Source organism: Ranitomeya variabilis, chromosome 3 (genome assembly GCF_051348905.1).
Source record: "Ranitomeya variabilis isolate aRanVar5 chromosome 3, aRanVar5.hap1, whole genome shotgun sequence".
Classification (NCBI taxonomy): Eukaryota; Metazoa; Chordata; class Amphibia; order Anura; family Dendrobatidae; genus Ranitomeya; species Ranitomeya variabilis.
In genome coordinates this window covers 456,846,346-456,990,524 of record NC_135234.1, presented here as the reverse complement: position 1 = coordinate 456,990,524, position 144,179 = coordinate 456,846,346, and positions in this window count along the sequence as shown.

Genomic DNA, 144,179 nt, shown 5'->3' with positions numbered 1-144,179 from the left:
TAACCCTCTAGATGTAGAAGTAGGAGAATTAAGTGATTTTTCGCAAAACCTGAAAACGTCAAAAAATCTAATACCCGGCCAAGCCAAAAATGGCAGATTTTCAGCCAAAATTTTTTTTTCCACAAATCAAACACGCACTATACCTCCTCTTTGGAAACTCTTTTGGGATGCTTTCCAACACAGTTTTAACCCTCTAGATGTAGAAGTAGGAGAATTAAGTGATTTTTCGCAAAACCTGAAAACGTAAAAAATCTAATACCCGGCCAAGCCAAAAATGGCTGATTCTCAGCCAAATTTTTTTTTTCTACAAATCAAACACGCACTATACCCCCTCTTTGGGAACTCTTTTGGGGTGCTTTACAACATAGTTTTAACCCTCTAGATGTAGAAGTAGAATTAAGTGATTTTTTGCAAAACCTGAAAACGTCAAAAAATCTAATACCCGGCCAAGCCAAAAATGGCTGATTTTCAGCCAAAAATTTTTTTTCCACAAATCAAACACGCACTATACCCCCTCTTTGGGAACTCTTTTGGGATGCTTTACAACATAGTTTTAACCCTCTAGATGGAGAAGTAGGAGAATTAAGTGATTTTTCGCAAAACCTGAAAACGTCAAAAAATCTAATACCCGGCCAAGCCAAAAATGGCTGATTTTCAGCCAAAAAATTTTTTTCCACAAATCAAACACGCACGATACCCCCTCTTTGGGAACTCTTTTGGAATGCTTTACAACATAGTTTTAACCCTCTAGATGTAGAAGTAGGAGAATTAAGTGATTTTTCGCAAAACCTGAAAACGTCAAAAAATCTAATACCCGGCCAAGCCAAAAATGGCTGATTTTCAGCTAAAAATTTTTTTTTCCACAAATCAAACACGCACTATACCCCCTCTTTGGGAACTCTTTTGGGATGCTTTCCAACATAGTTTTAACCCTCTAGATGTAGAAGTAGGAGAATTAAGTGATTTTTTGCAAAACCTGAAAACGTCAAAAAATCTAATACCCGGCCAAGCCAAAAATGGCCGATTTTCAGCCAAAATTTTTTTTTCACAAATCAACCACGCACTATACCCCCTCTTTGGGAACTCTTTTGGGATCCTTTACAACATAGTTTTACCACTGTAGATGTAGAAGTAGGAGAATTAAGTGATTTTTCGCAAAACCTGAAAACGTCAAAAAATCTAATACCCGGCCAAGCCAAAAATGGCTGATTTTCAGCCAAAATTTTTTTTTCCACAAATCAAACACGCACTATACCTCCTCTTTGGAAACTCTTTTGGGATGCTTTCCAACACAGTTTTAACCCTCTAGATGTAGAAGTAGGAGAATTAAGTGATTTTTCGCAAAACCTGAAAACGTCAAAAAATCTAATACCCAGCCAAGCCAAAAAAGGCTGATTTTCAGCCAAAATTTTTTTTCCACAAATCAAACATGCACTATACCCCCTCTTTGGGAACTCTTTTGGGATGCTTTCCAACATAGTTTTAACCCTGTAGATGTAGAAGTAAGAGAATTAAGTGATTTTTCGCAAAACCTGAAAACGTCAAAAAATCTAATACCCAGCCAAGCCAAAAATGGCTGATTTTCAGCCAAAATTTTTTTTTTCCACAAATCAAACACGCACTATACCTCCTCTTTGGAAACTCTTTTGGGATGCTTTACAACATAGTTTTAACCCTCTAGATGTAGAAGTAGGAGAATTAAGTGATTTTTCGCAAAACCTGAAAACGTCAAAAAATCTAATACCCGGCCAAGCCAAAAATGGCTGATTTTCAGCTAAAAAATTTTTTTTCCACAAATCAAACACGCACTATACCCCCTCTTTGGGAACTCTTTTGGGATGCTTTCCAACATAGTTTTAACCCTCTAGATGTAGAAGTAGGAGAATTAAGTGATTTTTTGCAAAACCTGAAAACGTCAAAAAATCTAATACCCGGCCAAGCCAAAAATGGCCGATTTTCAGCCAAAATTTTTTTTTCACAAATCAACCACGCACTATACCCCCTCTTTGGGAACTCTTTTGGGATCCTTTACAACATAGTTTTAACACTGTAGATGTAGAAGTAGGAGAATTAAGTGATTTTTCGCAAAACCTGAAAACGTCAAAAAATCTAATACCCGGCCAAGCCAAAAATGGCTGATTTTTAGCCAAAATTTTTTTTTACACAAATCAAACACGCACTATACCTCCTCTTTGGAAACTCTTTTGGGATGCTTTCCAGCATAGTTTTAACCCTCTAGATGTAGAAGTAGGAGAATTAAGTGATTTTTCGCAAAACCTGAAAACGTAAAAAATCTAATACCCGGCCAAGCCAAAAATGGCTGATTTTCAGCCAAAAATTTTTTTTCTACAAATCAAACACGCACTATACCCCCTCTTTGGGAACTCTTTTGGGATGCTTTCCAACATAGTTTTAACCCTGTAGATGTAGAAGTAAGAGAATTAAGTGATTTTTCGCAAAACCTGAAAACGTCAAAAAATCTAATACCCGGCCAAGCCAAAAATGGCAGATTTTCAGCCAAAATTTTTTTTTTCCACAAATCAAACACGCACTATACCTCCTCTTTGGAAACTCTTTTGGGATGCTTTCCAACACAGTTTTAACCCTCTAGATTTAGAAGTAGGAGAATTAAGTGATTTTTCGCAAAACCTGAAAATGTAAAAAATCTAATACCCGGCCAAGCCAAAAATGGCTGATTCTCAGCCAAATTTTTTTTTTCTACAAATCAAACACGCACTATACCCCCTCTTTGGGAACTCTTTTGGGGTGCTTTACAACATAGTTTTAACCCTCTAGATGTAGAAGTAGGAGAATTAAGTGATTTTTCGCAAAACCTGAAAACGTCAAAAAATCTAATACAAGCCAAAAATGGCCGATTTTCAGCCAAATTTTTTTTTTCACAAATCAACCACGCACTATACCCCCTCTTTGGGAAATCTTTTGGGATGCTTTACAACATAGTTTTAACCCTCTAGATGTAGAAGTAGAATTAAGTGATTTTTCGCAAAACCTGAAAACGTCAAAAAATCTAATACCCAGCCAAGCCAAAAAAGGCTGATTTTCAGCCAAAAAATTTTTTTCCACAAATCAAACATGCACTATACCCCCTCTTTGGGAACTCTTTTGGGATGCTTTCCAACATAGTTTTAACCCTGTAGATGTAGAATTAAGAGAATTAAGTGATTTTTCGCAAAACCTGAAAACGTCAAAAAATCTAATACCCGGCCAAGCCAAAAATGGCTGATTTTCAGCCAAAAATTTTTTTTCCACAAATCAAACACGCACTATACCTCCTCTTTGGAAACTCTTTTGGGATGCTTTCCAACACAGTTTTAACCCTCTAGATGTAGAAGTAGGAGAATTAAGTGATTTTTCGCAAAACCTGAAAACGTAAAAAATCTAATACCCGGCCAAGCCAAAAATTGCTGATTCTCAGCCAAAATTTTTTTTTCTACAAATCAAACACGCACTATACCCCCTCTTTGGGAACTCTTTTGGGATGCTTTACAACATAGTTTTAACCCTCTAGATGTAGAAGTAGGAGAATTAAGTGATTTTTCGCAAAACCTGAAAACGTCAAAAAATCTAATACCCGGCCAAGCCAAAAATGGCTGATTTTCAGCCAAAATTTTTTTTTCCACAAATCAAACACGCACTATACCTCCTCTTTGGAAACTCTTTTGGGATGCTTTCCAACACAGTTTTAACCCTCTAGATGTAGAAGTAGGAGAATTAAGTGATTTTTCGCAAAACCTGAAAACGTCAAAAAATCTAATACCCAGCCAAGCCAAAAAAGGCTGATTTTCAGCCAAAATTTTTTTTCCACAAATCAAACATGCACTATACCCCCTCTTTGGGAACTCTTTTGGGATGCTTTCCAACATAGTTTTAACCCTGTAGATGTAGAAGTAAGAGAATTAAGTGATTTTTCGCAAAACCTGAAAACGTCAAAAAATCTAATACCCAGCCAAGCCAAAAATGGCTGATTTTCAGCCAAAATTTTTTTTTTCCACAAATCAAACACGCACTATACCTCCTCTTTGGAAACTCTTTTGGGATGCTTTCCAACACAGTTTTAACCCTCTAGATGTAGAAGTAGGAGAATTAAGTGATTTTTCGCAAAACCTGAAAACGTAAAAAATCTAATACCCGGCCAAGCCAAAAATGGCTGATTCTCAGCCAAAATTTTTTTTTCTACAAATCAAACACGCACTATACCCCCTCTTTGGGAACTCTTTTGGGATGCTTTACAACATAGTTTTAACCCTCTAGATGTAGAAGTAGGAGAATTAAGTGATTTTTCGCAAAACCTGAAAACGTCAAAAAATCTAATAGCCGGCCAAGTCAAAAATGGCTGATTTTCAGCCAAAAATTTTTTTACACAAATCAAACACGCACTATACTCCCTCTTTGGGAACTCTTTTGGGATGCTTTACAACATAGTTTTAACCCTCTAGATGTAGAAGTAGGAGAATTAAGTGATTTTTCGCAAAACCTGAAAACTTCAAAAAATCTAATACCCGGCCAAGCCAAAAATGGCAGATTTTCAGCCAAAATTTTTTTTTCCACAAATCAAACACGCACTATACCTCCTCTTTGGAAACTCTTTTGGGATGCTTTCCAACACAGTTTTAACCCTCTAGATGTAGAAGTAGGAGAATTAAGTGATTTTTCGCAAAACCTGAAAACGTAAAAAATCTAATACCTGGCCAAGCCAAAAATGGCTGATTCTCAGCCAAATTTTTTTTTTCTACAAATCAAACACGCACTATACCCCCTCTTTGGGAACTCTTTTGGGGTGCTTTACAACATAGTTTTAACCCTCTAGATGTAGAAGTAGGAGAATTAAGTGATTTTTCGCAAAACCTGAAAACGTCAAAAAATCTAATACCCGGCCAAGCCAAAAATGGCTGATTTTCAGCCAAAAATTTTTTTTACACAAATCAAACACGCACTATACCCCCTCTTTGGGAACTCTTTTGGGATGCTTTACAACATAGTTTTAACCCTCTAGATGGAGAAGTAGGAGAATTAAGTGATTTTTCGCAAAACCTGAAAACGTCAAAAAATCTAATACCCGGCCAAGCCAAAAATGGCTGATTTTCAGCCAAAAAATTTTTTTCCACAAATCAAACACGCACGATACCCCCTCTTTGGGAACTCTTTTGGAATGCTTTACAACATAGTTTTAACCCTCTAGATGTAGAAGTAGGAGAATTAAGTGATTTTTCGCAAAACCTGAAAACGTCAAAAAATCTAATACCCGGCCAAGCCAAAAATGGCTGATTTTCAGCTAAAAATTTTTTTTTCCACAAATCAAACACGCACTATACCCCCTCTTTGGGAACTCTTTTGGGATGCTTTCCAACATAGTTTTAACCCTCTAGATGTAGAAGTAGGAGAATTAAGTGATTTTTTGCAAAACCTGAAAACGTCAAAAAATCTAATACCCGGCCAAGCCAAAAATGGCCGATTTTCAGCCAAAATTTTTTTTTCACAAATCAACCACGCACTATACCCCCTCTTTGGGAACTCTTTTGGGATCCTTTACAACATAGTTTTAACACTGTAGATGTAGAAGTAGGAGAATTAAGTGATTTTTCGCAAAACCTGAAAACGTCAAAAAATCTAATACCCGGCCAAGCCAAAAATGGCTGATTTTTAGCCAAAATTTTTTTTTACACAAATCAAACACGCACTATACCTCCTCTTTGGAAACTCTTTTGGGATGCTTTCCAGCATAGTTTTAACCCTCTAGATGTAGAAGTAGGAGAATTAAGTGATTTTTCGCAAAACCTGAAAACGTAAAAAATCTAATACCCGGCCAAGCCAAAAATGGCTGATTTTCAGCCAAAAAATTTTTTTCTACAAATCAAACACGCACTATACCCCCTCTTTGGGAACTCTTTTGGGATGCTTTCCAACATAGTTTTAACCCTGTAGATGTAGAAGTAAGAGAATTAAGTGATTTTTCGCAAAACCTGAAAACGTCAAAAAATCTAATACCCGGCCAAGCCAAAAATGGCTGATTTTCAGCCAAAATTTTTTTTTTCCACAAATCAAACACGCACTATACCTCCTCTTTGGAAACTCTTTTGGGATGCTTTCCAACACAGTTTTAACCCTCTAGATGTAGAAGTAGGAGAATTAAGTGATTTTTCGCAAAACCTGAAAACGTAAAAAATCTAATACCCGTCCCAGCCAAAAATGGCTGATTCTCAGCCAAATTTTTTTTTCTACAAATCAAACACGCACTATACCCCCTCTTTGGGAACTCTTTTGGGATGCTTTACAACATAGTTTTAACCCTCTAGATGTAGAAGTAGGAGAATTAAGTGATTTTTCGCAAAACCTGAAAACGTCAAAAAATCTAATAACCGGCCAAGTCAAAAATGGCTGATTTTCAGCCAAAATTTTTTTTACACAAATCAAACACGCACTATACTCCCTCTTTGGGAACTCTTTTGGGATGCTTTACAACATAGTTTTAACCCTCTAGATGTAGAAGTAGGAGAATTAAGTGATTTTTCGCAAAACCTGAAAACGTCAAAAAATCTAATACCCGGCCAAGCCAAAAATGGCTGATTTTCAGCCAAAATTTTTTTTCCACAAATCAAACACGCACTATACCTCCTCTTTGGAAACTCTTTTGGGATGCTTTCCAACACAGTTTTAACCCTCTAGATGTAGAAGTAGGAGAATTAAGTGATTTTTCGCAAAACCTGAAAACGTAAAAAATCTAATACCCGGCCAAGCCAAAAATGGCTGATTCTCAGCCAAAATTTTTTTTTCTACAAATCAAACACGCACTATACCCCCTCTTTGGGAACTCTTTTGGGATGCTTTACAACATAGTTTTAACCCTCTAGATGTAGAAGTAGGAGAATTAAGTGATTTTTCGCAAAACCTGAAAACGTCAAAAAATCTAATAGCCGGCCAAGTCAAAAATGGCTGATTTTCAGCCAAAATTTTTTTTACACAAATCAAACACGCACTATACTCCCTCTTTGGGAACTCTTTTGGGATGCTTTACAACATAGTTTTAACCCTCTAGATGTAGAAGTAGGAGAATTAAGTGATTTTTCGCAAAACCTGAAAACGTCAAAAAATCTAATACCCGGCCAAGCCAAAAATGGCTGATTTTCAGCCAAAAATTTTTTTTCCACAAATCAAACACGCACTATACCTCCTCTTTGGAAACTCTTTTGGGATGCTTTCCAACACACTTTTAACCCTCTAGATGTAGAAGTAGGAGAATTAAGTGATTTTTCGCAAAACCTGAAAACGTAAAAAATCTAATACCCGGCCAAGCCAAAAATGGCTGATTCTCAGCCAAATTTTTTTTTTCTACAAATCAAACACGCACTATACCCCCTCTTTGGGAACTCTTTTGGGGTGCTTTACAACATAGTTTTAACCCTCTAGATGTAGAAGTAGGAGAATTAAGTGATTTTTCGCAAAACCTGAAAACGTCAAAAAATCTAATACCCGGCCAAGCCAAAAATGGCTGATTTTCAGCCAAAATTTTTTTTTCCACAAATCAAACACGCACTATACCCCCTCTTTGGGAACTCTTTTGGGATGCTTTACAACATAGTTTTAACCCTCTAGATGGAGAAGTAGGAGAATTAAGTGATTTTTCGCAAAACCTGAAAACGTCAAAAAATCTAATACCCGGCCAAGCCAAAAATGGCTGATTTTCAGCCAAAATTTTTTTTCCCACAAATCAAACACGCACGATACCCCCTCTTTGGGAACTCTTTTGGAATGCTTTACAACATAGTTTTAACCCTCTAGATGTAGAAGTAGGAGAATTAAGTGATTTTTCGCAAAACCTGAAAACGTCAAAAAATCTAATACCCGGCCAAGCCAAAAATGGCTGATTTTCAGCTAAAAAATTTTTTTTCCACAAATCAAACACGCACTATACCCCCTCTTTGGGAACTCTTTTGGGATGCTTTCCAACATAGTTTTAACCCTCTAGATGTAGAAGTAGGAGAATTAAGTGATTTTTTGCAAAACCTGAAAACGTCAAAAAATCTAATACCCGGCCAAGCCAAAAATGGCCGATTTTCAGCCAAAATTTTTTTTTCACAAATCAACCACGCACTATACCCCCTCTTTGGGAACTCTTTTGGGATCCTTTACAACATAGTTTTAACACTGTAGATGTAGAAGTAGGAGAATTAAGTGATTTTTCGCAAAACCTGAAAACGTCAAAAAATCTAATACCCGGCCAAGCCAAAAATGGCTGATTTTTAGCCAAAATTTTTTTTTACACAAATCAAACACGCACTATACCTCCTCTTTGGAAACTCTTTTGGGATGCTTTCCAGCAGTTTTAACCCTCTAGATGTAGAAGTAGGAGAATTAAGTGATTTTTCGCAAAACCTGAAAACGTAAAAAATCTAATACCCGGCCAAGCCAAAAATGGCTGATTTTCAGCCAAAAAATTTTTTTCTACAAATCAAACACGCACTATACCCCCTCTTTGGGAACTCTTTTGGGATGCTTTCCAACATAGTTTTAACCCTGTAGATGTAGAAGTAAGAGAATTAAGTGATTTTTCGCAAAACCTGAAAACGTCAAAAAATCTAATACCCGGCCAAGCCAAAAATGGCTCATTTTCAGCCAAAATTTTTTTTTTCCACAAATCAAACACGCACTATACCTCCTCTTTGGAAACTCTTTTGGGATGCTTTCCAACACAGTTTTAACCCTCTAGATGTAGAAGTAGGAGAATTAAGTGATTTTTCGCAAAACCTGAAAACGTAAAAAATCTAATACCCGGCCAAGCCAAAAATGGCTGATTCTCAGCCAAAATTTTTTTTTCTACAAATCAAACACGCACTATACCCCCTCTTTGGGAACTCTTTTGGGATGCTTTACAACATAGTTTTAACCCTCTAGATGTAGAAGTAGGAGAATTAAGTGATTTTTCGCAAAACCTGAAAACGTCAAAAAATCTAATACCCGGCCAAGCCAAAAATGGCCGATTTTCAGCCAAAATTTTATTTCTCACAAATCAAACACGCACTATACCCCCTCTTTGGGAACTCTTTTGGGATGCTTTCCAACATAGTTTTAACCCTCTAGATAAAGAAGTAGGAGAATTAAGTGATTTTTCGCAAAACCTGAAAACGTCAAAAAATCTAATACCCGGCCAAGCCAAAAATGGCTGATTTTCAGCCAAAAATTTTTTTTACACAAATCAAACACGCACTATACCTCCTCTTTGGAAACTCTTTTGGGATGCTTTCCAACAAAGTTTTAACCCTCTAGATGTAGAAGTAGGAGAATTAAGTGATTTTTCGCAAAACCTGAAAACGTAAAAAATCTAATACCCGGCCAAGCCAAAAATGGCTGATTTTCAGCCAAAAAATTTTTTTCTACAAATCAAACACGCACTATACCCCCTCTTTGGGAACTCTTTTGGGATGCTTTACAACATAGTTTTAACCCTCTAGATGTAGAAGTAGGAGAATTAAGTGATTTTTCGCAAAACCTGAAAACGTCAAAAAATCTAATAACCGGCCAAGCCAAAAATGGCTGATTTTCAGCCAAAAATTTTTTTTCCACAAATCAAACACGCACTATACCCCCTCTTTGGGAACTCTTTTGGGATGCTTTCCAACATTGTTTTAACCCTCTAGATGTAGAAGTAGGAGAATTAAGTGATTTTTCGCAAAACCTGAAAACGTCAAAAAATCTAATACCCGGCCAAGCCAAAAATGGCTGATTTTCAGCCAAAAATTTTTTTTCCACAAATCAAACACGCACTATACCCCCTCTTTGGGAACTCTTTTGGGATGCTTTCCAACATAGTTTTAACCCTCTAGATGTAGAAGTAGGAGAATTAAGTGATTTTTCGCAAAACCTGAAAACGTCAAAAAATCTAATACCCGGCCAAGCCAAAAAAGGCTGATTTTCAGCCAAAAATTTTTTTTTCCACAAATCAAACATGCACTATACCCCCTCTTTGGGAACTCTTTTGGGATGCTTTCCAACATTGTTTTAACCCTCTAGATGTAGAAGTAGGAGAATTAAGTGATTTTTCGCAAAACCTGAAAACGTCAAAAAATCTAATACCCAGCCAAGCCAAAAAAGGCTGATTTTCAGCCAAAATTTTTTTTTCCACAAATCAAACACGCACTATACCCCCTCTTTAGGAACTCTTTTGGGATGCTTTACAACATAGTTTTAACCCTCTAGATGTAGAAGTAGGAGAATTAAGTGATTTTTCGCAAAACCTGAAAACGTCAAAAAATCTAATACAAGCCAAAAATGGCCGATTTTCAGCCAAAATTTTTTTTTCACAAATCAACCACGCACTATACCCCCTCTTTGGGAAATCTTTTGGGATGCTTTACAACATAGTTTTAACCCTCTAGATGTAGAAGTAGAATTAAGTGATTTTTCGCAAAACCTGAAAACGTCAAAAAATCTAATACCCAGCCAAGCCAAAAAAGGCTGATTTTCAGCCAAAATTTTTTTTTCCACAAATCAAACATGCACTATACCCCCTCTTTGGGAACTCTTTTGGGATGCTTTCCAACACAGTTTTAACCCTCTAGATGTAGAAGTAGGAGAATTAAGTGATTTTTCGCAAAACCTGAAAACGTAAAAAATCTAATACCCGGCCAAGCCAAAAATTGCTGATTCTCAGCCAAAATTTTTTTTTCTACAAATCAAACACGCACTATACCCCCTCTTTGGGAACTCTTTTGGGATGCTTTACAACATAGTTTTAACCCTCTAGATGTAGAAGTAGGAGAATTAAGTGATTTTTCGCAAAACCTGAAAACGTCAAAAAATCTAATACCCGGCCAAGCCAAAAATGGCTGATTTTCAGCCAAAATTTTTTTTTCCACAAATCAAACACGCACTATACCTCCTCTTTGGAAACTCATTTGGGATGCTTTCCAACACAGTTTTAACCCTCTAGATGTAGAAGTAGGAGAATTAAGTGATTTTTCGCAAAACCTGAAAACGTCAAAAAATCTAATACCCAGCCAAGCCAAAAAAGGCTGATTTTCAGCCAAATTTTTTTTTCCACAAATCAAACATGCACTATACCCCCTCTTTGGGAACTCTTTTGGGATGCTTTCCAACATAGTTTTAACCCTGTAGATGTAGAAGTAAGAGAATTAAGTGATTTTTCGCAAAACCTGAAAACGTCAAAAAATCTAATACCCGGCCAAGCCAAAAATGGCTGATTTTCAGCCAAAATTTTTTTTTTCCACAAATCAAACACGCACTATACCTCCTCTTTGGAAACTCTTTTGGGATGCTTTCCAACACAGTTTTAACCCTCTAGATGTAGAAGTAGGAGAATTAAGTGATTTTTCGCAAAACCTGAAAACGTAAAAAATCTAATACCCGGCCCAGCCAAAAATGGCTGATTCTCAGCCAAAATTTTTTTTTCTACAAATCAAACACGCACTATACCCCCTCTTTGGGAACTCTTTTGGGATGCTTTACAACATAGTTTTAACCCTCTAGATGTAGAAGTAGGAGAATTAAGTGATTTTTCGCAAAACCTGAAAACGTCAAAAAATCTAATAGCCGGCCAAGTCAAAAATGGCTGATTTTCAGCCAAAATTTTTTTTACACAAATCAAACACGCACTATACTCCCTCTTTGGGAACTCTTTTGGGATGCTTTACAACATAGTTTTAACCCTCTAGATGTAGAAGTAGGAGAATTAAGTGATTTTTCGCAAAACCTGAAAACGTCAAAAAATCTAATACCCGGCCAAGCCAAAAATGGCTGATTTTCAGCCAAAATTTTTTTTTCCACAAATCAAACACGCACTATACCTCGTCTTTGGAAACTCTTTTGGGATGCTTTCCAACACAGTTTTAACCCTCTAGATGTAGAAGTAGGAGAATTAAGTGATTTTTCGCAAAACCTGAAAACGTAAAAAATCTAATACCCGGCCAAGCCAAAAATGGCTGATTCTCAGCCAAATTTTTTTTTTCTACAAATCAAACACGCACTATACCCCCTCTTTGGGAACTCTTTTGGGGTGCTTTACAACATTGTTTTAACCCTCTAGATGTAGAAGTAGGAGAATTAAGTGATTTTTCGCAAAACCTGAAAACGTCAAAAAATCTAATACCCGGCCAAGCCAAAAATGGCAGATTTTCAGCCAAAATTTTTTTTTCCACAAATCAAACACGCACTATACCCCCTCTTTGGGAACTCTTTTGGGATGCTTTACAACATAGTTTTAACCCTCTAGATGGAGAAGTAGGAGAATTAAGTGATTTTTCGCAAAACCTGAAAACGTCAAAAAATCTAATACCCGGCCAAGCCAAAAATGGCTGATTTTCAGCCAAAAATTTTTTTTCCACAAATCAAACACGCACGATACCCCCTCTTTGGGAACTCTTTTGGAATGCTTTACAACATAGTTTTAACCCTCTAGATGTAGAAGTAGGAGAATTAAGTGATTTTTCGCAAAACCTGAAAACGTCAAAAAATCTAATACCCGGCCAAGCCAAAAATGGCCGATTTTCAGCCAAAATTTTTTTTTCACAAATCAACCACGCACTATACCCCCTCTTTGGGAACTCTTTTGGGATCCTTTACAACATAGTTTTAACACTGTAGATGTAGAAGTAGGAGAATTAAGTGATTTTTCGCAAAACCTGAAAACGTCAAAAAATCTAATACCCGGCCAAGCCAAAAATGGCTGATTTTTAGCCAAAATTTTTTTTTACACAAATCAAACACGCACTATACCTCCTCTTTGGAAACTCTTTTGGGATGCTTTCCAGCATAGTTTTAACCCTCTAGATGTAGAAGTAGGAGAATTAAGTGATTTTTCGCAAAACCTGAAAACGTAAAAAATCTAATACCCGGCCAAGCCAAAAATGGCTGATTTTCAGCTAAAAAATTTTTTTCTACAAATCAAACACGCACTATACCCCCTCTTTGGGATTTCTTTTGGGATGCTTTCCAACATAGTTTTAACCCTGTAGATGTAGAAGTAAGAGAATTAAGTGATTTTTCGCAAAACCTGAAAACGTCAAAAAATCTAATACCCGGCCAAGCCAAAAATGGCTGATTTTCAGCCAAAATTTTTTTTTTCCACAAATCAAACACGCACTATACCTCCTCTTTGGAAACTCTTTTGGGATGCTTTCCAACACAGTTTTAACCCTCTAGATGTAGAAGTAGGAGAATTAAGTGATTTTTCGCAAAACCTGAAAACGTAAAAAATCTAATACCCGTCCAAGCCAAAAATGGCTGATTCTCAGCCAAAAATTTTTTTTCTACAAATCAAACACGCACTATACCCCCTCTTTGGGAACTCTTTTGGGATGCTTTACAACATAGTTTTAACCCTCTAGATGTAGAAGTAGGAGAATTAAGTGATTTTTCGCAAAACCTGAAAACGTCAAAAAATCTAATAACCGGCCAAGTAAAAAATGGCTGATTTTCAGCCAAAATTTTTTTTACACAAATCAAACACGCACTATACTCCCTCTTTGGGAACTCTTTTGGGATGCTTTACAACATAGTTTTAACCCTCTAGATGTAGAAGTAGGAGAATTAAGTGATTTTTCGCAAAACCTGAAAACGTCAAAAAATCTAATACCCGGCCAAGCCAAAAATGGCTGATTTTCAGCCAAAATTTTTTTTCCACAAATCAAACACGCACTATACCTCCTCTTTGGAAACTCTTTTGGGATGCTTTCCAACACAGTTTTAACCCTCTAGATGTAGAAGTAGGAGAATTAAGTGATTTTTCGCAAAACCTGAAAACTTAAAAAATCTAATACCCGGCCAAGCCAAAAATGGCTGATTCTCAGCCAAAAATTTTTTTTCTACAAATCAAACACGCACTATACCCCCTCTTTGGGAACTCTTTTGGGATGCTTTACAACATAGTTTTAACCCTCTAGATGTAGAAGTAGGAGAATTAAGTGATTTTTCGCAAAACCTGAAAACGTCAAAAAATCTAATAGCCGGCCAAGTCAAAAATGGCTGATTTTCAGCCAAAATTTTTTTTACACAAATCAAACACGCACTATACTCCCTCTTTGGGAACTCTTTTGGGATGCTTTACAACATAGTTTTAACCCTCTAGATGTAGAAGTAGGAGAATTAAGTGATTTTTCGCAAAACCTGAAAACGTCAAAAAATCTAATACCCGGCCAAGCCAAAAATGGCTGATTTTCAGCCAAAATTTTTTGTTCCACAAATCAAACACGCACTATACCTCCTCTTTGGAAACTCTTTTGGGATGCTTTCCAACACAGTTTTAACCCTCTAGATGTAGAAGTAGGAGAATTAAGTGATTTTTCGCAAAACCTGAAAACGTAAAAAATCTAATACCCGGCCAAGCCAAAAATGGCTGATTCTCAGCCAAATTTTTTTTTTCTACAAATCAAACACGCACTATACCCCCTCTTTGGGAACTCTTTTGGGGTGCTTTACAACATAGTTTTAACCCTCTAGATGTAGAAGTAGGAGAATTAAGTGATTTTTCGCAAAACCTGAAAACGTCAAAAAATCTAATACCCAGCCAAGCCAAAAATGGCCGATTTTCAGCCAAAATTTTTTTTTCACAAATCAACCACGCACTATACCCCCTCTTTGGGAACTCTTTTGGGATCCTTTACAACATAGTTTTAACACTGTAGATGTAGAAGTAGGAGAATTAAGTGATTTTTCGCAAAACCTGAAAACGTCAAAAAATCTAATACCCGGCCAAGCCAAAAATGGCTGATTTTTAGCCAAAATTTTTTTTTACACAAATCAAACACGCACTATACCTCCTCTTTGGAAACTCTTTTGGGATGCTTTCCAGCATAGTTTTAACCCTCTAGATGTAGAAGTAGGAGAATTAAGTGATTTTTCGCAAAACCTGAAAACGTAAAAAATCTAATACCCGGCCAAGCCAAAAATGGCTGATTTTCAGCAAAAAATTTTTTCTACAAATCAAACACGCACTATACCCCCTCTTTGGGAACTCTTTTGGGATGCTTTACAACATAGTTTTAACCCTGTAGATGTAGAAGTAAGAGAATTAAGTGATTTTTCGCAAAACCTGAAAACGTCAAAAAATCTAATACCCGGCCAAGCCGAAAGTGGCTGATTTTCAGCCAAAATTTTTTTTTCCACAAATCAAACACGCACTATACCTCCTCTTTGGAAACTCTTTTGGGATGCTTTCCAACACAGTTTTAACCCTCTAGATGTAGAAGTAGGAGAATTAAGTGATTTTTCGCAAAACCTGAAAACGTAAAAAATCTAATACCCGTCCAAGCCAAAAATGGCTGATTCTCAGCCAAAATTTTTTTTTCTACAAATCAAACACGCACTATACCCCCTCTTTGGGAACTCTTTTGGGATGCTTTACAACATAGTTTTAACCCTCTAGATGTAGAAGTAGGAGAATTAAGTGATTTTTCGCAAAACCTGAAAACGTCAAAAAATCTAATAACCGGCCAAGTCAAAAATGGCTGATTTTCAGCCAAATTTTTTTTTACACAAATCAAACACGCACTATACTCCCTCTTTGGGAACTCTTTTGGGATGCTTTACAACATAGTTTTAACCCTCTAGATGTAGAAGTAGGAGAATTAAGTGATTTTTCGCAAAACCTGAAAACGTCAAAAAATCTAATACCCGGCCAAGCCAAAAATGGCTGATTTTCAGCCAAAATTTTTTTTCCACAAATCAAACACGCACTATACCTCCTCTTTGGAAACTCTTTTGGGATGCTTTCCAACACAGTTTTAACCCTCTAGATGTAGAAGTAGGAGAATTAAGTGATTTTTCGCAAAACCTGAAAACTTAAAAAATCTAATACCCGGCCAAGCCAAAAATGGCTGATTCTCAGCCAAATTTTTTTTTTCTACAAATCAAACACGCACTATACCCCCTCTTTGGGAACTCTTTTGGGATGCTTTACAACATAGTTTTAACCCTCTAGATGTAGAAGTAGGAGAATTAAGTGATTTTTCGCAAAACCTGAAAACGTCAAAAAATCTAATACCCGGCCAAGCCAAAAATGGCTGATTTTCAGCCAAAATTTTTTTTTCCACAAATCAAACACGCACTATACCCCCTCTTTGGGAACTCTTTTGGGATGCTTTACAACATAGTTTTAACCCTCTAGATGGAGAAGTAGGAGAATTAAGTGATTTTTCGCAAAACCTGAAAACGTCAAAAAATCTAATACCCGGCCAAGCCAAAAATGGCTGATTTTCAGCCAAAATTTTTTTTTCCACAAATCAAACACACACGATACCCCCTCTTTGGGAACTCTTTTGGAATGCGTTACAACATAGTTTTAACCCTCTAGATGTAGAAGTAGGAGAATTAAGTGATTTTTCGCAAAACCTGAAAACATCAAAAAATCTAATACCCGGCCAAGCCAAAAATGGCTGATTTTCAGCTAAAAATTTTTTTTTCCACAAATCAAACACGCACTATACCCCCTCTTTGGGAACTCTTTTGGGATGCTTTCCAACATAGTTTTAACCCTCTAGATGTAGAAGTAGGAGAAGTAAGTGATTTTTTGCAAAACCTGAAAACGTCAAAAAATCTAATACCCGGCCAAGCCAAAAATGGCCGATTTTCAGCCAAAATTTTTTTTTCACAAATCAACCACGCACTATACCCCCTCTTTGGGAACTCTTTTGGGATGCTTTACAACATAGTTTTAACCCTCTAGATGTAGAAGTAGGAGAATTAAGTGATTTTTCGCAAAACCTGAAAACGTCAAAACATCTAATACCCAGCCAAGCCAAAAAAGGCTGATTTTCAGCCAAAAATTTTTTTTCCACAAATCAAACATGCACTATACCCCCTCTTTGGGAACTCTTTTGGGATCCTTTACAACATAGTTTTAACACTGTAGATGTAGAAGTAGGAGAATTAAGTGATTTTTCGCAAAACCTGAAAACGTCAAAAAATCTAATACCCGGCCAAGCCAAAAATGGCCGATTTTCAGCCAAATTTTTTTTTTCTACAAATCAAACACGCACTATACCCCCTCTTTGGGAACTCTTTTGGGGTGCTTTACAACATAGTTTTAACCCTCTAGATGTAGAAGTAGGAGAATTAAGTGATTTTTCGCAAAACCTGAAAACGTCAAAAAATCTAATACCCAGCCAAGCCAAAAATGGCCGATTTTCAGCCAAAATTTTTTTTTCACAAATCAACCACGCACTATACCCCCTCTTTGGGAACTCTTTTGGGATCCTTTACAACATAGTTTTAACACTGTAGATGTAGAAGTAGGAGAATTAAGTGATTTTTCGCAAAACCTGAAAACGTCAAAAAATCTAATACCCGGCCAAGCCAAAAATGGCTGATTTTTAGCCAAATTTTTTTTTTACACAAATCAAACACGCACTATACCTCCTCTTTGGAAACTCTTTTGGGATGCTTTCCAGCATAGTTTTAACCCTCTAGATGTAGAAGTAGGAGAATTAAGTGATTTTTCGCAAAACCTGAAAACGTAAAAAATCTAATACCCGGCCAAGCCAAAAATGGCTGATTTTCAGCAAAAATTTTTTTCTACAAATCAAACACGCACTATACCCCCTCTTTGGGAACTCTTTTGGGATGCTTTACAACATAGTTTTAACCCTGTAGATGTAGAAGTAAGAGAATTAAGTGATTTTTCGCAAAACCTGAAAACGTCAAAAAATCTAATACCCGGCCAAGCCGAAAGTGGCTGATTTTCAGCCAAAATTTTTTTTTCCACAAATCAAACACGCACTATACCTCCTCTTTGGAAACTCTTTTGGGATGCTTTCCAACACAGTTTTAACCCTCTAGATGTAGAAGTAGGAGAATTAAGTGATTTTTCGCAAAACCTGAAAACGTAAAAAATCTAATACCCGTCCAAGCCAAAAATGGCTGATTCTCAGCCAAAATTTTTTTTTCTACAAATCAAACACGCACTATACCCCCTCTTTGGGAACTCTTTTGGGATGCTTTACAACATAGTTTTAACCCTCTAGATGTAGAAGTAGGAGAATTAAGTGATTTTTCGCAAAACCTGAAAACGTCAAAAAATCTAATAACCGGCCAAGTCAAAAATGGCTGATTTTCAGCCAAAATTTTTTTTACACAAATCAAACACGCACTATACTCCCTCTTTGGGAACTCTTTTGGGATGCTTTACAACATAGTTTTAACCCTCTAGATGTAGAAGTAGGAGAATTAAGTGATTTTTCGCAAAACCTGAAAACGTCAAAAAATCTAATACCCGGCCAAGCCAAAAATGGCTGATTTTCAGCCAAAATTTTTTTTCCACAAATCAAACACGCACTATACCTCCTCTTTGGAAACTCTTTTGGGATGCTTTCCAACACAGTTTTAACCCTCTAGATGTAGAAGTAGGAGAATTAAGTGATTTTTCGCAAAACCTGAAAACGTAAAAAATCTAATACCCGGCCAAGCCAAAAATGGCTGATTCTCAGCCAAATTTTTTTTTTCTACAAATCAAACACGCACTATACCCCCTCTTTGGGAACTCTTTTGGGATGCTTTACAACATAGTTTTAACCCTCTAGATGTAGAAGTAGGAGAATTAAGTGATTTTTCGCAAAACCTGAAAACGTCAAAAAATCTAATACCCGGCCAAGCCAAAAATGGCTGATTTTCAGCCAAAATTTTTTTTTCCACAAATCAAACACGCACTATACCCCCTCTTTGGGAACTCTTTTGGGATGCTTTACAACATAGTTTTAACCCTCTAGATGGAGAAGTAGGAGAATTAAGTGATTTTTCGCAAAACCTGAAAACGTCAAAAAATCTAATACCCGGCCAAGCCAAAAATGGCTGATTTTCAGCCAAAATTTTTTTTTCCACAAATCAAACACACACGATACCCCCTCTTTGGGAACTCTTTTGGAATGCGTTACAACATAGTTTTAACCCTCTAGATGTAGAAGTAGGAGAATTAAGTGATTTTTCGCAAAACCTGAAAACATCAAAAAATCTAATACCCGGCCAAGCCAAAAATGGCTGATTTTCAGCTAAAAAATTTTTTTTCCACAAATCAAACACGCACTATACCCCCTCTTTGGGAACTCTTTTGGGATGCTTTCCAACATAGTTTTAACCCTCTAGATGTAGAAGTAGGAGAATTAAGTGATTTTTTGCAAAACCTGAAAACGTCAAAAAATCTAATACCCGGCCAAGCCAAAAATGGCCGATTTTCAGCCAAAATTTTTTTTTCACAAATCAACCACGCACTATACCCCCTCTTTGGGAACTCTTTTGGGATGCTTTACAACATAGTTTTAACCCTCTAGATGTAGAAGTAGGAGAATTAAGTGATTTTTCGCAAAACCTGAAAACGTCAAAAAATCTAATACCCGGCCAAGCCAAAAATGGCTGATTTTCAGCCAAAAATTTTTTTCCACAAATCAAACACGCACTATACCCCCTCTTTGGGAGCTCTTTTGGGATGCTTTACAACATAGTTTTAACCCTCTAGATGTAGAAGTAGGAGAATTAAGTGATTTTTCGCAAAACCTGAAAACGTCAAAAAATCTAATACCCGGCCAAGCCAAAAATGGCTGATATTCAGCCAAAATTTTTTTTTCCACAAATCAAACACGCACTATACCCCCTCTTTGGGAACTCTTTTGGGATTCTTTACAACATAGTTTTAACCCTGTAGATGTAGAAGTAGGAGAATTAAGTGATTTTTCGCAAAACCTGAAAAAGTCAAAAAATCGAATAACCGGCCAAGCCAAAAATGGCTGATTTTCAGCCAAAATTTTTTTTTCCAAAAATCAAACACGCACTATACCCCCTCTTTGGGAACTCTTTTGGGATGCTTTCCAACATAGTTTTAACCCTCTAGATGTAGAAGTAGGAGAATTAAGTGATTTTTTGCCAAACCTGAAAACGTCAAAAAATCTAATACCCGGCCAAGCCAAAAATGGCTGATTTTCAGCCAAAATTTTTTTTTCCACAAATCAAACACGCACTATACCCCCTCTTTGGGAACTCTTTTGGGATGCTTTCCAACATAGTTTTAACGCTCTAGATGTAGAAGTAGGAGAATTAAGTGATTTTTTGCAAAACCTGAAAACGTCAAAAAATCTAATACCCGGCCAAGCCAATAATGGCTGATTTTCAGCCAAAATTTTTTTTTCCACAAATCAAACACGCACTATACCCCCTCTTTGGGAACTCTTTTGGGATTTTTTACAACATAGTTTTAACCCTCTAGATGTAGAAGTAGGAGAATTAAGTGATTTTTCGCAAAACCTGAAAACGTCAAAAAATCTAATACCCGGCCAAGCCAAAAATGGCTGATTTTCAGTCAAAATTTTTTTTTCCACAAATCAAACACGCACTATACCCCCTCTTTGGGAGCTCTTTTGGGATGCTTTCCAACATAGTTTTAACCCTCTAGATGTAGAAGTAGGGGAATTAAGTGATTTTTCGCAAAACCTGAAAAAGTCAAAAAATCTAATACCCGGCCAAGCCAAAAATGGCTGATTTTCAGCCAAAATTTTTTTTTCCACAAATCAAACATGCACTATACCCCCTCTTTGGGAACTCTTTTGGGATTCTTTACAACATAGTTTTAACCCTCTAGATGTAGAAGTAGGAGAATTAAGTGATTTTTCGCAAAACCTGAAAACGTCAAAAAATCTAATACCCGGCCAAGCCAAAAATGGCTGATATTCAGCCAAAAAATTTTTTTCCACAAATCAAACACGCACTATACCCCCTCTTTGGGAACTCTTTTGGGATGCTTTACAACATAGTTTTAACCCTGTAGATGTAGAAGTAGGAGAATTAAGTGATTTTTCGCAAAACCTGAAAACGTCAAAAAATCTAATACCCGGCCAAGCCAAAAATGGCCGATTTTCAGCCAAAATTTTATTTCTCACAAATCAAACACGCACTATACCCCCTCTTTGGGAACTCTTTTGGGATGCTTTCCAACATAGTTTTAACCCTCTAGATGTAGAAGTAGGAGAATTAAGTGATTTTTTGCAAAACCTGAAAACGTCAAAAAATCTAATACCCGGCCAAGCCAAAACTGGCTGATTTTCAGCCAAAATTTTTTTTTCTACAAATCAAACACGCACTATACCCCCTCTTTGGGAACTCTTTTGGGATGCTTTACAACATAGTTTTAACCCTCTAGATGTAGAAGTAGGAGAATTAAGTGATTTTTTGCAAAACCTGAAAACGTCAAAAAATCTAATAACTGGCCAAGCCAAAAATGGCCGATTTTCAGCCAAAATTTTTTTTTCCACAAATCAAACACGCACTATACCCCCTCTTTGGGAACTCTTTTGGGATGCTTTCCAACATAGATTTAACCCTCTAGATGTAGAAGTAGGAGAATTAAGTGATTTTTCGCAAAACCTGATAACGTCCAAAAATCTAATACCCGGCCAAGCCAAAAATGGCTGATTTTCAGCCAAAATTTTTTTTCCACAAATCAAACACGCACTATACCCCCTCTTTGGAAACTCTTTTGGGATGCTTTCCAACATAGTTTTAACCCTCTAGATGTAGAAGTAGGAGAATTAAGTGATTTTTTGCAAAACCTGAAAACGTCAAAAAATCTAATACCCGGCCAAGCCAAAAAGGGCTGATTTTCAGCCAAAAATTTTTTTTCCACAAATCAAACACGCACTATACCCCCTCTTTGGGAACTCTTTTGGGATGCTTTCCAACATAGTTTTAACCCTCTAGATGTAGAAGTAGGAGAATTAAGTGATTTTTCGCAAAACCTGAAAACGTCAAAAAATCTAATACCCGGCCAAGCCAAAAAAGGCTGATTTTCAGCCCAAATTTTTTTTTCCACAAATCAAACATGCACTATACCCCCTCTTTGGGAACTCTTTTGGGATGGTTTACAACATAGTTTTAACCCTGTAGATGTAGAAGTAGGAGAATTAAGTGATTTTTCGCAAAACCTGAAAACGTCAAAAAATCTAATACCCGGCCAAGCCAAAAATGGCTGATTTTCAGCCAAATTTTTTTTTTCCACAAATCAAACACGCACTATACCCCCTCTTTGGGAACTCTTTTGGGATTCTTTACAACATAGTTTTAACCCTCTAGATGTAGAAGTAGGAGAATTAAGTGATTTTTTGCAAAACCTGGAAACGTCAAAAAATCTAATACCCAGCCAAGCCAAAAAAGGCTGATTTTCAGCCAAAAAGTTTTTTTTCCACAAATCAAACATGCACTATACCCCCTCTTTGGGAACTCTTTTGGGATGCTTAACAACATAGTTTTAACCCTCTAGATGTAGAAGTAGGAGAATTAAGTGATTTTTCGCAAAACCTGAAAACGTCAAAAAATCTAATACCCGGCCAAGCCAAAAATGGCCGATTTTCAGCCAAAATTTTATTTCTCACAAATCAAACACGCACTATACCCCCTCTTTGGGAACTCTTTTGGGATGCTTTCCAACATTGTTTTAACCCTCTAGATGTAGAAGTAGGAGAATTAAGTGATTTTTCGCAAAACCTGAAAACGTCAAAAAATCTAATACCCGGCCAAGCCAAAAATGGCTGATTTTCAGCCAAAATTTTTTTTTACACAAATCAAACACGCACTATACCTCCTCTTTGGAAACTCTTTTGGGATGCTTTCCAACATAGTTTTAACCCTCTAGATGTAGAAGTAGGAGAATTAAGTGATTTTTCGCAAAACCTGAAAACGTAAAAAATCTAATACCCGGCCAAGCCAAAAATGGCTGATTTTCAGCCAAAAAATTTTTTTCTACAAATCAAACACGCACTATACCCCCTCTTTGGGAACTCTTTTGGGATGCTTTACAACATAGTTTTAACCCTCTAGATGTAGAAGTAGGAGAATTAAGTGATTTTTCGCAAAACCTGAAAACGTCAAAAAGACTAATACCCAGCCAAGCCAAAAAAGGCTGATTTTCAGCCAAAATTTTTTTTCCACAAATCAAACATGCACTATACCCCCTCTTTGGGAACTCTTTTGGGATGCTTTACAACATAGTTTTAACCCTGTAGATGTAGAAGTAGGAGAATTAAGTGATTTTTCGTAAAACCTGAAAACGTCAAAAAATCTAATATACCCGGCCAAGCCAAAAATGGCCGATTTTCAGCCAAAAATTTTTTTTTCACAAATCAAACACGCACTATACCCCTCCTTTGGAAACTCTTTTGGGATGCTTTCCAACATAGTTTTAACCCTCTAGATGTAGAAGTAGGAGAATTAAGTGATTTTTCGCAAAACCTGAAAACGTAAAAAATCTAATACCCGGCCAAGCCAAAACTGGCTGATTTTCAGCCAAAAATTTTTTTTTCCATAAATCAAACATGCACTATACCCCCTCTTTGGGAACTCTTTTGGGATGCTTTACAACATAGTTTTAACCCTGTAGATGTAGAAGTAGGAGAATTAAGTGATTTTTCGCAAAACCTGAAAAAGTCAAAAAATGTAATACCCGGCCAAGCCAAAAATGGCTGATTTTCAGCCAAAATTTGTTTTTTCCACAAATCAAACACGCACTATACCCCCTCTTTGGGAACTCTTTTGGGATGCTTTACAACATAGTTTTAACCCTCTAGATGTAGAAGTAGGAGAATTAAGTGATTTTTTGCAAAACCTGAAAACGTCAAAAAATCTAATAACTGGCCAAGCCAAAAATGGCCGATTTTCAGCCAAATTTTTTTTTTCCACAAATCAAACACGCACTATACCCCCTCTTTGGGAACTCTTTTGGGATGCTTTCCAACATAGTTTTAACCCTCTAGATGTAGAAGTAGGAGAATTAAGTGATTTTTCGCAAAACCTGAAAACGTAAAAAATCTAATACCCGGCCAAGCCAAAACTGGCTGATTTTCAGCCAAAATTTTTTTTTCTACAAATCAAACACGCACTATACCCCCTCTTTGGGAACTCTTTTGGGATGCTTTACAACATAGTTTTAACCCTCTAGATGTAGAAGTAGGAGAATTAAGTGATTTTTCGCAAAACCTGAAAACGTCAAAAAATCTAATAACCGGCCAAGCCAAAAATGGCTGATTTTCAGCCAAAATTTTTTTTTCCACAAATCAAACACGCACTATACCCCCTCTTTGGTAACTCTTTTGGGATGCTTTCCAACATAGTTTTAACCCTCTAGATGTAGAAGTAGGAGAATTAAGTGATTTTTCGCAAAACCTGAAAACGTCAAAAAGACTAATACCCAGCCAAGCCAAAAAAGGCTGATTTTCAGCCAAAATTTTTTTTCCACAAATCAAACATGCACTATACCCCCTCTTTGGGAACTCTTTTGGGATGCTTTACAACATAGTTTTAACCCTGTAGATGTAGAAGTAGGAGAATTAAGTGATTTTTCGCAAAACCTGAAAACGTCAAAAAATCTAATATACCCGGCCAAGCCAAAAATGGCCGATTTTCAGCCAAAAAATTTTTTTTCACAAATCAAACACGCACTATACCCCTCCTTTGGAAACTCTTTTGGGATGCTTTCCAACATAGTTTTAACCCTCTAGATGTAGAAGTAGGAGAATTAAGTGATTTTTCGCAAAACCTGAAAACGTAAAAAATCTAATACCCGGCCAAGCCAAAACTGGCTGATTTTCAGCCAAAATTTTTTTTTCTACAAATCAAACACGCACTATACCCCCTCTTTGGGAACTCTTTTGGGATGCTTTACAACATAGTTTTAACCCTGTAGATGTAGAAGTAGGAGAATTAAGTGATTTTTCGCAAAACCTGAAAACGTCAAAAAATCTAATACCCGGCCAAGCCAAAAAAGGCTGATTTTCAGCCAAATTTTTTTTTCCACAAATCAAACATGCACTATACCCCCTCTTTGGGAACTCTTTTGGGATGCTTTACAACATAGTTTTAACACTCTAGATGTAGAAGTAGGAGAATTAAGTGATTTTTCGTAAAACCTGAAAACGTCAAAAAATCTAATACCCAGCCAAGCCAAAAAAGGCTGATTTTCAGCCAAAATTTTTTTTTCCACAAATCAAACATGCACTATACCCCCTCTTTGGGAACTCTTTTGGGATTCTTTACAACATAGTTTTAACCCTCTAGATGTAGAAGTAGGAGAATTAAGTGATTTTTCGCAAAACCTGAAAACGTCAAAAAATCTAATACCCGGCCAAGCCAAAAATGGCTGATATTCAGCCAAAAATTTTTTTTCCACAAATCAAACACGCACTATACCCCCTCTTTGGGAACTCTTTTGGGATGCTTTACAACATAGTTTTAACCCTCTAGATGTAGAAGTAGGAGAATTAAGTGATTTTTCGCAAAACCTGAAAAAGTCAAAAAATGTAATACCCGGCCAAGCCAAAAATGGCTGATTTTCAGCCAAAATTTGTTTTTTCCACAAATCAAACACGCACTATACCCCCTCTTTGGGAACTCTTTTGGGATGCTTTCCAACATAGTTTTAACCCTCTAGATGTAGAAGTAGGAGAATTAAGTGATTTTTCGCAAAACCTGAAAACGTCAAAAAATCTAATAACTGGCCAAGCCAAAAATGGCCGATTTTCAGCCAAAATTTTTTTTTCCACAAATCAAACACGCACTATACCCCCTCTTTGGGAACTCTTTTGGGATGCTTTCCAATATAGATTTAACCCTCTAGATGTAGAAGTAGGAGAATTAAGTGATTTTTCGCAAAACCTGAAAACGTCAAAAAATCTAATACCCGGCCAAGCCAAAAATGGCTGACATTCAGCCAAAAAATTTTTTTCCACAAATCAAACACGCACTATACCCCCTTTTTGGGAACTCTTTTGGGATGCTTTACAACATAGTTTTAACCCTCTAGATGTAGAAGTAGGAGAATTAAGTGATTTTTCGCAAAACCTGAAAACATTAAAAAATCTAATACCCGGCCAAGCCAAAAAAGGCTGATTTTCAGCCAAATTTTTTTTTTCCATAAATCAAACATGCACTATACCCCCTCTTTGGGAACTCTTTTGGGATGCTTTACAACATAGTTTTAACCCTCTAGATGTAGAAGTAGGAGAATTAAGTGATTTTTCGCAAAACCTGAAAAAGTCAAAAAATGTAATACCCGGCCAAGCCAAAAATGGCTGATTTTCAGCCAAAATTTGTTTTTTCCACAAATCAAACACGCACTATACCCCCTCTTTGGGAACTCTTTTGGGATGCTTTCCAACATAGTTTTAACCCTCTAGATGTAGAAGTAGGAGAATTAAGTGATTTTTTGCAAAACCTGAAAACGTCAAAAAATCTAATAACTGGCCAAGCCAAAAATGGCCGATTTTCAGCCAAAATTTTTTTTTCCACAAATCAAACACGCACTATACCCCCTCTTTGGGAACTCTTTTGGGATGCTTTCCAACATAGTTTTAACCCTCTAGATGTAGAAGTAGGAGAATTAAGTGATTTTTCGCAAAACCTGAAAACGTCAAAAAATCTAATACCCAGCCAAGCCAAAAAAGGCTGATTTTCAGCCAAAATTTTTTTTTCCACAAATCAAACATGCTCTATACCCCCTCTTTGGGAACTCTTTTGGGATGCTTTACAACATAGTTTTAACCCTCTAGATGTAGAAGTAGGAGAATTAAGTGATTTTTCGCAAAACCTGAAAACGTCAAAAAATCTAATACCCGGCCAAGCCAAAAATGGCCGATTTTCAGCCAAAATTTTATTTCTCACAAATCAAACACGCACTATACCCCCTCTTTGGGAACTCTTTTGGGATGCTTTCCAACATAGTTTTAACCCTCTAGATGTAGAAGTAGGAGAATTAAGTGATTTTTTGCAAAACCTGAAAACGTCAAAAAATCTAATACCCGGCCAAGCCAAAAATGGCTGACATTCAGCCAAAAATTTTTTTTCCAAAAATCAAACACGCACTATATCCCCTTTTTGGGAACTCTTTTGGGATGCTTTACAACATAGTTTTAACCCTCTAGATGTAGAAGTAGGAGAATTAAGTGATTTTTCGCAAAACCTGAAAACGTTAAAAAATCTAATACCCGGCCAAGCCAAAAAAGGCTGATTTTCAGCCAAATTTTTTTTTTCCATAAATCAAACATGCACTATACCCCCTCTTTGGGAACTCTTTTGGGATGCTTTACAACATAGTTTTAACCCTGTAGATGTAGAAGTAGGAGAATTAAGTGATTTTTCGCAAAACCTGAAAAAGTCAAAAAATGTAATACCCGGCCAAGCCAAAAATGGCTGATTTTCAGCCAAAATTTGTTTTTTCCACAAATCAAACACGCACTATACCCCCTCTTTGGGAACTCTTTTGGGATGCTTTCCAACATAGATTTAACCCTCTAGATGTAGAAGTAGGAGAATTAAGTGATTTTTCGCAAAACCTGAAAACGTCCAAAAATCTAATACCCGGCCAAGCCAAAAATGGCTGATTTTCAGCCAAAATTTTTTTTCCACAAATCAAACACGCACTATACCCCCTCTTTGGAAACTCTTTTGGGATGCTTTCCAACATAGTTTTAACCCTCTAGATGTAGAAGTAGGAGAATTAAGTGATTTTTCGCAAAACCTGAAAACGTCAAAAAATCTAATACCCGGCCAAGCCAAAAATGGCTGATTTTCAGCCCAAATTTTTTTTTACACAAATCAAACACGCACTATACCTCCTCTTTGGAAACTCTTTTGGGATGCTTTCCAACATAGTTTTAACCCTCTAGATGTAGAAGTAGGAGAATTAAGTAATTTTTCGCAAAACCTGAAAACGTCAAAAAATCTAATAACCGGCCAAGCCAAAAATGGCTGATTTTCAGCCAAAATTTTTTTTTCCACAAATCAAACACGCACTATACCCCCTCTTTGGGAACTCTTTTGGGATGCTTTCCAACATTGTTTTAACCCTCTAGATGTAGAAGTAGGAGAATTAAGTGATTTTTCGCAAAACCTGAAAACGTCAAAAAATCTAATACCCAGCCAAGCCAAAAAAGGCTGATTTTCAGCCAAAATTTTTTTTCCACAAATCAAACATGCACTATACCCCCTCTTTGGGAACTCTTTTGGGATGCTTTCCAACATAGTTTTAACCCTCTAGATGTAGAAGTGGGAGAATTACGTGATTTTTCGCAAAACCTGAAAACGTAAAAAATCTAATACCCAGCCAAGCCAAAACTGGCTGATTTTCAGCCAAAATTTTTTTTTCTACAAATCAAACACGCACTATACCCCCTCTTTGGGAACTCTTTTGGGATGCTTTACAACATAGTTTTAACCCTCTAGATGTAGAAGTAGGAGAATTAAGTGATTTTTCGCAAAACCTGAAAACGTCAAAAAATCTAATAACCGGCCAAGCCAAAAATGGCTGATTTTCAGCCAAAATTTTTTTTTCCACAAATCAAACACGCACTATACCCCCTCTTTGGGAACTCTTTTGGGATGCTTTACAACATAGTTTTAACCCTCTAGATGTAGAAGTAGGAGAATTAAGTGATTTTTCGCAAAACCTGAAAACGTCAAAAAATCTAATACCCAGCCAAGCCAAAAAAGGCTGATTTTCAGCCAAAATTTTTTTTTCCACAAATCAAACATGCTCTATACCCCCTCTTTGGGAACTCTTTTGGGATGCTTTACAACATAGTTTTAACCCTCTAGATGTAGAAGTAGGAGAATTAAGTGATTTTTCGCAAAACCTGAAAACGTCAAAAAATCTAATACCCGGCCAAGCCAAAAATGGCCGATTTTCAGCCAAAATTTTATTTCTCACAAATCAAACACGCACTATACCCCCTCTTTGGGAACTCTTTTGGGATGCTTTCCAACATAGTTTTAACCCTCTAGATGTAGAAGTAGGAGAATTAAGTGATTTTTCGCAAAACCTGAAAACGTCAAAAAATCTAATACCCGGCCAAGCCAAAAATGGCTGATTTTCAGCCAAAATTTTTTTTTACACAAATCAAACACGCACTATACCTCCTCTTTGGAAACTCTTTTGGGATGCTTTACAACATAGTTTTAACCCTTTAGATGTAGAAGTAGGAGAATTAAGTGATTTTTCGCAAAACCTGAAAACGTAAAAAATCTAATACCCGGCCAAGCCAAAAATGGCTGATTTTCAGCCAAAATTTTTTTTTCCACAAATCAAACACGCACTATACCCCCTCTTTGGGAACTCTTTTGGGATGCTTTACAACATAGTTTTAACCCTCTAGATGTAGAAGTAGGAGAATTAAGTGATTTTTCGCAAAACCTGAAAACGTCAAAAAATCTAATAACCGGCCAAGCCAAAAATGGCTGATTTTCAGCCAAAATTTTTTTTTACACAAATCAAACACGCACTATACCCCCTCTTTGGGAACTCTTTTGGGATGCTTTACAACATAGTTTTAGCCCTCTAGATGTAAAAGTAGGAGAATTAAGTGATTTTTCGCAAAACCTGAAAACGTCAAAAAATCTAATACCCAGCCAAGCCAAAAAAGGCTGATTTTCAGCCAAAAATTTTTTTTCCACAAATCAAACACGCACTATACCCCCTCTTTAGGAACTCTTTTGGGATGCTTTACAACATAGTTTTAACCCTCTAGATGTAGAAGTAGGAGAATTAAGTGATTTTTCGCAAAACCTGAAAACGTAAAAAATCTAATACCCGGCCAAGCCAAAACTGGCTGATTTTCAGCCAAAATTTTTTTTTCTACAAATCAAACACGCACTATACCCCCTCTTTGGGAACTCTTTTGGGATGCTTTACAACATAGTTTTAACCCTGTAGATGTAGAAGTAGGAGAATTAAGTGATTTTTCGCAAAACCTGAAAAAGTCAAAAAATGTAATACCCGGCCAAGCCAAAACTGGCTGATTTTCAGCCAAAATTTTTTTTTCTACAAATCAAACACGCACTATACCCCCTCTTTGGGAACTCTTTTGGGATGCTTTACAACATAGTTTTAACCCTCTAGATGTAGAAGTAGGAGAATTAAGTGATTTTTCGCAAAACCTGAAAACGTCAAAAAATCTAATAACCGGCCAAGCCAAAAATGGCTGATTTTCAGCCAAAATTTTTTTTTCCACAAATCAAACACGCACTATACCCCCTCTTTGGGAACTCTTTTGGGATGCTTTACAACATAGTTTTAACCCTCTAGATGTAGAAGTAGGAGAATTAAGTGATTTTTCGCAAAACCTGAAAACGTCAAAAAATCTAATACCCAGCCAAGCCAAAAAAGGCTGATTTTCAGCCAAAATTTTTTTTTCCACAAATCAAACATGCTCTATACCCCCTCTTTGGGAACTCTTTTGGGATGCTTTACAACATAGTTTTAACCCTCTAGATGTAGAAGTAGGAGAATTAAGTGATTTTTCGCAAAACCTGAAAACGTCAAAAAATCTAATACCCGGCCAAGCCAAAAATGGCCGATTTTCAGCCAAAATTTTATTTCTCACAAATCAAACACGCACTATACCCCCTCTTTGGGAACTCTTTTGGGATGCTTTCCAACATAGTTTTAACCCTCTAGATGTAGAAGTAGGAGAATTAAGTGATTTTTCGTAAAACCTGAAAACGTCAAAAAATCTAATACCCAGCCAAGCCAAAAAAGGCTGATTTTCAGCCAAAATTTTTTTTTCCACAAATCAAACATGCACTATACCCCCTCTTTGGGAACTCTTTTGGGATTCTTTACAACATAGTTTTAACCCTCTAGATGTAGAAGTAGGAGAATTAAGTGATTTTTCGCAAAACCTGAAAACGTCAAAAAATCTAATAACCGGCCAAGCCAAAAATGGCTGATTTTCAGCCAAAATTTTTTTTTACACAAATCAAACACGCACTATACCCCCTCTTTGGGAACTCTTTTGGGATGCTTTACAACATAGTTTTAGCCCTCTAGATGTAAAAGTAGGAGAATTAAGTGATTTTTCGCAAAACCTGAAAACGTCAAAAAATCTAATACCCAGCCAAGCCAAAAAAGGCTGATTTTCAGCCAAAAATTTTTTTTCCACAAATCAAACACGCACTATACCCCCTCTTTAGGAACTCTTTTGGGATGCTTTACAACATAGTTTTAACCCTCTAGATGTAGAAGTAGGAGAATTAAGTGATTTTTCGCAAAACCTGAAAACGTAAAAAATCTAATACCCGGCCAAGCCAAAACTGGCTGATTTTCAGCCAAAATTTTTTTTTCTACAAATCAAACACGCACTATACCCCCTCTTTGGGAACTCTTTTGGGATGCTTTACAACATAGTTTTAACCCTGTAGATGTAGAAGTAGGAGAATTAAGTGATTTTTCGCAAAACCTGAAAAAGTCAAAAAATGTAATACCCGGCCAAGCCAAAACTGGCTGATTTTCAGCCAAAATTTTTTTTTCTACAAATCAAACACGCACTATACCCCCTCTTTGGGAACTCTTTTGGGATGCTTTACAACATAGTTTTAACCCTCTAGATGTAGAAGTAGGAGAATTAAGTGATTTTTCGCAAAACCTGAAAACGTCAAAAAATCTAATAACCGGCCAAGCCAAAAATGGCTGATTTTCAGCCAAAATTTTTTTTTCCACAAATCAAACACGCACTATACCCCCTCTTTGGGAACTCTTTTGGGATGCTTTACAACATAGTTTTAACCCTCTAGATGTAGAAGTAGGAGAATTAAGTGATTTTTCGCAAAACCTGAAAACGTCAAAAAATCTAATACCCAGCCAAGCCAAAAAAGGCTGATTTTCAGCCAAAATTTTTTTTTCCACAAATCAAACATGCTCTATACCCCCTCTTTGGGAACTCTTTTGGGATGCTTTACAACATAGTTTTAACCCTCTAGATGTAGAAGTAGGAGAATTAAGTGATTTTTCGCAAAACCTGAAAACGTCAAAAAATCTAATACCCGGCCAAGCCAAAAATGGCCGATTTTCAGCCAAAATTTTATTTCTCACAAATCAAACACGCACTATACCCCCTCTTTGGGAACTCTTTTGGGATGCTTTCCAACATAGTTTTAACCCTCTAGATGTAGAAGTAGGAGAATTAAGTGATTTTTCGTAAAACCTGAAAACGTCAAAAAATCTAATACCCAGCCAAGCCAAAAAAGGCTGATTTTCAGCCAAAATTTTTTTTTCCACAAATCAAACATGCACTATACCCCCTCTTTGGGAACTCTTTTGGGATTCTTTACAACATAGTTTTAACCCTCTAGATGTAGAAGTAGGAGAATTAAGTGATTTTTCGCAAAACCTGAAAACGTCAAAAAATCTAATACCCGGCCAAGCCAAAAATAGCTGATTTTCAGCCCCAAATTTTTTTTCCACAAATCAAACACGCACTATACCCCCTCTTTGGGAACTCTTTTGGGATGCTTTACAACATAGTTTTAACACTCTAGATGTAGAAGTAGGAGAATTAAGTGATTTTTCGTAAAACCTGAAAACGTCAAAAAATCTAATACCCAGCCAAGCCAAAAAAGGCTGATTTTCAGCCAAAATTTTTTTTTCCACAAATCAAACATGCACTATACCCCCTCTTTGGGAACTCTTTTGGGATTCTTTACAACATAGTTTTAACCCTCTAGATGTAGAAGTAGGAGAATTAAGTGATTTTTCGCAAAACCTGAAAACGTCAAAAAATCTAATACCTGGCCAAGCCAAAAATGGCTGATATTCAGCCAAAAATTTTTTTTCCACAAATCAAACACGCACTATACCCCCTTTTTGGGAACTCTTTTGGGATGCTTTACAACATAGTTTTTAACCCTCTAGATGTAGAAGTAGGAGAATTAAGTGATTTTTCGCAAAACCTGAAAAAGTCAAAAAATGTAATACCCGGCCAAGCCAAAAATGGCTGATTTTCAGCCAAAATTTGTTTTTTCCACAAATCAAACACGCACTATACCCCCTCTTTGGGAACTCTTTTGGGATGCTTTCCAACATAGTTTTAACCCTCTAGATGTAGAAGTAGGAGAATTAAGTGATTTTTTGCAAAACCTGAAAACGTCAAAAAATCTAATAACTGGCCAAGCCAAAAATGGCCGATTTTCAGCCAAAATTTTTTTTTCCACAAATCAAACACGCACTATACCCCCTCTTTGGGAACTCTTTTGGGATGCTTTCCAATATAGATTTAACCCTCTAGATGTAGAAGTAGGAGAATTAAGTGATTTTTCGCAAAACCTGAAAACGTCAAAAAATCTAATACCCGGCCAAGCCAAAAATGGCTGACATTCAGCCAAAAAATTTTTTTCCACAAATCAAACACGCACTATACCCCCTTTTTGGGAACTCTTTTGGGATGCTTTACAACATAGTTTTAACCCTCTAGATGTAGAAGTAGGAGAATTAAGTGATTTTTCGCAAAACCTGAAAACATTCAAAAATCTAATACCCGGCCAAGCCAAAAAAGGCTGATTTTCAGCCAAATTTTTTTTTTCCATAAATCAAACATGCACTATACCCCCTCTTTGGGAACTCTTTTGGGATGCTTTACAACATAGTTTTAACCCTCTAGATGTAGAAGTAGGAGAATTAAGTGATTTTTCGCAGAACCTGAAAAAGTCAAAAAATGTAATACCCGGCCAAGCCAAAAATGGCTGATTTTCAGCCAAAATTTGTTTTTTCCACAAATCAAACACGCACTATACCCCCTCTTTGGGAACTCTTTTGGGATGCTTTACAACATAGTTTTAACCCTCTAGATGTAGAAGTAGGAGAATTAAGTGATTTTTCGCAAAACCTGAAAACGTCAAAAAATCTAATACCCGGCCAAGCCAAAAATGGCCGATTTTCAGCCAAAATTTTATTTCTCACAAATCAAACACGCACTATACCCCCTCTTTGGGAACTCTTTTGGGATGCTTTCCAACATAGTTTTAACCCTCTAGATGTAGAAGTAGGAGAATTAAGTGATTTTTCGCAAAACCTGAAAACGTCAAAAAATCTAATACCCGGCCAAGCCAAAAATGGCTGACATTTAGCCAAAAAATTTTTTTCCAAAAATCAAACACGCACTATACCCCCTTTTTGGGAACTCTTTTGGGATGCTTTACAACATAGTTTTAACCCTCTAGATGTAGAAGTAGGAGAATTAAGTGATTTTTCGCAAAACCTGAAAACGTTAAAAAATCTAATACCCGGCCAAGCCAAAAAAGGCTGATTTTCAGCCAAATTTTTTTTTTCCATAAATCAAACATGCACTATACCCCCTCTTTGGGAACTCTTTTGGGATGCTTTACAACATAGTTTTAACCCTGTAGATGTAGAAGTAGGAGAATTAAGTGATTTTTCGCAAAACCTGAAAAAGTCAAAAAATGTAATACCCGGCCAAGCCAAAAATGGCTGATTTTCAGCCAAAATTTGTTTTTTCCACAAATCAAACACGCACTATACCCCCTCTTTGGGAACTCTTTTGGGATGCTTTACAACATAGTTTTAACCCTCTAGATGTAGAAGTAGGAGAATTAAGTGATTTTTTGCAAAACCTGAAAACGTCAAAAAATCTAATAACTGGCCAAGCCAAAAATGGCCGATTTTCAGCCAAAATTTTTTTTTCCACAAATCAAACACGCACTATACCCCCTCTTTGGGAACTCTTTTGGGATGCTTTCCAACATAGATTTAACCCTCTAGATGTAGAAGTAGGAGAATTAAGTGATTTTTCGCAAAACCTGAAAACGTCCAAAAATCTAATACCCGGCCAAGCCAAAAATGGCTGATTTTCAGCCAAAATTTTTTTTCCACAAATCAAACACGCACTATACCCCCTCTTTGGAAACTCTTTTGGGATGCTTTCCAACATAGTTTTAACCCTCTAGATGTAGAAGTAGGAGAATTAAGTGATTTTTCGCAAAACCTGAAAACGTCAAAAAATCTAATACCCGGCCAAGCCAAAAATGGCTGATTTTCAGCCAAAATTTTTTTTTACACAAATCAAACACGCACTATACCTCCTCTTTGGAAACTCTTTTGGGATGCTTTCCAACATAGTTTTAACCCTCTAGATGTAGAAGTAGGAGAATTAAGTGATTTTTCGCAAAACCTGAAAACGTCAAAAAATCTAATAACCGGCCAAGCCAAAAATGGCTGATTTTCAGCCAAAATTTTTTTTTCCACAAATCAAACACGCACTATACCCCCTCTTTGGGAACTCTTTTGGGATGCTTTCCAACATTGTTTTAACCCTCTAGATGTAGAAGTAGGAGAATTAAGTGATTTTTCGCAAAACCTGAAAACGTCAAAAAATCTAATACCCAGCCAAGTCAAAAAAGGCTGATTTTCAGCCAAAATTTTTTTTCCACAAATCAAACATGCACTATACCCCCTCTTTGGGAACTCTTTTGGGATGCTTTCCAACATAGTTTTAACCCTCTAGATGTAGAAGTAGGAGAATTACGTGATTTTTCGCAAAACCTGAAAACGTAAAAAATCTAATACCCAGCCAAGCCAAAACTGGCTGATTTTCAGCCAAAATTTTTTTTTCTACAAATCAAACACGCACTATACCCCCTCTTTGGGAACTCTTTTGGGATGCTTTACAACATAGTTTTAACCCTCTAGATGTAGAAGTAGGAGAATTAAGTGATTTTTCGCAAAACCTGAAAACGTCAAAAAATCTATTAACCGGCCAAGCCAAAAATGGCTGATTTTCAGCCAAAATTTTTTTTTCCACAAATCAAACACGCACTATACCCCCTCTTTGGGAACTCTTTTGGGATGCTTTACAACATAGTTTTAACCCTCTAGATGTAGAAGTAGGAGAATTAAGTGATTTTTCGCAAAACCTGAAAACGTCAAAAAATCTAATACCCAGCCAAGCCAAAAAAGGCTGATTTTCAGCCAAAATTTTTTTTTCCACAAATCAAACATGCTCTATACCCCCTCTTTGGGAACTCTTTTGGGATGCTTTACAACATAGTTTTAACCCTCTAGATGTAGAAGTAGGAGAATTAAGTGATTTTTCGCAAAACCTGAAAACGTCAAAAAATCTAATACCCGGCCAAGCCAAAAATGGCCGATTTTCAGCCAAAATTTTATTTCTCACAAATCAAACACGCACTATACCCCCTCTTTGGGAACTCTTTTGGGATGCTTTCCAACATAGTTTTAACCCTCTAGATGTAGAAGTAGGAGAATTAAGTGATTTTTCGCAAAACCTGAAAACGTCAAAAAATCTAATACCCGGCCAAGCCAAAAATGGCTGATTTTCAGCCAAAATTTTTTTTTACACAAATCAAACACGCACTATACCTCCTCTTTGGAAACTCTTTTGGGATGCTTTACAACATAGTTTTAACCCTTTAGATGTAGAAGTAGGAGAATTAAGTGATTTTTCGCAAAACCTGAAAACGTAAAAAATCTAATACCCGGCCAAGCCAAAAATGGCTGATTTTCAGCCAAAATTTTTTTTTCTACAAATCAAACACGCACTATACCCCCTCTTTGGGAACTCTTTTGGGATGCTTTACAACATAGTTTTAACCCTCTAGATGTAGAAGTAGGAGAATTAAGTGATTTTTCGCAAAACCTGAAAAAGTCAAAAAATGTAATACCCGGCCAAGCCAAAAATGGCTGATTTTCAGCCAAAATTTGTTTTTTCCACAAATCAAACACGCACTATACCCCCTCTTTGGGAACTCTTTTGGGATGCTTTCCAACATAGTTTTAACCCTCTAGATGTAGAAGTAGGAGAATTAAGTGATTTTTTGCAAAACCTGAAAACGTCAAAAAATCTAATAACTGGCCAAGCCAAAAATGGCCGATTTTCAGCCAAAATTTTTTTTTACACAAATCAAACACGCACTATACCCACTCTTTGGGAACTCTTTTGGGATGCTTTCCAACATTGTTTTAACCCTCTAGATGTAGAAGTAGGAGGATTAAGTGATTTTTCGCAAAACCTGAAAACGTCAAAAAATCTAATACCCAGCCAAGCCAAAAAAGGCTGATTTTCAGCCAAAATTTTTTTTCCACAAATCAAACATGCACTATACCCCCTCTTTGGGAACTCTTTTGGGATGCTTTCCAACATAGTTTTAACCCTCTAGATGTAGAAGTAGGAGAATTACGTGATTTTTCGCAAAACCTGAAAACGTAAAAAATCTAATACCCAGCCAAGCCAAAACTGGCTGATTTTCAGCCAAAATTTTTTTTTCTACAAATCAAACACGCACTATACCCCCTCTTTGGGAACTCTTTTGGGATGCTTTACAACATAGTTTTAACCCTCTAGATGTAGAAGTAGGAGAATTAAGTGATTTTTCGCAAAACCTGAAAACGTCAAAAAATCTAATAACCGGCCAAGCCAAAAATGGCTGATTTTCAGCCAAAATTTTTTTTTCCACAAATCAAACACGCACTATACCCCCTCTTTGGGAACTCTTTTGGGATGCTTTCCAACATAGTTTTAACCCTCTAGATGTAGAAGTAGGAGAATTAAGTGATTTTTCGCAAAACCTGAAAACGTCAAAAAATCTAATACCCGGCCAAGCCAAAAATGGCTGATTTTCAGCCAAAATTTTTTTTTACACAAATCAAACACGCACTATACCTCCTCTTTGGAAACTCTTTTGGGATGCTTTACAACATAGTTTTAACCCTTTAGATGTAGAAGTAGGAGAATTAAGTGATTTTTCGCAAAACCTGAAAACGTAAAAAATCTAATACCCGGCCAAGCCAAAAATGGCTGATTTTCAGCCAAAATTTTTTTTTCCACAAATCAAACACGCACTATACCCCCTCTTTGGGAACTCTTTTGGGATGCTTTACAACATAGTTTTAACCCTCTAGATGTAGAAGTAGGAGAATTAAGTGATTTTTCGCAAAACCTGAAAACGTCAAAAAATCTAATAACCGGCCAAGCCAAAAATGGCTGATTTTCAGCCAAAATTTTTTTTTACACAAATCAAACACGCACTATACCCCCTCTTTGGGAACTCTTTTGGGATGCTTTACAACATAGTTTTAGCCCTCTAGATGTAAAAGTAGGAGAATTAAGTGATTTTTCGCAAAACCTGAAAACGTCAAAAAATCTAATACCCAGCCAAGCCAAAAAAGGCTGATTTTCAGCCAAAATTTTTTTTTCCACAAATCAAACACGCACTATACCCCCTCTTTAGGAACTCTTTTGGGATGCTTTACAACATAGTTTTAACCCTCTAGATGTAGAAGTAGGAGAATTAAGTGATTTTTCGCAAAACCTGAAAACGTAAAAAATCTAATACCCGGCCAAGCCAAAACTGGCTGATTTTCAGCCAAAATTTTTTTTTCTACAAATCAAACACGCACTATACCCCCTCTTTGGGAACTCTTTTGGGATGCTTTACAACATAGTTTTAACCCTGTAGATGTAGAAGTAGGAGAATTAAGTGATTTTTCGCAAAACCTGAAAAAGTCAAAAAATGTAATACCCGGCCAAGCCAAAAATGGCTGATTTTCAGCCAAAATTTGTTTTTTCCACAAATCAAACACGCACTATACCCCCTCTTTGGGAACTCTTTTGGGATGCTTTCCAACATAGTTTTAACCCTCTAGATGTAGAAGTAGGAGAATTAAGTGATTTTTTGCAAAACCTGAAAACGTCAAAAAATCTAATAACTGGCCAAGCCAAAAATGGCCGATTTTCAGCCAAAATTTTTTTTTACACAAATCAAACACGCACTATACCCACTCTTTGGGAACTCTTTTGGGATGCTTTCCAACATTGTTTTAACCCTCTAGATGTAGAAGTAGGAGGATTAAGTGATTTTTCGCAAAACCTGAAAACGTCAAAAAATCTAATACCCAGCCAAGCCAAAAAAGGCTGATTTTCAGCCAAAATTTTTTTTCCACAAATCAAACATGCACTATACCCCCTCTTTGGGAACTCTTTTGGGATGCTTTCCAACATAGTTTTAACCCTCTAGATGTAGAAGTAGGAGAATTACGTGATTTTTCGCAAAACCTGAAAACGTAAAAAATCTAATACCCGGCCAAGCCAAAAATGGCTGATTTTCAGCCAAAATTTTTTTTTACACAAATCAAACACGCACTATACCCCCTCTTTGGGAACTCTTTTGGGATGCTTTACAACATAGTTTTAGCCCTCTAGATGTAAAAGTAGGAGAATTAAGTGATTTTTCGCAAAACCTGAAAACGTCAAAAAATCTAATACCCAGCCAAGCCAAAAAAGGCTGATTTTCAGCCAAAATTTTTTTTTCCACAAATCAAACACGCACTATACCCCCTCTTTAGGAACTCTTTTGGGATGCTTTACAACATAGTTTTAACCCTCTAGATGTAGAAGTAGGAGAATTAAGTGATTTTTCGCAAAACCTGAAAACGTAAAAAATCTAATACCCGGCCAAGCCAAAACTGGCTGATTTTCAGCCAAAATTTTTTTTTCTACAAATCAAACACGCACTATACCCCCTCTTTGGGAACTCTTTTGGGATGCTTTACAACATAGTTTTAACCCTGTAGATGTAGAAGTAGGAGAATTAAGTGATTTTTCGCAAAACCTGAAAAAGTCAAAAAATGTAATACCCGGCCAAGCCAAAAATGGCTGATTTTCAGCCAAAATTTGTTTTTTCCACAAATCAAACACGCACTATACCCCCTCTTTGGGAACTCTTTTGGGATGCTTTCCAACATAGTTTTAACCCTCTAGATGTAGAAGTAGGAGAATTAAGTGATTTTTTGCAAAACCTGAAAACGTCAAAAAATCTAATAACTGGCCAAGCCAAAAATGGCCGATTTTCAGCCAAAATTTTTTTTTACACAAATCAAACACGCACTATACCCACTCTTTGGGAACTCTTTTGGGATGCTTTCCAACATTGTTTTAACCCTCTAGATGTAGAAGTAGGAGGATTAAGTGATTTTTCGCAAAACCTGAAAACGTCAAAAAATCTAATACCCAGCCAAGCCAAAAAAGGCTGATTTTCAGCCAAAATTTTTTTTCCACAAATCAAACATGCACTATACCCCCTCTTTGGGAACTCTTTTGGGATGCTTTCCAACATAGTTTTAACCCTCTAGATGTAGAAGTAGGAGAATTACGTGATTTTTCGCAAAACCTGAAAACGTAAAAAATCTAATACCCAGCCAAGCCAAAACTGGCTGATTTTCAGCCAAAATTTTTTTTTCTACAAATCAAACACGCACTATACCCCCTCTTTGGGAACTCTTTTGGGATGCTTTACAACATAGTTTTAACCCTCTAGATGTAGAAGTAGGAGAATTAAGTGATTTTTCGCAAAACCTGAAAACGTCAAAAAATCTAATAACCGGCCAAGCCAAAAATGGCTGATTTTCAGCCAAAATTTTTTTTTCCACAAATCAAACACGCACTATACCCCCTCTTTGGGAACTCTTTTGGGATGCTTTCCAACATAGTTTTAACCCTCTAGATGTAGAAGTAGGAGAATTAAGTGATTTTTCGCAAAACCTGAAAACGTCAAAAAATCTAATACCCGGCCAAGCCAAAAATGGCTGATTTTCAGCCAAAATTTTTTTTTACACAAATCAAACACGCACTATACCTCCTCTTTGGAAACTCTTTTGGGATGCTTTACAACATAGTTTTAACCCTTTAGATGTAGAAGTAGGAGAATTAAGTGATTTTTCGCAAAACCTGAAAACGTAAAAAATCTAATACCCGGCCAAGCCAAAAATGGCTGATTTTCAGCCAAAATTTTTTTTTCCACAAATCAAACACGCACTATACCCCCTCTTTGGGAACTCTTTTGGGATGCTTTACAACATAGTTTTAACCCTCTAGATGTAGAAGTAGGAGAATTAAGTGATTTTTCGCAAAACCTGAAAACGTCAAAAAATCTAATAACCGGCCAAGCCAAAAATGGCTGATTTTCAGCCAAAATTTTTTTTTACACAAATCAAACACGCACTATACCCCCTCTTTGGGAACTCTTTTGGGATGCTTTACAACATAGTTTTAGCCCTCTAGATGTAAAAGTAGGAGAATTAAGTGATTTTTCGCAAAACCTGAAAACGTCAAAAAATCTAATACCCAGCCAAGCCAAAAAAGGCTGATTTTCAGCCAAAATTTTTTTTTCCACAAATCAAACACGCACTATACCCCCTCTTTAGGAACTCTTTTGGGATGCTTTACAACATAGTTTTAACCCTCTAGATGTAGAAGTAGGAGAATTAAGTGATTTTTCGCAAAACCTGAAAACGTAAAAAATCTAATACCCGGCCAAGCCAAAACTGGCTGATTTTCAGCCAAAATTTTTTTTTCTACAAATCAAACACGCACTATACCCCCTCTTTGGGAACTCTTTTGGGATGCTTTACAACATAGTTTTAACCCTGTAGATGTAGAAGTAGGAGAATTAAGTGATTTTTCGCAAAACCTGAAAAAGTCAAAAAATGTAATACCCGGCCAAGCCAAAAATGGCTGATTTTCAGCCAAAATTTGTTTTTTCCACAAATCAAACACGCACTATACCCCCTCTTTGGGAACTCTTTTGGGATGCTTTCCAACATAGTTTTAACCCTCTAGATGTAGAAGTAGGAGAATTAAGTGATTTTTTGCAAAACCTGAAAACGTCAAAAAATCTAATAACTGGCCAAGCCAAAAATGGCCGATTTTCAGCCAAAATTTTTTTTTACACAAATCAAACACGCACTATACCCACTCTTTGGGAACTCTTTTGGGATGCTTTCCAACATTGTTTTAACCCTCTAGATGTAGAAGTAGGAGGATTAAGTGATTTTTCGCAAAACCTGAAAACGTCAAAAAATCTAATACCCAGCCAAGCCAAAAAAGGCTGATTTTCAGCCAAAATTTTTTTTCCACAAATCAAACATGCACTATACCCCCTCTTTGGGAACTCTTTTGGGATGCTTTCCAACATAGTTTTAACCCTCTAGATGTAGAAGTAGGAGAATTACGTGATTTTTCGCAAAACCTGAAAACGTAAAAAATCTAATACCCAGCCAAGCCAAAACTGGCTGATTTTCAGCCAAAATTTTTTTTTCTACAAATCAAACACGCACTATACCCCCTCTTTGGGAACTCTTTTGGGATGCTTTACAACATAGTTTTAACCCTCTAGATGTAGAAGTAGGAGAATTAAGTGATTTTTCGCAAAACCTGAAAACGTCAAAAAATCTAATAACCGGCCAAGCCAAAAATGGCTGATTTTCAGCCAAAATTTTTTTTTCCACAAATCAAACACGCACTATACCCCCTCTTTGGGAACTCTTTTGGGATGCTTTACAACATAGTTTTAACCCTCTAGATGTAGAAGTAGGAGAATTAAGTGATTTTTCGCAAAACCTGAAAACGTCAAAAAATCTAATACCCAGCCAAGCCAAAAAAGGCTGATTTTCAGCCAAAATTTTTTTTTCCACAAATCAAACATGCTCTATACCCCCTCTTTGGGAACTCTTTTGGGATGCTTTACAACATAGTTTTAACCCTCTAGATGTAGAAGTAGGAGAATTAAGTGATTTTTCGCAAAACCTGAAAACGTCAAAAAATCTAATACCCGGCCAAGCCAAAAATGGCCGATTTTCAGCCAAAATTTTATTTCTCACAAATCAAACACGCACTATACCCCCTCTTTGGGAACTCTTTTGGGATGCTTTCCAACATAGTTTTAACCCTCTAGATGTAGAAGTAGGAGAATTAAGTGATTTTTCGCAAAACCTGAAAACGTCAAAAAATCTAATACCCGGCCAAGCCAAAAATGGCTGATTTTCAGCCAAAATTTTTTTTTACACAAATCAAACACGCACTATACCTCCTCTTTGGAAACTCTTTTGGGATGCTTTCCAACATAGTTTTAACCCTCTAGATGTAGAAGTAGGAGAATTAAGTGATTTTTCGCAAAACCTGAAAACGTAAAAAATCTAATACCCGGCCAAGCCAAAAATGGCTGATTTTCAGCCAAAATTTTTTTTTCCACAAATCAAACACGCACTATACCCCCTCTTTGGGAACTCTTTTGGGATGCTTTACAACATAGTTTTAACCCTCTAGATGTAGAAGTAGGAGAATTAAGTGATTTTTCGCAAAACCTGAAAACGTCAAAAAATCTAATAACCGGCCAAGCCAAAAATGGCTGATTTTCAGCCAAAATTTTTTTTTACACAAATCAAACACGCACTATACCCCCTCTTTGGGAACTCTTTTGGGATGCTTTACAACATAGTTTTAACCCTCTAGATGTAGAAGTAGGAGAATTAAGTGATTTTTCGCAAAACCTGAAAACGTCAAAAAATCTAATACCCAGCCAAGCCAAAAAAGGCTGATTTTCAGCCAAAATTTTTTTTTCCACAAATCAAACATGCTCTATACCCCCTCTTTGGGAACTCTTTTGGGATGCTTTACAACATAGTTTTAACCCTCTAGATGTAGAAGTAGGAGAATTAAGTGATTTTTCGCAAAACCTGAAAACGTAAAAAATCTAATACCCGGCCAAGCCAAAAATGGCCGATTTTCAGCCAAAATTTTATTTCTCACAAATCAAACACGCACTATACCCCCTCTTTGGGAACTCTTTTGGGATGCTTTCCAACATAGTTTTAACCCTCTAGATGTAGAAGTAGGAGAATTAAGTGATTTTTCGCAAAACCTGAAAACGTCAAAAAATCTAATACCCGGCCAAGCCAAAAATGGCTGATTTTCAGCCCAAATTTTTTTTTACACAAATCAAACACGCACTATACCTCCTCTTTGGAAACTCTTTTGGGATGCTTTACAACATAGTTTTAACCCTTTAGATGTAGAAGTAGGAGAATTAAGTGATTTTTCGCAAAACCTGAAAACGTAAAAAATCTAATACCCGGCCAAGCCAAAAATGGCTGATTTTCAGCCAAAATTTTTTTTTACACAAATCAAACACGCACTATACCCCCTCTTTGGGAACTCTTTTGGGATGCTTTACAACATAGTTTTAGCCCTCTAGATGTAAAAGTAGGAGAATTAAGTGATTTTTCGCAAAACCTGAAAACGTCAAAAAATCTAATACCCAGCCAAGCCAAAAAAGGCTGATTTTCAGCCAAAATTTTTTTTTCCACAAATCAAACACGCACTATACCCCCTCTTTAGGAACTCTTTTGGGATGCTTTACAACATAGTTTTAACCCTCTAGATGTAGAAGTAGGAGAATTAAGTGATTTTTCGCAAAACCTGAAAACGTAAAAAATCTAATACCCGGCCAAGCCAAAACTGGCTGATTTTCAGCCAAAATTTTTTTTTCTACAAATCAAACACGCACTATACCCCCTCTTTGGGAACTCTTTTGGGATGCTTTACAACATAGTTTTAACCCTGTAGATGTAGAAGTAGGAGAATTAAGTGATTTTTCGCAAAACCTGAAAAAGTCAAAAAATGTAATACCCGGCCAAGCCAAAAATGGCTGATTTTCAGCCAAAATTTGTTTTTTCCACAAATCAAACACGCACTATACCCCCTCTTTGGGAACTCTTTTGGGATGCTTTCCAACATAGTTTTAACCCTCTAGATGTAGAAGTAGGAGAATTAAGTGATTTTTTGCAAAACCTGAAAACGTCAAAAAATCTAATAACTGGCCAAGCCAAAAATGGCCGATTTTCAGCCAAAATTTTTTTTTACACAAATCAAACACGCACTATACCCACTCTTTGGGAACTCTTTTGGGATGCTTTCCAACATTGTTTTAACCCTCTAGATGTAGAAGTAGGAGGATTAAGTGATTTTTCGCAAAACCTGAAAACGTCAAAAAATCTAATACCCAGCCAAGCCAAAAATGGCTGATTTTCAGCCAAAATTTTTTTTCCACAAATCAAACATGCACTATACCCCCTCTTTGGGAACTCTTTTGGGATGCTTTCCAACATAGTTTTAACCCTCTAGATGTAGAAGTAGGAGAATTACGTGATTTTTCGCAAAACCTGAAAACGTAAAAAATCTAATACCCGGCCAAGCCAAAACTGGCTGATTTTCAGCCAAAATTTTTTTTTCCACAAATCAAACACGCACTATACCCCCTCTTTGGGAACTCTTTTGGGATGCTTTACAACATAGTTTTAACCCTCTAGATGTAGAAGTAGGAGAATTAAGTGATTTTTCGCAAAACCTGAAAACGTCAAAAAATCTAATAACCGGCCAAGCCAAAAATGGCTGATTTTCAGCCAAAATTTTTTTTTACACAAATCAAACACGCACTATACCCCCTCTTTGGGAACTCTTTTGGGATGCTTTACAACATAGTTTTAGCCCTCTAGATGTAAAAGTAGGAGAATTAAGTGATTTTTCGCAAAACCTGAAAACGTCAAAAAATCTAATACCCAGCCAAGCCAAAAAAGGCTGACTTTCAGCCAAAATTTTTTTTTCCACAAATCAAACACGCACTATACCCCCTCTTTAGGAACTCTTTTGGGATGCTTTACAACATAGTTTTAACCCTCTAGATGTAGAAGTAGGAGAATTAAGTGATTTTTCGCAAAACCTGAAAACGTAAAAAATCTAATACCCGGCCAAGCCAAAACTGGCTGATTTTCAGCCAAAATTTTTTTTTCTACAAATCAAACACGCACTATACCCCCTCTTTGGGAACTCTTTTGGGATGCTTTACAACATAGTTTTAACCCTGTAGATGTAGAAGTAGGAGAATTAAGTGATTTTTCGCAAAACCTGAAAAAGTCAAAAAATGTAATACCCGGCCAAGCCAAAAATGGCTGATTTTCAGCCAAAATTTGTTTTTTCCACAAATCAAACACGCACTATACCCCCTCTTTGGGAACTCTTTTGGGATGCTTTCCAACATAGTTTTAACCCTCTAGATGTAGAAGTAGGAGAATTAAGTGATTTTTTGCAAAACCTGAAAACGTCAAAAAATCTAATAACTGGCCAAGCCAAAAATGGCCGATTTTCAGCCAAAATTTTTTTTTACACAAATCAAACACGCACTATACCCACTCTTTGGGAACTCTTTTGGGATGCTTTCCAACATTGTTTTAACCCTCTAGATGTAGAAGTAGGAGGATTAAGTGATTTTTCGCAAAACCTGAAAACGTCAAAAAATCTAATACCCAGCCAAGCCAAAAAAGGCTGATTTTCAGCCAAAATTTTTTTTCCACAAATCAAACATGCACTATACCCCCTCTTTGGGAACTCTTTTGGGATGCTTTCCAACATAGTTTTAACCCTCTAGATGTAGAAGTAGGAGAATTACGTGATTTTTCGCAAAACCTGAAAACGTAAAAAATCTAATACCCAGCCAAGCCAAAACTGGCTGATTTTCAGCCAAAATTTTTTTTTCTTCAAATCAAACACGCACTATACCCCCTCTTTGGGAACTCTTTTGGGATGCTTTACAACATAGTTTTAACCCTCTAGATGTAGAAGTAGGAGAATTAAGTGATTTTTCGCAAAACCTGAAAACGTCAAAAAATCTAATAACCGGCCAAGCCAAAAATGGCTGATTTTCAGCCAAAATTTTTTTTTCCACAAATCAAACACGCACTATACCCCCTCTTTGGGAACTCTTTTGGGATGCTTTACAACATAGTTTTAACCCTCTAGATGTAGAAGTAGGAGAATTAAGTGATTTTTCGCAAAACCTGAAAACGTCAAAAAATCTAATACCCAGCCAAGCCAAAAAAGGCTGATTTTCAGCCAAAAATTTTTTTTCCACAAATCAAACATGCTCTATACCCCCTCTTTGGGAACTCTTTTGGGATGCTTTACAACATAGTTTTAACCCTCTAGATGTAGAAGTAGGAGAATTAAGTGATTTTTCGCAAAACCTGAAAACGTCAAAAAATCTAATACCCGGCCAAGCCAAAAATGGCCGATTTTCAGCCAAAATTTTATTTCTCACAAATCAAACACGCACTATACCCCCTCTTTGGGAACTCTTTTGGGATGCTTTCCAACATAGTTTTAACCCTCTAGATGTAGAAGTAGGAGAATTAAGTGATTTTTCGCAAAACCTGAAAACGTCAAAAAATCTAATACCCGGCCAAGCCAAAAATGGCTGATTTTCAGCCAAAATTTTTTTTTACACAAATCAAACACGCACTATACCTCCTCTTTGGAAACTCTTTTGGGATGCTTTCCAACATAGTTTTAACCCTCTAGATGTAGAAGTAGGAGAATTAAGTGATTTTTCGCAAAACCTGAAAACGTAAAAAATCTAATACCCGGCCAAGCCAAAAATGGCTGATTTTCAGCCAAAATTTTTTTTTCCACAAATCAAACACGCACTATACCCCCTCTTTGGGAACTCTTTTGGGATGCTTTACAACATAGTTTTAACCCTCTAGATGTAGAAGTAGGAGAATTAAGTGATTTTTCGCAAAACCTGAAAACGTCAAAAAATCTAATAACCGGCCAAGCCAAAAATGGCTGATTTTCAGCCAAAATTTTTTTTTACACAAATCAAACACGCACTATACCCCCTCTTTGGGAACTCTTTTGGGATGCTTTACAACATAGTTTTAGCCCTCTAGATGTAAAAGTAGGAGAATTAAGTGATTTTTCGCAAAACCTGAAAACGTCAAAAAATCTAATACCCAGCCAAGCCAAAAAAGGCTGATTTTCAGCCAAAAATTTTTTTTCCACAAATCAAACACGCACTATACCCCCTCTTTAGGAACTCTTTTGGGATGCTTTACAACATAGTTTTAACCCTCTAGATGTAGAAGTAGGAGAATTAAGTGATTTTTCGCAAAACCTGAAAACGTAAAAAATCTAATACCCGGCCAAGCCAAAACTGGCTGATTTTCAGCCAAAATTTTTTTTTCTACAAATCAAACACGCACTATACCCCCTCTTTGGGAACTCTTTTGGGATGCTTTACAACATAGTTTTAACCCTGTAGATGTAGAAGTAGGAGAATTAAGTGATTTTTCCCAAAACCTGAAAAAGTCAAAAAATGTAATACCCGGCCAAGCCAAAAATGGCTGATTTTCAGCCAAAATTTGTTTTTTCCACAAATCAAACACGCACTATACCCCCTCTTTGGGAACTCTTTTGGGATGCTTTCCAACATAGTTTTAACCCTCTAGATGTAGAAGTAGGAGAATTAAGTGATTTTTTGCAAAACCTGAAAACGTCAAAAAATCTAATAACTGGCCAAGCCAAAAATGGCCGATTTTCAGCCAAAATTTTTTTTTACACAAATCAAACACGCACTATACCCCCTCTTTGGGAACTCTTTTGGGATGCTTTCCAACATTGTTTTAACCCTCTAGATGTAGAAGTAGGAGGATTAAGTGATTTTTCGCAAAACCTGAAAACGTCAAAAAATCTAATACCCAGCCAAGCCAAAAAAGGCTGATTTTCAGCCAAAAATTTTTTTTCCACAAATCAAACACGCACTATACCCCCTCTTTAGGAACTCTTTTGGGATGCTTTACAACATAGTTTTAACCCTCTAGATGTAGAAGTAGGAGAATTAAGTGATTTTTCGCAAAACCTGAAAACGTAAAAAATCTAATACCCGGCCAAGCCAAAACTGGCTGATTTTCAGCCAAAATTTTTTTTTCTACAAATCAAACACGCACTATACCCCCTCTTTGGGAACTCTTTTGGGATGCTTTACAACATAGTTTTAACCCTGTAGATGTAGAAGTAGGAGAATTAAGTGATTTTTCCCAAAACCTGAAAAAGTCAAAAAATGTAATACCCGGCCAAGCCAAAAATGGCTGATTTTCAGCCAAAATTTGTTTTTTCCACAAATCAAACACGCACTATACCCCCTCTTTGGGAACTCTTTTGGGATGCTTTCCAACATAGTTTTAACCCTCTAGATGTAGAAGTAGGAGAATTAAGTGATTTTTTGCAAAACCTGAAAACGTCAAAAAATCTAATAACTGGCCAAGCCAAAAATGGCCGATTTTCAGCCAAAATTTTTTTTTACACAAATCAAACACGCACTATACCCCCTCTTTGGGAACTCTTTTGGGATGCTTTCCAACATTGTTTTAACCCTCTAGATGTAGAAGTAGGAGGATTAAGTGATTTTTCGCAAAACCTGAAAACGTCAAAAAATCTAATACCCAGCCAAGCCAAAAAAGGCTGATTTTCAGCCAAAATTTTTTTTCCACAAATCAAACATGCACTATACCCCCTCTTTGGGAACTCTTTTGGGATGCTTTCCAACATAGTTTTAACCCTCTAGATGTAGAAGTAGGAGAATTAAGTGATTTTTCGCAAAACCTGAAAACGTAAAAAATCTAATACCCGGCCAAGCCAAAACTGGCTGATTTTCAGCCAAAATTTTTTTTTCTACAAATCAAACACGCACTATACCCCCTCTTTGGGAACTCTTTTGGGATGCTTTACAACATAGTTTTAACCCTCTAGATGTAGAAGTAGGAGAATTAAGTGATTTTTCGCAAAACCTGAAAACGTCAAAAAATCTAATAACCGGCCAAGCCAAAAATGGCTGATTTTCAGCCAAAATTTTTTTTTCCACAAATCAAACACGCACTATACCCCCTCTTTGGTATCTCTTTTGGGATGCTTTCCAACATAGTTTTAACCCTCTAGATGTAGAAGTAGGAGAATTAAGTGATTTTTCGCAAAACCTGAAAACGTCAAAAAATCTAATACCCGGCCAAGCCAAAAAAGGCTGATTTTCAGCCAAAATTTTTTTTTCCACAAATCAAACATGCACTATACCCCCTCTTTGGGAACTCTTTTGGGATGCTTCACAACATAGTTTTAACCCTGTAGATGTAGAAGTAGGAGAATTAAGTGATTTTTCGCAAAACCTGAAAACGTCAAAAAATCTAATACCCGGCCAAGCCAAAAATGGCTGATTTTCAGCCCCAAATTTTTTTTCCACAAATCAAACACGCACTAAACCCCCTCTTTGGGAACTCTTTTGGGATGCTTTACAACATAGTTTTAACACTCTAGATGTAGAAGTAGGAGAATTAAGTGATTTTTCGTAAAACCTGAAAACGTCAAAAAATCTAATACCCAGCCAAGCCAAAAAAGGCTGATTTTCAGCCAAAATTTTTTTTTCCACAAATCAAACATGCACTATACCCCTCTTTGGGAACTCTTTTGGGATTCTTTACAACATAGTTTTAACCCTCTAGATGTAGAAGTAGGAGAATTAAGTGATTTTTCGCAAAACCTGAAAACGTCAAAAAATCTAATACCCGGCCAAGCCAAAAAAGGCTGATTTTCAGCCAAAATTTTTTTTTCCACAAATCAAACATGCACTATACCCCCTCTTTGGGAACTCTTTTGGGATGCTTTCCAACATAGTTTTAACCCTGTAGATGTAGAAGTAGGAGAATTAAGTGATTTTTCGCAAAACCTGAAAACGTCAAAAAATCTAATACCCGGCCAAGCCAAAAATGGCTGATTTTCAGCCAAAATTTTTTTTTCCACAAATCAAACACGCACTATACCCCCTCTTTGGGAACTCTTTTGGGAAGCTTTCCAACATAGTTTTAACCCTCTGGATGTAGAAGTAGGAGAATTCAGTGATTTTTTGCAAAACCTGAAAATGTCAAAAAAATCTAATACCCGGCCAAGCCAAAAATGGCTGATTTTCAGCCCCAAATTTTTTTTCCACAAATCAAACACGCACTATACCCCCTCTTTGGGAACTCTTTTGGGATGCTTTACAACATAGTTTTAACACTCTAGATGTAGAAGTAGGAGAATTAAGTGATTTTTCGTAAAACCTGAAAACGTCAAAAAATCTAATACCCAGCCAAGCCAAAAAAGGCTGATTTTCAGCCAAAATTTTTTTTTACACAAATCAAACATGCACTATACCCCCTCTTTGGGAACTCTTTTGGGATTCTTTACAACATAGTTTTAACCCTCTAGATGTAGAAGTAGGAGAATTAAGTGATTTTTCGCAAAACCTGAAAACGTCAAAAAATCTAATACCCGGCCAAGCCAAAAATGGCTGATATTCAGCCAAAAAATTTTTTTCCACAAATCAAACACGCACTATACCCCCTTTTTGGGAACTCTTTTGGGATGCTTTACAACATAGTTTTAACCCTCTAGATGTAGAAGTAGGAGAATTAAGTGATTTTTCGCAAAACCTGAAAAAGTCAAAAAATGTAATACCCGGCCAAGCCAAAAATGGCTGATTTTCAGCCAAAATTTGTTTTTTCCACAAATCAAACACGCACTATACCCCCTCTTTGGGAACTCTTTTGGGATGCTTTCCAACATAGTTTTAACCCTCTAGATGTAGAAGTAGGAGAATTAAGTGATTTTTTGCAAAACCTGAAAACGTCAAAAAATCTAATAACTGGCCAAGCCAAAAATGGCCGATTTTCAGCCAAAATTTTTTTTTCCACAAATCAAACACGCACTATACCCCCTCTTTGGGAACTCTTTTGGGATGCTTTACAACATAGTTTTAGCCCTCTAGATGTAAAAGTAGGAGAATTAAGTGATTTTTCGCAAAACCTGAAAACGTAAAAAATCTAATACCCGGCCAAGCCAAAACTGGCTGATTTTCAGCCAAAATTTTTTTTTCTACAAATCAAACACGCACTATACCCCCTCTTTGGGAACTCTTTTGGGATGCTTTACAACATAGTTTTAACCCTCTAGATGTAGAAGTAGGAGAATTAAGTGATTTTTCGCAAAACCTGAAAACGTCAAAAAATCTAATAACCGGCCAAGCCAAAAATGGCTGATTTTCAGCCAAAATTTTTTTTTCCACAAATCAAACACGCACTATACCCCCTCTTTGGTAACTCTTTTGGGATGCTTTCCAACATAGTTTTAACCCTCTAGATGTAGAAGTAGGAGAATTAAGTGATTTTTTGCAAAACCTGAAAACGTCAAAAAATCTAATAACCGGCCAAGCCAAAAATGGCTGATTTTCAGCCAAAATTTTTTTTTCCACAAATCAAACACGCACTATACCCCCTCTTTGGTATCTCTTTTGGGATGCTTTCCAACATAGTTTTAACCCTCTAGATGTAGAAGTAGGAGAATTAAGTGATTTTTCGCAAAACCTGAAAACGTCAAAAAATCTAATACCCGGCCAAGCCAAAAAAGGCTGATTTTCAGCCAAAATTTTTTTTTCCACAAATCAAACATGCACTATACCCCCTCTTTGGGAACTCTTTTGGGATGCTTCACAACATAGTTTTAACCCTGTAGATGTAGAAGTAGGAGAATTAAGTGATTTTTCGCAAAACCTGAAAACGTCAAAAAATCTAATACCCGGCCAAGCCAAAAATGGCTGATTTTCAGCCCCAAATTTTTTTTCCACAAATCAAACACGCACTATACCCCCTCTTTGGGAACTCTTTTGGGATGCTTTACAACATAGTTTTAACACTCTAGATGTAGAAGTAGGAGAATTAAGTGATTTTTCGTAAAACCTGAAAACGTCAAAAAATCTAATTAACTGGCCAAGCCAAAAATGGCCGATTTTCAGCCAAATTTTTTTTTCCACAAATCAAACACGCACTATACCCCCTCTTTGGGAACTCTTTTGGGATGCTTTCCAACATAGATTTAACCCTCTAGATGTAGAAGTAGGAGAATTAAGTGATTTTTCGCAAAACCTGAAAACGTCAAAAAATCTAATAGCCGGCCAAGCCAAAAAAGGCTGATTTTCAGCCAAAAATTTTTTTTCCACAAATCAAACATGCACTATACCCCCTCTTTGGGAACTCTTTTGGGATGCTTTCCAACATAGTTTTAACCCTGTAGATGTAGAAGTAGGAGAATTAAGTGATTTTTCGCAAAACCTGAAAACGTCAAAAAATCTAATACCCGGGCAAGCCAAAAATGGCTGATTTTCAGCCAAAATTTTTTTTTCCACAAATCAAACACGCACTATACCCCCTCTTTGGGAACTCTTTTGGGAAGCTTTCCAACATAGTTTTAACCCTCTGGATGTAGAAGTAGGAGAATTCAGTGATTTTTTGCAAAACCTGAAAATGTCAAAAAAATCTAATACCCGGCCAAGCCAAAAATGGCTGATTTTCAGCCCCAAATTTTTTTTCCACAAATCAAACACGCACTATACCCCCTCTTTGGGAACTCTTTTGGGATGCTTTACAACATAGTTTTAACACTCTAGATGTAGAAGTAGGAGAATTAAGTGATTTTTCGTAAAACCTGAAAACGTCAAAAAATCTAATACCCAGCCAAGCCAAAAAAGGCTGATTTTCAGCCAAAATTTTTTTTTCCACAAATCAAACATGCACTATACCCCCTCTTTGGGAACTCTTTTGGGATTCTTTACAACATAGTTTTAACCCTCTAGATGTAGAAGTAGGAGAATTAAGTGATTTTTCGCAAAACCTGAAAACGTCAAAAAATCTAATACCCGGCCAAGCCAAAAATGGCTGATATTCAGCCAAAAATTTTTTTTCCACAAATCAAACACGCACTATACCCCCTTTTTGGGAACTCTTTTGGGATGCTTTACAACATAGTTTTAACCCTCTAGATGTAGAAGTAGGAGAATTAAGTGATTTTTCGCAAAACCTGAAAAAGTCAAAAAATGTAATACCCGGCCAAGCCAAAAATGGCTGATTTTCAGCCAAAATTTGTTTTTTCCACAAATCAAACACGCACTATACCCCCTCTTTGGGAACTCTTTTGGGATGCTTTCCAACATAGTTTTAACCCTCTAGATGTAGAAGTAGGAGAATTAAGTGATTTTTTGCAAAACCTGAAAACGTCAAAAAATCTAATAACTGGCCAAGCCAAAAATGGCCGATTTTCAGCCAAAATTTTTTTTTCCACAAATCAAACACGCACTATACCCCCTCTTTGGGAACTCTTTTGGGATGCTTTCCAACATAGATTTAACCCTCTAGATGTAGAAGTAGGAGAATTAAGTGATTTTTCGCAAAACCTGAAAACGTCAAAAAATCTAATACCCGGCCAAGCCAAAAATGGCTGACATTCAGCCAAAAATTTTTTTTCCACAAATCAAACACGCACTATACCCCCTTTTTGGGAACTCTTTTGGGATGCTTTACAACATAGTTTTAACCCTCTAGATGTAGAAGTAGGAGAATTAAGTGATTTTTCGCAAAACCTGAAAAAGTTAAAAAATCTAATACCCGGCCAAGCCAAAAAAGGCTGATTTTCAGCCAAATTTTTTTTTTCCATAAATCAAACATGCACTATACCCCCTCTTTGGGAACTCTTTTGGGATGCTTTACAACATAGTTTTAACCCTGTAGATGTAGAAGTAGGAAAATTAAGTGATTTTTCGCAAAACCTGAAAAAGTCAAAAAATGTAATACCCGGCCAAGCCAAAAATGGCTGATTTTTAGCCAAAATTTGTTTTTTCCACAAATCAAACACGCACTATACCCCCTCTTTGGGAACTCTTTTGGGATGCTTTACAACATAGTTTTAACCCTCTAGATGTAGAAGTAGGAGAATTAAGTGATTTTTTGCAAAACCTGAAAACGTCAAAAAATCTAATAACTGGCCAAGCCAAAAATGGCCGATTTTCAGCCAAATTTTTTTTTCCACAAATCAAACACGCACTATACCCCCTCTTTGGGAACTCTTTTGGGATGCTTTCCAACATAGATTTAACCCTCTAGATGTAGAAGTAGGAGAATTAAGTGATTTTTCGCAAAACCTGAAAACGTCCAAAAATCTAATACCCGGCCAAGCCAAAAATGGCTGATTTTCAGCCAAAATTTTTTTTCCACAAATCAAACACGCACTATACCCCCTCTTTGGGAACTCTTTTGGGATGCTTTACAACATAGTTTTAACCCTCTAGATGTAGAAGTAGGAGAATTAAGTGATTTTTCGCAAAACCTGAAAACGTCAAAAAATCTAATAACCGGCCAAGCCAAAAATGGCTGATTTTCAGCCAAAAATTTTTTTTCCACAAATCAAACATGCACTATACCCCCTCTTTGGTAACTCTTTTGGGATGCTTTCCAACATAGTTTTAACCCTCTAGATGTAGAAGTAGGAGAATTAAGTGATTTTTCGCAAAACCTGAAAACGTCAAAAAGACTAATACCCAGCCAAGCCAAAAAAGGCTGATTTTCAGCCAAAATTTTTTTTCCACAAATCAAACATGCACTATACCCCCTCTTTGGGAACTCTTTTGGGATGCTTTACAACATAGTTTTAACCCTGTAGATGTAGAAGTAGGAGAATTAAGTGATTTTTCGCAAAACCTGAAAACGTCAAAAAATCTAATATACCCGGCCAAGCCAAAAATGGCCGATTTTCAACCAAAAATTTTTTTTTCACAAATCAAACACGCACTATACCCCTCCTTTGGAAACTCTTTTGGGATGCTTTCCAACATAGTTTTAACCCTCTAGATGTAGAAGTAGGAGAATTAAGTGATTTTTCGCAAAACCTGAAAACGTAAAAAATCTAATACCCGGCCAAGCCAAAACTGGCTGATTTTCAGCCAAAAATTTTTTTTCTACAAATCAAACACGCACTATACCCCCTCTTTGGGAACTCTTTTGGGATGCTTTACAACATAGTTTTAACCCTGTAGATGTAGAAGTAGGAGAATTAAGTGATTTTTCGCAAAACCTGAAAAAGTCAAAAAATGTAATACCCGGCCAAGCCAAAAATGGCTGATTTTCAGCCAAAATTTGTTTTTTCCACAAATCAAACACGCACTATACCCCCTCTTTGGGAACTCTTTTGGGATGCTTTCCAACATAGTTTTAACCCTCTAGATGTAGAAGTAGGAGAATTAAGTGATTTTTTGCAAAACCTGAAAACGTCAAAAAATCTAATAACTGGCCAAGCCAAAAATGGCCGATTTTCAGACAAAATTTTTTTTTCCACAAATCAAACACGCACTATACCCCCTCTTTGGGAACTCTTTTGGGATGCTTTCCAACATAGTTTTAACCCTGTAGATGTAGAAGTAGGAGGATTAAGTGATTTTTCGCAAAACCTGAAAACGTCAAAAAATCTAATACCCGGCCAAGCCAAAAAAGGCTGATTTTCAGCCAAATTTTTTTTTCCACAAATCAAACATGCACTATACCCCCTCTTTGGGAACTCTTTTGGGATGCTTTCCAACATAGTTTTAACCCTCTAGATGTAGAAGTAGGAGAATTAAGAGATTTTTTGCAAAACCTGAAAAGGTAAAAAATCTAATACCCGGCCAAGCCAAAACTGGCTGATTTTCAGCCAAAAAATATTTTTTCTACAAATCAAACACGCACTATACCCCCTCTTTGGGAACTCTTTTGGGATGCGTTACAACATAGTTTTAACCCTCTAGATGTAGAAGTAGGAGAATTAAGTGATTTTTCGCAAAACCTGAAAACGTCAAAAAATCTAATACCCGGCCAAGCCAAAAATGGCTGATTTTCAGCCAAAAATTTTTTTTCCACAAATCAAACACGCACTATACCCCCTCTTTGGGAACTCTTTTGGGATGCGTTACAACATAGTTTTAACCCTCTAGATGTAGAAGTAGGAGAATTAAGTGATTTTTCGCAAAACCTGAAAACGTCAAAAAATCTAATAACCGGCCAAGCCAAAAATGGCTGATTTTCAGCCAAAATTTTTTTTTCCACAAATCAAACACGCACTATACCCCCTCTTTGGTATCTCATTTGGGATGCTTTCCAACATAGTTTTAACCCTCTAGATGTAGAAGTAGGAGAATTAAGTGATTTTTCGCAAAACCTGAAAACGTCAAAAAATCTAATACCCGGCCAAGCCAAAAATGGCTGATTTTCAGCCAAAAATTTTTTTTCCACAAATCAAACACGCACTATACCCCCTCTTTGGGAACTCTTTTGGGATGCTTTCCAACATAGTTTTAACCCTCTAGATGTAGAAGTAGGAGAATTAAGTGATTTTTCGCAAAACCTGAAAACGTCAAAAAATCTAATACCCGGCCAAGCCAAAAAAGGCTGATTTTCAGCCAAAAATTTTTTTTTCCACAAATCAAACATGCACTATACCCCCTCTTTGGGAACTCTTTTGGGATGCTTTACAACATAGTTTTAACCCTGTAGATGTAGAAGTAGGAGAATTAAGTGATTTTTCGCAAAACCTGAAAACGTCAAAAAATCTAATACCCGGCCAAGCCAAAAATGGCTGATTTTCAGCCAAAATTTTTTTTTCCACAAATCAAACACGCACTATACCCCCTCTTTGGGAACTCTTTTGGGATGCTTTACAACATAGTTTTAACCCTCTAGATGTAGAAGTAGGAGAATTAAGTGATTTTTCGCAAAACCTGAAAACGTCAAAAAATCTAATACCCAGCAAAGCCAAAAAAGGCTGATTTTCAGCCAAAAATTTTTTTTCCACAAATCAAACATGCTCTATACCCCCTCTTTGGGAACTCTTTTGGGATGCTTTACAACATAGTTTTAACCCTCTAGATGTAGAAGTAGGAGAATTAAGTGATTTTTCGCAAAACCTGAAAACGTCAAAAAATCTAATACCCGGCCAAGCCAAAAATGGCCGATTTTCAGCCAAAATTTTATTTCTCACAAATCAAACACGCACTATACCCCCTCTTTGGGAACTCTTTTGGGATGCTTTCCAACATAGTTTTAACCCTCTAGATGTAGAAGTAGGAGAATTAAGTGATTTTTCGCAAAACCTGAAAACGTCAAAAAATCTAATACCCGGCCAAGCCAAAAAAGGCTGATTTTCAGCCAAAAATTTTTTTCCCACAAATCAAACATGCACTATACCCCCTCTTTGGGAACTCTTTTGGGATGCTTTACAACATAGTTTTAACACTCTAGATGTAGAAGTAGGAGAATTAAGTGATTTTTCGTAAAACCTGAAAACGTCAAAAAATCTAATACCCAGCCAAGCCAAAAAAGGCTGATTTTCAGCCAAAATTTTTTTTTCCACAAATCAAACATGCACTATACCCCCTCTTTGGGAACTCTTTTGGGATTCTTTACAACATAGTTTTAACCCTCTAGATGTAGAAGTAGGAGAATTAAGTGATTTTTCGCAAAACGTCAAAAAATCTAATACCCGGCCAAGCCAAAAAAGGCTGATTTTCAGCCAAAATTTTTTTTTCCACAAATCAAACATGCACTATACCCCCTCTTTGGGAACTCTTTTGGGATGCTTTCCAACATAGTTTTAACCCTGTAGATGTAGAAGTAGGAGAAGTGATTTTTCGCAAAACCTGAAAACGTCAAAAAATCTAATACCCGGCCAAGCCAAAAATGGCTGATTTTCAGCCAAAATTTTTTTTTCCACAAATCAAACACGCACTATACCCCCTCTTTGGGAACTCTTTTGGGAAGCTTTCCAACATAGTTTTAACCCTCTGGATGTAGAAGTAGGAGAATTCAGTGATTTTTCGCAAAACCTGAAAATGTCAAAAAAATCTAATACCCTGCCAAGCCAAAAATGGCTGATTTTCAGCCCCAATTTTTTTTCCACAAATCAAACACGCACTATACCCCCTCTTTGGGAACTCTTTTGGGATGCTTTACAACATAGTTTTAACACTCTAGATGTAGAAGTAGGAGAATTAAGTGATTTTTCGTAAAACCTGAAAACGTCAAAAAATCTAATACCCAGCCAAGCCAAAAAAAGGCTGATTTTCAGCCAAAAAATTTTTTTCCACAAATCAAACATGCACTATACCCCCTCTTTGGGAACTCTTTTGGGATTCTTTACAACATAGTTTTAACCCTCTAGATGTAGAAGTAGGAGAATTAAGTGATTTTTCGCAAAACCTGAAAACGTCAAAAAATCTAATACCCGGCCAAACCAAAAATGGCTGATATTCAGCCAAAAATTTTTTTTCCACAAATCAAACACGCACTATACCCCCTTTTTGGGAACTCTTTTGTGATGCTTTACAACATAGTTTTAACCCTCTAGATGTAGAAGTAGGAGAATTAAGTGATTTTTCGCAAAACCTGAAAAAGTCAAAAAATGTAATACCCGGCCAAGCCAAAAATGGCTGATTTTCAGCCAAAATTTGTTTTTTCCACAAATCAAACACGCACTATACCCCCTCTTTGGGAACTCTTTTGGGATGCTTTCCAACATAGTTTTAACCCTCTAGATGTAGAAGTAGGAGAATTAAGTGATTTTTTGCAAAACCTGAAAACGTCAAAAAATCTAATAACTGGCCAAGCCAAAAATGGCCGATTTTCAGCCAAAATTTTTTTTTCCACAAATCAAACACGCACTATACCCCCTCTTTGGGAACTCTTTTGGGATGCTTTCCAACATAGATTTAACCCTCTAGATGTAGAAGTAGGAGAATTAAGTGATTTTTCGCAAAACCTGAAAACGTCAATCTAATACCCGGCCAAGCCAAAAATGGCTGACATTCAGCCAAAAATTTTTTTTCCACAAATCAAACACGCACTATACCCCCTTTTTGGGAACTCTTTTGGGATGCTTTACAACATAGTTTTAACCCTCTAGATGTAGAAGTAGGAGAATTAAGTGATTTTTCGCAAAACCTGAAAACGTTAAAAAATCTAATACCCAGCCAAGCCAAAAAAGGCTGATTTTCAGCCAAATTTTTTTTTTCCATAAATCAAACATGCACTATACCCCCTCTTTGGGAACTCTTTTGGGATGCTTTACAACATAGTTTTAACCCTCTAGATGTAGAAGTAGGAGAATTAAGTGATTTTTCGCAAAACCTGAAAAAGTCAAAAAATGTAATACCCAGCCAAGCCAAAAATGGCTGATTTTCAGCCAAAATTTGTTTTTTCCACAAATCAAACACGCACTATACCCCCTCTTTGGGAACTCTTTTGGGATGCTTTCCAACATAGTTTTAACCCTCTAGATGTAGAAGTAGGAGAATTAAGTGATTTTTTGCAAAACCTGAAAATGTCAAAAAATCTAATAACTGGCCAAGCCAAAAATGGCCGATTTTCAGCCAAAATTTTTTTTTCCACAAATCAAACACGCACTATACCCCCTCTTTGGGAACTCTTTTGGGATGCTTTCCAACATAGATTTAACCCTCTAGATGTAGAAGTAGGAGAATTAAGTGATTTTTCGCAAAACCTGAAAACGTCAAAAAATCTAATACCCGGCCAAGCCAAAAATGGCTGACATTCAGCCAAAAATTTTTTTTCCACAAATCAAACACGCACTATACCCCCTTTTTGGGAACTCATTTGGGATGCTTTACAACATAGTTTTAACCCTATAGATGTAGAAGTAGGAGAATTAAGTGATTTTTCGCAAAACCAGAAAACGTTAAAAAATCTAATACCCGGCCAAGCCAAAAAAGGCTGATTTTCAGCCAAATTTTTTTTTTCCATAAATCAAACATGCACTATACCCCCTTTTTGGGAACTCTTTTGGGATGCTTTACAACATAGTTTTAACCCTGTAGATGTAGAAGTAGGAGAATTAAGTGATTTTTCGCAAAACCTGAAAAAGTCAAAAAATGTAATACCCGGCCAAGCCAAAAATGGCTGATTTTCAGCCAAAATTTGTTTTTTCCACAAATCAAACACGCACTATACCCCCTCTTTGGGAACTCTTTTGGGAAGCTTTACAACATAGTTTTAAACCTCTAGATGTAGAAGTAGGAGAATTAAGTGATTTTTTGCAAAACCTGAAAACGTCAAAAAATCTAATAACTGGCCAAGCCAAAAATGGCCGATTTTCAGCCAAAATTTTTTTTTCCACAAATCAAACACGCACTATACCCCCTCTTTGGGAACTCTTTTGGGATGCTTTCCAACATAGATTTAACCCTCTAGATGTAGAAGTAGGAGAATTAAGTGATTTTTTGCAAAACCTGAAAACGTCCAAAAATCTAATACCCGGCCAAGCCAAAAATGGCTGATTTTCAGCCAAAATTTTTTTTCCACAAATCAAACACGCACTATACCCCCTCTTTGGAAACTCTTTTGGGATGCTTTCCAACATAGTTTTAACCCTCTAGATGTAGAAGTAGGAGAATTAAGTGATTTTTCGCAAAACCTGAAAACGTCAAAAAATCTAATACCCGGCCAAGCCAAAAATGGCTGATTTTCAGCCAAAATTTTTTTTTACACAAATCAAACACGCACTATACCTCCTCTTTGGAAACTCTTTTGGGATGCTTTCCAACATAGTTTTAACCCTCTAGATGTAGAAGTAGGAGAATTAAGTGATTTTTCGCAAAACCTGAAAACGTAAAAAATCTAATACCCGGCCAAGCCAAAACTGGCTGATTTTCAGCCAAAATTTTTTTTTCTACAAATCAAACACGCACTATACCCCCTCTTTGGGAACTCTTTTGGGATGCTTTACAACATAGTTTTAACCCTGTAGATGTAGAAGTAGGAGAATTAAGTGATTTTTTGCAAAACCTGGAAACGTCAAAAAGACTAATACCCAGCCAAGCCAAAAAAGGCTGATTTTCAGCCAAAATTTTTTTTCCACAAATCAAACATGCACTATACCCCCTCTTTGGGAACTCTTTTGGGATGCTTTACAACATAGTTTTAACCCTCTAGATGTAGAAGTAGGAGAATTAAGTGATTTTTCGCAAAACCTGAAAACGTCAAAAAGACTAATACCCAGCCAAGCCAAAAAAGGCTGATTTTCAGCCAAAATTTTTTTTCCACAAATCAAACATGCACTATACCCCCTCTTTGGGAACTCTTTTGGGATGCTTTACAACATAGTTTTAACCCTGTAGATGTAGAAGTAGGAGAATTAAGTGATTTTTCGTAAAACCTGAAAACGTCAAAAAATCTAATATACCCGGCCAAGCCAAAAATGGCCGATTTTCAGCCAAAATTTTTTTTTCCACAAATCAAACACGCACTATACCCCCTCTTTGGGAACTCTTTTGGGATGCTTTCCAACATAGATTTAACCCTCTAGATGTAGAAGTAGGAGAATTAAGTGATTTTTTGCAAAACCTGAAAACGTCCAAAAATCTAATACCCGGCCAAGCCAAAATTTTTTTTCCACAAATCAAACACGCACTATACCCCCTCTTTGGAAACTCTTTTGGGATGCTTTCCAACATAGTTTTAACCCTCTAGATGTAGAAGTAGGAGAATTAAGTGATTTTTCGCAAAACCTGAAAACGTCAAAAAATCTAATACCCGGCCAAGCCAAAAATGGCTGATTTTCAGCCAAAATTTTTTTTCCACAAATCAAACACGCACTATACCCCCTCTTTGGGAACTCTTTTGGGATGCTTTACAACATAGTTTTAACCCTCTAGATGTAGAAGTAGGAGAATTAAGAGATTTTTCGCAAAACCTGAAAACGTCAAAAAATCTAATACCGGCCAAGCCAAAAATGGCTGATTTTCAGCCAAAATTTTTTTTTCCACAAATCAAACACGCACTATACCCCTTCTTTGGGAACTCTTTTGGGATGCTTTCCAACATTGTTTTAACCCTCTAGATGTAGAAGTAGGAGAATTAAGTGATTTTTCGCAAAACCTGAAAACGTAAAAAATCTAATACCCGGCCAAGCCAAAAATGGCTGATTTTCAGCCAAAAATTTTTTTTCTACAAATCAAACATGCACTATACCCCCTCTTTGGGAACTCTTTTGGGATGCTTTACAACATAGTTTTAACCCTCTAGATGTAGAAGTAGGAGAATTAAGTGATTTTTCGCAAAACCTGAAAACGTCAAAAAGACTAATACCCAGCCAAGCCAAAAAAGGCTGATTTTCAGCCAAAATTTTTTTTCCACAAATCAAACATGCACTATACCCCCTCTTTGGGAACTCTTTTGGGATGCTTTACAACATAGTTTTAACCCTGTAGATGTAGAAGTAGGAGAATTAAGTGATTTTTCGTAAAACCTGAAAACGTCAAAAAATCTAATATACCCGGCCAAGCCAAAAATGGCCGATTTTCAGCCAAAAATTTTTTTTTCACAAATCAAACACGCACTATACCCCTCCTTTGGAAACTCTTTTGGGATGCTTTCCAACATAGTTTTAACCCTCTAGATGTAGAAGTAGGAGAATTAAGTGATTTTTCGCAAAACCTGAAAACGTAAAAAATCTAATACCCGGCCAAGCCAAAACTGGCTGATTTTAAGCCAAAAATTTTTTTTTCCATAAATCAAACATGCACTATACCCCCTCTTTGGGAACTCTTTTGGGATGCTTTACAACATAGTTTTAACCCTGTAGATGTAGAAGTAGGAGAATTAAGTGATTTTTCGCAAAACCTGAAAAAGTCAAAAAATGTAATACCCGGCCAAGCCAAAAATGGCTGATTTTCAGCCAAAATTTGTTTTTTCCACAAATCAAACACGCACTATACCCCCTCTTTGGGAACTCTTTTGGGATGCTTTACAACATAGTTTTAACCCTCTAGATGTAGAAGTAGGAGAATTAAGTGATTTTTTGCAAAACCTGAAAACTTCAAAAAATCTAATAACTGGCCAAGCCAAAAATGGCCGATTTTCAGCCAAAATTTTTTTTTCCACAAATCAAACACGCACTATACCCCCTCTTTGGGAACTCTTTTGGGATGCTTTCCAACATAGTTTTAACCCTCTAGATGTAGAAGTAGGAGAATTAAGTGATTTTTCGCAAAACCTGAAAACGTAAAAAATCTAATACCCGGCCAAGCCAAAACTGGCTGATTTTCAGCCAAAATTTTTTTTTCTACAAATCAAACACGCACTATACCCCCTCTTTGGGAACTCTTTTGGGATGCTTTACAACATAGTTTTAACCCTCTAGATGTAGAAGTAGGAGAATTAAGTGATTTTTCGCAAAACCTGAAAACGTCAAAAAATCTAATAACCGGCCAAGCCAAAAATGGCTGATTTTCAGCCAAAATTTTTTTTTCCACAAATCAAACACGCACTATACCCCCTCTTTGGTAACTCTTTTGGGATGCTTTCCAACATAGTTTTAACCCTCTAGATGTAGAAGTAGGAGAATTAAGTGATTTTTCGCAAAACCTGAAAACGTCAAAAAGACTAATACCCAGCCAAGCCAAAAAAGGCTGATTTTCAGCCAAAATTTTTTTTCCACAAATCAAACATGCACTATACCCCCTCTTTGGGAACTCTTTTGGGATGCTTTACAACATAGTTTTAACCCTGTAGATGTAGAAGTAGGAGAATTAAGTGATTTTTCGCAAAACCTGAAAACGTCAAAAAATCTAATATACCCGGCCAAGCCAAAAATGGCCGATTTTCAGCCAAAAATTTTTTTTTCACAAATTAAACACGCACTATACCCCTCCTTTGGAAACTCTTTTGGGATGCTTTCCAACATAGTTTTAACCCTCTAGATGTAGAAGTAGGAGAATTAAGTGATTTTTCGCAAAACCTGAAAACGTAAAAAATCTAATACCCGGCCAAGCCAAAACTGGCTGATTTTCAGCCAAAATTTTTTTTTCTACAAATCAAACACGCACTATACCCCCTCTTTGGGAACTCTTTTGGGATGCTTTACAACATAGTTTTAACCCTGTAGATGTAGAAGTAGGAGAATTAAGTGATTTTTCGCAAAACCTGAAAAAGTCAAAAAATGTAATACCCGGCCAAGCCAAAAATGGCTGATTTTCAGCCAAAATTTGTTTTTTCCACAAACCAAACACGCACTATACCCCCTCTTTGGGAACTCTTTTGGGATGCTTTACAACATAGTTTTAACCCTCTAGATGTACAAGTAGGAGAATTAAGTGATTTTTTGCAAAACCTGAAAACGTCAAAAAATCTAATAACTGGCCAAGCCAAAAATGGCCGATTTTCAGCCAAAATTTTTTTTTCCACAAATCAAACACGCACTATACCCCCTTTTTGGGAACTCTTTTGGGATGCTTTCCAACATTGTTTTAACCCTCTAGATGTAGAAGTAGGAGGATTAAGTGATTTTTCGCAAAACCTGAAAACGTCAAAAAATCTAATACCCGGCCAAGCCAAAAAAGGCTGATTTTCAGCCAAATTTTTTTTTCCACAAATCAAACATGCACTATACCCCCTCTTTGGGAACTCTTTTGGGATGCTTTCCAACATAGTTTTAACCCTCTAGATGTAGAAGTAGGAGAATTAAGTGATTTTTCGCAAAACCTGAAAACGTCAAAAAATCTAATAACCGGCCAAGCCAAAAATGGCTGATTTTCAGCCAAAATTTTTTTTTCCACAAATCAAACACGCACTATACCCCCTCTTTGGTAACTCTTTTGGGATGCTTTCCAACATAGTTTTAACCCTCTAGATGTAGAAGTAGGAGAATTAAGTGATTTTTCGCAAAACCTGAAAACGTCAAAAAATCTAATAACCGGCCAAGCCAAAAATGGCTGATTTTCAGCCAAAATTTTTTTTTCCACAAATCAAACACGCACTATACCCCCTCTTTGGTATCTCTTTTGGGATGCTTTCCAACATAGTTTTAACCCTCTAGATGTAGAAGTAGGAGAATTAAGTGATTTTTCGCAAAACCTGAAAACGTCAAAAAATCTAATACCCGGCCAAGCCAAAAAAGGCTGATTTTCAGCCAAAATTTTTTTTTCCACAAATCAAACATGCACTATACCCCCTCTTTGGGAACTCTTTTGGGATGCTTTACAACATAGTTTTAACCCTGTAGATGTAGAAGTAGGAGAATTAAGTGATTTTTCGCAAAACCTGAAAACGTCAAAAAATCTAATACCCGGCCAAGCCAAAAATGGCTGATTTTCAGCCCAAAATTTTTTTTCCACAAATCAAACACGCACTATACCCCCTCTTTGGGAACTCTTTTGGGATGCTTTACAACATAGTTTTAACACTCTAGATGTAGAAGTAGGAGAATTAAGTGATTTTTCGTAAAACCTGAAAACGTCAAAAAATCTAATACCCAGCCAAGCCAAAAAAGGCTGATTTTCAGCCAAAATTTTTTTTTCCACAAATCAAACATGCACTATACCCCCTCTTTGGGAACTCTTTTGGGATTTTTTACAACATAGTTTTAACCCTCTAGATGTAGAAGTAGGAGAATTAAGTGATTTTTCGCAAAACCTGAAAACGTCAAAAAATCTAATACCCGGCCAAGCCAAAAAAGGCTGATTTTCAGCCAAAATTTTTTTTTCCACAAATCAAACATGCACTATACCCCCTCTTTGGGAACTCTTTTGGGATGCTTTCCAACATAGTTTTAACCCTGTAGATGTAGAAGTAGGAGAATTAAGTGATTTTTCGCAAAACCTGAAAACGTCAAAAAATCTAATAACCGGCCAAGCCAAAAATGGCTGATTTTCAGCCAAAATTTTTTTTTCCACAAATCAAACACGCACTATACCCCCTCTTTGGGAACTCTTTTGGGATGCTTTCCAACATAGTTTTAACCCTCTAGATGTAGAAGTAGGAGAATTAAGTGATTTTTCGCAAAACCTGAAAACGTCAAAAAATCTAATAACCGGCCAAGCCAAAAATGGCTGATTTTCAGCCAAAATTTTTTTTTCCACAAATCAAACACGCACTATACCCCCTCTTTGGTATCTCTTTTGGGATGCTTTCCAACATAGTTTTAACCCTCTAGATGTAGAAGTAGGAGAATTAAGTGATTTTTCGCAAAACCTGAAAACGTCAAAAAATCTAATACCCGGCCAAGCCAAAAAAGGCTGATTTTCAGCCAAAATTTTTTTTTCCACAAATCAAACATGCACTATACCCCCTCTTTGGGAACTCTTTTGGGATGCTTTACAACATAGTTTTAACCCTGTAGATGTAGAAGTAGGAGAATTAAGTGATTTTTCGCAAAACCTGAAAACGTCAAAAAATCTAATACCCGGCCAAGCCAAAAATGGCTGATTTTCAGCCCAAAATTTTTTTTCCACAAATCAAACACGCACTATACCCCCTCTTTGGGAACTCTTTTGGGATGCTTTACAACATAGTTTTAACACTCTAGATGTAGAAGTAGGAGAATTAAGTGATTTTTCGTAAAACCTGAAAACGTCAAAAAATCTAATACCCAGCCAAGCCAAAAAAGGCTGATTTTCAGCCAAAATTTTTTTTTCCACAAATCAAACATGCACTATACCCCCTCTTTGGGAACTCTTTTGGGATTCTTTACAACATAGTTTTAACCCTCTAGATGTAGAAGTAGGAGAATTAAGTGATTTTTCGCAAAACCTGAAAACGTCAAAAAATCTAATACCCGGCCAAGCCAAAAAAGGCTGATTTTCAGCCAAAAATTTTTTTTCCACAAATCAAACATGCACTATACCCCCTCTTTGGGAACTCTTTTGGGATGCTTTCCAACATAGTTTTAACCCTGTAGATGTAGAAGTAGGAGAATTAAGTGATTTTTCGCAAAACCTGAAAACGTCAAAAAATCTAATACCCGGCCAAGCCAAAAATGGCTGATTTTCAGCCAAAAATTTTTTTTACACAAATCAAACACGCACTATACCCCCTCTTTGGGAACTCTTTTGGGAAGCTTTCCAACATAGTTTTAACCCTCTGGATGTAGAAGTAGGAGAATTCAGTGATTTTTCGCAAAACCTGAAAATGTCAAAAAAATCTAATACCCGGCCAAGCCAAAAATGGCTGATTTTCAGCCCCAAATTTTTTTTCCACAAATCAAACACGCACTATACCCCCTCTTTGGGAACTCTTTTGGGATGCTTTACAACATAGTTTTAACACTCTAGATGTAGAAGTAGGAGAATTAAGTGATTTTTCGTAAAACCTGAAAACGTCAAAAAATCTAATACCCAGCCAAGCCAAAAAAGGCTGATTTTCAGCCAAAATTTTTTTTTCCACAAATCAAACATGCACTATACCCCCTCTTTGGGAACTCTTTTGGGATTCTTTACAACATAGTTTTAACCCTCTAGATGTAGAAGTAGGAGAATTAAGTGATTTTTCGCAAAACCTGAAAACGTCAAAAAATCTAATACCCGGCCAAGCCAAAAATGGCTGATATTCAGCCAAAAATTTTTTTTCCACAAATCAAACACGCACTATACCCCCTTTTTGGGAACTCTTTTGGGATGCTTTACAACATAGTTTTAACCCTCTAGATGTAGAAGTAGGAGAATTAAGTGATTTTTCGCAAAACCTGAAAAAGTCAAAAAATGTAATACCCGGCCAAGCCAAAAATGGCTGATTTTCAGCCAAAATTTGTTTTTTCCACAAATCAAACACGCACTATACCCCCTCTTTGGGAACTCTTTTGGGATGCTTTCCAACATAGTTTTAACCCTCTAGATGTAGAAGTAGGAGAATTAAGTGATTTTTTGCAAAACCTGAAAACGTCAAAAAATCTAATAACTGGCCAAGCCAAAAATGGCCGATTTTCAGCCAAAATTTTTTTTTCCACAAATCAAACACGCACTATACCCCCTCTTTGGGAACTCTTTTGGGATGCTTTCCAATATAGATTTAACCCTCTAGATGTAGAAGTAGGAGAATTAAGTGATTTTTCGCAAAACCTGAAAACGTCAAAAAATCTAATACCCGGCCAAGCCAAAAATGGCTGACATTCAGCCAAAAATTTTTTTTCCACAAATCAAACACGCACTATACCCCCTCTTTGGGAACTCTTTTGGGATGCTTTACAACATAGTTTTAACCCTCTAGATGTAGAAGTAGGAGAATTAAGTGATTTTTCGCAAAACCTGAAAACATTAAAAAATCTAATACCCGGCCAAGCCAAAAAAGGCTGATTTTCAGCCAAATTTTTTTTTTCCATAAATCAAACATGCACTATACCCCCTCTTTGGGAACTCTTTTGGGATGCTTTACAACATAGTTTTAACCCTCTAGATGTAGAAGTAGGAGAATTAAGTGATTTTTCGCAAAACCTGAAAAAGTCAAAAAATGTAATACCCGGCCAAGCCAAAAATGGCTGATTTTCAGCCAAAATTTGTTTTTTCCACAAATCAAACACGCACTATACCCCCTCTTTGGGAACTCTTTTGGGATGCTTTCCAACATAGTTTTAACCCTCTAGATGTAGAAGTAGGAGAATTAAGTGATTTTTTGCAAAACCTGAAAACGTCAAAAAATCTAATAACTGGCCAAGCCAAAAATGGCCGATTTTCAGCCAAAATTTTTTTTTCCACAAATCAAACACGCACTATACCCCCTCTTTGGGAACTCTTTTGGGATGCTTTCCAACATAGTTTTAACCCTCTAGATGTAGAAGTAGGAGAATTAAGTGATTTTTCGCAAAACCTGAAAACGTCAAAAAATCTAATACCCAGCCAAGCCAAAAAAGGCTGATTTTCAGCCAAAATTTTTTTTTCCACAAATCAAACATGCTCTATACCCCCTCTTTGGGAACTCTTTTGGGATGCTTTACAACATAGTTTTAACCCTCTAGATGTAGAAGTAGGAGAATTAAGTGATTTTTCGCAAAACCTGAAAACGTCAAAAAATCTAATACCCGGCCAAGCCAAAAATGGCCGATTTTCAGCCAAAATTTTATTTCTCACAAATCAAACACGCACTATACCCCCTCTTTGGGAACTCTTTTGGGATGCTTTCCAACATAGTTTTAACCCTCTAGATGTAGAAGTAGGAGAATTAAGTGATTTTTTGCAAAACCTGAAAACGTCAAAAAATCTAATACCCGGCCAAGCCAAAAATGGCTGACATTCAGCCAAAAATTTTTTTTCCAAAAATCAAACACGCACTATACCCCCTTTTTGGGAACTCTTTTGGGATGCTTTACAACATAGTTTTAACCCTCTAGATGTAGAAGTAGGAGAATTAAGTGATTTTTCGCAAAACCTGAAAACGTTAAAAAATCTAATACCCGGCCAAGCCAAAAAAGGCTGATTTTCAGCCAAATTTTTTTTTTCCATAAATCAAACATGCACTATACCCCCTCTTTGGGAACTCTTTTGGGATGCTTTACAACATAGTTTTAACCCTGTAGATGTAGAAGTAGGAGAATTAAGTGATTTTTCGCAAAACCTGAAAAAGTCAAAAAATGTAATACCCGGCCAAGCCAAAAATGGCTGATTTTCAGCCAAAATTTGTTTTTTCCACAAATCAAACACGCACTATACCCCCTCTTTGGGAACTCTTTTGGGATGCTTTACAACATAGTTTTAACCCTCTAGATGTAGAAGTAGGAGAATTAAGTGATTTTTTGCAAAACCTGAAAACGTCAAAAAATCTAATAACTGGCCAAGCCAAAAATGGCCGATTTTCAGCCAAAATTTTTTTTTCCACAAATCAAACACGCACTATACCCCCTCTTTGGGAACTCTTTTGGGATGCTTTCCAACATAGATTTAACCCTCTAGATGTAGAAGTAGGAGAATTAAGTGATTTTTCGCAAAACCTGAAAACGTCCAAAAATCTAATACCCGGCCAAGCCAAAAATGGCTGATTTTCAGCCAAAATTTTTTTTCCACAAATCAAACACGCACTATACCCCCTCTTTGGGAACTCTTTTGGGATGCTTTCCAACATAGTTTTAACCCTCTAGATGTAGAAGTAGGAGAATTACGTGATTTTTCGCAAAACCTGAAAACGTAAAAAATCTAATACCCAGCCAAGCCAAAACTGGCTGATTTTCAGCCAAAATTTTTTTTTCTACAAATCAAACACGCACTATACCCCCTCTTTGGGAACTCTTTTGGGATGCTTTCCAACATAGTTTTAACCCTCTAGATGTAGAAGTAGGAGAATTAAGTGATTTTTCGCAAAACCTGAAAACGTCAAAAAATCTAATACCCGGCCAAGCCAAAAAAGGCTGATTTTCAGCCAAAATTTTTTTTTCCACAAATCAAACATGCACTATACCCCCTCTTTGGGAACTCTTTTGGGATGCTTTACAACATAGTTTTAACCCTGTAGATGTAGAAGTAGGAGAATTAAGTGATTTTTCGCAAAACCTGAAAACGTCAAAAAATCTAATACCCGGCCAAGCCAAAAATGGCTGATTTTCAGCCCAAAATTTTTTTTCCACAAATCAAACACGCACTATACCCCCTCTTTGGGAACTCTTTTGGGATGCTTTACAACATAGTTTTAACACTCTAGATGTAGAAGTAGGAGAATTAAGTGATTTTTCGTAAAACCTGAAAACGTCAAAAAATCTAATACCCAGCCAAGCCAAAAAAGGCTGATTTTCAGCCAAAATTTTTTTTTCCACAAATCAAACATGCACTATACCCCCTCTTTGGGAACTCTTTTGGGATTTTTTACAACATAGTTTTAACCCTCTAGATGTAGAAGTAGGAGAATTAAGTGATTTTTCGCAAAACCTGAAAACGTCAAAAAATCTAATACCCGGCCAAGCCAAAAAAGGCTGATTTTCAGCCAAAATTTTTTTTTCCACAAATCAAACATGCACTATACCCCCTCTTTGGGAACTCTTTTGGGATGCTTTCCAACATAGTTTTAACCCTGTAGATGTAGAAGTAGGAGAATTAAGTGATTTTTCGCAAAACCTGAAAACGTCAAAAAATCTAATAACCGGCCAAGCCAAAAATGGCTGATTTTCAGCCAAAATTTTTTTTTCCACAAATCAAACACGCACTATACCCCCTCTTTGGGAACTCTTTTGGGATGCTTTCCAACATAGTTTTAACCCTCTAGATGTAGAAGTAGGAGAATTAAGTGATTTTTCGCAAAACCTGAAAACGTCAAAAAATCTAATAACCGGCCAAGCCAAAAATGGCTGATTTTCAGCCAAAATTTTTTTTTCCACAAATCAAACACGCACTATACCCCCTCTTTGGTATCTCTTTTGGGATGCTTTCCAACATAGTTTTAACCCTCTAGATGTAGAAGTAGGAGAATTAAGTGATTTTTCGCAAAACCTGAAAACGTCAAAAAATCTAATACCCGGCCAAGCCAAAAAAGGCTGATTTTCAGCCAAAATTTTTTTTTCCACAAATCAAACATGCACTATACCCCCTCTTTGGGAACTCTTTTGGGATGCTTTACAACATAGTTTTAACCCTTTAGATGTAGAAGTAGGAGAATTAAGTGATTTTTCGCAAAACCTGAAAACGTAAAAAATCTAATACCCGGCCAAGCCAAAAATGGCTGATTTTCAGCCAAAATTTTTTTTTCCACAAATCAAACACGCACTATACCCCCTCTTTGGGAACTCTTTTGGGATGCTTTACAACATAGTTTTAACCCTCTAGATGTAGAAGTAGGAGAATTAAGTGATTTTTCGCAAAACCTGAAAACGTCAAAAAATCTAATAACCGGCCAAGCCAAAAATGGCTGATTTTCAGCCAAAATTTTTTTTTACACAAATCAAACACGCACTATACCCCCTCTTTGGGAACTCTTTTGGGATGCTTTACAACATAGTTTTAGCCCTCTAGATGTAAAAGTAGGAGAATTAAGTGATTTTTCGCAAAACCTGAAAACGTCAAAAAATCTAATACCCAGCCAAGCCAAAAAAGGCTGATTTTCAGCCAAAATTTTTTTTTCCACAAATCAAACACGCACTATACCCCCTCTTTAGGAACTCTTTTGGGATGCTTTACAACATAGTTTTAACCCTCTAGATGTAGAAGTAGGAGAATTAAGTGATTTTTCGCAAAACCTGAAAACGTAAAAAATCTAATACCCGGCCAAGCCAAAACTGGCTGATTTTCAGCCAAAATTTTTTTTTCTACAAATCAAACACGCACTATACCCCCTCTTTGGGAACTCTTTTGGGATGCTTTACAACATGGTTTTAACCCTGTAGATGTAGAAGTAGGAGAATTAAGTGATTTTTCGCAAAACCTGAAAAAGTCAAAAAATGTAATACCCGGCCAAGCCAAAACTGGCTGATTTTCAGCCAAAATTTTTTTTTCTACAAATCAAACACGCACTATACCCCCTCTTTGGGAACTCTTTTGGGATGCTTTACAACATAGTTTTAACCCTCTAGATGTAGAAGTAGGAGAATTAAGTGATTTTTCACAAAACCTGAAAACGTCAAAAAATCTAATAACCGGCCAAGCCAAAAATGGCTGATTTTCAGCCAAAATTTTTTTTTCCACAAATCAAACACGCACTATACCCCCTCTTTGGGAACTCTTTTGGGATGCTTTCCAACATAGTTTTAACCCTCTAGATGTAGAAGTAGGAGAATTAAGTGATTTTTCGCAAAACCTGAAAACGTCAAAAAATCTAATACCCAGCCAAGCCAAAAAAGGCTGATTTTCAGCCAAAATTTTTTTTTCCACAAATCAAACATGCTCTATACCCCCTCTTTGGGAACTCTTTTGGGATGCTTTACAACATAGTTTTAACCCTCTAGATGTAGAAGTAGGAGAATTAAGTGATTTTTCGCAAAACCTGAAAACGTCAAAAAATCTAATACCCGGCCAAGCCAAAAATGGCCGATTTTCAGCCAAAATTTTATTTCTCACAAATCAAACACGCACTATACCCCCTCTTTGGGAACTCTTTTGGGATGCTTTCCAACATAGTTTTAACCCTCTAGATGTAGAAGTAGGAGAATTAAGTGATTTTTTGCAAAACCTGAAAACGTCAAAAAATCTAATACCCGGCCAAGCCAAAAATGGCTGACATTCAGCCAAAAATTTTTTTTCCAAAAATCAAACACGCACTATACCCCCTTTTTGGGAACTCTTTTGGGATGCTTTACAACATAGTTTTAACCCTCTAGATGTAGAAGTAGGAGAATTAAGTGATTTTTCGCAAAACCTGAAAACGTTAAAAAATCTAATACCCGGCCAAGCCAAAAAAGGCTGATTTTCAGCCAAATTTTTTTTTTCCATAAATCAAACATGCACTATACCCCCTCTTTGGGAACTCTTTTGGGATGCTTTACAACATAGTTTTAACCCTGTAGATGTAGAAGTAGGAGAATTAAGTGATTTTTCGCAAAACCTGAAAAAGTCAAAAAATGTAATACCCGGCCAAGCCAAAAATGGCTGATTTTCAGCCAAAATTTGTTTTTTCCACAAATCAAACACGCACTATACCCCCTCTTTGGGAACTCTTTTGGGATGCTTTACAACATAGTTTTAACCCTCTAGATGTAGAAGTAGGAGAATTAAGTGATTTTTTGCAAAACCTGAAAACGTCAAAAAATCTAATAACTGGCCAAGCCAAAAATGGCCGATTTTCAGCCAAAATTTTTTTTTCCACAAATCAAACACGCACTATACCCCCTCTTTGGGAACTCTTTTGGGATGCTTTCCAACATAGATTTAACCCTCTAGATGTAGAAGTAGGAGAATTAAGTGATTTTTCGCAAAACCTGAAAACGTCCAAAAATCTAATACCCGGCCAAGCCAAAAATGGCTGATTTTCAGCCAAAATTTTTTTTCCACAAATCAAACACGCACTATACCCCCTCTTTGGGAACTCTTTTGGGATGCTTTCCAACATAGTTTTAACCCTCTAGATGTAGAAGTAGGAGAATTACGTGATTTTTCGCAAAACCTGAAAACGTAAAAAATCTAATACCCAGCCAAGCCAAAACTGGCTGATTTTCAGCCAAAATTTTTTTTTCTACAAATCAAACACGCACTATACCCCCTCTTTGGGAACTCTTTTGGGATGCTTTCCAACATAGTTTTAACCCTCTAGATGTAGAAGTAGGAGAATTAAGTGATTTTTCGCAAAACCTGAAAACGTCAAAAAATCTAATACCCGGCCAAGCCAAAAAAGGCTGATTTTCAGCCAAAATTTTTTTTTCCACAAATCAAACATGCACTATACCCCCTCTTTGGGAACTCTTTTGGGATGCTTTACAACATAGTTTTAACCCTGTAGATGTAGAAGTAGGAGAATTAAGTGATTTTTCGCAAAACCTGAAAACGTCAAAAAATCTAATACCCGGCCAAGCCAAAAATGGCTGATTTTCAGCCCAAAATTTTTTTTCCACAAATCAAACACGCACTATACCCCCTCTTTGGGAACTCTTTTGGGATGCTTTACAACATAGTTTTAACACTCTAGATGTAGAAGTAGGAGAATTAAGTGATTTTTCGTAAAACCTGAAAACGTCAAAAAATCTAATACCCAGCCAAGCCAAAAAAGGCTGATTTTCAGCCAAAATTTTTTTTTCCACAAATCAAACATGCACTATACCCCCTCTTTGGGAACTCTTTTGGGATTTTTTACAACATAGTTTTAACCCTCTAGATGTAGAAGTAGGAGAATTAAGTGATTTTTCGCAAAACCTGAAAACGTCAAAAAATCTAATACCCGGCCAAGCCAAAAAAGGCTGATTTTCAGCCAAAATTTTTTTTTCCACAAATCAAACATGCACTATACCCCCTCTTTGGGAACTCTTTTGGGATGCTTTCCAACATAGTTTTAACCCTGTAGATGTAGAAGTAGGAGAATTAAGTGATTTTTCGCAAAACCTGAAAACGTCAAAAAATCTAATAACCGGCCAAGCCAAAAATGGCTGATTTTCAGCCAAAATTTTTTTTTCCACAAATCAAACACGCACTATACCCCCTCTTTGGGAACTCTTTTGGGATGCTTTCCAACATAGTTTTAACCCTCTAGATGTAGAAGTAGGAGAATTAAGTGATTTTTCGCAAAACCTGAAAACGTCAAAAAATCTAATAACCGGCCAAGCCAAAAATGGCTGATTTTCAGCCAAAATTTTTTTTTCCACAAATCAAACACGCACTATACCCCCTCTTTGGTATCTCTTTTGGGATGCTTTCCAACATAGTTTTAACCCTCTAGATGTAGAAGTAGGAGAATTAAGTGATTTTTCGCAAAACCTGAAAACGTCAAAAAATCTAATACCCGGCCAAGCCAAAAAAGGCTGATTTTCAGCCAAAATTTTTTTTTCCACAAATCAAACATGCACTATACCCCCTCTTTGGGAACTCTTTTGGGATGCTTTACAACATAGTTTTAACCCTTTAGATGTAGAAGTAGGAGAATTAAGTGATTTTTCGCAAAACCTGAAAACGTAAAAAATCTAATACCCGGCCAAGCCAAAAATGGCTGATTTTCAGCCAAAATTTTTTTTTCCACAAATCAAACACGCACTATACCCCCTCTTTGGGAACTCTTTTGGGATGCTTTACAACATAGTTTTAACCCTCTAGATGTAGAAGTAGGAGAATTAAGTGATTTTTCGCAAAACCTGAAAACGTCAAAAAATCTAATAACCGGCCAAGCCAAAAATGGCTGATTTTCAGCCAAAATTTTTTTTTACACAAATCAAACACGCACTATACCCCCTCTTTGGGAACTCTTTTGGGATGCTTTACAACATAGTTTTAGCCCTCTAGATGTAAAAGTAGGAGAATTAAGTGATTTTTCGCAAAACCTGAAAACGTCAAAAAATCTAATACCCAGCCAAGCCAAAAAAGGCTGATTTTCAGCCAAAATTTTTTTTTCCACAAATCAAACACGCACTATACCCCCTCTTTAGGAACTCTTTTGGGATGCTTTACAACATAGTTTTAACCCTCTAGATGTAGAAGTAGGAGAATTAAGTGATTTTTCGCAAAACCTGAAAACGTAAAAAATCTAATACCCGGCCAAGCCAAAACTGGCTGATTTTCAGCCAAAATTTTTTTTTCTACAAATCAAACACGCACTATACCCCCTCTTTGGGAACTCTTTTGGGATGCTTTACAACATGGTTTTAACCCTGTAGATGTAGAAGTAGGAGAATTAAGTGATTTTTCGCAAAACCTGAAAAAGTCAAAAAATGTAATACCCGGCCAAGCCAAAACTGGCTGATTTTCAGCCAAAATTTTTTTTTCTACAAATCAAACACGCACTATACCCCCTCTTTGGGAACTCTTTTGGGATGCTTTACAACATAGTTTTAACCCTCTAGATGTAGAAGTAGGAGAATTAAGTGATTTTTCACAAAACCTGAAAACGTCAAAAAATCTAATAACCGGCCAAGCCAAAAATGGCTGATTTTCAGCCAAAATTTTTTTTTCCACAAATCAAACACGCACTATACCCCCTCTTTGGGAACTCTTTTGGGATGCTTTCCAACATAGTTTTAACCCTCTAGATGTAGAAGTAGGAGAATTAAGTGATTTTTCGCAAAACCTGAAAACGTCAAAAAATCTAATACCCAGCCAAGCCAAAAAAGGCTGATTTTCAGCCAAAATTTTTTTTTCCACAAATCAAACATGCTCTATACCCCCTCTTTGGGAACTCTTTTGGGATGCTTTACAACATAGTTTTAACCCTCTAGATGTAGAAGTAGGAGAATTAAGTGATTTTTCGCAAAACCTGAAAACGTCAAAAAATCTAATACCCGGCCAAGCCAAAAATGGCCGATTTTCAGCCAAAATTTTATTTCTCACAAATCAAACACGCACTATACCCCCTCTTTGGGAACTCTTTTGGGATGCTTTCCAACATAGTTTTAACCCTCTAGATGTAGAAGTAGGAGAATTAAGTGATTTTTCGTAAAACCTGAAAACGTCAAAAAATCTAATACCCAGCCAAGCCAAAAAAGGCTGATTTTCAGCCAAAATTTTTTTTTCCACAAATCAAACATGCACTATACCCCCTCTTTGGGAACTCTTTTGGGATTCTTTACAACATAGTTTTAACCCTCTAGATGTAGAAGTAGGAGAATTAAGTGATTTTTCGCAAAACCTGAAAACGTCAAAAAATCTAATACCCGGCCAAGCCAAAAATGGCTGATTTTCAGCCCCAAATTTTTTTTCCACAAATCAAACACGCACTATACCCCCTCTTTGGGAACTCTTTTGGGATGCTTTACAACATAGTTTTAACACTCTAGATGTAGAAGTAGGAGAATTAAGTGATTTTTCGTAAAACCTGAAAACGTCAAAAAATCTAATACCCAGCCAAGCCAAAAAAGGCTGATTTTCAGCCCAAATTTTTTTTTCCACAAATCAAACATGCACTATACCCCCTCTTTGGGAACTCTTTTGGGATTCTTTACAACATAGTTTTAACCCTCTAGATGTAGAAGTAGGAGAATTAAGTGATTTTTCGCAAAACCTGAAAACGTCAAAAAATCTAATACCCGGCCAAGCCAAAAATGGCTGACATTCAGCCAAAAAATTTTTTTCCACAAATCAAACACGCACTATACCCCCTTTTTGGGAACTCTTTTGGGATGCTTTACAACATAGTTTTAACCCTCTAGATGTAGAAGTAGGAGAATTAAGTGATTTTTCGCAAAACCTGAAAACATTCAAAAATCTAATACCCGGCCAAGCCAAAAAAGGCTGATTTTCAGCCAAATTTTTTTTTTCCATAAATCAAACATGCACTATACCCCCTCTTTGGGAACTCTTTTGGGATGCTTTACAACATAGTTTTAACCCTCTAGATGTAGAAGTAGGAGAATTAAGTGATTTTTCGCAGAACCTGAAAAAGTCAAAAAATGTAATACCCGGCCAAGCCAAAAATGGCTGATTTTCAGCCAAAATTTGTTTTTTCCACAAATCAAACACGCACTATACCCCCTCTTTGGGAACTCTTTTGGGATGCTTTCCAACATAGTTTTAACCCTCTAGATGTAGAAGTAGGAGAATTAAGTGATTTTTCGCAAAACCTGAAAACGTCAAAAAATCTAATAACCGGCCAAGCCAAAAATGGCTGATTTTCAGCCAAAATTTTTTTTTCCACAAATCAAACACGCACTATACCCCCTCTTTGGTATCTCTTTTGGGATGCTTTCCAACATAGTTTTAACCCTCTAGATGTAGAAGTAGGAGAATTAAGTGATTTTTCGCAAAACCTGAAAACGTCAAAAAATCTAATACCCGGCCAAGCCAAAAAAGGCTGATTTTCAGCCAAAATTTTTTTTTCCACAAATCAAACATGCACTATACCCCCTCTTTGGGAACTCTTTTGGGATGCTTTACAACATAGTTTTAACCCTGTAGATGTAGAAGTAGGAGAATTAAGTGATTTTTCGCAAAACCTGAAAACGTCAAAAAATCTAATACCCGGCCAAGCCAAAAATGGCTGATTTTCAGCCCAAAATTTTTTTTCCACAAATCAAACACGCACTATACCCCCTCTTTGGGAACTCTTTTGGGATGCTTTACAACATAGTTTTAACACTCTAGATGTAGAAGTAGGAGAATTAAGTGATTTTTCGTAAAACCTGAAAACGTCAAAAAATCTAATACCCAGCCAAGCCAAAAAAGGCTGATTTTCAGCCAAAATTTTTTTTTCCACAAATCAAACATGCACTATACCCCCTCTTTGGGAACTCTTTTGGGATTCTTTACAACATAGTTTTAACCCTCTAGATGTAGAAGTAGGAGAATTAAGTGATTTTTCGCAAAACCTGAAAACGTCAAAAAATCTAATACCCGGCCAAGCCAAAAAAGGCTGATTTTCAGCCAAAAATTTTTTTTCCACAAATCAAACATGCACTATACCCCCTCTTTGGGAACTCTTTTGGGATGCTTTCCAACATAGTTTTAACCCTGTAGATGTAGAAGTAGGAGAATTAAGTGATTTTTCGCAAAACCTGAAAACGTCAAAAAATCTAATACCCGGCCAAGCCAAAAATGGCTGATTTTCAGCCCCAAATTTTTTTTCCACAAATCAAACACGCACTATACCCCCTCTTTGGGAACTCTTTTGGGATGCTTTACAACATAGTTTTAACACTCTAGATGTAGAAGTAGGAGAATTAAGTGATTTTTCGTAAAACCTGAAAACGCCAAAAAAATTTAATACCCAGCCAAGCCAAAAAAGGCTGATTTTCAGCCTAAAATTTTTTTTCCACAAATCAAACATGCACTATACCCCCTCTTTGGGAACTCTTTTGGGATTCTTTACAACATAGTTTTAACCCTCTAGATGTAGAAGTAGGAGAATTAAGTGATTTTTCACAAAACCTGAAAACGTCAAAAAATCTAATACCCGGCCAAGCCAAAAATGGCTGATATTCAGCCAAAAATTTTTTTTCCACAAATCAAACACGCACTATACCCCCTTTTTGGGAACTCTTTTGGGATGCTTTACAACATAGTTTTAACCCTCTAGATGTAGAAGTAGGAGAATTAAGTGATTTTTCGCAAAACCTGAAAAAGTCAAAAAATGTAATACCCGGCCAAGCCAAAAATGGCTGATTTTCAGCCAAAATTTGTTTTTTCCACAAATCAAACACGCACTATACCCCCTCTTTGGGAACTCTTTTGGGATGCTTTCCAACATAGTTTTAACCCTCTAGATGTAGAAGTAGGAGAATTAAGTGATTTTTTGCAAAACCTGAAAACGTCAAAAAATCTAATAACTGGCCAAGCCAAAAATGGCCGATTTTCAGCCAAAATTTTTTTTTCCACAAATCAAACACGCACTATACCCCCTCTTTGGGAACTCTTTTGGGATGCTTTCCAATATAGATTTAACCCTCTAGATGTAGAAGTAGGAGAATTAAGTGATTTTTCGCAAAACCTGAAAACGTCAAAAAATCTAATACCCGGCCAAGCCAAAAATGGCTGACATTCAGCCAAAAAATTTTTTTCCACAAATCAAACACGCACTATACCCCCTCTTTGGGAACTCTTTTGGGATGCTTTACAACATAGTTTTAACCCTCTAGATGTAGAAGTAGGAGAATTAAGTGATTTTTCGCAAAACCTGAAAACATTAAAAAATCTAATACCCGGCCAAGCCAAAAAAGGCTGATTTTCAGCCAAATTTTTTTTTTCCATAAATCAAACATGCACTATACCCCCTCTTTGGGAACTCTTTTGGGATGCTTTACAACATAGTTTTAACCCTCTAGATGTAGAAGTAGGAGAATTAAGTGATTTTTCGCAAAACCTGAAAACGTCAAAAAATGTAATACCCGGCCAAGCCAAAAATGGCTGATTTTCAGCCAAAATTTGTTTTTTCCACAAATCAAACACGCACTATACCCCCTCTTTGGGAACTCTTTTGGGATGCTTTCCAACATAGTTTTAACCCTCTAGATGTAGAAGTAGGAGAATTAAGTGATTTTTTGCAAAACCTGAAAACGTCAAAAAATCTAATAACTGGCCAAGCCAAAAATGGCCGATTTTCAGCCAAAATTTTTTTTCCACAAATCAAACACGCACTATACCCCCTCTTTGGGAACTCTTTTGGGATGCTTTCCAACATAGTTTTAACCCTCTAGATGTAGAAGTAGGAGAATTAAGTGATTTTTCGCAAAACCTGAAAACGTCAAAAAATCTAATACCCAGCCAAGCCAAAAAAGGCTGATTTTCAGCCAAAATTTTTTTTTCCACAAATCAAACATGCTCTATACCCCCTCTTTGGGAACTCTTTTGGGATGCTTTACAACATAGTTTTAACCCTCTAGATGTAGAAGTAGGAGAATTAAGTGATTTTTCGCAAAACCTGAAAACGTCAAAAAATCTAATACCCGGCCAAGCCAAAAATGGCCGATTTTCAGCCAAAATTTTATTTCTCACAAATCAAACACGCACTATACCCCCTCTTTGGGAACTCTTTTGGGATGCTTTCCAACATAGTTTTAACCCTCTAGATGTAGAAGTAGGAGAATTAAGTGATTTTTTGCAAAACCTGAAAACGTCAAAAAATCTAATACCCGGCCAAGCCAAAAATGGCTGACATTCAGCCAAAAATTTTTTTTCCAAAAATCAAACACGCACTATACCCCCTTTTTGGGAACTCTTTTGGGATGCTTTACAACATAGTTTTAACCCTCTAGATGTAGAAGTAGGAGAATTAAGTGATTTTTCGCAAAACCTGAAAACGTTAAAAAATCTAATACCCGGCCAAGCCAAAAAAGGCTGATTTTCAGCCAAATTTTTTTTTTCCATAAATCAAACATGCACTATACCCCCTCTTTGGGAACTCTTTTGGGATGCTTTACAACATAGTTTTAACCCTGTAGATGTAGAAGTAGGAGAATTAAGTGATTTTTCGCAAAACCTGAAAAAGTCAAAAAATGTAATACCCGGCCAAGCCAAAAATGGCTGATTTTCAGCCAAAATTTGTTTTTTCCACAAATCAAACACGCACTATACCCCCTCTTTGGGAACTCTTTTGGGATGCTTTACAACAGTTTTAACCCTCTAGATGTAGAAGTAGGAGAATTAAGTGATTTTTTGCAAAACCTGAAAACGTCAAAAAATCTAATAACTGGCCAAGCCAAAAATGGCCGATTTTCAGCCAAAATTTTTTTTTCCACAAATCAAACACGCACTATACCCCCTCTTTGGGAACTCTTTTGGGATGCTTTCCAACATAGATTTAACCCTCTAGATGTAGAAGTAGGAGAATTAAGTGATTTTTCGCAAAACCTGAAAACGTCCAAAAATCTAATACCCGGCCAAGCCAAAAATGGCTGATTTTCAGCCAAAATTTTTTTTCCACAAATCAAACACGCACTATACCCCCTCTTTGGGAACTCTTTTGGGATGCTTTCCAACATAGTTTTAACCCTCTAGATGTAGAAGTAGGAGAATTACGTGATTTTTCGCAAAACCTGAAAACGTAAAAAATCTAATACCCAGCCAAGCCAAAACTGGCTGATTTTCAGCCAAAATTTTTTTTTCTACAAATCAAACACGCACTATACCCCCTCTTTGGGAACTCTTTTGGGATGCTTTCCAACATAGTTTTAACCCTCTAGATGTAGAAGTAGGAGAATTAAGTGATTTTTCGCAAAACCTGAAAACGTCAAAAAATCTAATACCCGGCCAAGCCAAAAAAGGCTGATTTTCAGCCAAAATTTTTTTTTCCACAAATCAAACATGCACTATACCCCCTCTTTGGGAACTCTTTTGGGATGCTTTACAACATAGTTTTAACCCTGTAGATGTAGAAGTAGGAGAATTAAGTGATTTTTCGCAAAACCTGAAAACGTCAAAAAATCTAATACCCGGCCAAGCCAAAAATGGCTGATTTTCAGCCCAAAATTTTTTTTCCACAAATCAAACACGCACTATACCCCCTCTTTGGGAACTCTTTTGGGATGCTTTACAACATAGTTTTAACACTCTAGATGTAGAAGTAGGAGAATTAAGTGATTTTTCGTAAAACCTGAAAACGTCAAAAAATCTAATACCCAGCCAAGCCAAAAAAGGCTGATTTTCAGCCAAAATTTTTTTTTCCACAAATCAAACATGCACTATACCCCCTCTTTGGGAACTCTTTTGGGATTTTTTACAACATAGTTTTAACCCTCTAGATGTAGAAGTAGGAGAATTAAGTGATTTTTCGCAAAACCTGAAAACGTCAAAAAATCTAATACCCGGCCAAGCCAAAAAAGGCTGATTTTCAGCCAAAATTTTTTTTTCCACAAATCAAACATGCACTATACCCCCTCTTTGGGAACTCTTTTGGGATGCTTTCCAACATAGTTTTAACCCTGTAGATGTAGAAGTAGGAGAATTAAGTGATTTTTCGCAAAACCTGAAAACGTCAAAAAATCTAATAACCGGCCAAGCCAAAAATGGCTGATTTTCAGCCAAAATTTTTTTTTCCACAAATCAAACACGCACTATACCCCCTCTTTGGGAACTCTTTTGGGATGCTTTCCAACATAGTTTTAACCCTCTAGATGTAGAAGTAGGAGAATTAAGTGATTTTTCGCAAAACCTGAAAACGTCAAAAAATCTAATAACCGGCCAAGCCAAAAATGGCTGATTTTCAGCCAAAATTTTTTTTTCCACAAATCAAACACGCACTATACCCCCTCTTTGGTATCTCTTTTGGGATGCTTTCCAACATAGTTTTAACCCTCTAGATGTAGAAGTAGGAGAATTAAGTGATTTTTCGCAAAACCTGAAAACGTCAAAAAATCTAATACCCGGCCAAGCCAAAAAAGGCTGATTTTCAGCCAAAATTTTTTTTTCCACAAATCAAACATGCACTATACCCCCTCTTTGGGAACTCTTTTGGGATGCTTTACAACATAGTTTTAACCCTGTAGATGTAGAAGTAGGAGAATTAAGTGATTTTTCGCAAAACCTGAAAACGTCAAAAAATCTAATACCCGGCCAAGCCAAAAATGGCTGATTTTCAGCCCAAAATTTTTTTTCCACAAATCAAACACGCACTATACCCCCTCTTTGGGAACTCTTTTGGGATGCTTTACAACATAGTTTTAACACTCTAGATGTAGAAGTAGGAGAATTAAGTGATTTTTCGTAAAACCTGAAAACGTCAAAAAATCTAATACCCAGCCAAGCCAAAAAAGGCTGATTTTCAGCCAAAATTTTTTTTTCCACAAATCAAACATGCACTATACCCCCTCTTTGGGAACTCTTTTGGGATTCTTTACAACATAGTTTTAACCCTCTAGATGTAGAAGTAGGAGAATTAAGTGATTTTTCGCAAAACCTGAAAACGTCAAAAAATCTAATACCCGGACAAGCCAAAAAAGGCTGATTTTCAGCCAAAAATTTTTTTTCCACAAATCAAACATGCACTATACCCCCTCTTTGGGAACTCTTTTGGGATGCTTTCCAACATAGTTTTAACCCTGTAGATGTAGAAGTAGGAGAATTAAGTGATTTTTCGCAAAACCTGAAAACGTCAAAAAATCTAATACCCGGCCAAGCCAAAAATGGCTGATTTTCAGCCAAAAATTTTTTTTACACAAATCAAACACGCACTATACCCCCTCTTTGGGAACTCTTTTGGGAAGCTTTCCAACATAGTTTTAACCCTCTGGATGTAGAAGTAGGAGAATTCAGTGATTTTTCGCAAAACCTGAAAATGTCAAAAAAATCTAATACCCGGCCAAGCCAAAAATGGCTGATTTTCAGCCCCAAATTTTTTTTCCACAAATCAAACACGCACTATACCCCCTCTTTGGGAACTCTTTTGGGATGCTTTACAACATAGTTTTAACACTCTAGATGTAGAAGTAGGAGAATTAAGTGATTTTTCGTAAAACCTGAAAACGTCAAAAAATCTAATACCCAGCCAAGCCAAAAAAGGCTGATTTTCAGCCAAAAATTTTTTTTCCACAAATCAAACATGCACTATACCCCCTCTTTGGGAACTCTTTTGGGATTCTTTACAACATAGTTTTAACCCTCTAGATGTAGAAGTAGGAGAATTAAGTGATTTTTCGCAAAACCTGAAAACGTCAAAAAATCTAATACCCGGCCAAGCCAAAAATGGCTGATATTCAGCCAAAAATTTTTTTTCCACAAATCAAACACGCACTATACCCCCTTTTTGGGAACTCTTTTGGGATGCTTTCCAACATAGTTTTAACCCTCTAGATGTAGAAGTAGGAGAATTAAGTGATTTTTTGCAAAACCTGAAAACGTCAAAAAATCTAATAACTGGCCAAGCCAAAAATGGCCGATTTTCAGCCAAAATTTTTTTTTCCACAAATCAAACACGCACTATACCCCCTCTTTGGGAACTCTTTTGGGATGCTTTCCAATATAGATTTAACCCTCTAGATGTAGAAGTAGGAGAATTAAGTGATTTTTCGCAAAACCTGAAAACGTCAAAAAATCTAATACCCGGCCAAGCCAAAAATGGCTGACATTCAGCCAAAAAATTTTTTTCCACAAATCAAACACGCACTATACCCCCTCTTTGGGAACTCTTTTGGGATGCTTTACAACATAGTTTTAACCCTCTAGATGTAGAAGTAGGAGAATTAAGTGATTTTTCGCAAAACCTGAAAACATTAAAAAATCTAATACCCGGCCAAGCCAAAAAAGGCTGATTTTCAGCCAAATTTTTTTTTTCCATAAATCAAACATGCACTATACCCCCTCTTTGGGAACTCTTTTGGGATGCTTTACAACATAGTTTTAACCCTCTAGATGTAGAAGTAGGAGAATTAAGTGATTTTTCGCAAAACCTGAAAAAGTCAAAAAATGTAATACCCGGCCAAGCCAAAAATGGCTGATTTTCAGCCAAAATTTGTTTTTTCCACAAATCAAACACGCACTATACCCCCTCTTTGGGAACTCTTTTGGGATGCTTTCCAACATAGTTTTAACCCTCTAGATGTAGAAGTAGGAGAATTAAGTGATTTTTTGCAAAACCTGAAAACGTCAAAAAATCTAATAACTGGCCAAGCCAAAAATGGCCGATTTTCAGCCAAAATTTTTTTTTCCACAAATCAAACACGCACTATACCCCCTCTTTGGGAACTCTTTTGGGATGCTTTCCAACATAGTTTTAACCCTCTAGATGTAGAAGTAGGAGAATTAAGTGATTTTTCGCAAAACCTGAAAACGTCAAAAAATCTAATACCCAGCCAAGCCAAAAAAGGCTGATTTTCAGCCAAAATTTTTTTTTCCACAAATCAAACATGCTCTATACCCCCTCTTTGGGAACTCTTTTGGGATGCTTTACAACATAGTTTTAACCCTCTAGATGTAGAAGTAGGAGAATTAAGTGATTTTTCGCAAAACCTGAAAACGTCAAAAAATCTAATACCCGGCCAAGCCAAAAATGGCCGATTTTCAGCCAAAATTTTATTTCTCACAAATCAAACACGCACTATACCCCCTCTTTGGGAACTCTTTTGGGATGCTTTCCAACATAGTTTTAACCCTCTAGATGTAGAAGTAGGAGAATTAAGTGATTTTTTGCAAAACCTGAAAACGTCAAAAAATCTAATACCCGGCCAAGCCAAAAATGGCTGACATTCAGCCAAAATTTTTTTTTCCAAAAATCAAACACGCACTATACCCCCTTTTTGGGAACTCTTTTGGGATGCTTTACAACATAGTTTTAACCCTCTAGATGTAGAAGTAGGAGAATTAAGTGATTTTTCGCAAAACCTGAAAACGTTAAAAAATCTAATACCCGGCCAAGCCAAAAAAGGCTGATTTTCAGCCAAATTTTTTTTTTCCATAAATCAAACATGCACTATACCCCCTCTTTGGGAACTCTTTTGGGATGCTTTACAACATAGTTTTAACCCTGTAGATGTAGAAGTAGGAGAATTAAGTGATTTTTCGCAAAACCTGAAAAAGTCAAAAAATGTAATACCCGGCCAAGCCAAAAATGGCTGATTTTCAGCCAAAATTTGTTTTTTCCACAAATCAAACACGCACTATACCCCCTCTTTGGGAACTCTTTTGGGATGCTTTACAACATAGTTTTAACCCTGTAGATGTAGAAGTAGGAGAATTAAGTGATTTTTTGCAAAACCTGAAAACGTCAAAAAATCTAATAACTGGCCAAGCCAAAAATGGCCGATTTTCAGCCAAAATTTTTTTTTCCACAAATCAAACACGCACTATACCCCCTCTTTGGGAACTCTTTTGGGATGCTTTCCAACATAGATTTAACCCTCTAGATGTAGAAGTAGGAGAATTAAGTGATTTTTCGCAAAACCTGAAAACGTCCAAAAATCTAATACCCGGCCAAGCCAAAAATGGCTGATTTTCAGCCAAAATTTTTTTTCCACAAATCAAACACGCACTATACCCCCTCTTTGGGAACTCTTTTGGGATGCTTTCCAACATAGTTTTAACCCTCTAGATGTAGAAGTAGGAGAATTACGTGATTTTTCGCAAAACCTGAAAACGTAAAAAATCTAATACCCAGCCAAGCCAAAACTGGCTGATTTTCAGCCAAAATTTTTTTTTCTACAAATCAAACACGCACTATACCCCCTCTTTGGGAACTCTTTTGGGATGCTTTACAACATAGTTTTAACCCTCTAGATGTAGAAGTAGGAGAATTAAGTGATTTTTCGCAAAACCTGAAAACGTCAAAAAATCTAATAACCGGCCAAGCCAAAAATGGCTGATTTTCAGCCAAAATTTTTTTTTCCACAAATCAAACACGCACTATACCCCCTCTTTGGGAACTCTTTTGGGATGCTTTCCAACATAGTTTTAACCCTCTAGATGTAGAAGTAGGAGAATTAAGTGATTTTTCGCAAAACCTGAAAACGTCAAAAAATCTAATACCCAGCCAAGCCAAAAAAGGCTGATTTTCAGCCAAAATTTTTTTTTCCACAAATCAAACATGCTCTATACCCCCTCTTTGGGAACTCTTTTGGGATGCTTTACAACATAGTTTTAACCCTCTAGATGTAGAAGTAGGAGAATTAAGTGATTTTTCGCAAAACCTGAAAACGTCAAAAAATCTAATACCCGGCCAAGCCAAAAATGGCCGATTTTCAGCCAAAATTTTATTTCTCACAAATCAAACACGCACTATACCCCCTCTTTGGGAACTCTTTTGGGATGCTTTCCAACATAGTTTTAACCCTCTAGATGTAGAAGTAGGAGAATTAAGTGATTTTTCCCAAAACCTGAAAACGTCAAAAAATCTAATACCCGGCCAAGCCAAAAATGGCTGATTTTCAGCCAAAATTTTTTTTTACACAAATCAAACACGCACTATACCTCCTCTTTGGAAACTCTTTTGGGATGCTTTACAACATAGTTTTAACCCTTTAGATGTAGAAGTAGGAGAATTAAGTGATTTTTCGCAAAACCTGAAAACGTAAAAAATCTAATACCCGGCCAAGCCAAAAATGGCTGATTTTCAGCCAAAATTTTTTTTTCCACAAATCAAACACGCACTATACCCCCTCTTTGGGAACTCTTTTGGGATGCTTTACAACATAGTTTTAACCCTCTAGATGTAGAAGTAGGAGAATTAAGTGATTTTTCGCAAAACCTGAAAACGTCAAAAAATCTAATAACCGGCCAAGCCAAAAATGGCTGATTTTCAGCCAAAATTTTTTTTTACACAAATCAAACACGCACTATACCCCCTCTTTGGGAACTCTTTTGGGATGCTTTACAACATAGTTTTAGCCCTCTAGATGTAAAAGTAGGAGAATTAAGTGATTTTTCGCAAAACCTGAAAACGTCAAAAAATCTAATACCCAGCCAAGCCAAAAAAGGCTGATTTTCAGCCAAAATTTTTTTTTCCACAAATCAAACACGCACTATACCCCCTCTTTAGGAACTCTTTTGGGATGCTTTACAACATAGTTTTAACCCTCTAGATGTAGAAGTAGGAGAATTAAGTGATTTTTCGCAAAACCTGAAAACGTAAAAAATCTAATACCCGGCCAAGCCAAAACTGGCTGATTTTCAGCCAAAATTTTTTTTTCTACAAATCAAACACGCACTATACCCCCTCTTTGGGAACTCTTTTGGGATGCTTTACAACATGGTTTTAACCCTGTAGATGTAGAAGTAGGAGAATTAAGTGATTTTTCGCAAAACCTGAAAAAGTCAAAAAATGTAATACCCGGCCAAGCCAAAACTGGCTGATTTTCAGCCAAAATTTTTTTTTCTACAAATCAAACACGCACTATACCCCCTCTTTGGGAACTCTTTTGGGATGCTTTACAACATAGTTTTAACCCTCTAGATGTAGAAGTAGGAGAATTAAGTGATTTTTCACAAAACCTGAAAACGTCAAAAAATCTAATAACCGGCCAAGCCAAAAATGGCTGATTTTCAGCCAAAATTTTTTTTTCCACAAATCAAACACGCACTATACCCCCTCTTTGGGAACTCTTTTGGGATGCTTTCCAACATAGTTTTAACCCTCTAGATGTAGAAGTAGGAGAATTAAGTGATTTTTCGCAAAACCTGAAAACGTCAAAAAATCTAATACCCAGCCAAGCCAAAAAAGGCTGATTTTCAGCCAAAATTTTTTTTTCCACAAATCAAACATGCTCTATACCCCCTCTTTGGGAACTCTTTTGGGATGCTTTACAACATAGTTTTAACCCTCTAGATGTAGAAGTAGGAGAATTAAGTGATTTTTCGCAAAACCTGAAAACGTCAAAAAATCTAATACCCGGCCAAGCCAAAAATGGCCGATTTTCAGCCAAAATTTTATTTCTCACAAATCAAACACGCACTATACCCCCTCTTTGGGAACTCTTTTGGGATGCTTTCCAACATAGTTTTAACCCTCTAGATGTAGAAGTAGGAGAATTAAGTGATTTTTCGTAAAACCTGAAAACGTCAAAAAATCTAATACCCAGCCAAGCCAAAAAAGGCTGATTTTCAGCCAAAATTTTTTTTTCCACAAATCAAACATGCACTATACCCCCTCTTTGGGAACTCTTTTGGGATTCTTTACAACATAGTTTTAACCCTCTAGATGTAGAAGTAGGAGAATTAAGTGATTTTTCGCAAAACCTGAAAACGTCAAAAAATCTAATACCCGGCCAAGCCAAAAATGGCTGATTTTCAGCCCCAAATTTTTTTTCCACAAATCAAACACGCACTATACCCCCTCTTTGGGAACTCTTTTGGGATGCTTTACAACATAGTTTTAACACTCTAGATGTAGAAGTAGGAGAATTAAGTGATTTTTCGTAAAACCTGAAAACGTCAAAAAATCTAATACCCAGCCAAGCCAAAAAAGGCTGATTTTCAGCCCAAATTTTTTTTTCCACAAATCAAACATGCACTATACCCCCTCTTTGGGAACTCTTTTGGGATTCTTTACAACATAGTTTTAACCCTCTAGATGTAGAAGTAGGAGAATTAAGTGATTTTTCGCAAAACCTGAAAACGTCAAAAAATCTAATACCCGGCCAAGCCAAAAATGGCTGACATTCAGCCAAAAAATTTTTTTCCACAAATCAAACACGCACTATACCCCCTTTTTGGGAACTCTTTTGGGATGCTTTACAACATAGTTTTAACCCTCTAGATGTAGAAGTAGGAGAATTAAGTGATTTTTCGCAAAACCTGAAAACATTCAAAAATCTAATACCCGGCCAAGCCAAAAAAGGCTGATTTTCAGCCAAATTTTTTTTTTCCATAAATCAAACATGCACTATACCCCCTCTTTGGGAACTCTTTTGGGATGCTTTACAACATAGTTTTAACCCTCTAGATGTAGAAGTAGGAGAATTAAGTGATTTTTCGCAGAACCTGAAAAAGTCAAAAAATGTAATACCCGGCCAAGCCAAAAATGGCTGATTTTCAGCCAAAATTTGTTTTTTCCACAAATCAAACACGCACTATACCCCCTCTTTGGGAACTCTTTTGGGATGCTTTACAACATAGTTTTAACCCTCTAGATGTAGAAGTAGGAGAATTAAGTGATTTTTCGCAAAACCTGAAAACGTCAAAAAATCTAATACCCGGCCAAGCCAAAAATGGCCGATTTTCAGCCAAAATTTTATTTCTCACAAATCAAACACGCACTATACCCCCTCTTTGGGAACTCTTTTGGGATGCTTTCCAACATAGTTTTAACCCTCTAGATGTAGAAGTAGGAGAATTAAGTGATTTTTCGCAAAACCTGAAAACGTCAAAAAATCTAATACCCGGCCAAGCCAAAAATGGCTGACATTCAGCCAAAAATTTTTTTTTCCAAAAATCAAACACGCACTATACCCCCTTTTTGGGAACTCTTTTGGGATGCTTTACAACATAGTTTTAACCCTCTAGATGTAGAAGTAGGAGAATTAAGTGATTTTTCGCAAAACCTGAAAACGTTAAAAAATCTAATACCCGGCCAAGCCAAAAAAGGCTGATTTTCAGCCAAATTTTTTTTTTCCATAAATCAAACATGCACTATACCCCCTCTTTGGGAACTCTTTTGGGATGCTTTACAACATAGTTTTAACCCTGTAGATGTAGAAGTAGGAGAATTAAGTGATTTTTCGCAAAACCTGAAAAAGTCAAAAAATGTAATACCCAGCCAAGCCAAAAATGGCTGATTTTCAGCCAAAATTTGTTTTTTCCACAAATCAAACACGCACTATACCCCCTCTTTGGGAACTCTTTTGGGATGCTTTACAACATAGTTTTAACCCTCTAGATGTAGAAGTAGGAGAATTAAGTGATTTTTTGCAAAACCTGAAAACGTCAAAAAATCTAATAACTGGCCAAGCCAAAAATGGCCGATTTTCAGCCAAAATTTTTTTTTCCACAAATCAAACACGCACTATACCCCCTCTTTGGGAACTCTTTTGGGATGCTTTCCAACATAGATTTAACCCTCTAGATGTAGAAGTAGGAGAATTAAGTGATTTTTCGCAAAACCTGAAAACGTCCAAAAATCTAATACCCGGCCAAGCCAAAAATGGCTGATTTTCAGCCAAAATTTTTTTTCCACAAATCAAACACGCACTATACCCCCTCTTTGGAAACTCTTTTGGGATGCTTTCCAACATAGTTTTAACCCTCTAGATGTAGAAGTAGGAGAATTAAGTGATTTTTCGCAAAACCTGAAAACGTCAAAAAATCTAATAACCGGCCAAGCCAAAAATGGCTGATTTTCAGCCAAAATTTTTTTTTCCACAAATCAAACACGCACTATACCCCCTCTTTGGGAACTCTTTTGGGATGCTTTCCAACATTGTTTTAACCCTCTAGATGTAGAAGTAGGAGAATTAAGTGATTTTTCGCAAAACCTGAAAACGTCAAAAAATCTAATACCCAGCCAAGCCAAAAAAGGCTGATTTTCAGCCAAAATTTTTTTTCCACAAATCAAACATGCACTATACCCCCTCTTTGGGAACTCTTTTGGGATGCTTTCCAACATAGTTTTAACCCTCTAGATGTAGAAGTAGGAGAATTACGTGATTTTTCGCAAAACCTGAAAACGTAAAAAATCTAATACCCAGCCAAGCCAAAACTGGCTGATTTTCAGCCAAAATTTTTTTTTCTACAAATCAAACACGCACTATACCCCCTCTTTGGGAACTCTTTTGGGATGCTTTACAACATAGTTTTAACCCTCTAGATGTAGAAGTAAGAGAATTAAGTGATTTTTCGCAAAACCTGAAAACGTCAAAAAATCTAATACCCAGCCAAGCCAAAAAAGGCTGATTTTCAGCCAAAATTTTTTTTTCCACAAATCAAACATGCTCTATACCCCCTCTTTGGGAACTCTTTTGGGATGCTTTACAACATAGTTTTAACCCTCTAGATGTAGAAGTAGGAGAATTAAGTGATTTTTCGCAAAACCTGAAAACGTCAAAAAATCTAATACCCGGCCAAGCCAAAAATGGCCGATTTTCAGCCAAAATTTTATTTCTCACAAATCAAACACGCACTATACCCCCTCTTTGGGAACTCTTTTGGGATGCTTTCCAACATAGTTTTAACCCTCTAGATGTAGAAGTAGGAGAATTAAGTGATTTTTCGCAAAACCTGAAAACGTCAAAAAATCTAATACCCGGCCAAGCCAAAAATGGCTGATTTTCAGCCAAAAATTTTTTTTACACAAATCAAACACGCACTATACCTCCTCTTTGGAAACTCTTTTGGGATGCTTTACAACATAGTTTTAACCCTTTAGATGTAGAAGTAGGAGAATTAAGTGATTTTTCGCAAAACCTGAAAACGTAAAAAATCTAATACCCGGCCAAGCCAAAAATGGCTGATTTTCAGCCAAAATTTTTTTTTACACAAATCAAACACGCACTATACCCCCTCTTTGGGAACTCTTTTGGGATGCTTTACAACATAGTTTTAGCCCTCTAGATGTAAAAGTAGGAGAATTAAGTGATTTTTCGCAAAACCTGAAAACGTCAAAAAATCTAATACCCAGCCAAGCCAAAAAAGGCTGATTTTCAGCCAAAATTTTTTTTTCCACAAATCAAACACGCACTATACCCCCTCTTTAGGAACTCTTTTGGGATGCTTTACAACATAGTTTTAACCCTCTAGATGTAGAAGTAGGAGAATTAAGTGATTTTTCGCAAAACCTGAAAACGTAAAAAATCTAATACCCGGCCAAGCCAAAACTGGCTGATTTTCAGCCAAAATTTTTTTTTCTACAAATCAAACACGCACTATACCCCCTCTTTGGGAACTCTTTTGGGATGCTTTACAACATAGTTTTAACCCTGTAGATGTAGAAGTAGGAGAATTAAGTGATTTTTCGCAAAACCTGAAAAAGTCAAAAAATGTAATACCCGGCCAAGCCAAAAATGGCTGATTTTCAGCCAAAATTTGTTTTTTCCACAAATCAAACACGCACTATACCCCCTCTTTGGGAACTCTTTTGGGATGCTTTCCAACATAGTTTTAACCCTCTAGATGTAGAAGTAGGAGAATTAAGTGATTTTTTGCAAAACCTGAAAACGTCAAAAAATCTAATAACTGGCCAAGCCAAAAATGGCCGATTTTCAGCCAAAATTTTTTTTTACACAAATCAAACATGCACTATACCCACTCTTTGGGAACTCTTTTGGGATGCTTTCCAACATTGTTTTAACCCTCTAGATGTAGAAGTAGGAGGATTAAGTGATTTTTCGCAAAACCTGAAAACGTCAAAAAATCTAATACCCAGCCAAGCCAAAAAAGGCTGATTTTCAGCCAAAATTTTTTTTCCACAAATCAAACATGCACTATACCCCCTCTTTGGGAACTCTTTTGGGATGCTTTCCAACATAGTTTTAACCCTCTAGATGTAGAAGTAGGAGAATTACGTGATTTTTCGCAAAACCTGAAAACGTAAAAAATCTAATACCCAGCCAAGCCAAAACTGGCTGATTTTCAGCCAAAATTTTTTTTTCTACAAATCAAACACGCACTATACCCCCTCTTTGGGAACTCTTTTGGGATGCTTTACAACATAGTTTTAACCCTCTAGATGTAGAAGTAGGAGAATTAAGTGATTTTTCGCAAAACCTGAAAACGTCAAAAAATCTAATAACCGGCCAAGCCAAAAATGGCTGATTTTCAGCCAAAATTTTTTTTTCCACAAATCAAACACGCACTATACCCCCTCTTTGGGAACTCTTTTGGGATGCTTTCCAACATAGTTTTAACCCTCTAGATGTAGAAGTAGGAGAATTAAGTGATTTTTCGCAAAACCTGAAAACGTCAAAAAATCTAATACCCGGCCAAGCCAAAAATGGCTGATTTTCAGCCAAAATTTTTTTTTACACAAATCAAACACGCACTATACCTCCTCTTTGGAAACTCTTTTGGGATGCTTTACAACATAGTTTTAACCCTTTAGATGTAGAAGTAGGAGAATTAAGTGATTTTTCGCAAAACCTGAAAACGTAAAAAATCTAATACCCGGCCAAGCCAAAAATGGCTGATTTTCAGCCAAAATTTTTTTTTCCACAAATCAAACACGCACTATACCCCCTCTTTGGGAACTCTTTTGGGATGCTTTACAACATAGTTTTAACCCTCTAGATGTAGAAGTAGGAGAATTAAGTGATTTTTCGCAAAACCTGAAAACGTCAAAAAATCTAATAACCGGCCAAGCCAAAAATGGCTGATTTTCAGCCAAAATTTTTTTTTACACAAATCAAACACGCACTATACCCCCTCTTTGGGAACTCTTTTGGGATGCTTTACAACATAGTTTTAGCCCTCTAGATGTAAAAGTAGGAGAATTAAGTGATTTTTCGCAAAACCTGAAAACGTCAAAAAATCTAATACCCAGCCAAGCCAAAAAAGGCTGATTTTCAGCCAAAATTTTTTTTTCCACAAATCAAACACGCACTATACCCCTTCTTTAGGAACTCTTTTGGGATGCTTTACAACATAGTTTTAACCCTCTAGATGTAGAAGTAGGAGAATTAAGTGATTTTTCGCAAAACCTGAAAACGTAAAAAATCTAATACCCGGCCAAGCCAAAACTGGCTGATTTTCAGCCAAAATTTTTTTTTCTACAAATCAAACACGCACTATACCCCCTCTTTGGGAACTCTTTTGGGATGCTTTACAACATAGTTTTAACCCTGTAGATGTAGAAGTAGGAGAATTAAGTGATTTTTCGCAAAACCTGAAAAAGTCAAAAAATGTAATACCCGGCCAAGCCAAAAATGGCTGATTTTCAGCCAAAATTTGTTTTTTCCACAAATCAAACACGCACTATACCCCCTCTTTGGGAACTCTTTTGGGATGCTTTCCAACATAGTTTTAACCCTCTAGATGTAGAAGTAGGAGAATTAAGTGATTTTTTGCAAAACCTGAAAACGTCAAAAAATCTAATAACTGGCCAAGCCAAAAATGGCCGATTTTCAGCCAAAATTTTTTTTTACACAAATCAAACACGCACTATACCCACTCTTTGGGAACTCTTTTGGGATGCTTTCCAACATTGTTTTAACCCTCTAGATGTAGAAGTAGGAGGATTAAGTGATTTTTCGCAAAACCTGAAAACGTCAAAAAATCTAATACCCAGCCAAGCCAAAAAAGGCTGATTTTCAGCCAAAATTTTTTTTCCACAAATCAAACATGCACTATACCCCCTCTTTGGGAACTCTTTTGGGATGCTTTCCAACATAGTTTTAACCCTCTAGATGTAGAAGTAGGAGAATTACGTGATTTTTCACAAAACCTGAAAACGTAAAAAATCTAATACCCAGCCAAGCCAAAACTGGCTGATTTTCAGCCAAAATTTTTTTTTCTACAAATCAAACACGCACTATACCCCCTCTTTGGGAACTCTTTTGGGATGCTTTACAACATAGTTTTAACCCTCTAGATGTAGAAGTAGGAGAATTAAGTGATTTTTCGCAAAACCTGAAAACGTCAAAAAATCTAATAACCGGCCAAGCCAAAAATGGCTGATTTTCAGCCAAAATTTTTTTTTCCACAAATCAAACACGCACTATACCCCCTCTTTGGGAACTCTTTTGGGATGCTTTACAACATAGTTTTAACCCTCTAGATGTAGAAGTAGGAGAATTAAGTGATTTTTCGCAAAACCTGAAAACGTCAACAAATCTAATAACTGGCCAAGCCAAAAATGGCCGATTTTCAGCCAAAATTTTTTTTTCCACAAATCAAACACGCACTATACCCCCTCTTTGGGAACTCTTTTGGGATGCTTTCCAACATAGATTTAACCCTCTAGATGTAGAAGTAGGAGAATTAAGTGATTTTTCGCAAAACCTGAAAACGTCCAAAAATCTAATACCCGGCCAAGCCAAAAATGGCTGATTTTCAGCCAAAAATTTTTTTCCACAAATCAAACACGCACTATACCCCCTCTTTGGAAACTCTTTTGGGATGCTTTCCAACATAGTTTTAACCCTCTAGATGTAGAAGTAGGAGAATTAAGTGATTTTTCGCAAAACCTGAAAACGTCAAAAAATCTAATACCCGGCCAAGCCAAAAATGGCTGATTTTCAGCCAAAATTTTTTTTTACACAAATCAAACACGCACTATACCTCCTCTTTGGAAACTCTTTTGGGATGCTTTCCAACATAGTTTTAACCCTCTAGATGTAGAAGTAGGAGAATTAAGTGATTTTTCGCAAAACCTGAAAACGTCAAAAAATCTAATAACCGGCCAAGCCAAAAATGGCTGATTTTCAGCCAAAATTTTTTTTTCCACAAATCAAACACGCACTATACCCCCTCTTTGGGAACTCTTTTGGGATGCTTTCCAACATTGTTTTAACCCTCTAGATGTAGAAGTAGGAGAATTAAGTGATTTTTCGCAAAACCTGAAAACGTCAAAAAATCTAATACCCAGCCAAGCCAAAAAAGGCTGATTTTCAGCCAAAATTTTTTTTCCACAAATCAAACATGCACTATACCCCCTCTTTGGGAACTCTTTTGGGATGCTTTCCAACATAGTTTTAACCCTCTAGATGTAGAAGTAGGAGAATTACGTGATTTTTCGCAAAACCTGAAAACGTAAAAAATCTAATACCCAGCCAAGCCAAAACTGGCTGATTTTCAGCCAAAATTTTTTTTTCTACAAATCAAACACGCACTATACCCCCTCTTTGGGAACTCTTTTGGGATGCTTTACAACATAGTTTTAACCCTCTAGATGTAGAAGTAGGAGAATTAAGTGATTTTTCGCAAAACCTGAAAACGTCAAAAAATCTAATAACCGGCCAAGCCAAAAATGGCTGATTTTCAGCCAAAATTTTTTTTTCCACAAATCAAGCACGCACTATACCCCCTCTTTGGGAACTCTTTTGGGATGCTTTACAACATAGTTTTAACCCTCTAGATGTAGAAGTAGGAGAATTAAGTGATTTTTCGCAAAACCTGAAAACGTCAAAAAATCTAATACCCAGCCAAGCCAAAAAAGGCTGATTTTCAGCCAAAATTTTTTTTTCCACAAATCAAACATGCTCTATACCCCCTCTTTGGGAACTCTTTTGGGATGCTTTACAACATAGTTTTAACCCTCTAGATGTAGAAGTAGGAGAATTAAGTGATTTTTCGCAAAACCTGAAAACGTCAAAAAATCTAATACCCGGCCAAGCCAAAAATGGCCGATTTTCAGCCAAAATTTTATTTCTCCCAAATCAAACACGCACTATACCCCCTCTTTGGGAACTCTTTTGGGATGCTTTCCAACATTGTTTTAACCCTCTAGATGTAGAAGTAGGAGAATTAAGTGATTTTTCGCAAAACCTGAAAACGTCAAAAAATCTAATACCCGGCCAAGCCAAAAATGGCTGATTTTCAGCCAAAATTTTTTTTTACACAAATCAAACACGCACTATACCTCCTCTTTGGAAACTCTTTTGGGATGCTTTACAACATAGTTTTAACCCTTTAGATGTAGAAGTAGGAGAATTAAGTGATTTTTCGCAAAACCTGAAAACGTAAAAAATCTAATACCCGGCCAAGCCAAAAATGGCTGATTTTCAGCCAAAATTTTTTTTTACACAAATCAAACACGCACTATACCCCCTCTTTGGGAACTCTTTTGGGATGCTTTACAACATAGTTTTAGCCCTCTAGATGTAAAAGTAGGAGAATTAAGTGATTTTTCGCAAAACCTGAAAACGTCAAAAAATCTAATACCCAGCCAAGCCAAAAAAGGCTGATTTTCAGCCAAATTTTTTTTTTCCATAAATCAAACACGCACTATACCCCCTCTTTGGGAACTCTTTTGGGATGCTTTACAACATAGTTTTAACCCTATAGATGTAGAAGTAGGAGAATTAAGTGATTTTTCGCAAAACCAGAAAACGTTAAAAAATCTAATACCCGGCCAAGCCAAAAAAGGCTGATTTTCAGCCAAATTTTTTTTTTCCATAAATCAAACATGCACTATACCCCCTTTTTGGGAACTCTTTTGGGATGCTTTACAACATAGTTTTAACCCTGTAGATGTAGAAGTAGGAGAATTAAGTGATTTTTTGCAAAACCTGAAAACGTCAAAAAATCTAATAACTGGCCAAGCCAAAAATGGCCGATTTTCAGCCAAAATTTTTTTTTACACAAATCAAACACGCACTATACCCCCTCTTTGGGAACTCTTTTGGGATGCTATCCAACATTGTTTTAACCCTCTAGATGTAGAAGTAGGAGGATTAAGTGATTTTTCGCAAAACCTGAAAACGTCAAAAAATCTAATACCCAGCCAAGCCAAAAAAGGCTGATTTTCAGCCAAAATTTTTTTTCCACAAATCAAACATGCACTATACCCCCTCTTTGGGAACTCTTTTGGGATGCTTTCCAACATAGTTTTAACCCTCTAGATGTAGAAGTAGGAGAATTAAGTGATTTTTCGCAAAACCTGAAAACGTCAAAAAATCTAATACCCGGCCAAGCCAAAAAAGGCTGATTTTCAGCCAAAATTTTTTTTTCCACAAATCAAACATGCACTATACCCCCTCTTTGGGAACTCTTTTGGGATGCTTTACAACATAGTTTTAACCCTGTAGATGTAGAAGTAGGAGAATTAAGTGATTTTTCGCAAAACCTGAAAACGTCCAAAAATCTAATACCCGGCCAAGCCAAAAATGGCTGATTTTCAGCCAAATTTTTTTTCCACAAATCAAACACGCACTATACCCCCTCTTTGGGAACTCTTTTGGGATGCTTTACAACATAGTTTTAACCCTCTAGATGTAGAAGTAGGAGAATTAAGTGATTTTTCGCAAAACCTGAAAACGTCAAAAAGACTAATACCCAGCCAAGCCAAAACTAGCTGATTTTCAGCGAAAATTTTTTTTTCCACAAATCAAACACGCACTATACCCCCTCTTTGGGAACTCTTTTGGGATGCTTTACAACATAGTTTTAACCCTGTAGATGTAGAAGTAGGAGAATTAAGTGATTTTTCGCAAAACCTGAAAACGTCAAAAAATCTAATACCCGGCCAAGCCAAAAATGGCTGATTTTCAGCCCCAAATTTTTTTTCCACAAATCAAACACGCACTATACCCCCTCTTTGGGAACTCTTTTGGGATGCTTTACAACATAGTTTTAACACTCTAGATGTAGAAGTAGGAGAATTAAGTGATTTTTCGTAAAACCTGAAAACGTCAAAAAATCTAATACCCAGCCAAGCCAAAAAAGGCTGATTTTCAGCCAAAATTTTTTTTTCCACAAATCAAACATGCACTATACCCCCTCTTTGGGAACTCTTTTGGGATTCTTTACAACATAGTTTTAACCCTCTAGATGTAGAAGTAGGAGAATTAAGTGATTTTTCGCAAAACCTGAAAACGTCAAAAAATCTAATACCCGGCCAAGCCAAAAAAGGCTGATTTTCAGCCAAAAATCTTTTTTCCACAAATCAAACATGCACTATACCCCCTCTTTGGGAACTCTTTTGGGATGCTTTCCAACATAGTTTTAACCCTCTAGATGTAGAAGTAGGAGAATTAAGTGATTTTTCGCAAAACCTGAAAACGTCAAAAAATCTAATACCCAGCCAAGCCAAAAAAGGCTGATTTTCAGCCAAAATTTTTTTTTCCACAAATCAAACATGCACTATACCCCCTCTTTGGGAACTCTTTTGGGATTCTTTACAACATAGTTTTAACCCTCTAGATGTAGAAGTAGGAGAATTAAGTGATTTTTCGCAAAACCTGAAAACGTCAAAAAATCTAATACCCGGCCAAGCCAAAAATGGCTGATTTTCAGCCAAAATTTTTTTTTCCACAAATCAAACACGCACTATACCCCCTCTTTGGGAACTCTTTTGGGAAGCTTTCCAACATAGTTTTATCTCTCTGGATGTAGAAGTAGGAGAATTCAGTGATTTTTCGCAAAACCTGAAAATGTCAAAAAAATCTAATACCCGGCCAAGCCAAAAATGGCTGATTTTCAGCCCCAAATTTTTTTTCCACAAATCAAAAACGCACTATACCCCCTCTTTGGGAACTCTTTTGGGATGCTTTACAACATAGTTTTAACACTCTAGATGTAGAAGTAGGAGAATTAAATGATTTTTCGTAAAACCTGAAAACGTCAAAAAATCTAATACCCGGCCAAGCCAAAAATGGCTGATATTCAGCCAAAAAATTTTTTTCCACAAATCAAACACGCACTATACCCCCTTTTTGGGAACTCTTTTGGGATGCTTTACAACATAGTTTTAACCCTCTAGATGTAGAAGTAGGAGAATTAAGTGATTTTTCACAAAACCTGAAAAAGTCAAAAAATGTAATACCCGGCCAAGCCAAAAATGGCTGATTTTCAGCCAAAATTTGTTTTTTCCACAAATCAAACACGCACTATACCCCCTCTTTGGGAACTCTTTTGGGATGCTTTCCAACATAGTTTTAACCCTCTAGATGTAGAAGTAGGAGAATTAAGTGATTTTTTGCAAAACCTGAAATCGTCAAAAAATCTAATAACTGGCCAAGCCAAAAATGGCCGATTTTCAGCCAAAATTTTTTTTTCCACAAATCAAACACGCACTATACCCCCTCTTTGGGAACTCTTTTGGGATGCTTTCCAACATAGATTTAACCCTCTAGATGTAGAAGTAGGAGAATTAAGTGATTTTTCGCAAAACCTGAAAACGTCAAAATCTCTAATACCCGGCCAAGCCAAAAATGGCTGACATTCAGCCAAAAATTTTTTTTCCACAAATCAAACACGCACTATACCCCCTTTTTGGGAACTCTTTTGGGATGCTTTACAACATAGTTTTAACCCTCTAGATGTAGAAGTAGGAGAATTAAGTGATTTTTCGCAAAACCTGAAAACGTTAAAAAATCTAATACCCGGCCAAGCCAAAAAAGGCTGATTTTCAGCCAAATTTTTTTTTTCCATAAATCAAACATGCACTATACCCCCTCTTTGGGAACTCTTTTGGGATGCTTTACAACATAGTTTTAACCCTGTAGATGTAGAAGTAGGAGAATTAAGTGATTTTTCGCAAAACCTGAAAAAGTCAAAAAATGTAATACCCGGCCAAGCCAAAAATGGCTGATTTTCAGCCAAAATTTGTTTTTTCCACAAATCAAACACGCACTATACCCCCTCTTTGGGAACTCTTTTGGGATGCTTTCCAACATAGTTTTAACCCTCTAGATGTAGAAGTAGGAGAATTAAGTGATTTTTTGCAAAACCTGAAAACGTCAAAAAATCTAATAACTGGCCAAGCCAAAAATGGCCGATTTTCAGCCAAAATTTTTTTTTCCACAAATCAAACACGCACTATACCCCCTCTTTGGGAACTCTTTTGGGATGCTTTCCAACATAGATTTAACCCTCTAGATGTAGAAGTAGGAGAATTAAGTGATTTTTCGCAAAACCTGAAAACGTCCAAAAATCTAATACCCGGCCAAGCCAAAAATGGCTGATTTTCAGCCAAATTTTTTTTCCACAAATCAAACACGCACTATACCCCCTCTTTGGGAACTCTTTTGGGATGCTTTACAACATAGTTTTAACCCTCTAGATGTAGAAGTAGGAGAATTAAGTGATTTTTCGCAAAACCTGAAAACGTCAAAAAGACTAATACCCAGCCAAGCCAAAACTAGCTGATTTTCAGCGAAAATTTTTTTTTCCACAAATCAAACACGCACTATACCCCCTCTTTGGGAACTCTTTTGGGATGCTTTACAACATAGTTTTAACCCTGTAGATGTAGAAGTAGGAGAATTAAGTGATTTTTCGCAAAACCTGAAAACGTCAAAAAATCTAATACCCGGCCAAGCCAAAAATGGCTGATTTTCAGCCCCAAATTTTTTTTCCACAAATCAAACACGCACTATACCCCCTCTTTGGGAACTCTTTTGGGATGCTTTACAACATAGTTTTAACACTCTAGATGTAGAAGTAGGAGAATTAAGTGATTTTTCGTAAAACCTGAAAACGTCAAAAAATCTAATACCCAGCCAAGCCAAAAAAGGCTGATTTTCAGCCAAAATTTTTTTTTCCACAAATCAAACATGCACTATACCCCCTCTTTGGGAACTCTTTTGGGATTCTTTACAACATAGTTTTAACCCTCTAGATGTAGAAGTAGGAGAATTAAGTGATTTTTCGCAAAACCTGAAAACGTCAAAAAATCTAATACCCGGCCAAGCCAAAAAAGGCTGATTTTCAGCCAAAAATCTTTTTTCCACAAATCAAACATGCACTATACCCCCTCTTTGGGAACTCTTTTGGGATGCTTTCCAACATAGTTTTAACCCTGTAGATGTAGAAGTAGGAGAATTAAGTGATTTTTCGCAAAACCTGAAAACGTCAAAAAATCTAATACCCGGCCAAGCCAAAAATGGCTGATTTTCAGCCAAAAATTTTTTTTCCACAAATCAAACACGCACTATACCCCCTCTTTGGGAACTCTTTTGGGAAGCTTTCCAACATAGTTTTAACCCTCTGGATGTAGAAGTAGGAGAATTCAGTGATTTTTCGCAAAACCTGAAAATGTCAAAAAAATCTAATACCCGGCCAAGCCAAAAATGGCTGATTTTCAGCCCCAAATTTTTTTTCCACAAATCAAACACGCACTATACCCCCTCTTTGGGAACTCTTTTGGGATGCTTTACAACATAGTTTTAACACTCTAGATGTAGAAGTAGGAGAATTAAGTGATTTTTCGTAAAACCTGAAAACGTCAAAAAATCTAATACCCAGCCAAGCCAAAAAAGGCTGATTTTCAGCCACAATTTTTTTTTCCACAAATCAAACATGCACTATACCCCCTCTTTGGGAACTCTTTTGGGATTCTTTACAACATAGTTTTAACCCTCTAGATGTAGAAGTAGGAGAATTAAGTGATTTTTCGCAAAACCTGAAAACGTCAAAAAATCTAATACCCGGCCAAGCCAAAAATGGCTGATATTCAGCCAAAAAATTTTTTTCCACAAATCAAACACGCACTATACCCCCTTTTTGGGAACTCTTTTGGGATGCTTTACAACATAGTTTTAACCCTCTAGATGTAGAAGTAGGAGAATTAAGTGATTTTTCGCAAAACCTGAAAAAGTCAAAAAATGTAATACCCGGCCAAGCCAAAAATGGCTGATTTTCAGCCAAAATTTGTTTTTTCCACAAATCAAACACGCACTATACCCCCTCTTTGGGAACTCTTTTGGGATGCTTTCCAACATAGTTTTAACCCTCTAGATGTAGAAGTAGGAGAATTAAGTGATTTTTTGCAAAACCTGAAAACGTCAAAAAATCTAATAACTGGCCAAGCCAAAAATGGCCGATTTTCAGCCAAAATTTTTTTTTCCACAAATCAAACACGCACTATACCCCCTCTTTGGGAACTCTTTTGGGATGCTTTCCAACATAGATTTAACCCTCTAGATGTAGAAGTAGGAGAATTAAGTGATTTTTCGCAAAACCTGAAAACTTCAAAAAATCTAATACCCGGCCAAGCCAAAAATGGCTGACATTCAGCCAAAATTTTTTTTTCCACAAATCAAACACGCACTATACCCCCTTTTTGGGAACTCTTTTGGGATGCTTTACAACATAGTTTTAACCCTCTAGATGTAGAAGTAGAAGAATTAAGTGATTTTTCGCAAAACCTGAAAACGTTAAAAAATCTAATACCCGGCCAAGCCAAAAAAGGCTGATTTTCAGCCAAATTTTTTTTTTCCATAAATCAAACATGCACTATACCCCCTCTTTGGGAACTCTTTTGGGATGCTTTACAACATAGTTTTAACCCTCTAGATGTAGAAGTAGGAGAATTAAGTGATTTTTCGCAAAACCTGAAAAAGTCAAAAAATGTAATACCCGGCCAAGCCAAAAATGGCTGATTTTCAGCCAAAATTTGTTTTTTCCACAAATCAAACACGCACTATACCCCCTCTTTGGGAACTCTTTTGGGATGCTTTCCAACATAGTTTTAACCCTCTAGATGTAGAAGTAGGAGAATTAAGTGATTTTTTGCAAAACCTGAAAACGTCAAATAATCTAATAACTGGCCAAGCCAAAAATGGCCGATTTTCAGCCAAAATTTTTTTTTCCACAAATCAAACACGCACTATACCCCCTCTTTGGGAACTCTTTTGGGATGCTTTCCAACATAGATTTAACCCTCTAGATGTAGAAGTAGGAGAATTAAGTGATTTTTCGCAAAACCTGAAAACGTCAAAAAATCTAATACCCGGCCAAGCCAAAAATGGCTGACATTCAGCCAAAATTTTTTTTTCCACAAATCAAACACGCACTATACCCCCTTTTTGGGAACTCTTTTGGGATGCTTTACAACATAGTTTTAACCCTCTAGATGTAGAAGTAGGAGAATTAAGTGATTTTTCGCAAAACCTGAAAACGTTAAAAAATCTAATACCCGGCCAAGCCAAAAAAGGCTGATTTTCAGCCAAATTTTTTTTTTCCATAAATCAAACATGCACTATACCCCCTTTTTGGGAACTCTTTTGGGATGCTTTACAACATAGTTTTAACCCTGTAGATGTAGAAGTAGGAGAATTAAGTGATTTTTCGCAAAACCTGAAAAAGTCAAAAAATGTAATACCCGGCCAAGCCAAAAATGGCTGATTTTCAGCCAAAATTTGTTTTTTCCACAAATCAAACACGCACTATACCCCCTCTTTGGGAACTCTTTTGGGATGCTTTACAACATAGTTTTAACCCTCTAGATGTAGAAGTAGGAGAATTAAGTGATTTTTTGCAAAACCTGAAAACGTCAAAAAATCTAATAACTGGCCAAGCCAAAAATGGCCGATTTTCAGCCAAAATTTTTTTTTCCACAAATCAAACACGCACTATACCCCCTCTTTGGGAACTCTTTTGGGATGCTTTCCAACATAGATTTAACCCTCTAGATGTAGAAGTAGGAGAATTAAGTGATTTTTCGCAAAACCTGAAAACGTCCAAAAATCTAATACCCGGCCAAGCCAAAAATGGCTGATTTTCAGCCAAAATGTTTTTTCCACAAATCAAACACGCACTATACCCCCTCTTTGGAAACTCTTTTGGGATGCTTTCCAACATAGTTTTAACCCTCTAGATGTAGAAGTAGGAGAATTAAGTGATTTTTCGCAAAACCTGAAAACGTCAAAAAATCTAATACCCAGCCAAGCCAAAAAAGGCTGATTTTCAGCCAAATTTTTTTTTCCACAAATCAAACATGCACTATACCCCCTCTTTGGGAACTCTTTTGGGATGCTTTCCAACATAGTTTTAACCCTCTAGATGTAGAAGTAGGAGAATTAAGTGATTTTTCGCAAAACCTGAAAACGTAAAAAATCTAATACCCAGCCAAGCCAAAACTGGCTGATTTTCAGCCAAAATTTTTTTTTCTACAAATCAAACACGCACTATACCCCCTCTTTGGGAACTCTTTTGGGATGCTTTACAACATAGTTTTAACCCTCTAGATGTAGAAGTAGGAGAATTAAGTGATTTTTCGCAAAACCTGAAAACGTCAAAAAATCTAACCGGCCAAGCCAAAAATGGCTGATTTTCAGCCAAAATTTTTTTTTCCACAAATCAAACACGCACTATACCCCCTCTTTGGGAACTCTTTTGGGATGCTTTACAACATAGTTTTAACCCTCTAGATGTAGAAGTAGGAGAATTAAGTGATTTTTCGCAAAACCTGAAAACGTCAAAAAATCTAATACCCAGTCAAGCCAAAAAAGGCTGATTTTCAGCCAAAATTTTTTTTTGCACAAATCAAACATGCTCTATACCCCCTCTTTGGGAACTCTTTTGGGATGCTTTACAACATAGTTTTAACCCTCTAGATGTAGAAGTAGGAGAATTAAGTGATTTTTCGCAAAACCTGAAAACGTCAAAAAATCTAATACCCGGCCAAGCCAAAAATGGCCGATTTTCAGCCAAAATTTTATTTCTCACAAATCAAACACGCACTATACCCCCTCTTTGGGAACTCTTTTGGGATGCTTTCCAACATAGTTTTAACCCTCTAGATGTAGAAGTAGGAGAATTAAGTGATTTTTCGCAAAACCTGAAAACGTCAAAAAATCTAATACCCGGCCAAGCCAAAAATGGCTGATTTTCAGCCAAATTTTTTTTTTACACAAATCAAACACGCACTATACCTCCTCTTTGGAAACTCTTTTGGGATGCTTTCCAACATAGTTTTAACCCTCTAGATGTAGAAGTAGGAGAATTAAGTGATTTTTCGCAAAACCTGAAAACGTAAAAAATCTAATACCCGGCCAAGCCAAAAATGGCTGATTTTCAGCCAAAATTTTTTTTTCCACAAATCAAACATGCACTATACCCCCTCTTTGGGAACTCTTTTGGGATGCTTTACAACATAGTTTTAACCCTGTAGATGTAGAAGTAGGAGAATTAAGTGATTTTTCGCAAAACCTGAAAACGTCAAAAAATCTAATACCCGGCCAAGCCAAAAATGGCTGATTTTCAGCCAAAATTTTTTTTTCCACAAATCAAACACGCACTATACCCCCTCTTTGGGAACTCTTTTGGGATGCTTTACAACATAGTTTTAACCCTCTAGATGTAGAAGTAGGAGAATTAAGTGATTTTTCGCAAAACCTGAAAACGTCAAAAAATCTAATACCCGGCCAAGCCAAAAATGGCTGATTTTCAGCCAAAATTTTTTTTTCCACAAATCAAACATGCTCTATACCCCCTCTTTGGGAACTCTTTTGGGATGCTTTACAACATAGTTTTAACCCTCTAGATGTAGAAGTAGGAGAATTAAGTGATTTTTCGCAAAACTTGAAAACGTCAAAAAATCTAATACCCGGCCAAGCCAAAAATGGCCGATTTTCAGCCAAAATTTTATTTCTCACAAATCAAACACGCACTATACCCCCTCTTTGGGAACTCTTTTGGGATGCTTTCCAACATAGTTTTAACCCTCTAGATGTAGAAGTAGGAGAATTAAGTGATTTTTCGCAAAACCTGAAAACGTCAAAAAATCTAATACCCGGCCAAGCCAAAAATGGCTGATTTTCAGCCAAAATTTTTTTTTACACAAATCAAACACGCACTATACCTCCTCTTTGGAAACTCTTTTGGGATGCTTTCCAACATAGTTTTAACCCTCTAGATGTAGAAGTAGGAGAATTAAGTGATTTTTCGCAAAACCTGAAAACGTAAAAAATCTAATACCCGGCCAAGCCAAAAATGGCTGATTTTCAGCCAAAAATTTTTTTTCTACAAATCAAACACGCACTATACCCCCTCTTTAGGAACTCTTTTGGGATGCTTTACAACATAGTTTTAACCCTCTAGATGTAGAAGTAGGAGAATTAAGTGATTTTTCGCAAAACCTGAAAACGTCAAAAAATCTAACCGGCCAAGCCAAAAATGGCTGATTTTCAGCCAAAATTTTTTTTTCCACAAATCAAACACGCACTATACCCCCTCTTTGGGAACTCTTTTGGGATGCTTTCCAACATTGTTTTAACCCTCTAGATGTAGAAGTAGGAGAATTAAGTGATTTTTTGCAAAACCTGAAAACGTCAAAAAATCTAATAACCGGCCAAGCCAAAAATGGCTGATTTTCAGCCAAAAATATTTTTTACACAAATCAAAGACGCACTATACCCCCTCTTTGGGAAATCTTTTGGGATGCTTTACAACATAGTTTTAACCCTCTAGATGTAGAAGTAGGAGAATTAAGTGATTTTTCGCAAAACCTGAAAACGTCAAAAAATCTAATACCCAGCCAAGCCAAAAAAGGCTGATTTTCAGCCAAAATTTTTTTTTCCACAAATCAAACACGCACTATACCTCCTCTTTGGAAACTCTTTTGGGATGCTTTCCAACACAGTTTTAACCCTCTAGATGTAGAAGTAGGAGAATTAAGTGATTTTTCGCAAAACCTGAAAACGTAAAAAATCTAATACCCAGCCAAGCCAAAAATTGCTGATTCTCAGCCAAAAAATTTTTTTCTACAAATCAAACACGCACTATACCCCCTCTTTGGGAACTCTTTTGGGATGCTTTACAACATAGTTTTAACCCTCTAGATGTAGAAGTAGGAGAATTAAGTGATTTTTCACAAAACCTGAAAACGTCAAAAAATCTAATACCCGGCCAAGCCAAAAATGGCTGATTTTCAGCCAAAATTTTTTTTTCCACAAATCAAACACGCACTATACCTCCTCTTTGGAAACTCTTTTGGGATGCTTTCCAACACAGTTTTAACCCTCTAGATGTAGAAGTAGGAGAATTAAGTGATTTTTCGCAAAACCTGAAAACGTCAAAAAATCTAATACCCGGCCAAGCCAAAAATGGCTGATTTTCAGCCAAAATTTTTTTTCCACAAATCAAACATGCTCTATACCCCCTCTTTGGGAACTCTTTTGGGATGCTTTACAACATAGTTTTAACCCTCTAGATGTAGAAGTAGGAGAATTAAGTGATTTTTCGCAAAACCTGAAAAAGTCAAAAAATGTAATACCCGGCCAAGCCAAAAATGGCTGATTTTCAGCCAAAATTTGTTTTTTCCACAAATCAAACACGCACTATACCCCCTCTTTGGGAACTCTTTTGGGATGCTTTCCAACATAGTTTTAACCCTCTAGATGTAGAAGTAGGAGAATTAAGTGATTTTTTGCAAAACCTGAAAACGTCAAATAATCTAATAACTGGCCAAGCCAAAAATGGCCGATTTTCAGCCAAAATTTTTTTTTCCACAAATCAAACACGCACTATACCCCCTATTTGGGAACTCTTTTGGGATGCTTTCCAACATAGATTTAACCCTCTAGATGTAGAAGTAGGAGAATTAAGTGATTTTTCGCAAAACCTGAAAACGTCAAAAAATCTAATACCCGGCCAAGCCAAAAATGGCTGACATTCAGCCAAAATTTTTTTTTCCACAAATCAAACACGCACTATACCCCCTTTTTGGGAACTCTTTTGGGATGCTTTACAACATAGTTTTAACCCTCTAGATGTAGAAGTAGGAGAATTAAGTGATTTTTCGCAAAACCTGAAAACGTTAAAAAATCTAATACCCGGCCAAGCCAAAAAAGGCTGATTTTCAGCCAAATTTTTTTTTTCCATAAATCAAACATGCACTATACCCCCTTTTTGGGAACTCTTTTGGGATGCTTTACAACATAGTTTTAACCCTGTAGATGTAGAAGTAGGAGAATTAAGTGATTTTTCGCAAAACCTGAAAAAGTAAAAAAATGTAATACCCGGCCAAGCCAAAAATGGCTGATTTTCAGCCAAAATTTGTTTTTTCCACAAATCAAACACGCACTATACCCCCTCTTTGGGAACTCTTTTGGGATGCTTTACAACATAGTTTTAACCCTCTAGATGTAGAAGTAGGAGAATTAAGTGATTTTTTGCAAAACCTGAAAACGTCAAAAAATCTAATAACTGGCCAAGCCAAAAATGGCCGATTTTCAGCCAAAATTTTTTTTCCACAAATCAAACACGCACTATACCCCCTCTTTGGGAACTCTTTTGGGATGCTTTCCAACATAGATTTAACCCTCTAGATGTAGAAGTAGGAGAATTAAGTGATTTTTCGCAAAACCTGAAAACGTCCAAAAATCTAATACCCGGCCAAGCCAAAAATGGCTGATTTTCAGCCAAAATTTTTTTTCCACAAATCAAACACGCACTATACCCCCTCTTTGGAAACTCTTTTGGGATGCTTTCCAACATAGTTTTAACCCTCTAGATGTAGAAGTAGGAGAATTAAGTGATTTTTCGCAAAACCTGAAAACGTCAAAAAATCTAATACCCAGCCAAGCCAAAAAAGGCTGATTTTCAGCCAAATTTTTTTTTCCACAAATCAAACATGCACTATACCCCCTCTTTGGGAACTCTTTTGGGATGCTTTCCAACATAGTTTTAACCCTCTAGATGTAGAAGTAGGAGAATTAAGTGATTTTTCGCAAAACCTGAAAACGTAAAAAATCTAATACCCAGCCAAGCCAAAACTGGCTGATTTTCAGCCAAAAATTTTTTTTCTACAAATCAAACACGCACTATACCCCCTCTTTGGGAACTCTTTTGGGATGCTTTACAACATAGTTTTAACCCTCTAGATGTAGAAGTAGGAGAATTAAGTGATTTTTCGCAAAACCTGAAAACGTCAAAAAATCTAATAACCGGCCAAGCCAAAAATGGCTGATTTTCAGCCAAAATTTTTTTTTCCACAAATCAAACACGCACTATACCCCCTCTTTGGGAACTCTTTTGGGATGCTTTACAACATAGTTTTAACCCTCTAGATGTAGAAGTAGGAGAATTAAGTGATTTTTCGCAAAACCTGAAAACGTCAAAAAATCTAATACCCAGTCAAGCCAAAAAAGGCTGATTTTCAGCCAAAAATTTTTTTTCCACAAATCAAACATGCTCTATACCCCCTCTTTGGGAACTCTTTTGGGATGCTTTACAACATAGTTTTAACCCTCTAGATGTAGAAGTAGGAGAATTAAGTGATTTTTCGCAAAACCTGAAAACGTCAAAAAATCTAATACCCGGCCAAGCCAAAAATGGCCGATTTTCAGCCAAAATTTTATTTCTCACAAATCAAACACGCACTATACCCCCTCTTTGGGAACTCTTTTGGGATGCTTTCCAACATAGTTTTAACCCTCTAGATGTAGAAGTAGGAGAATTAAGTGATTTTTCGCAAAACCTGAAAACGTCAAAAAATCTAATACCCGGCCAAGCCAAAAATGGCTGATTTTCAGCCAAAATTTTTTTTTACACAAATCAAACACGCACTATACCTCCTCTTTGGAAACTCTTTTGGGATGCTTTCCAACATAGTTTTAACCCTCTAGATGTAGAAGTAGGAGAATTAAGTGATTTTTCGCAAAACCTGAAAACTTAAAAAATCTAATACCCGGCCAAGCCAAAAATGGCTGATTTTCAGCCAAAATTTTTTTTTTCCACAAATCAAACATGCACTATACCCCCTCTTTGGGAACTCTTTTGGGATGCTTTACAACATAGTTTTAACCCTGTAGATGTAGAAGTAGGAGAATTAAGTGATTTTTCGCAAAACCTGAAAACGTCAAAAAATCTAATACCCGGCCAAGCCAAAAATGGCTGATTTTCAGCCAAAATTTTTTTTTCCACAAATCAAACACGCACTATACCCCCTCTTTGGGAACTCTTTTGGGATGCTTTACAACATAGTTTTAACCCTCTAGATGTAGAAGTAGGAGAATTAAGTGATTTTTCGCAAAACCTGAAAACGTCAAAAAATCTAATACCCGGCCAAGCCAAAAATGGCTGATTTTCAGCCAAAATTTTTTTTTCCACAAATCAAACATGCTCTATACCCCCTCTTTGGGAACTCTTTTGGGATGCTTTACAACATAGTTTTAACCCTCTAGATGTAGAAGTAGGAGAATTAAGTGATTTTTCGCAAAACTTGAAAACGTCAAAAAATCTAATACCCGGCCAAGCCAAAAATGGCCGATTTTCAGCCAAAATTTTATTTCTCACAAATCAAACACGCACTATACCCCCTCTTTGGGAACTCTTTTGGGATGCTTTCCAACATAGTTTTAACCCTCTAGATGTAGAAGTAGGAGAATTAAGTGATTTTTCGCAAAACCTGAAAACGTCAAAAAATCTAATACCCGGCCAAGCCAAAAATGGCTGATTTTCAGCCAAAATTTTTTTTTACACAAATCAAACACGCACTATACCTCCTCTTTGGAAACTCTTTTGGGATGCTTTCCAACATAGTTTTAACCCTCTAGATGTAGAAGTAGGAGAATTAAGTGATTTTTCGCAAAACCTGAAAACGTAAAAAATCTAATACCCGGCCAAGCCAAAAATGGCTGATTTTCAGCCAAAAATTTTTTTTCTACAAATCAAACACGCACTATACCCCCTCTTTGGGAACTCTTTTGGGATGCTTTACAACATAGTTTTAACCCTCTAGATGTAGAAGTAGGAGAATTAAGTGATTTTTCGCAAAACCTGAAAACGTCAAAAAATCTAATAACCGGCCAAGCCAAAAATGGCTGATTTTCAGCCAAAATTTTTTTTTCCACAAATCAAACACGCACTATACCCCCTCTTTGGGAACTCTTTTGGGATGCTTTCCAACATTGTTTTAACCCTCTAGATGTAGAAGTAGGAGAATTAAGTGATTTTTCGCAAAACCTGAAAACGTCAAAAAATCTAATACCCAGCTAAGCCAAAAAAGGCTGATTTTCAGCCAAAAATTTTTTTCCACAAATCAAACATGCACTATACCCCCTCTTTGGGAACTCTTTTGGGATGCTTTACAACATAGTTTTAACCCTCTAGATGTAGAAGTAGGAGAATTAAGTGATTTTTCGCAAAACCTGAAAACGTCAAAAAATCTAATAACCGGCCAAGCCAAAAATGGCTGATTTTCAGCCAAAAATATTTTTTACACAAATCAAACACGCACTATACCCCCTCTTTGGGAAATCTTTTGGGATGCTTTACAACATAGTTTTAACCCTCTAGATGTAGAAGTAGGAGAATTAAGTGATTTTTCGCAAAACCTGAAAACGTCAAAAAATCTAATACCCAGCCAAGCCAAAAAAGGCTGATTTTCAGCCAAAATTTTTTTTTCCACAAATCAAACACGCACTATACCTCCTCTTTGGAAACTCTTTTGGGATGCTTTCCAACACAGTTTTAACCCTCTAGATGTAGAAGTAGGAGAATTAAGTGATTTTTCGCAAAACCTGAAAACGTAAAAAATCTAATACCCAGCCAAGCCAAAAATTGCTGATTCTCAGCCAAAAATTTTTTTTCTACAAATCAAACACGCACTATACCCCCTCTTTGGGAACTCTTTTGGGATGCTTTACAACATAGTTTTAACCCTCTAGATGTAGAAGTAGGAGAATTAAGTGATTTTTCACAAAACCTGAAAACGTCAAAAAATCTAATACCCGGCCAAGCCAAAAATGGCTGATTTTCAGCCAAAATTTTTTTTTCCACAAATCAAACACGCACTATACCTCCTCTTTGGAAACTCTTTTGGAATGCTTTCCAACACAGTTTTAACCCTCTAGATGTAGAAGTAGGAGAATTAAGTGATTTTTCGCAAAACCTGAAAACGTCAAAAAATCTAATACCCGGCCAAGCCAAAAATGGCTGATTTTCAGCCAAAATTTTTTTTTCCACAAATCAAACACGCACTATACCCCCTCTTTGGGAACTCTTTTGGGATGCTTTACAACATAGTTTTAACCCTCTAGATGTAGAAGTAGGAGAATTAAGTGATTTTTCGCAAAACCTGAAAACGTCAAAAAATCTAATACCCGGCCAAGCCAAAAATGGCCGATTTTCAGCCAAAATTTTATTTCTCACAAATCAAACACGCACTATACCCCCTCTTTGGGAACTCTTTTGGGATGCTTTCCAACATAGTTTTAACCCTCTAGATGTAGAAGTAGGAGAATTAAGTGATTTTTCGCAAAACCTGAAAACGTCAAAAAATCTAATACCCGGCCAAGCCAAAAATGGCTGATTTTCAGCCAAAATTTTTTTTTACACAAATCAAACACGCACTATACCTCCTCTTTGGAAACTCTTTTGGGATGCTTTCCAACATAGTTTTAACCCTCTAGATGTAGAAGTAGGAGAATTAAGTGATTTTTCGCAAAACCTGAAAACGTAAAAAATCTAATACCCGGCCAAGCCAAAAATGGCTGATTTTCAGCCAAAAATTTTTTTTCTACAAATCAAACACGCACTATACCCCCTCTTTGGGAACTCTTTTGGGATGCTTTACAACATAGTTTTAACCCTCTAGATGTAGAAGTAGGAGAATTAAGTGATTTTTCGCAAAACCTGAAAACGTCAAAAAATCTAATAACCGGCCAAGCCAAAAATGGCTGATTGTCAGCCAAAATTTTTTTTTCCACAAATCAAACACGCACTATACCCCCTCTTTGGGAACTCTTTTGGGATGCTTTCCAACATTGTTTTAACCCTCTAGATGTAGAAGTAGGAGAATTAAGTGATTTTTCGCAAAACCTGAAAACGTCAAAAAATCTAATACCCAGCTAAGCCAAAAAAGGCTGATTTTCAGCCAAAATTTTTTTTCCACAAATCAAACATGCACTATACCCCCTCTTTGGGAACTCTTTTGGGATGCTTTACAACATAGTTTTAACCCTCTAGATGTAGAAGTAGGAGAATTAAGTGATTTTTCGCAAAACCTGAAAACGTCAAAAAATCTAATAACCGGCCAAGCCAAAAATGGCTGATTTTCAGCCAAAATTTTTTTTTCCACAAATCAAACACGCACTATACCCCCTCTTTGGGAACTCTTTTGGGATGCTTTCCAACATTGTTTTAACCCTCTAGATGTAGAAGTAGGAGAATTAAGTGATTTTTCGCAAAACCTGAAAATGTCAAAAAATCTAATACCCAGCTAAGCCAAAAAAGGCTGATTTTCAGCCAAAAATTTTTTTCCACAAATCAAACATGCACTATACCCCCTCTTTGGGAACTCTTTTGGGATGCTTTACAACATAGTTTTAACCCTCTAGATGTAGAAGTAGGAGAATTAAGTGATTTTTCGCAAAACCTGAAAACGTCAAAAAATCTAATAACCGGCCAAGCCAAAAATGGCTGATTTTCAGCCAAAAATATTTTTTACACAAATCAAACACGCACTATACCCCCTCTTTGGGAAATCTTTTGGGATGCTTTACAACATAGTTTTAACCCTCTAGATGTAGAAGTAGGAGAATTAAGTGATTTTTCGCAAAACCTGAAAACGTCAAAAAATCTAATACCCAGCCAAGCCAAAAAAGGCTGATTTTCAGCCAAAATTTTTTTTTCCACAAATCAAACACGCACTATACCTCCTCTTTGGAAACTCTTTTGGGATGCTTTCCAACACAGTTTTAACCCTCTAGATGTAGAAGTAGGAGAATTAAGTGATTTTTCGCAAAACCTGAAAACGTAAAAAATCTAATACCCAGCCAAGCCAAAAATTGCTGATTCTCAGCCAAAAATTTTTTTTCTACAAATCAAACACGCACTATACCCCCTCTTTGGGAACTCTTTTGGGATGCTTTACAACATAGTTTTAACCCTCTAGATGTAGAAGTAGGAGAATTAAGTGATTTTTCACAAAACCTGAAAACGTCAAAAAATCTAATACCCGGCCAAGCCAAAAATGGCTGATTTTCAGCCAAAATTTTTTTTTCCACAAATCAAACACGCACTATACCTCCTCTTTGGAAACTCTTTTGGGATGCTTTCCAACACAGTTTTAACCCTCTAGATGTAGAAGTAGGAGAATTAAGTGATTTTTCGCAAAACCTGAAAACGTCAAAAAATCTAATACCCGGCCAAGCCAAAAATGGCTGATTTTCAGCCAAAATTTTTTTTTCCACAAATCAAACATGCTCTATACCCCCTCTTTGGGAACTCTTTTGGGATGCTTTACAACATAGTTTTAACCCCCTAGATGTAGAAGTAGGAGAATTAAGTGATTTTTCGCAAAACCTGAAAACGTCAAAAAATCTAATACCCAGCCAAGCCAAAAAAGGCTGATTTTCAGCCAAAATTTTTTTTTCCACAAATCAAACACGCACTATACCTCCTCTTTGGAAACTCTTTTGGGATGCTTTCCAACTCAGTTTTAACCCTCTAGATGTAGAAGTAGGAGAATTAAGTGATTTTTCGCAAAACCTGAAAACGTAAAAAATCTAATACCCGGCCAAGCCAAAAATTGCTGATTCTCAGCCAAAATTTTTTTTTCTACAAATCAAACACGCACTATACCCCCTCTTTGGGAACTCTTTTGGGATGCTTTACAACATAGTTTTAACCCTCTAGATGTAGAAGTAGGAGAATTAAGTGATTTTTCACAAAACCTGAAAACGTCAAAAAATCTAATACCCGGCCAAGCCAAAAATGGCTGATTTTCAGCCAAAATTTTTTTTTCCACAAATCAAACACGCACTATACCCCCTGTTTGGAAACTCTTTTGGGATGCTTTCCAACATAGTTTTAACCCTCTAGATGTAGAAGTAGGAGAATTAAGTGATTTTTCGCAAAACCTGAAAACGTCAAAAAATCTAATACCCGGCCAAGCCAAAAATGGCTGATTTTCAGCCAAAATTTTTTTTTCCACAAATCAAACATGCTCTATACCCCCTCTTTGGGAACTCTTTTGGGATGCTTTACAACATAGTTTTAACCCTCTAGATGTAGAAGTAGGAGAATTAAGTGATTTTTCGCAAAACCTGAAAACGTCAAAAAATCTAATACCCGGCCAAGCCAAAAATGGCCGATTTTCAGCCAAAATTTTATTTCTCACAAATCAAACACGCACTATACCCCCTCTTTGGGAACTCTTTTGGGATGCTTTCCAACATAGTTTTAACCCTCTAGATGTAGAAGTAGGAGAATTAAGTGATTTTTCGCAAAACCTGAAAACGTCAAAAAATCTAATACCCAGCCAAGCCAAAAATGGCTGATTTTCAGCCAAAATTTTTTTTTACACAAATCAAACACGCACTCTACCTCCTCTTTGGAAACTCTTTTGGGATGCTTTCCAACATAGTTTTAACCCTCTAGATGTAGAAGTAGGAGAATTAAGTGATTTTTCGCAAAACCTGAAAACGTAAAAAATCTAATACCCGGCCAAGCCAAAAATGGCTGATTTTCAGCCAAAATTTTTTTTTCTACAAATCAAACACGCACTATACCCCCTCTTTGGGAACTCTTTTGGGATGCTTTACAACATAGTTTTAACCCTCTAGATGTAGAAGTAGGAGAATTAAGTGATTTTTCGCAAAACCTGAAAACGTCAAAAAATCTAATAACCGGCCAAGCCAAAAATGGCTGATTTTCAGCCAAAATTTTTTTTTCCACAAATCAAACACGCACTATACCCCCTCTTTGGGAACTCTTTTGGGATGCTTTCCAACATTGTTTTAACCCTCTAGATGTAGAAGTAGGAGAATTAAGTGATTTTTCGCAAAACCTGAAAACGTCAAAAAATCTAATACCCAGCCAAGCCAAAAAAGGCTGATTTTCAGCCAAAATTTTTTTTCCCCAAATCAAACATGCACTATACCCCCTCTTTGGGAACTCTTTTGGGATGCTTTACAACATAGTTTTAACCCTCTAGATGTAGAAGTAGGAGAATTAAGTGATTTTTCGCAAAACCTGAAAACGTCAAAAAATCTAATAACTGGCCAAGCCAAAAATGGCTGATTTTCAGCCAAAATTTTTTTTTACACAAATCAAACACGCACTATACCCACTCTTTGGGAAATCTTTTGGGATGCTTTACAACATAGTTTTAACCCTCTAGATGTATAAGTAGGAGAATTAAGTGATTTTTCGCAAAACCTGAAAACGTCAAAAAATCTAATACCCGGCCAAGCCAAAAATGGCTGATTTTCAGCCAAAAATTTTTTTTCCACAAATCAAACACGCACTATACCTCCTCTTTGGAAACTCTTTTGGGATGCTTTCCAACACAGTTTTAACCCTCTAGATGTAGAAGTAGGAGAATTAAGTGATTTTTCGCAAAACCTGAAAACGTCAAAAAATCTAATACCCAGCCAAGCCAAAAAAGGCTGATTTTCAGCCAAATTTTTTTTTTCCACAAATCAAACATGCACTATACCCCCTCTTTGGGAACTCTTTTGGGATGCTTTCCAACACAGTTTTAACCCTCTAGATGTAGAAGTAGGAGAATTAAGTGATTTTTCGCAAAACCTGAAAACGTCAAAAAATCTAATAACCGGCCAAGCCAAAAATGGCTGATTTTCAGCCAAAATTTTTTTTTCCACAAATCAAACACGCACTATACCCCCTCTTTGGGAACTCTTTTGGGAAGCTTTCCAACATAGTTTTAACCCTCTGGATGTAGAAGTAGGAGAATTCAGTGATTTTTCGCAAAACCTGAGAATGTCAAAAAAATCTAATACCCGGCCAAGCCAAAAATGGCTGATTTTCAGCCCCAAATTTTTTTTCCACACATCAAACACACACTATACTCCCTCTTTGGGAATTCTTTTGGGATGCTTTACAACATAGTTTTAACCCTCTAGATGTAGAAGTAGGAGAATTAAGTGATTTTTCGCAAAACCTGAAAACGTCAAAAAATCTAATAACCGGCCAAGTCAAAAATGGCTGATTTTCAGCCAAAATTTTTTTTACACAAATCAAACACGCACTATACTCCCTCTTTGGTAACTCTTTTGGGATGCTTTCCAACATAGTTTTAACCCTCTAGATGTAGAAGTAGGAGAATTAAGTGATTTTTCGCAAAACCTGAAAACGTCAAAAAATCTAATAACCGGCCAAGCCAAAAATGGCTGATTTTCAGCCAAAATTTTTTTTTCCACAAATCAAACACGCACTATACCCCCTCTTTGGGAACTCTTTTGGGAAGCTTTCCAACATAGTTTTAACCCTCTGGATGTAGAAGTAGGAGAATTCAGTGATTTTTCGCAAAACCTGAAAATGTCAAAAAAATCTAATACCCGGCCAAGCCAAAAATGGCTGATTTTCAGCCCCAAATTTTTTTTCCACAAATCAAACACGCACTATACTCCCTCTTTGGGAATTCTTTTGGGATGCTTTACAACATAGTTTTAACCCTCTAGATGTAGAAGTAGGAGAATTAAGTGATTTTTCGCAAAACCTGAAAACGTAAAAAATCTAATACCCGGCCAAGCCAAAAATGGCTGATTTTCAGCCAAAATTTGTTTTTCTACAAATCAAACACGCACTATACCCCCTCTTTGGGAACTCTTTTGGGATGCTTTACAACATAGTTTTAACCCTCTAGATGTAGAAGTAGGAGAATTAAGTGATTTTTCGCAAAACCTGAAAACGTCAAAAAATCTAATAACCGGCCAAGCCAAAAATGGCTGATTTTCAGCCAAAATTTGTTTTTCCACAAATCAAACACGCACTATACCCCCTCTTTGGGAACTCTTTTGGGATGCTTTCCAACATAGATTTAACCCTCTAGATGTAGAAGTAGGAGAATTAAGTGATTTTTCGCAAAACCTGAAAACGTCCAAAAATCTAATACCCGGCCAAGCCAAAAATGGCTGATTTTCAGCCAAAATTTTTTTTCCACAAATCAAACACGCACTATACCCCCTCTTTGGTAACTCTTTTGGGATGCTTTCCAACATAGTTTTAACCCTCTAGATGTAGAAGTAGGAGAATTAAGTGATTTTTCGCAAAACCTGAAAACGTCAAAAAATCTAATACCCGGCCAAGCCAAAAATGGCTGATTTTCAGCCAAAATTTTTTTTTCCACAAATCAAACACGCACTATACCCCCTCTTTGGGAACTCTTTTGGGATGCTTTACAACAACATAGTTTTAACCCTCTAGATGTAGAAGTAGGAGAATTAAGTGATTTTTCGCAAAACCTGAAAACGTCAAAAAATCTAATACCCGGCCAAGCCAAAAATGGCTGATTTTCAGCCAAAAATTTTTTTTCCACAAATCAAACACGCACTATACCCCCTCTTTGGGAACTCTTTTGGGATGCTTTCCAACATAGTTTTAACCCTCTAGATGTAGAAGTAGGAGAATTAAGTGATTTTTCGCAAAACCTGAAAACGTCAAAAAATCGAATACCCGGCAAAGCCAAAAAAGGCTGATTTTCAGCCAAAATTTTTTTTTTCCACAAATCAAACATGCACTATTACCCCCTCTTTGGGAACTCTTTTGGGATGCTTTACAACATAGTTTTAACCCTGTAGATGTAGAAGTAGGAGAATTAAGTGATTTTTCGCAAAACCTGAAAACGTCAAAAAATCTAATACCCGGCCAAGCCAAAAATGGCTGATTTTCAGCCAAAATTTTTTTTTCCACAAATCAAACACGCACTATACCCCCTCTTTGGGAACTCTTTTGGGATGCTTTACAACATAGTTTTAACCCTCTAGATGTAGAAGTAGGAGAATTAAGTGATTTTTCGCAAAACCTGAAAACGTCAAAAAATCTAATACCCAGCCAAGCCAAAAAAGGCTGATTTTCAGCCAAAAATTTTTTTTCCACAAATCAAACATGCTCTATACCCCCTCTTTGGGAACTCTTTTGGGATGCTTTCCAACATAGTTTTAACCCTCTAGATGTAGAAGTAGGAGAATTAAGTGATTTTTCGCAAAACCTGAAAACGTCAAAAAATCGAATACCCGGCAAAGCCAAAAAAGGCTGATTTTCAGCCAAAATTTTTTTTTTCCACAAATCAAACATGCACTATTACCCCCTCTTTGGGAACTCTTTTGGGATGCTTTACAACATAGTTTTAACCCTGTAGATGTAGAAGTAGGAGAATTAAGTGATTTTTCGCAAAACCTGAAAACGTCAAAAAATCTAATACCCGGCCAAGCCAAAAATGGCTGATTTTCAGCCAAAATTTTTTTTTCCACAAATCAAACACGCACTATACCCCCTCTTTGGGAACTCTTTTGGGATGCTTTACAACATAGTTTTAACCCTCTAGATGTAGAAGTAGGAGAATTAAGTGATTTTTCGCAAAACCTGAAAACGTCAAAAAATCTAATACCCGGCCAAGCCAAAAATGGCTGATTTTCAGCCAAAAATTTTTTCCCACACATCAAACACGCACTATACCCCCTCTTTGGGAACTCTTTTGGGATGCTTTCCAACATAGTTTTAACCCTCTAGATGTAGAAGTAGGAGAATTAAGTGATTTTTCGCAAAACCTGAAAACGTCAAAAAATCTAATACCCGGCCAAGCCAAAAATGGCTGATTTTCAGCCAAAATTTTTTTTCCACAAATCAAACACGCACTATACCCCCTCTTTGGAAACTCTTTTGGGATGCTTTCCAACATAGTTTTAACCCTCTAGATGTAGAAGTAGGAGAATTAAGTGATTTTTTGCAAAACCTGAAAACGTCAAAAAATCTAATAACTGGCCAAGCCAAAAATGGCCGATTTTCAGCCAAAATTTTATTTCTCACAAATCAAACACGCACTATACCCCCTCTTTGGGAACTCTTTTGGGATGCTTTCCAACATAGTTTTAACCCTCTAGATGTAGAAGTAGGAGAATTAAGTGATTTTTCGCAAAACCTGAAAACGTCAAAAAATCTAATACCCGGCCAAGCCAAAAATGGCTGATTTTCAGCCAAAAATTTTTTTTACACAAATCAAACACGCACTATACCTCCTCTTTGGAAACTCTTTTGGGATGCTTTCCAACAAAGTTTTAACCCTCTAGATGTAGAAGTAGGAGAATTAAGTGATTTTTCGCAAAACCTGAAAACGTAAAAAATCTAATACCCGGCCAAGCCAAAAATGGCTGATTTTCAGCCAAAAAATTTTTTTCTACAAATCAAACACGCACTATACCCCCTCTTTGGGAACTCTTTTGGGATGCTTTACAACATAGTTTTAACCCTCTAGATGTAGAAGTAGGAGAATTAAGTGATTTTTCGGAAAACCTGAAAACGTCAAAAAATCTAATAACCGGCCAAGCCAAAAATGGCTGATTTTCAGCCAAAATTTTTTTTTCCACAAATCAAACACGCACTATACCCCCTCTTTGGGAACTCTTTTGGGATGCTTTCCAACATTGTTTTAACCCTCTAGATGTAGAAGTAGGAGAATTAAGTGATTTTTCGCAAAACCTGAAAACGTCAAAAAATCTAATACCCGGCCAAGCCAAAAAAGGCTGATTTTCAGCCAAAATTTTTTTTTTCCACAAATCAAACATGCACTATACCCCCTGTTTGGGAACTCTTTTGGGATGCTTTACAACATAGTTTTAACCCTGTAGATGTAGAAGTAGGAGAATTAAGTGATTTTTCGCAAAACCTGAAAACGTCAAAAAATCTAATACCCGGCCAAGCCAAAAATGGCTGATTTTCAGCCAAAATTTTTTTTTCCACAAATCAAACACGCACTATACCCCCTCTTTGGGAACTCTTTTGGGATGCTTTACAACATAGTTTTAACCCTCTAGATGTAGAAGTAGGAGAATTAAGTGATCTTTCGCAAAACCTGAAAACGTCAAAAAATCTAATACCCAGCAAAGCCAAAAAAGGCTGATTTTCAGCCAAAAAATTTTTTTACACAAATCAAACATGCTCTATACCCCCTCTTTGGGAACTCTTTTGGGATGCTTTACAACATAGTTTTAACCCTCTAGATGTAGAAGTAGGAGAATTAAGTGATTTTTCGCAAAACCTGAAAACGTCAAAAAATCTAATACCCGGCCAAGCCAAAAATGGCCGATTTTCAGCCAAAATTTTATTTCTCACAAATCAAACATGCTCTATACCCCCTCTTTGGGAACTCTTTTGGGATGCTTTACAACATAGTTTTAACCCTCTAGATGTAGAAGTAGGAGAATTAAGTGATCTTTCGCAAAACCTGAAAACGTCAAAAAATCTAATACCCGGCCAAGCCAAAAATGGCTGATTTTCAGCCAAAAATTTTTTTTACACAAATCAAACACGCACTATACCTCCTCTTTGGAAACTCTTTTGGGATGCTTTCCAACAAAGTTTTAACCCTCTAGATGTAGAAGTAGGAGAATTAAGTGATTTTTCGCAAAACCTGAAAACGTAAAAAATCTAATACCCGGCCAAGCCAAAAATGGCTGATTTTCAGCCAAAAATTTTTTTTCTACAAATCAAACACGCACTATACCCCCTCTTTGGGAACTCTTTTGGGATGCTTTACAACATAGTTTTAACCCTCTAGATGTAGAAGTAGGAGAATTAAGTGATTTTTCGGAAAACCTGAAAACGTCAAAAAATCTAATAACCGGCCAAGCCAAAAATGGCTGATTTTCAGCCAAAATTTTTTTTTCCACAAATCAAACACGCACTATACCCCCTCTTTGGGAACTCTTTTGGGATGCTTTCCAACATTGTATTAACCCTCTAGATGTAGAAGTAGGAGAATTAAGTGATTTTTCGCAAAACCTGAAAACGTCAAAAAATCTAATACCCGGCCAAGCCAAAAATGGCTGATTTTCAGCCCAAAATTTTTTTTCCACAAATCAAACACGCACTATACCCCCTCTCTGGGAACTCTTTTGGGATGCTTTCCAACATAGTTTTAACCCTGTAGATGTAGAAGTAGGAGAATTAAGTGATTTTTCGCAAAACCTGAAAACGTCAAAAAATCTAATACCCGGCCAAGCCAAAAATGGCTGATTTTCAGCCAAAATTTTTTTTTCCACAAATCAAACACGCACTATACCCCCTCTTTGGGAACTCTTTTGGGATGCTTTACAACATAGTTTTAACCCTCTAGATGTAGAAGTAGGAGAATTAAGTGATTTTTCGCAAAACCTGAAAACGTCAAAAAATCTAATACCCAGCAAAGCCAAAAAAGGCTGATTTTCAGCCAAAATTTTTTTTTCCACAAATCAAACATGCTCTATACCCCCTCTTTGGGAACTCTTTTGGGATGCTTTACAACATAGTTTTAACCCTCTAGATGTAGAAGTAGGAGAATTAAGTGATTTTTCGCAAAACCTGAAAACGTCAAAAAATCTAATACCCGGCCAAGCCAAAAATGGCCGATTTTCAGCCAAAATTTTATTTCTCACAAATCAAACACGCACTATACCCCCTCTTTGGGAACTCTTTTGGGATGCTTTCCAACATAGTTTTAACCCTCTAGATGTAGAAGTAGGAGAATTAAGTGATTTTTCGCAAAACCTGAAAACGTCAAAAAATCTAATACCCGGCCAAGCCAAAAATGGCTGATTTTCAGCCAAAAATTTTTTTTACACAAATCAAACACGCACTATACCTCCTCTTTGGAAACTCTTTTGGGATGCTTTCCAACAAAGTTTTAACCCTCTAGATGTAGAAGTAGGAGAATTAAGTGATTTTTCGCAAAACCTGAAAACGTAAAAAATCTAATACCCGGCCAAGCCAAAAATGGCTGATTTTCAGCCAAAAATTTTTTTTCTACAAATCAAACACGCACTATACCCCCTCTTTGGGAACTCTTTTGGGATGCTTTACAACATAGTTTTAACCCTCTAGATGTAGAAGTAGGAGAATTAAGTGATTTTTCGGAAAACCTGAAAACGTCAAAAAATCTAATAACCGGCCAAGCCAAAAATGGCTGATTTTCAGCCAAAATTTTTTTTTCCACAAATCAAACACGCACTATACCCCCTCTTTGGGAACTCTTTTGGGATGCTTTCCAACATTGTTTTAACCCTCTAGATGTAGAAGTAGGAGAATTAAGTGATTTTTCGCAAAACCTGAAAACGTCAAAAAATCTAATACCCGGCCAAGCCAAAAAAGGCTGATTTTCAGCCAAAATTTTTTTTTTCCACAAATCAAACATGCACTATACCCCCTGTTTGGGAACTCTTTTGGGATGCTTTACAACATAGTTTTAACCCTGTAGATGTAGAAGTAGGAGAATTAAGTGATTTTTCGCAAAACCTGAAAACGTCAAAAAATCTAATACCCGGCCAAGCCAAAAATGGCTGATTTTCAGCCAAAATTTTTTTTTCCACAAATCAAACACGCACTATACCCCCTCTTTGGGAACTCTTTTGGGATGCTTTACAACATAGTTTTAACCCTCTAGATGTAGAAGTAGGAGAATTAAGTGATCTTTCGCAAAACCTGAAAACGTCAAAAAATCTAATACCCAGCAAAGCCAAAAAAGGCTGATTTTCAGCCAAAAATTTTTTTTACACAATTCAAACATGCTCTATACCCCCTCTTTGGGAACTCTTTTGGGATGCTTTACAACATAGTTTTAACCCTCTAGATGTAGAAGTAGGAGAATTAAGTGATTTTTCGCAAAACCTGAAAACGTCAAAAAATCTAATACCCGGCCAAGCCAAAAATGGCCGATTTTCAGCCAAAATTTTATTTCTCACAAATCAAACACGCACTATACCCCCTCTTTGGGAACTCTTTTGGGATGCTTTCCAACATAGTTTTAACCCTCTAGATGTAGAAGTAGGAGAATTAAGTGATTTTTCGCAAAACCTGAAAACGTCAAAAAATCTAATACCCGGCCAAGCCAAAAATGGCTGATTTTCAGCCAAAAATTTTTTTTACACAAATCAAACACGCACTATACCTCCTCTTTGGAAACTCTTTTGGGATGCTTTCCAACAAAGTTTTAACCCTCTAGATGTAGAAGTAGGAGAATTAAGTGATTTTTCGCAAAACCTGAAAACGTAAAAAATCTAATACCCGGCCAAGCCAAAAATGGCTGATTTTCAGCCAAAAAATTTTTTTCTACAAATCAAACACGCACTATACCCCCTCTTTGGGAACTCTTTTGGGATGCTTTACAACATAGTTTTAACCCTCTAGATGTAGAAGTAGGAGAATTAAGTGATTTTTCGGAAAACCTGAAAACGTCAAAAAATCTAATAACCGGCCAAGCCAAAAATGGCTGATTTTCAGCCAAAATTTTTTTTTCCACAAATCAAACACGCACTATACCCCCTCTTTGGGAACTCTTTTGGGATGCTTTCCAACATTGTATTAACCCTCTAGATGTAGAAGTAGGAGAATTAAGTGATTTTTCGCAAAACCTGAAAACGTCAAAAAATCTAATACCCGGCCAAGCCAAAAATGGCTGATTTTCAGCCCAAAATTTTTTTTCCACAAATCAAACACGCACTATACCCCCTCTTTGGGAACTCTTTTGGGATGCTTTCCAACATAGTTTTAACCCTGTAGATGTAGAAGTAGGAGAATTAAGTGATTTTTCGCAAAACCTGAAAACGTCAAAAAATCTAATACCCGGCCAAGCCAAAAATGGCTGATTTTCAGCCAAAATTTTTTTTTCCACAAATCAAACACGCACTATACCCCCTCTTTGGGAACTCTTTTGGGATGCTTTACAACATAGTTTTAACCCTCTAGATGTAGAAGTAGGAGAATTAAGTGATTTTTCGCAAAACCTGAAAACGTCAAAAAATCTAATACCCAGCAAAGCCAAAAAAGGCTGATTTTCAGCCAAATTTTTTTTTTCCACAAATCAAACATGCTCTATACCCCCTCTTTGGGAACTCTTTTGGGATGCTTTACAACATAGTTTTAACCCTCTAGATGTAGAAGTAGGAGAATTAAGTGATTTTTCGCAAAACCTGAAAACGTCAAAAAATCTAATACCCGGCCAAGCCAAAAATGGCCGATTTTCAGCCAAAATTTTATTTCTCACAAATCAAACACGCACTATACCCCCTCTTTGGGAACTCTTTTGGGATGCTTTCCAACATAGTTTTAACCCTCTAGATGTAGAAGTAGGAGAATTAAGTGATTTTTCGCAAAACCTGAAAACGTCAAAAAATCTAATACCCGGCCAAGCCAAAAATGGCTGATTTTCAGCCAAAAATTTTTTTTACACAAATCAAACACGCACTATACCTCCTCTTTGGAAACTCTTTTGGGATGCTTTCCAACAAAGTTTTAACCCTCTAGATGTAGAAGTAGGAGAATTAAGTGATTTTTCGCAAAACCTGAAAACGTAAAAAATCTAATACCCGGCCAAGCCAAAAATGGCTGATTTTCAGCCAAAAAATTTTTTTCTACAAATCAAACACGCACTATACCCCCTCTTTGGTAACTCTTTTGGGATGCTTTACAACATAGTTTTAACCCTCTAGATGTAGAAGTAGGAGAATTAAGTGATTTTTCGGAAAACCTGAAAACGTCAAAAAATCTAATAACCGGCCAAGCCAAAAATGGCTGATTTTCAGCCAAAAAATTTTTTTCCACAAATCAAACACGCACTATACCCCCTCTTTGGGAACTCTTTTGGGATGCTTTCCAACATTGTTTTAACCCTCTAGATGTAGAAGTAGGAGAATTAAGTGATTTTTTGCAAAACCTGAAAACGTCAAAAAATCTAATACCCGGCCAAGCCAAAAAAGGCTGATTTTCAGCCAAAATTTTTTTTTTCCACAAATCAAACATGCACTATACCCCCTCTTTGGGAACTCTTTTGGGATGCTTTACAACATAGTTTTAACCCTGTAGATGTAGAAGTAGGAGAATTAAGTGATCTTTCGCAAAACCTGAAAACGTCAAAAAATCTAATACCCAGCAAAGCCAAAAAAGGCTGATTTTCAGCCAAAATTTTTTTTTCCACAAATCAAACACGCACTATACCCCCTCTTTGGGAACTCTTTTGGGATGCTTTCCAACATAGTTTTAACCCTCTAGATGTAGAAGTAGGAGAATTAAGTGATTTTTCGCAAAGCCTGAAAACGTCAAAAAATCTAATACCCGGCCAAGCCAAAAAAGGCTGATTTTCAGCCAAAATTTTTTTTTCCACAAATCAAACATGCACTATACCCCCTCTTTGGGAACTCTTTTGGGATGCTTTACAACATAGTTTTAACCCTGTAGCTGTAGAAGTAGGAGAATTAAGTGATTTTTCGCAAAACCTGAAAACGTCAAAAAATCTAATACCCGGCCAAGCCAAAAATGGCTGATTTTCAGCCAAAATTTTTTTTTCCACAAATCAAACACGCACTATACCCCCTCTTTGGGAACTCTTTTGGGATGCTTTCCAACATAGTTTTAACCCTCTAGATGTAGAAGTAGGAGAATTAAGTGATTTTTCGCAAAACCTGAAAACGTCAAAAAATCTAATACAAGCCAAAAATGGCCGATTTTCAGCCAAAAATTTTTTTTCACAAATCAACCACGCACTATACCCCCTCTTTGGGAAATCTTTTGGGATGCTTTACAACATAGTTTTAACCCTCTAGATGTAGAAGTAGGAGAATTAAGTGATTTTTCGCAAAACCTGAAAACATCAAAAAATCTAATACCCAGCGAAGCCAAAAAAGGCTGATTTTCAGCCAAAATTTTTTTTTCCACAAATCAAACATGCACTATACCCCCTCTTTGGGAACTCTTTTGGGATGCTTTCCAACATAGTTTTAACCCTGTAGATGTAGAAGTAAGAGAATTAAGTGATTTTTCGCAAAACCTGAAAACGTCAAAAAATCTAATACCCGGCCAAGCCAAAAATGGCTGATTTTCAGCCAAAATTTTTTTTTCCACAAATCAAACACGCACTATACCTCCTCTTTGGAAACTCTTTTGGGATGCTTTCCAACACAGTTTTAACCCTCTAGATGTAGAAGTAGGAGAATTAAGTGATTTTTCGCAAAACCTGAAAACGTAAAAAATTTAATACCCGGCCAAGCCAAAAATTGCTGATTCTCAGCCAAAATTTTTTTTTCTACAAATCAAACATGCACTATACCCCCTCTTTGGGAACTCTTTTGGGATGCTTTCCAACATAGTTTTAACCCTGTAGATGTAGAAGTAAGAGAATTAAGTGATTTTTCGCAAAACCTGAAAACTTCAAAAAATCTAATACCCGGCCAAGCCAAAAATGGCTGATTTTCAGCCAAAAAAATTTTTTCTACAAATCAAACACGCACTATACCCCCTCTTTGGGAACTCTTTTGGGATGCTTTACAACATAGTTTTAACCCTCTAGATGTAGAAGTAGGAGAATTAAGTGATTTTTCGGAAAACCTGAAAACGTCAAAAAATCTAATAACCGGCCAAGCCAAAAATGGCTGATTTTCAGCCAAAATTTTTTTTTCCACAAATCAAACACGCACTATACCCCCTCTTTGGGAACTCTTTTGGGATGCTTTCCAACATTGTTTTAACCCTCTAGATGTAGAAGTAGGAGAATTAAGTGATTTTTCGCAAAACCTGAAAACGTCAAAAAATCTAATACCCGGCCAAGCCAAAAAAGGCTGATTTTCAGCCAAAATTTTTTTTTTCCACAAATCAAACATGCACTATACCCCCTCTTTGGGAACTCTTTTGGGATGCTTTACAACATAGTTTTAACCCTGTAGATGTAGAAGTAGGAGAATTAAGTGATTTTTCGCAAAACCTGAAAACGTCAAAAAATCTAATACCCGGCCAAGCCAAAAATGGCTGATTTTCAGCCAAAATTTTTTTTTCCACAAATCAAACACGCACTATACCCCCTCTTTGGGAACTCTTTTGGGATGCTTTACAACATAGTTTTAACCCTCTAGATGTAGAAGTAGGAGAATTAAGTGATCTTTCGCAAAACCTGAAAACGTCAAAAAATCTAATACCCAGCAAAGCCAAAAAAGGCTGATTTTCAGCCAAAAATTTTTTTTCCACAAATCAAACATGCTCTATACCCCCTCTTTGGGAACTCTTTTGGGATGCTTTACAACATAGTTTTAACCCTCTAGATGTAGAAGTAGGAGAATTAAGTGATTTTTCGCAAAACCTGAAAACGTCAAAAAATCTAATACCCGGCCAAGCCAAAAACGGCCGATTTTCAGCCAAAATTTTATTTCTCACAAATCAAACACGCACTATACCCCCTCTTTGGGAACTCTTTTGGGATGCTTTCCAACATAGTTTTAACCCTCTAGATGTAGAAGTAGGAGAATTAAGTGATTTTTCGCAAAACCTGAAAACGTCAAAAAATCTAATACCCGGCCAAGCCAAAAATGGCTGATTTTCAGCCAAAAATTTTTTTTACACAAATCAAACACGCACTATACCTCCTCTTTGGAAACTCTTTTGGGATGCTTTCCAACAAAGTTTTAACCCTCTAGATGTAGAAGTAGGAGAATTAAGTGATTTTTCGCAAAACCTGAAAACGTAAAAAATCTAATACCCGGCCAAGCCAAAAATGGCTGATTTTCAGCCAAAAAATTTTTTTCTACAAATCAAACACGCACTATACCCCCTCTTTGGGAACTCTTTTGGGATGCTTTACAACATAGTTTTAACCCTCTAGATGTAGAAGTAGGAGAATTAAGTGATTTTTCGGAAAACCTGAAAACGTCAAAAAATCTAATAACCGGCCAAGCCAAAAATGGCTGATTTTCAGCCAAAATTTTTTTTTCCACAAATCAAACACGCACTATACCCCCTCTTTGGGAACTCTTTTGGGATGCTTTCCAACATTGTTTTAACCCTCTAGATGTAGAAGTAGGAGAATTAAGTGATTTTTCGCAAAACCTGAAAACGTCAAAAAATCTAATACCCGGCCAAGCCAAAAATGGCTGATTTTCAGCCCAAATTTTTTTTTCCACAAATCAAACACGCACTATACCCCCTCTTTGGGAACTCTTTTGGGATGCTTTCCAACATAGTTTTAACCCTCTAGATGTAGAAGTAGGAGAATTAAGTGATTTTTCGCAAAACCTGAAAACGTCAAAAAATCTAATAACCGGCCAAGCCAAAAATGGCTGATTTTCAGCCAAAATTTTTTTTTCCACAAATCAAACACGCACTATACCCCCTCTTTGGGAACTCTTTTGGGATGCTTTCCAACATTGTTTTAACCCTCTAGATGTAGAAGTAGGAGAATTAAGTGATTTTTCGCAAAACCTGAAAACGTCAAAAAATCTAATACCCAGCCAAGCCAAAAAAGGCTGATTTTCAGCCAAAATTTTTTTTTCCACAAATCAAACACGCACTATACCCCCTCTTTAGGAACTCTTTTGGGATGCTTTACAACATAGTTTTAACCCTCTAGATGTAGAAGTAGGAGAATTAAGTGATTTTTCGCAAAACCTGAAAACGTCAAAAAATCTAATACCCAGCGAAGCCAAAAAAGGCTGATTTTCAGCCAAAATTTTTTTTTCCACAAATCAAACATGCACTATACCCCCTCTTTGGGAACTCTTTTGGGATGCTTTCCAACATAGTTTTAACCCTGTAGATGTAGAAGTAAGAGAATTAAGTGATTTTTCGCAAAACCTGAAAACGTCAAAAAATCTAATACCCGGCCAAGCCAAAAATGGCTGATTTTCAGCCAAAATTTTTTTTTCCACAAATCAAACACGCACTATACCTCCTCTTTGGAAACTCTTTTGGGATGCTTTCCAACACAGTTTTAACCCTCTAGATGTAGAAGTAGGAGAATTAAGTGATTTTTCGCAAAACCTGAAAACATAAAAAATTTAATACCCGGCCAAGCCAAAAATTGCTGATTCTCAGCCAAAATTTTTTTTTCTACAAATCAAACACGCACTATACCCCCTCTTTGGGAACTCTTTTGGGATGCTTTACAACATAGTTTTAACCCTCTAGATGTAGAAGTAGGAGAATTAAGTGATTTTTCGCAAAACCTGAAAACGTCAAAAAATCTAATACCCGGCCAAGCCAAAAATGGCTGATTTTCAGCCAAAATTTTTTTTTCCACAAATCAAACACGCACTATACCTCCTCTTTGGAAACTCTTTTGGGATGCTTTCCAACACAGTTTTAACCCTCTAGATGTAGAAGTAGGAGAATTAAGTGATTTTTCGCAAAACCTGAAAACGTCAAAAAATCTAATACCCAGCCAAGCCAAAAAAGGCTGATTTTCAGCCAAAATTTTTTTTCCTCAAATCAAACATGCACTATACCCCCTCTTTGGGAACTCTTTTGGGATGCTTTCCAACATAGTTTTAACCCTGTAGATGTAGAAGTAAGAGAATTAAGTGATTTTTCGCAAAACCTGAAAACGTCAAAAAATCTAATACCCGGCCAAGCCAAAAATGGCTGATTTTCAGCCAAAATTTTTTTTTTCCACAAATCAAACACGCACTATACCTCCTCTTTGGAAACTCTTTTGGGATGCTTTCCAACACAGTTTTAACCCTCTAGATGTAGAAGTAGGAGAATTAAGTGATTTTTCGCAAAACCTGAAAACGTAAAAAATCTAATACCCGGCCAAGCCAAAAATGGCTGATTCTCAGCCAAAATTTTTTTTTCTACAAATCAAACACGCACTATACCCCCTCTTTGGGAACTCTTTTGGGATGCTTTACAACATAGTTTTAACCCTCTAGATGTAGAAGTAGGAGAATTAAGTGATTTTTCGCAAAACCTGAAAACGTCAAAAAATCTAATAACCGGCCAAGTCAAAAATGGCTGATTTTCAGCCAAAATTTTTTTTACACAAATCAAACACGCACTATACTCCCTCTTTGGGAACTCTTTTGGGATGCTTTACAACATAGTTTTAACCCTCTAGATGTAGAAGTAGGAGAATTAAGTGATTTTTTGCAAAACCTGAAAACGTCAAAAAATCTAATACCCGGCCAAGCCAAAAATGGCTGATTTTCAGCCAAAATTTTTTTTTCCACAAATCAAACACGCACTATACCTCCTCTTTGGAAACTCTTTTGGGATGCTTTCCAACACAGTTTTAACCCTCTAGATGTAGAAGTAGGAGAATTAAGTGATTTTTCGCAAAACCTGAAAACGTAAAAAATCTAATACCCGGCCAAGCCAAAAATGGCTGATTCTCAGCCAAAATTTTTTTTTCTACAAATCAAACACGCACTATACCCCCTCTTTGGGAACTCTTTTGGGATGCTTTACAACATAGTTTTAACCCTCTAGATGTAGAAGTAGGAGAATTAAGTGATTTTTCGCAAAACCTGAAAACGTCAAAAAATCTAATACCCGGCCAAGCCAAAAATGGCCGATTTTCAGCCAAAATTTTATTTCTCACAAATCAAACACGCACTATACCCCCTCTTTGGGAACTCTTTTGGGATGCTTTCCAACATAGTTTTAACCCTCTAGATGTAGAAGTAGGAGAATTAAGTGATTTTTCGCAAAACCTGAAAACGTCAAAAAATCTAATACCCGGCCAAGCCAAAAATGGCTGATTTTCAGCCAAAAATTTTTTTTACACAAATCAAACACGCACTATACCTCCTCTTTGGAAACTCTTTTGGGATGCTTTCCAACAAAGTTTTAACCCTCTAGATGTAGAAGTAGGAGAATTAAGTGATTTTTCGCAAAACCTGAAAACGTAAAAAATCTAATACCCGGCCAAGCCAAAAATGGCTGATTTTCAGCCAAAAATTTTTTTTCTACAAATCAAACACGCACTATACCCCCTCTTTGGGAACTCTTTTGGGATGCTTTACAACATAGTTTTAACCCTCTAGATGTAGAAGTAGGAGAATTAAGTGATTTTTCGGAAAACCTGAAAACGTCAAAAAATCTAATAACCGGCCAAGCCAAAAATGGCTGATTTTCAGCCAAAATTTTTTTTTCCACAAATCAAACACGCACTATACCCCCTCTTTGGGAACTCTTTTGGGATGCTTTCCAACATTGTTTTAACCCTCTAGATGTAGAAGTAGGAGAATTAAGTGATTTTTCGCAAAACCTGAAAACGTCAAAAAATCTAATACCCGGCCAAGCCAAAAAAGGCTGATTTTCAGCCAAAATTTTTTTTTTCCACAAATCAAACATGCACTATACCCCCTCTTTGGGAACTCTTTTGGGATGCTTTACAACATAGTTTTAACCCTGTAGATGTAGAAGTAGGAGAATTAAGTGATTTTTCGCAAAACCTGAAAACGTCAAAAAATCTAATACCCGGCCAAGCCAAAAATGGCTGATTTTCAGCCAAAATTTTTTTTTCCACAAATCAAACACGCACTATACCCCCTCTTTGGGAACTCTTTTGGGATGCTTTACAACATAGTTTTAACCCTCTAGATGTAGAAGTAGGAGAATTAAGTGATCTTTCGCAAAACCTGAAAACGTCAAAAAATCTAATACCCAGCAAAGCCAAAAAAGGCTGATTTTCAGCCAAAAATTTTTTTTCCACAAATCAAACATGCTCTATACCCCCTCTTTGGGAACTCTTTTGGGATGCTTTACAACATAGTTTTAACCCTCTAGATGTAGAAGTAGGAGAATTAAGTGATTTTTCGCAAAACCTGAAAACGTCAAAAAATCTAATACCCGGCCAAGCCAAAAACGGCCGATTTTCAGCCAAAATTTTATTTCTCACAAATCAAACACGCACTATACCCCCTCTTTGGGAACTCTTTTGGGATGCTTTCCAACATAGTTTTAACCCTCTAGATGTAGAAGTAGGAGAATTAAGTGATTTTTCGCAAAACCTGAAAACGTCAAAAAATCTAATACCCGGCCAAGCCAAAAATGGCTGATTTTCAGCCAAAAATTTTTTTTACACAAATCAAACACGCACTATACCTCCTCTTTGGAAACTCTTTTGGGATGCTTTCCAACAAAGTTTTAACCCTCTAGATGTAGAAGTAGGAGAATTAAGTGATTTTTCGCAAAACCTGAAAACGTAAAAAATCTAATACCCGGCCAAGCCAAAAATGGCTGATTTTCAGCCAAAAAATTTTTTTCTACAAATCAAACACGCACTATACCCCCTCTTTGGGAACTCTTTTGGGATGCTTTACAACATAGTTTTAACCCTCTAGATGTAGAAGTAGGAGAATTAAGTGATTTTTCGGAAAACCTGAAAACGTCAAAAAATCTAATAACCGGCCAAGCCAAAAATGGCTGATTTTCAGCCAAAATTTTTTTTTCCACAAATCAAACACGCACTATACCCCCTCTTTGGGAACTCTTTTGGGATGCTTTCCAACATTGTTTTAACCCTCTAGATGTAGAAGTAGGAGAATTAAGTGATTTTTCGCAAAACCTGAAAACGTCAAAAAATCTAATACCCGGCCAAGCCAAAAATGGCTGATTTTCAGCCCAAATTTTTTTTTCCACAAATCAAACACGCACTATACCCCCTCTTTGGGAACTCTTTTGGGATGCTTTCCAACATAGTTTTAACCCTCTAGATGTAGAAGTAGGAGAATTAAGTGATTTTTCGCAAAACCTGAAAACGTCAAAAAATCTAATAACCGGCCAAGCCAAAAATGGCTGATTTTCAGCCAAAATTTTTTTTTCCACAAATCAAACACGCACTATACCCCCTCTTTGGGAACTCTTTTGGGATGCTTTCCAACATTGTTTTAACCCTCTAGATGTAGAAGTAGGAGAATTAAGTGATTTTTCGCAAAACCTGAAAACGTCAAAAAATCTAATACCCAGCCAAGCCAAAAAAGGCTGATTTTCAGCCAAAATTTTTTTTTCCACAAATCAAACACGCACTATACCCCCTCTTTAGGAACTCTTTTGGGATGCTTTACAACATAGTTTTAACCCTCTAGATGTAGAAGTAGGAGAATTAAGTGATTTTTCGCAAAACCTGAAAACGTCAAAAAATCTAATACCCAGCGAAGCCAAAAAAGGCTGATTTTCAGCCAAAATTTTTTTTTCCACAAATCAAACATGCACTATACCCCCTCTTTGGGAACTCTTTTGGGATGCTTTCCAACATAGTTTTAACCCTGTAGATGTAGAAGTAAGAGAATTAAGTGATTTTTCGCAAAACCTGAAAACGTCAAAAAATCTAATACCCGGCCAAGCCAAAAATGGCTGATTTTCAGCCAAAATTTTTTTTTCCACAAATCAAACACGCACTATACCTCCTCTTTGGAAACTCTTTTGGGATGCTTTCCAACACAGTTTTAACCCTCTAGATGTAGAAGTAGGAGAATTAAGTGATTTTTCGCAAAACCTGAAAACATAAAAAATTTAATACCCGGCCAAGCCAAAAATTGCTGATTCTCAGCCAAAATTTTTTTTTCTACAAATCAAACACGCACTATACCCCCTCTTTGGGAACTCTTTTGGGATGCTTTACAACATAGTTTTAACCCTCTAGATGTAGAAGTAGGAGAATTAAGTGATTTTTCGCAAAACCTGAAAACGTCAAAAAATCTAATACCCGGCCAAGCCAAAAATGGCTGATTTTCAGCCAAAATTTTTTTTTCCACAAATCAAACACGCACTATACCTCCTCTTTGGAAACTCTTTTGGGATGCTTTCCAACACAGTTTTAACCCTCTAGATGTAGAAGTAGGAGAATTAAGTGATTTTTCGCAAAACCTGAAAACGTCAAAAAATCTAATACCCAGCCAAGCCAAAAAAGGCTGATTTTCAGCCAAAATTTTTTTTCCACAAATCAAACATGCACTATACCCCCTCTTTGGGAACTCTTTTGGGATGCTTTCCAACATAGTTTTAACCCTGTAGATGTAGAAGTAAGAGAATTAAGTGATTTTTCGCAAAACCTGAAAACGTCAAAAAATCTAATACCCGGCCAAGCCAAAAATGGCTGATTTTCAGCCAAAATTTTTTTTTTCCACAAATCAAACACGCACTATACCTCCTCTTTGGAAACTCTTTTGGGATGCTTTCCAACACAGTTTTAACCCTCTAGATGTAGAAGTAGGAGAATTAAGTGATTTTTCGCAAAACCTGAAAACGTAAAAAATCTAATACCCGGCCAAGCCAAAAATGGCTGATTCTCAGCCAAAATTTTTTTTTCTACAAATCAAACACGCACTATACCCCCTCTTTGGGAACTCTTTTGGGATGCTTTACAACATAGTTTTAACCCTCTAGATGTAGAAGTAGGAGAATTAAGTGATTTTTCGCAAAACCTGAAAACGTCAAAAAATCTAATAACCGGCCAAGTCAAAAATGGCTGATTTTCAGCCAAAATTTTTTTTACACAAATCAAACACGCACTATACTCCCTCTTTGGGAACTCTTTTGGGATGCTTTACAACATAGTTTTAACCCTCTAGATGTAGAAGTAGGAGAATTAAGTGATTTTTTGCAAAACCTGAAAACGTCAAAAAATCTAATACCCGGCCAAGCCAAAAATGGCTGATTTTCAGCCAAAATTTTTTTTTCCACAAATCAAACACGCACTATACCTCCTCTTTGGAAACTCTTTTGGGATGCTTTCCAACACAGTTTTAACCCTCTAGATGTAGAAGTAGGAGAATTAAGTGATTTTTCGCAAAACCTGAAAACGTAAAAAATCTAATACCCGGCCAAGCCAAAAATTGCTGATTCTCAGCCAAAATTTTTTTTTCTACAAATCAAACACGCACTATACCCCCTCTTTGGGAACTCTTTTGGGATGCTTTACAACATAGTTTTAACCCTCTAGATGTAGAAGTAGGAGAATTAAGTGATTTTTCGCAAAACCTGAAAACGTCAAAAAATCTAATACCCGGCCAAGCCAAAAATGGCCGATTTTCAGCCAAAATTTTATTTCTCACAAATCAAACACGCACTATACCCCCTCTTTGGGAACTCTTTTGGGATGCTTTCCAACATAGTTTTAACCCTCTAGATGTAGAAGTAGGAGAATTAAGTGATTTTTCGCAAAACCTGAAAACGTCAAAAAATCTAATACCCGGCCAAGCCAAAAATGGCTGATTTTCAGCCAAAATTTTTTTTTACACAAATCAAACACGCACTATACCTCCTCTTTGGAAACTCTTTTGGGATGCTTTCCAACAAAGTTTTAACCCTCTAGATGTAGAAGTAGGAGAATTAAGTGATTTTTCGCAAAACCTGAAAACGTAAAAAATCTAATACCCGGCCAAGCCAAAAATGGCTGATTTTCAGCCAAAAATTTTTTTTCTACAAATCAAACACGCACTATACCCCCTCTTTGGGAACTCTTTTGGGATGCTTTACAACATAGTTTTAACCCTCTAGATGTAGAAGTAGGAGAATTAAGTGATTTTTCGGAAAACCTGAAAACGTCAAAAAATCTAATAACCGGCCAAGCCAAAAATGGCTGATTTTCAGCCAAAATTTTTTTTTCCACAAATCAAACACGCACTATACCCCCTCTTTGGGAACTCTTTTGGGATGCTTTCCAACATTGTTTTAACCCTCTAGATGTAGAAGTAGGAGAATTAAGTGATTTTTCGCAAAACCTGAAAACGTCAAAAAATCTAATACCCGGCCAAGCCAAAAAAGGCTGATTTTCAGCCAAAATTTTTTTTTTCCACAAATCAAACATGCACTATACCCCCTCTTTGGGAACTCTTTTGGGATGCTTTACAACATAGTTTTAACCCTGTAGATGTAGAAGTAGGAGAATTAAGTGATTTTTCGCAAAACCTGAAAACGTCAAAAAATCTAATACCCGGCCAAGCCAAAAATGGCTGATTTTCAGCCAAAATTTTTTTTTCCACAAATCAAACACGCACTATACCCCCTCTTTGGGAACTCTTTTGGGATGCTTTACAACATAGTTTTAACCCTCTAGATGTAGAAGTAGGAGAATTAAGTGATCTTTCGCAAAACCTGAAAACGTCAAAAAATCTAATACCCAGCAAAGCCAAAAAAGGCTGATTTTCAGCCAAAATTTTTTTTTCCACAAATCAAACATGCTCTATACCCCCTCTTTGGGAACTCTTTTGGGATGCTTTACAACATAGTTTTAACCCTCTAGATGTAGAAGTAGGAGAATTAAGTGATTTTTCGCAAAACCTGAAAACGTCAAAAAATCTAATACCCGGCCAAGCCAAAAATGGCCGATTTTTCAGCCAAAATTTTATTTCTCACAAATCAAACACGCACTATACCCCCTCTTTGGGAACTCTTTTGGGATGCTTTCCAACATAGTTTTAACCCTCTAGATGTAGAAGTAGGAGAATTAAGTGATTTTTCGCAAAACCTGAAAACGTCAAAAAATCTAATACCCGGCCAAGCCAAAAATGGCTGATTTTCAGCCAAAAATTTTTTTTACACAAATCAAACACGCACTATACCTCCTCTTTGGAAACTCTTTTGTGATGCTTTCCAACAAAGTTTTAACCCTCTAGATGTAGAAGTAGGAGAATTAAGTGATTTTTCGCAAAACCTGAAAACGTAAAAAATCTAATACCCGGCCAAGCCAAAAATGGCTGATTTTCAGCCAAAAATTTTTTTTCTACAAATCAAACACGCACTATACCCCCTCTTTGGGAACTCTTTTGGGATGCTTTACAACATAGTTTTAACCCTCTAGATGTAGAAGTAGGAGAATTAAGTGATTTTTCGGAAAACCTGAAAACGTCAAAAAATCTAATAACCGGCCAAGCCAAAAATGGCTGATTTTCAGCCAAAATTTTTTTTTCCACAAATCAAACACGCACTATACCCCCTCTTTGGGAACTCTTTTGGGATGCTTTCCAACATTGTTTTAACCCTCTAGATGTAGAAGTAGGAGAATTAAGTGATTTTTCGCAAAACCTGAAAACGTCAAAAAATCTAATACCCGGCCAAGCCAAAAATGGCTGATTTTCAGCCCAAATTTTTTTTTCCACAAATCAAACACGCACTATACCCCCTCTTTGGGAACTCTTTTGGGATGCTTTCCAACATAGTTTTAACCCTCTAGATGTAGAAGTAGGAGAATTAAGTGATTTTTCGCAAAACCTGAAAACGTCAAAAAATCTAATACCCGGCCAAGCCAAAAAAGGCTGATTTTCAGCCAAAATTTTTTTTTCCACAAATCAAACATGCACTATACCCCCTCTTTGGGAACTCTTTTGGGATGCTTTACAACATAGTTTTAACCCTGTAGCTGTAGAAGTAGGAGAATTAAGTGATTTTTCGCAAAACCTGAAAACGTCAAAAAATCTAATACCCGGCCAAGCCAAAAATGGCTGATTTTCAGCCAAAATTTTTTTTTCCACAAATCAAACACGCACTATACCCCCTCTTTGGGAACTCTTTTGGGATGCATTACAACATAGTTTTAACCCTCTAGATGTAGAAGTAGGAGAATTAAGTGATTTTTCGCAAAACCTGAAAACGTCAAAAAATCTAATAACCGGCCAAGCCAAAAAAGGCTGATTTTCAGCCAAAATTTTTTTTTCCACAAATCAAACACGTACTATACCCCCTCTTTAGGAACTCTTTTGGGATGCTTTACAACATAGTTTTAACCCTCTAGATGTAGAAGTAGGAGAATTAAGTGATTTTTCGCAAAACCTGAAAACGTCAAAAAATCTAATACAAGCCAAAAATGGCCGATTTTCAGTCAAAAATTTTTTTTCACAAATCAACCACGCACTATACCCCCTCTTTGGGAAATCTTTTGGGATGCTTTACAACATAGTTTTAACCCTCTAGATGTAGAAGTAGGAGAATTAAGTGATTTTTCGCAAAACCTGAAAACGTCAAAAAATCTAATACCCAGCCAAGCCAAAAAAGGCTGATTTTCAGCCAAAATTTTTTTTTCCACAAATCAAACATGCACTATACCCCCTCTTTGGGAACTCTTTTGGGATGCTTTCCAACATAGTTTTAACCCTGTAGATGTAGAAGTAAGAGAATTAAGTGATTTTTCGCAAAACCTGAAAACGTCAAAAAATCTAATACCCGGCCAAGCCAAAAATGGCTGATTTTCAGCCAAAATTTTTTTTTCCACAAATCAAACACGCACTATACCTCCTCTTTGGAAACTCTTTTGGGATGCTTTCCAACACAGTTTTAACCCTCTAGATGTAGAAGTAGGAGAATTAAGTGATTTTTCGCAAAACCTGAAAACGTAAAAAATTTAATACCCGGCCAAGCCAAAAATTGCTGATTCTCAGCCAAAAAATTTTTTTCTACAAATCAAACACGCACTATACCCCCTCTTTGGGAACTCTTTTGGGATGCTTTACAACATAGTTTTAACCCTCTAGATGTAGAAGTAGGAGAATTAAGTGATTTTTCGCAAAACCTGAAAACGTCAAAAAATCTAATACCCGGCCAAGCCAAAAATGGCTGATTTTCAGCCAAAATTTTTTTTTCCACAAATCAAACACGCACTATACCTCCTCTTTGGAAACTCTTTTGGGATACTTTCCAACACAGTTTTAACCCTCTAGATGTAGAAGTAGGAGAATTAAGTGATTTTTCACAAAACCTGAAAACGTCAAAAAATCTAATACCCAGCCAAGCCAAAAAAGGCTGATTTTCAGCCAAAATTTTTTTTCCACAAATCAAACATGCACTATACCCCCTCTTTGGGAACTCTTTTGGGATGCTTTCCAACATAGTTTTAACCCTGTAGATGTAGAAGTAAGAGAATTAAGTGATTTTTCGCAAAACCTGAAAACGTCAAAAAATCTAATACCCGGCCAAGCCAAAAATGGCTGATTTTCAGCCAAAATTTTTTTTTTCCACAAATCAAACACGCACTATACCTCCTCTTTGGAAACTCTTTTGGGATGCTTTCCAACACAGTTTTAACCCTCTAGATGTAGAAGTAGGAGAATTAAGTGATTTTTCGCAAAACCTGAAAACGTAAAAAATCTAATACCCGGCCAAGCCAAAAATGGCTGATTCTCAGCCAAAATTTTTTTTTCTACAAATCAAACACGCACTATACCCCCTCTTTGGGAACTCTTTTGGGATGCTTTACAACATAGTTTTAACCCTCTAGATGTAGAAGTAGGAGAATTAAGTGATTTTTCGCAAAACCTGAAAACGTCAAAAAATCTAATAACCGGCCAAGTCAAAAATGGCTGATTTTCAGCCAAAATTTTTTTTACACAAATCAAACACGCACTATACTCCCTCTTTGGGAACTCTTTTGGGATGCTTTACAACATAGTTTTAACCCTCTAGATGTAGAAGTAGGAGAATTAAGTGATTTTTCGCAAAACCTGAAAACGTCAAAAAATCTAATACCCGGCCAAGCCAAAAATGGCTGATTTTCAGCCAAAATTTTTTTTTCCACAAATCAAACACGCACTATACCTCCTCTTTGGAAACTCTTTTGGGATGCTTTCCAACACAGTTTTAACCCTCTAGATGTAGAAGTAGAAGAATTAAGTGATTTTTCGCAAAACCTGAAAACGTAAAAAATCTAATACCCGACTAAGCCAAAAATTGCTGATTCTCAGCCAAAATTTTTTTTTCTACAAATCAAACACGCACTATACCCCCTCTTTGGGAACTCTTTTGGGATGCTTTACAACATAGTTTTAACCCTCTAGATGTAGAAGTAGGAGAATTAAGTGATTTTTCGCAAAACCTGAAAACGTCAAAAAATCTAATAACCGGCCAAGTCAAAAATGGCTGATTTTCAGCCAAATTTTTTTTTACACAAATCAAACACGCACTATACACCCTCTTTGGGAACTCTTTTGGGATGCTTTACAACATAGTTTTAACCCTCTAGATGTAGAAGTAGGAGAATTAAGTGATTTTTCGCAAAACCTGAAAACGTCAAAAAATCTAATACCCGGCCAAGCCAAAAATGGCTGATTTTCAGCCAAAATTTTTTTTTCCACAAATCAAACACGCACTATACCTCCTCTTTGGAAACTCTTTTGGGATGCTTTCCAACACAGTTTTAACCCTCTAGATGTAGAAGTAGGAGAATTAAGTGATTTTTCGCAAAACCTGAAAACGTCAAAAAATCTAATACCCGGCCAAGCCAAAAATTGCTGATTCTCAGCCAAAATTTTTTTTTCTACAAATCAAACACGCACTATACCCCCTCTTTGGGAACTCTTTTGGGATGCTTTACAACATAGTTTTAACCCTCTAGATGTAGAAGTAGGAGAATTAAGTGATTTTTCGCAAAACCTGAAAACGTCAAAAAATCTAATAACCGGCCAAGTCAAAAATGGCTGATTTTCAGCCAAATTTTTTTTTACACAAATCAAACACGCACTATACACCCTCTTTGGGAACTCTTTTGGGATGCTTTACAACATAGTTTTAACCCTCTAGATGTAGAAGTAGGAGAATTAAGTGATTTTTCGCAAAACCTGAAAACGTCAAAAAATCTAATACCCGGCCAAGCCAAAAATGGCTGATTTTCAGCCAAAATTTTTTTTTCCACAAATCAAACACGCACTATACCTCCTCTTTGGAAACTCTTTTGGGATGCTTTCCAACACAGTTTTAACCCTCTAGATGTAGAAGTAGGAGAATTAAGTGATTTTTCGCAAAACCTGAAAACGTCAAAAAATCTAATACCCGGCCAAGCCAAAAATGGCTGATTTTCAGCCAAAATTTTTTTTCCACAAATCAAACACGCACTATACCCCCTCTTTGGGAACTCTTTTGGGATGCTTTACAACATAGTTTTAACCCTCTAGATGGAGAAGTAGGAGAATTAAGTGATTTTTCGCAAAACCTGAAAACGTCAAAAAATCTAATACCCGGCCAAGCCAAAAATGGCTGATTTTCAGCCAAAAATTTTTTTTCCACAAATCAAACACGCACGATACCCCCTCTTTGGGAACTCTTTTGGAATGCTTTACAACATAGTTTTAACCCTCTAGATGTAGAAGTAGGAGAATTAAGTGATTTTTCGCAAAACCTGAAAACGTCAAAAAATCTAATACCCGGCCAAGCCAAAAATGGCTGATTTTCAGCCAAAAATTTTTTTTCTACAAATCAAACACGCACTATACCCCCTCTTTGGGAACTCTTTTGGGATGCTTTCCAACATAGTTTTAACCCTGTAGATGTAGAAGTGAGAGAATTAAGTGATTTTTCGCAAAACCTGAAAACGTCAAAAAATCTAATACCCAGCCAAGCCAAAAAAGGCTGATTTTCAGCCAAAATTTTTTTTTCCACAAATCAAACATGCACTATACCCCCTCTTTGGGAACTCTTTTGGGATGCTTTCCAACATAGTTTTAACCCTGTAGATGTAGAAGTAAGAGAATTAAGTGATTTTTCGCAAAACCTGAAAACGTCAAAAAATCTAATACCCGGCCAAGCCAAAAATGGCTGATTTTCAGCCAAAAAATTTTTTTCCACAAATCAAACACGCACTATACCTCCTCTTTGGAAACTCTTTTGGGATGCTTTCCAACACAGTTTTAACCCTCTAGATGTAGAAGTAGGAGAATTAAGTG